Below are 121896 nucleotides of genomic sequence, written 5' to 3'. Positions count from 1 at the left end.
CGAGGTACAACAAGAAGTCCGCAAGTCAAAGGGAGAGCTCGGGGCAGACGGACGCCAAGGATCTCCGTTCACCCCCGAGATACAAAACCAGGCGATCCCGCCACACTTCCGCCTCCCCTCTCTGGATGCGTATGACGGCGCCACCGACCCGGCAGACCACGTGGCCGCTTTCCGCGCCCAGATGGCGCTATTCGGCACTTCCGACGCCCTGATGTGCAGGGCATTCCCAACGACTCTGCGCGGGCCGGCCCGCACGTGGTACGGCGGCCTGACGCCTGGGACCATCGCCTCCTTCGACCAGCTCGCCAAGGATTTCGAGCTTAACTTCCTGGCGTACGCCCGACCTAAACCGTCCATGGCATTACTCCTCGGGCTCAACCAGAGAGAGGACGAGCCCCTCTCCCACTTTGTGAACCGATTTACAACCCAAATCCGTGGATTGTCGGATGCTCACCCCTCTTTCTTGATGCAGGCGTTCATGACAGGCCTGCACCCCTCCAGGTTCTTTTGGTCCTTGTGATCAAGCGAGATGCAGTTAAAGCGAATCAATAAAGCCAGTTTGCAGTTATGATGGAAATCAGAATGTAAGCGCAAACTGAAATATGATATTCGTACGATAAAACTGATTTACGTCTAAACATCGATTCAGAAAATACTGAACTTTGAAACACGATCGTAAATGCGCAGAAGGCAGTAAGCTATTGAGGAGGTTTGCAGTAAAGATAATATGCTCAAAGTAAATGCAAACCAGAGAGCACCGCAATTTTAGAGTTGTTCGGTCAATCTTGACCTACATCCACTTCTGGCTTCCTCTACCGACGAGGTCACCGACGTCCACTAGAGGCCTTCCTTCAATAGGCGAAGGCCAACCACCCTTTTACAGTTTCACTCCTTTTGACGGGCTTAGGAGACAACCCTTACAGAATTTTCTCTCCTCTCTTGAAAGATCAGAACTTGGAAGAAAAGAGGGAGAAGAACTTTTAACTCATACAACACTTTTGAGCTCTAAAAATCACAGAGTAAGATCAGGATTTCGGTGGTTTTTGGTTACTCTGTCATTGCTGAAAGGGTGGGGTATTTATAGGCCCCAACCCAGTTTGAATTCCGAGCTCAAAACTATCAATTCTTGGAATTCCGGGGTCTGGCGGTTGCACCGCCTGACTGGGGCGGTTGCACCGCCTGGCAAAGCTCAAAGATTGAGCCTCTGGGCGGTGCCACCTCCTGTTAGGGGCGGTTGCACCTCCTGCCAGAGCTCGGAGACCGAGCTCAGGCGGTGCCACCGCCTGATTAGGGCGGTTGCACCGCCCAGCCAGAGCTTGGAGACCGAGCTCAGGCGGTGCCACCGCCTGACTAGGGCGGTTGCACCGCCCAGCCAGAGCTCGGAGACTGAGCCCTGAGCGGTGCCAACGCCGACCCAGGCGGTGCCACCTCTGGCCAAGTAATCTGAGTCCGAATGGGCTGATCCATTCGGCCCAATTTGGGTCTGTCAAGGGCTCAATTTCCCCAAGATTAAGTTAATGGGATCACCTCCCATTTCTAACTTAATTATCGTGCTAACTACGAATTTCTTAAGACATTTACTGCAACTTGCTCCGGTGCGTCAATCGCTTCTTTCGGCGAGCTTTCGGCGAGCTTCCATCGATCATCCGATGAACCCACGGTGATGCTCCTGCCGACTTCCGGCAAACTCCTGGACTTGCGACGATCCATTTGGTGAGTTCCGACGAGCTTCTTTTGGCAAGCTCCTAGACTTCTCGGATTTGTTCCCGCAGAACCTCCGACGACCGTCCGGACTTCTGTCGAGCTCTCGAACTCCCAACGTAATCATAGTTTTGACTCCGGCGCAACTCCTGCTGCATGTCTTACTTTCATCGTAGTTAATCCTGCACACTTATCTCAACATATGGATTAGATAACAAATGACAATTGACGTCATCTTCAAAATTCGAGATTCAACAAGGTTATGTAAAAAAGGACTATAAGATTTTGGTTTGAAAAGAAAAGGTTTAAGTTTGACCTTTGCATGTTTCGAATCAAACGTTATAAAAGATATTTTTTAAAATTTGGTGGATTGATTTTGACGCTTCAACTTATGTACCCAATAATAAATATTTATTTTAATATGAGATTCAAAAGAGTGAAATATTCATTATTATAAGAATTCATCTTAAAGTGGAAGCGATAATAGTGGATACTTAATGCATATACTTAGAGATTATTTGTATCAAGGTCTGCCGTACCGAAGCATACCGCCCGTACCGGGTGGTACGTACCGGTCCGACAGGTTATCGGTACGCGAATCGCCCGGTACCGCTACAGTGCTACAGTATTATACTGTAGCACTGCTACAGCATAAAAAAATAAAAAAAATATTCGGTACACCAGGGCATACCGCTCGGTACGCCTTGATGTACCGCCCGGTACACCGGTACCGTACCGTACCGAGCCCGGATCGAAACGCCGATACGGTACGGTACAACGAACCTTGATTTGTATGATAGATCTTGAGGATGCATGTTATGTTACTACAAATTTATGTTCTTTATCTAGGATTGTCAAAAATATTATTTCTCTTTTGGTGGTGGTAAACTCATCATTATGCAATAATTTTTTTTAAATTATCTATGATTGTTTATATGGAATTAATATGAATTTTGAGGTTATAATGATCTTGTAATAAAATATTAGAATGAAATGTAGTTTTATGAAATCATTAAGATTATATATGTTTGCATCTATGGGGTACTCCATATTTCATATTTATATGTTTGCATGTATGGGTTACTCCATATTTCATATTTTAGCAGAGAGAAATATTTTATCACTTTTATTTATAACCTGTTAAGATATGATTATCTGATGTCTTAAGCTACTAACATCTTTAGGTGTACATAAATGAAATCAAAAGATAATTAAATAAAAAAATTAAAATTATCAGATATGACAAGAGTGATAAATTTTATGGTAGTTATGATAAATTTGATCATAATTCTGGTTGGATATATGTTCTCATTATGTTTTACTAGATGTATCATAACAGAACGAGATTACTAAAAAGCAAAATCATACTCATGCTAAGAGCATAATGAGTTATTCTTCTATATCTGGATCAATATCAGAATAAGCTCTATGGACGATTATATATATCTTGAACAAGGTCTTTAGTAAATCAATTCTATCATTTTTTTAGTTATAAATTTATAGGAAACCTATATATTTAGGATTGTAGTCTTCAATTCACATGAAAAGAAATTATATTCAATTATTATTTATGTATTTACCTTCATGTATGAGGATCGTTAAATCTAGTAATACAAGATTCCTAGAAAATTTGTGACTACAATCTCTCCATCAATATCTCTCCTATAAAAACTAAGTATGGTTTATTTTAAGAAATAATTTTTTGGCAATTACACTTAAATGTTTTACTTATTATTGGTTAAGAATATGTTAGGAATCAAAATTGATTTAGTTATAATTATAAATCTTAGTATGTATATTTTTCAATTTGGTCTAAATTAGACAAAAGTATAGATACGAATAAATATATAATATGATTATTAGTTATTTCTATTATGAAAAAAAATGAGATTATGTCTAGAGAAGTAGGATATCTCTTCTATAAAATCCCAATCGAATATCTTCGAGTCATGAAAAAGCAAGATTGATCAAAGGAAGCAAAGAAAAATGTCGACCGCTAAGAAAGAGGAGACGAAAGGTAGTAATCCTTATTATTTCTTATTGATACATTCTCGTAAATATCTTTTTCGATATATTCCTTCACACATTTTATGCATACCATAGTCTATATTGAAAATCAACTTGTTTAAATTAATTTATCATACAATCTATTGAATGTAGAGATGAAATTTTATGATCTAGTCTTGTTGGTCAAAGGCTAAAGACTGATAGTTCGGCTTATTAACTATAATTTTGGATCAACTCATTCCAATATGATAATTCTTCATTATTATAAATATCTCCTTGAACGCATGCACAGAAGTACTTTGAAACTAATTGGAGTGATCGTTGAGCTGGTTTTGGGCTAATGCAAACAGCATATTCAGCTAGTTCTTGCTTAATCCAAAACACCTATACCGTAAATGTATAGATTCAATTTCCTTCACTATAAATAAATAATTCTATTCTAGTTGTAAAATTAGATTGTATTATTATTTTTTACCTACTTTTTATTTACGTATCTATTTAATAGGAAACTAGTCAAAATCATTGAAGATTCATGGAAAACAAAAAGATTCATAATGTTAATCTAGCTATGATAGTTAGATTGATGATAAAGGTTTAGGGTACTGGCTTGTGACTCTGAAATGACCGAAGGTGCTAATTAGCCTCGTTGGTAATAAAGATTTTGATAGTTCATCGTTCTGAACTTTGAGTCCTGTCTTTACCTCTTATCTTAAAAACAAAAGACTTTGGAATGACTATAATTTTTTATTTATTCTCATCTGTGGTTAATTTGATATAGGAGATGATGATGAGACTAGAAGCGAAGCCGGGGAAGAGCCAATTCTCTGTATCAACAACTGTGGTTTCTTTGGAAGTGTGGCAACCGGAAATATGTGCTCCAAGTGCTACAATGAGTTCTCGACGAACAACAATGTTTTGGCACCATCGGTTTGTGCTTCGAGCTCAAGCGAGCCTGTAGAAGAGAAGGCAAAGGAGGGGCCAAACAGGTGCAGCACTTGCAAGAAACGGGTTGGTTTGACTGGTTTCACTTGTCGGTGTGGGAACCTCTTCTGCTCTGTGCATCGTTATTCGGATAAGCATCACTGCTCATTTGATTACCGGAGTGCGGCACAGAATGCAATCGCCAAAGCGAACCCTGTTGTTAAGCCTAAAAAGCTTGATAAGATATAGAGAATTGGAGTAAGCAAATGCTGCGGCCATTGGTCTATTGTTGGTAGATGTTGTTACTATTAGTCACCGTATATGAAACCTCTGATAAGATGCATCGCTGTAATGCATGACACTCTATATATTATTTTTTATTATGCCTCGTTGCAAGGTTATGATTGTCTTATGTATTGATAAAATGCAACCTAAATGGAAGAGATTAAAAAAAAACTGTTTGAAATTAGAAGACCAGAATTTATATAAGATATGCATCTTATAATCGCAAGATGTTTTGTATCGTCTTTGATTTATGTAATGCTCTGATTGGTTCTGCGTCATAAGTGAATGGTTCTATGTGTATTATTATTAATTTTAATTTAAAGATTTTGACCAATGATTTAAATCAAATGAAATTGATGATGAAATTGATGCTTTTTTAATTGGATAGAAAAAGTTATATATATATATATATATATATATATATATATATATATATATATATATATATATATATTAGTGTTAGATTTTTTAGAATTATGCTCGGATGGTTGTTTCTTACGATACCTTTAGACCATATTTTGAGGACCTCTCGATAAATTATCAAAATCTTTACCGACTAAGATAGTTAACACTTTTAATCATTTAACTAACAAAGATAGTTTATTCGTTCAATTATTTACGTAAAAAAAACATAATTAAGATGATAAGATCTGATTCACTTTTTTTCTTATATTGATACTTATTTCATTAAATAGGATTAAATATTTAAAATATATATTATTTATTTGTTATAATTATTTTATTTATTTAAAATATATATTTTTTTTGTGAGGGATTGCTAGAGGAAAATATTAATTTTTTGTAACCAACTCATGTGTCAATGATTTTGTTTGTTATCTCTTACACTGACTCGTGTAAATAATGACTCTTGTTGTTGCATTGCCTATGGATGTGGTAGCACTTTTTGGATGGACGGAAGAAGCTACCAATTCTTCGTTTTCATTCAATTAGAGGGGGTGAAAAAATAACCCAATCTTATTATACACTTTAAGAGTTTTTATCTTCTCTACCTTTTTTATTCATAATTTTTTTTCTTTTTCAATATGTTAATACTAAACCATCTTCGGAATTCTTTTCGGTCTACCAATTGTATCTTAGGATGACTTTCCCAAGTATACTTGTATGAATACCAAAAATACATCTTAGGATAATGATTTATATCTTCGGATTTTTTCTAACTAATCTTTGTTTTAATCGTAATCACATATTTACTTGGTTATATAAATATTTTTTATTTATTTTATTCTAAAATGTAGTTAATCCCTAAATGGAATCGTTCTATCGTTATACATCTTTCTTTGAAAAAAAATATTATCAAATATTATTTTATTTTATCATTTAGATAATTAATGCATATCCAATTATCATAATGAATCATGCATCATTTATTATAGTGAATCATGCTTAGTGAATGGTATAGGGGAGTCGATGCATGACAACCCTTTGCTCCTTTTATATGGAGCATAATCGAGATTTTATGATTATATATTAGATCAGCTAGTTTAATTAGTAAAGAGCTTGATAGTTTATTATAGGGTCCTAGAATGATTATATATATAATCAGCTAGTTTATGATTATATATATAGTAATATAGAAATGTATCTAATTATGTTAATGGGGCAAGAAATGCTTCCCTATCCTCATCCTCATATCATCCTTTATCTTCCATCCCCACCCTACTCCCCATTTAGACGGGGTGAGAGCACAGACGAGGAATCTCCACTAAGGGCAGAAACCCATTTAATTTTTTAAAAAATAAAATTATATAATACTTAATTAATAATATAAAAAATTATATTAAAAAGTAAATATATTTAAATACAAATAGAATCAAAATTGTGGAGAGGCGAAAGGAAGATAGAGGAAGATCAAGAACAACTATGATGAAAGGGGAATATGGGAAAAGGAAAGAGGGACAAGGGAGTGTGTGATGGGAAAAGGAGGAGAAACAAAATAATACTGAGCAATCATTATTGTCATTCATTATTTGTCATTTGTAGTTGTTTGGAGACAAAGTTAAACAACCATGATGGTGGTGCTTGTGATTGGGGATTGAGTATGCATAGCGTGTGGGCCACAAGATGATATTTTTAATTAAACTATATGGTTTATAATTGAATCACAATCAATTGGTTCGTCTAACCTAATTTTAATAACGAAAGTCTAGCCCATCTAGCGTTTAGGTCTAACATCTCAGCCCACATATTAATAGTCAGTACGAGTACACGATAGAAAGTATCCTATCCGTCATCATCCTATATTTGTGCAAGTAATATAAAATATCTTCATCCCCAACTAATTAGGGGCAAATCCTTATAGATAGTATAATTGACATCCCCACATATGTCAATAATGGATATATGCTTAAAGAACAAATAACATGATATGATCGGTAAAATAACATTAATATTAATATTACATTTGTATCATTCTACTATAAAATCAATTTTATTTTAAATAATTGGCTAAACTAAATTAAATTAATTTTTCAAGTAATGACCTAAAATTTATTATAAAATATATCAAAAAATAACTCATTAAGACAATCATTGGACCTTAGGCTATGCCAAGGGGTGGTACATATCAAACCATGCTCAAGCCAACCCAAATTCACGTAGAAAATGTTACTGCTTATGATTTAAGTAATTGGGGAAAATCCTAATTTTATTTCATTTAGAATTTAGGTATCATTTACATGTTAAGTTTAAAAATAATATATATATATATATATATATATATATATATATATATATATATTAGGTAGAGTATATTTTAAGAAATAAATTTTTAGCAATTATAGTCCAATATTATACGTAAATATTCGATGAGGCTATGTTTGAATTAAATATTGATTTGGTTAAAATTATAAAACTTAATTTATATGATTTTTAATTTGATTTAAGTCACACAAAATATGAATATGGGTTAAATATAGAATATGATTATTTATTATCCTATCATGAAAAGAATTAAGATTATGTCTCGTTGGCAGAAGTAGGATCTTTTATAAAATCCCCTTTGACTCTCCTTTCAATCACCAAGAAACATAATTGATTGTAGGAGGGGAAAAAAAAAAAAAGCTATAGGAAGGGAAGACATGAAAGGTATTGATCCTTATCATTTCTTATTGATATTTTTGATATATCGGTTATAAACTTAGTTAGTTTTGTATTTATTTATAATAAGCTTACAAAGTAATTTATATTGTCTATCAAATATTTGTTAAAATATTTACTTGTGAAATTCCTAGTTAAACGTTTTATTTGACCTGACTTCTCTAGATCCTTTAAGAGATTTTATGAAGATTTGACTCTTTTTAGATGGACACATAAGGATGTTATATAACTTGAACAAAACCAACAAAGTTCATGATAGATATATATCATGTTTGATATATTCTTTTATGTGTATTTTGCATAACATATTCTATATGAAAATTAACATATTTAAATTAATTTATTATATGATTGAATATTTGAAGTAGTTACTTTTTGCATAGAGGTGAAATTTTATGTGGCAAAGGCTAGAGACAAATAATTACCTTAGTGTTAATAAAAAAAAATATATTGTTTTTGATAAATCGTAAGTGATGGGGATTTAATAAAAAAATTTAAGTGGTGAGGATAAGATTTAATCTTTAGTCATTCGAAAGTATTAATAAGACTTAAGCCTTAGTATTAATGAAAGAAATCTTTTTTTTCTTTTGCAAACGATAAGTGATAAGAAATATGTTTGAAAAATCTTAACTAGCTAAGATGGCTTAAGATCCTAAAAAAAAATATTCTATATTCAATCAATCGGTAGTCAATTAGATTTCATGCTGATGAGGCTTGATGATTCATTTTATTCGAGGACAAACATTTGTACGATTCTTATGGCATGTTGACAGTCGAGAATTTTCCTTCAAGTATAGCAGCATTAGTTGAACAACATTTGTACTATTCTTATGACATGTTGATCTGTCATCTTACATATATATATATATATATATATATATATATATATATATATATATATATATATATATATATATATATATATATATATATATATATATATATATACTTTGTCATTAATACTTATCTGACATAAAATGATTAATTCATATTACTTAATGATTCTTCCTTATTATGAATACCTCCATTAGTATTCATGGAAATAAGTTAACTGACTGTTGCTCAAGGCTCGAGCTCTGGAGAAGCAAAGGCAAAGGAGGAGCCAAACAGGTGCAGCTCTTGCAAGAAACGGGTTGGTTTGACTGGTTTCACTTGTCGATGCGGGAATCTTTTCTGCGCCGCGCACCGCTACTCGGACAAGCACGCTTGCTCGTTCGATTACCTGAGGGCGAACCAGGACGCAATCGCCAAAGAAAACCCTGTTGTTAAGGCTAAAAAGCTTGATAAGATCTAGAGATGTGGAGTAAAGCAAACGTTGAAATCATTAGTCAGTAAGATGCGTCTTGATTGTTCAGAGCTTGGTTTGGTGATTGTTAATACACCGTGATAAGATCCATTGTTTTAATGCATAACACTCCATGTTTGGTGCATAGAAGCATTGGCTAGTCCAACATGTTATAATTATGCTTCGTTGCAAAGATTATGACTGCCTCATCTAATTGATAAAACGCAACTTGAATGGAAGAGATAAAAAAGCTGCTTCAATCATAAGGCTGAAATTTATATAAGCATAATGTACGAGAAAGTAGAGTATATACTCTGCAATAAATTATCAGAGAGCTGGTCACATGAAATTGTGAACGAAGCTCTTCCAACTTCCACTCCACTAATCGTAACAATATATTAATTCTGCTCTGTACAAACTGGTGTTATATGCCAGTATGAAAGCACCATCACTTGCTGTTCAGAGTTCCGTCTTCAACTGGTTCGAGTTCAGCAACACTGCAAAACCAAGAAGGATGCAGTTCAGTGTTTCATCTATGATGCATGTCTAGATATGCATAAATGTCTAAAATAACAATAAACATGCTCATTGATGCAGGTTTCTTATTACTTAAATAGACTGAACAAGCATAGCGCTCTCTCTCTCTCTCATATGAGGTATTTTTATCTGTTTATGTACAAGTGTAAAAGGAAATTTTCTCTTTTCATATATGAGGTAATGCACCACTGACTTCCAGATGAGGCGAACATGATTTGCAAAATGATCCAACTAAAACAAAAATAATAATAAAAGCATTCTTCTGTAACCAGGCCTTCCCATCCATTTCATATGAATGAGGAACATCAAAAGGATTTTGCTGAGTAAAAATGCTTGAACTCATGATAAGTCGAGCCGCTCGAGATCTGTGACGAGATCTTAAGATTAGTGTCAATTGTCGAGTTAAAAAGCCAAAAGTAAACAGTAAAAGTTCCCGACATCCAGGATAAGATTCCAACCCAAAGTCAAAATACAGCAACTAGCTAGTTTAAAATCGTCCAGAGTGGTGGCCCAGATGCCTGTCACAGTAATATCAAGATCGTCAATTAATGACTTAGCTTCGACACACAATGGTACATGAGTTGTTCGGCACCGAGCTTGGTTGGTACCAGCTGGGCTTAGTAAAACCAAGTGTGAACATCCAAGACCTAGGGGAAAAGACAGTCTTTGATGGTGAAGTATAGCGAAGAACACAAGAAGCAAAATTTGACACGAAATGGAACCTACAGAATGGCTATGCTGCTATCCACTTGATCTGAAGTAAATAGTCAATAGGCTTGTACAGGACTGATTGTGAATTATGAGGTTGGAACAGGGGAAAGACAGCCACTGCACAGACGAGAGTTATGACACCAACTTTTTCCTTGAAGGCCCAAGACCGTCAGAAATAGAAGACAGACAGTTGTACATGGTGAGGGAGGAAATCTACATGCCAAGGGGACCATTGGGACCAGATTTGAGAAAGGTGTGGTCCGGGGCAGGCCGATTAAACAACAGGCAGCCCACGTTGCCTGAGGCAATCATTTATGGCTTTGGGCCCGACAATGCCACCCGACTGGGACAGAAGCAGTCAGAAACCAAAAGACAACGGATCTCATCTCTGTCCTCCCAAAAGTTCTTCCTACACTCAGTTCGGAGCCCACGGGATGATTCAAGACGTGCATTCTCAATACGTGCCAATTAAGTATAAGAAGATGAAATAACGGGAAATTTGTGCAGGAATTACCGGAGCTGGCGGGATCGTAGCCGACGAGCGAAGCCCCGGGGTTGAGGAGGGCGTGCGGATGGGCGGGTCCATCCCTCGTCCACGCCGTCGAAGACTGCTGAGTTGGCCAGACATCGACGTGCCGGATTTGCGGCTGCGGCAGCCAACGTGCTCCGTTCGCCGTTACCGGGTGCGACGACCACAGCGCAGGATCCAAGGCCACTCCTCCCCTCCCATTAGCCGTCGCCAGCGGTCCACACTGCCATCAACGACCACGTTTCACGTCACACTAACTCGTTTCCAGTCTTCGAGAACGGAAAATCGCAAGAGAATATTTCTAGCCGTTCCACATGGGATTCAGAAAAGATGCGCAGAACGGAGAACGAGAAGTTACCTCCGCCGATAAAAAGCTGTCGAGGCCGCCAAAGTCGATCCTCGGGTTCACGGCCGCTAATCTCATCGACAGGAACTGCGAACCACAGTGGAGAAATCGGTGATCTCATCATTATTTCTCTCGTTTATCTTATCTTAAGCTAATAATAACAACTGAGGGGCTTTTTGGTGAATTCCAGTGATACAGCTGTGCGAGCGACAACACTTGTGGTGGAGCGAGTAGTGTACCTCAACTTGCCTTTGAAGCGACTGTACGTGATTGATGATTTCATCCAGCACCAAAGCCGTACCTGTTATCTGCGTCACGGACAGACAGATTAGATAGTTCACTCTCAAGTCCTTTTTTTCTGTCTCCGAATGAAAAAGAGAGAGAGAGAGAGAGAGTTCTAAAAGACCAACAGCTTAGTCGTTTGTTTCAGCCAAAATTTGGTTTTTGATTCTGATTTGGGAAAGAAAAGTCGTTCAATCACACAATTAACAACAATCCCTGTCGTGGGTCTGCACAAAAGTTGCTTAGCAGAATAATAATAATTGGTTTCCTCACTAGGTACTAGCATTTAAGTAATCGAGTGGATCCCTCTTTCTGCGTGATGATGTGCATCGTTTAATATACGTGTGTCAACCGCAACATACCCAAAGTCTACTCAAGCGCCCAAATCACATCGTGTCCCCGTCTCCGTCACTTTTCCTTCACAGGCACCTAGAGCATTGAGCCGCACTTTGCGCTGGATTGCACACGCCCGACCCACTTCGTTCGCGGCCCCATGCCTACTTTACCCACGATCTAACCCCATCGAGAGACTAACGGGCCTTCAGAAGACTATCGGATCAAAATCCAGATCCGACCTGTGGGATAAGGTAAGCGAACGAGTTCGACACATTGATTGACTCTAACAGGTCGGATCACAAGTGGATATACCCAGACCCGAACAGGGAGGGCACCTAGTTAGAAAGGGCCCCAGCCGAAGGACACACAAGGTCGCTTACAAAAGGAAGCCAACCGAACCAGATCCAAATTACCTGGCTCCAGGGAATCCCCCTCTCCATAAGACCACTAAGCATAAATAGTAAGCCATCAACGCACAATATTTATTGCAAGTTTAGCACAGTAAGCATTATATATATATATATATATATATATATATACTTGTTACTAATTAAATGTCAATTAAGAAAAGGAGTAATGAGAAAAATACCAACCTTGCTGCACCCGGGAACTAATTCTTGGAGAAGCTTCATCCTTGCATTTATTTTTTCCCTCCGCGCCTACAATAAATTAAAGAAATAAATAAATAAATAAATAAATGAGCTAAAGGAATTAATTAATGGATCATTAGGCCACAAATGAAGCAGTAGTACTCTCTCAGCTAAGCTGTGGCTATCGGTGGCTTGGCCTCGGCGAGCACGGACGTGAACATAGGGGAGCTTCTCACCATCGGTGTTCTCCGCCGCCGTCTCCTTCGCTGCTGCGGCAGTGGTCTCCTCCGCGCTCTTGCTCTTCTTTGCGGGTCCCTTCGCCTGCGTCCCAAGGGAGGAAATTATATCATCCCCACAGCTACAAGAGGAGGTTACCTTACTGGGAGAGGGGAGGTTCCCGGTTTACCTTGCTCTTCTCGCACTCCTTCCTTTTTGCCGGCCGCTGAGTCTTCTCGGTAGGGATAGGGAGGAGAGGGGGGGAATCGGAGTCGAGGGGCTCCGCCTTGAGCCGTGGCGAAGGGCCGCCGCCGGAGCTCAACGCCGGTGAATCCTCGGCGGCGAAGACGGAGAACCTCGCGGCGCGCTCCACGAGGGCAGCGTTGGAGGGGAAGGTGGGAGAGCAGCCAAGCGGAAGGTGGAGGGGGCCGGCGGCGTGCTCGCCGAGGCGGAGCCGCCACAGCTCACCGGTAGGGGAGGGGGCCGCGGCAGAGCCGGGGGCCTCACTGGGGCCCGTCTCGTGGAGGAGCTCCACGGCTTGGTTGGCTGGGAGGCCGAGGAGCGCAGTGAAGGAGCCGCCAGCCGCGGGGGAGGAGTCCAAGCTGGGGTGGACAATGCTGTGGATCTCCTCCTCGAAGCGTAAGGATTCCGCAATTTCCGTCGTATAGGCCCCGGAATTCCCAGATCCGACGCCGGAGCACCGCGCTGGTCCCATCGACTCCCTCCAAACCAAACCGATCGCAGCCCAATTCGCCGAGTCCCCCGCCGAATGCCACCGGAAATCCACAAATCGAACCGATCCCTCTCGATTCCTTCACCCGTTCCGCCAGATCGAAACCCCTGCTCTCGGGAGCGATTGGGGGACACGTCGGATGGGGGGAAACCACCGCGGAAGGCCTCGAACCGGGAGGACAATACGAAAGGGAAGGCGCTAAGAGGAGGCAACCGGCGTCATCTAGAGCTCACCTATGGCGGTCAAAGAGCTCTTCCTCTCTCGTCCCTTCTTTATCATCTCTCTCTTGTTTTTTTCTCTTGAGGCGGTTTCAACGGCCGCGCTCTGAAACGAACGTATGATAACCGTACTTAAAAATTAGAAGGGGGTTGGGAGTCCGGTCACCTTCAGTCGTAGCAAAAAAAGAATCTCATCAAAGGTGAGGATAATTTTATGCTATTGGATCAAAATTCTGCTCACATTAACACAAAATACAACTTGAAAACTGTCTTAAAGCCTTTATCTCCAAAGAGATGCATTGACTCGTAGTAGCTACGAGCTTCCCATATTTGAAGATTCATGTGGAATGATGATGTTTCTTTGCCAAACTAGAAAATTCAACAAGCTGCTTCCGAGTAGACATGGCTGGCACATAATTGTCTCGGTAACCTCACCGCGGATTAGGTGTAGCACAGGCACGCGGCACTTCAGGGAAAGGCAACGGAACGGGGAACAGGAGCACGAAGAACGAGGAGGGTGCAGAAAGATGCGTACGTAGGAGATTACGGGACTTTCTTTATTTCTTGTTCCGCTGTTCCGTTCTCTGCTCTTCTTCTCCGTGTTCATATACTGTGGCCGGGAGTGGAGAGGTGGGAGATCGAGACTGGCGGTTCCGAAAGGGGCGGCGACGAGGGCGGGACCGCGGGCCCCGAACCGGTGTACCTACGGCTGCCGTCATGCACACGTATAAACATACGGCGCGGGCGTACTCGCCACCGTATGAGGCGGGGTGGGGACGAGAAGAGAAGCGGTGGGGGCGAGATAGCCGACAGCTTTTCTTTAACAGAGGCCTCGACACGTCGCTCTCTCGCATCGATGCGGGAAAGCAGTGCGGGCAAGTTTCACTGCGGGTAAGTCGTCCGCCTGCGTTTTCTAACACCGGATCTCCTCCAGCTTGTGAGGTATACTTCTCGACACCAGTTTTACCAGTGGCATGTATAAGTACAGTAAGCATTTATGACGCTGTCCATCCCCACCCAGTCGTCTCCACCAGATCAAAGCGTCCACTTTAAGGGGTCCATCTAGATGGACGGCCCTGATCAACCGAGGGCGCAGTGATCGTTGCTTGGTCCCGAGTGTACTGACTCTGCGACAGTACGTGCGCGGTATGGTATGGTGGACAGGTATACGGTGCGAAGACGTAGACAACGGGGGCTTCTTATGGGGGTGGGCCGTCAGGAAACACCGTATGTAGATCGAGTCAGCCTGTGACACGTACTCTGGGCTGCACGATCGAGAGATCACGAAAGTATGGCGACTCGGCTTCAATGCTGCTGCGAATCAAAGACAAGAAATGGTGATCGCAACATCAATTTCTTAGAAGAATGATGGATGTCTAGAAGGAAAGAGAGATCTAAAGTCAAGTTCTGGGCTGCAACTCGAGGTACAATTGTGTCGTAATATATTTTGCAAGTCCATTTATGATATATAGGAATTTAGTTATCTATTTATGTTTGTAAGTAGCTCATTTTGCATCACATTTAATGAAGCTTATAAGGTTTCTGAAGATCATATGGGATGCATCACTAAGAAGTTAAATAGAAAAAATCTCATGGAAGAGGTGTAACATTAGATTAATTTCACATCCAAAATAGATAAAATTAAGACTAGTCTTATTGATAAATATAATATTATCAATTTTATCTTAAGTATTTTAACTAATGATTTATGTTTAACAAAATTGATAGATCAATTAGTCTATCAAACACAAGTTATGATATCTTGATATCAAAGTCAATCTTATAAGAAAGAACTACTTGTGAATAGTCATAAAATTCACCATTGAGCAACTAGAGTTAAGTCCTATATACATCGGGTTTGATCAAAATTATAATATCTCAATTAGTTCTACATCAGAAATAAATAAAATTAAGATTGATTTATAAGAGTTTGATAAATATATTAATATTAATTTTAGCTTAAGTATTTTGATTAATAGTTCGTGCTATACGAAGTTGATAGATCAGTTAATCCATTTATGACAATAGGAGATATGATTATACTTATTCTGATTGAAAGTTAGTGACACATCATTCAATATTTTTTATGAAATTATTATTATTTGTTAGGGATTTAAAGCTGTTTTGCACCAGATGAAATGCTAAAGATCATTTTGATAGACTAAAGATGATTTGGATGATCATTCTAAATGTTATTAGATATATAATTTATCTTAATAATTTGTTTGTGTAGGTCCAAGTTTTTTTAAGGAGAGTGTCAGACCTTCTTTTATTTCTGAAATATATTTTTGTTCTTTGTAAATAATGTAGAGTTTTTATCCCTAAAAATGAGTAATTTATTGGAAGACAACTAAAAGTTTGTAAGTGAGGATAATTGTTGCAAAAACAGTTTGAATCAATGATCCATAATGGACAAAGTGGGCAGAAAATTATCCGCCCATAAATTAAGCCTGTGGGTTGCATCTTCCCATCTTTGTTTCTTGAAGTAAGTCTTCATTGAGAGTGATGGGCTGACGAAAACCAGAGTCTCCATTACTTCTACCGTGCCAAAGCACTTTCTTCTCGTCTCTCTGTCTCATATCTCCTAATTGAGCTCCTGGAGGGCTGTCAATGGTTGTGTGCAGTCCATTTGACACCCTTGTGCTATCACAACACATGAAGTTAGAGCATGTCATGTGTTGTTACGCTGCTCACATCACGGTGAGAAATAAATGTGGCTGATCAAGCATTTTGAGTAGCACCCTCACATCTATCATCCCTGACATAGTGCTCGACTATAAACATGTTCTCCAATGAACCCAGCATTGCCCTCATCCTCTTGTCTCCTTGGCTACTTCTCCTCACCTAGTGCACATGTATCAGAAAGCTTTGGGGCTTTGATTGTCCAGACCAGTCTCAAACTGTGCTCAGATTCAGTGGTAAGCAACACAAGACCCTAAGGACTACTCTGAAGCTGATTTAGCTTGAACTGGTTGGCTATAGCTTTGCAACAGCTCTTTGCCGATGACCACAAGCTATCCTCGACCATCTCAAGCCTCAACTGGCTGAAGAATTTGGATTTCCATTGAATTGAGCCAACCATGTTTTGTTGTGGGCTGAGATGTCCACGTGACCAAACACAGTCCAACTATTTATATTTGTATTGTTTTAATAACAATCATCACATTGGTCGTATCAATTGGTATCACGACCCGTGAGTGTCAATAAGTTCTGTTTAAATATTTTAGTTCATAGTTGATAGGCCAGTTAGTTCATTAGGCTCAGGTCATGACATTTGGTATCAGAATCGATCAAACATTTGGACATGGTGAGGGGACTCGAGTAGGAAATGACTACTTATAGACGGAGTAGAGCCATCATTGGGCTACGCCTTACATGCACTATGCTATGGCCTGATATGAGTTATGTTGGGCCTTGACGAGGACGTCAAGCCTTTGAGTGAGGGTGATTGTAACACTCATGATTAGTCCCATATTGAAAGTGGACAAGATTAAGATTGACTTATAAGGGTCTGATGAGTATACTATTATCAACTTTAGTTTAATCATTTTGGTAAATGATTTAAATCAAACGAAGTTGATATGTTAGTTAGCCCGCCCGACTAAACGTTGATATACAAATATCTATGCCCAGGTTGAAGACCGGCACTAGCTGATCATGAAGCTGTTTTCGAGGTTGAAGACAACTTCTTGTTCCATGGAATGGAGAGATCCACAAAAATTGCACCTACTGACAAACATCAGAATATCTCCATGGTCTATGTGCTTATGGAAGTCTTTTCTTATTGGACATCCCTGATGTCATGCTAAGCTCCATTTCTTAAACATGTGAGGTTGATATATTTTAAAGCAGTTTGCTGTTATATAAAATAAAGATCAGAATCAACAGCAGGCCTGATTCAGTTCATCAACTTGAATTCTTGATTCTGAAAGCTACTTGTTACTGTAGAAAACATGCCAGAATCAGCAGGTCTGATTCAGCTCCTCTTGAATCCTTGATTCTTACACCAATATCATAATCTTTAGCAAGCTTGGATCACCTCATTCTGAATCCTTGACTCTGAACATGATTCACATCTCGAGCTCTTGATTCTGAAAGAAGCTGTGTCATTGGTGTCGACTACCAATGAAGTTGCAAGAGCTATTAAATGTAATGGGAGTTGCAGGACAAGTACATATTCTAATCATGTATCAGTAGCTCAAAACTGGAAGTAATCTTATGTCATTAACAGAGGAAGAAGCGTACAAGCAACCACACTAGCAGTAAGGCTGTTCGCGAACATCAGCAGAGCAACAAAGAAGGTGATCAGATCAGGGATTAAAGAACTGCTATACCATGTACTGCCCCAACTAGATCTGCCAAATCTTGTGGTAGATCCCCTGCATCGAGGACAAGAATGCATGAAGCAGGGAATAGAGAAATGATCCGAGGTTTCCTCCCATGGCACGTTCCCAAAGTCGTGTCATTGCAGCACAGAATCCAATAATGTTACGGAGTCTGAGGGTGTCCACCAATGAGGAGGGAAGAACGTACCGTTGTCTCATGCTGACTTTGCAACGACAAATGTTGTGCTTGATTCCATTTTCAGCAGCGAATGGACGGCCGTGATCGGAGGTTCTCGTGGTTTCCAACATGTAAAGTCATCGGTCTTTCGTTTATATATCATCGGACGAATTTTTTTGAAAGAATTCCTTAGTTTTAAAAAAATATTTACATGTATTTTAATTTTAAAAATATTTTACAAATCATTTTACTTTTGTCTCTAATGAATCCGTCATCGTCTTCGGCTTACACTGTTACTCTCGTCTTCGTAACATTAACATAAGTACAAAAGGAGTTACGATTATAGAGATAATACGAGATCGATGAGACAAAGGTGAGTTGAGTTAGTATAACGGAGTCCAACAATAATATGTGTTATGAGTAAAAATGATACTAATAATAAAACAAAAGGAGAGTCCAAATGAAAACCAATTGGTTCGGTAAGGGTCACAATACTAGACAAAGAAATAAGGATAATATCATTATTTATAAAAATAATTTTTGATAATTTTTAAAAATAAAAGTGTTAATCAGAAATTAAAAAAAAATTCGTAAATTCGCTCTAAGATAATTATATCGTGTGGAAGTGTCGCTGTCGCTAATATCTGCCCATCGGAAGACAACGAATGGTGGCTTTTCCATAGTCAAAGTCTTCCTTTTGGCTGCAGGACTTTTGGGGTTCTTAAGTTAATATCTCTCTCTCTTTCGTCACGCGAATTGGGTCTCTCTTTGAAGCTTCTGGAGGGGAGCGACGATCTTTGTCTCCCCTCTCTCTCTCTCTCTCTCGGACTTCGGGAAGAACGTGAGTGCAAAAAAAATAATTTCAAATCTTTCTTCGAATTTCACCCTTACAGGGATACTTTATCATCGATTTCGAGAAAAGATCGATTTTTGGCGGTGGAAGAGCCGTAAAGATTGAAGCTTTGTTGTAGAGGCGCGATGAAAATGGACCGATCCGACGGCGGGGGACGCGCGACGGTGGTGGCGATCGAGTGCGTGGCGGGGGGCAGCAAGGCGGAGGAGTGGAGCGGGGCCGGCGGGGAGACGGCGGCGCTGCAGACCGGGGACATCCTGGAGGAGGTCACCTTCGGGGGCTCGCCTCCGGTCCAGGCGCCTTTCAAGGGCGGGCGGGCCGGGGTCATGAAGTACCTCCACACCGCGTTCAAGCGCGGCGACACCTCCGTCCTCCTCAAGGCCCGCCGCGGCGGCGGCGACCCTAGCGCCGTCATCCTTGAGCTCCACGCCTGCGTCGTGCCCCACCCGCCGGCAGGGCGGCGGCAGTACCTGCTCCGCTCGATCCGCGACCCTAATTACGCCGTCGCCCTGGCCGACCGTTCCGAGTCCGACTGCATCGCCTTGCAGAGTAAGTAATTCTCCTCCTTTCCTCTTTCATTTGCACATAAGCCCCTCCAAAGTTTCGAACAATATATTAATGCAATTGTCAAGAGGCAAAGATGAAGTTCTGCGGTGCTAAATCTATAAGCAATAGTTTCACCTTCTTTTACTGTGTTTTCTTTTGGTGTTAAACGGGAATCAAATTCCAAGAATCCATTCATTCTTCTTCAATTATAGAACAGATCTTATGGAAAGAATGTTTAGAATAACATTATAGATGCAGATCACTAGCATACAAAATACTAAGTCTCTCTTGCAGGAGCTCTCCTTGTGTAACATATAATTGTTAATTCTGAACCTTTTAGGTTTTATTTGTTTGTATAGATAGAATGTTTCAGGGTTGAGTCCACAACTTGCGATTTGAAGTTTAAGATCTGTTTCTGTGTATAGAGAAGTATGAGGATTTCAGGATGTATGCCAAACCTATTGTGGTTAAGTATTGATTTCATTGGCCTATTACGGAAAACTATTGTGGTTGAATATTGATTTCATTGGTCTATTTTTCAATTGATGGCTAGAAAAAATTGAAGATGAAAGTTCTTCTTTTGTGTTGTTTCAGTAGGTCGGTAAAATTTTACAAACCTGTTATCGAGATATTTCTTGTACTTACATTGGTCAGTGATTAGGTTTCTTGGCTGAGAATGTTTATGTAGTTTTCATACAGACTTGAGGTATCTAGTGAATATCTATCTGATTTTTGGAGTTTTCTTTTTAAATCCAAAGGAATTGGGTCGGGATCCCTTTGTAAGAATAATGTAATTATTTCGTAATAAGCTTGTGGGACACTAAATTTATGTATTGAGACCTCGTGAAATTTGTCACGACGCATGGAACCAATATTTTGCTCTGTAAATATGCTTATGTGAACTTGAAGGGTGAAATGAAGGTTTATCACCTTCTTTGTTTATATATGTCGTTTGGCCTTTACAGAAGCAGATACTCCATAGACTGTACTAGATTCTATTCAACAGAGAAAATTTTGTCTGATTCTTTTTATTTCCAGTTCTCCACATGTACTGTTGTTAGTCTAATGTCAAATAAAATTTGGCTTCTAGGGCACATCCACAGGGATGATTTTTGAATAAGATTTGTTTTGAAGAAAGCAATGGGTCATGGACGGTATTCTAGAGAACCACTCGCATGCCACTTCTTGGTGATTGCAAGAAATGTTGCCCTGGGTAATTCAGATTCTAGATCCAGTCCCCAAAGTGTTAGAATAAACATTGTGCATCTTCCACGTACACAAAACATAATGTGGTCGCAATAAATATTTCTAGGATTTGTGTGGAATCAATCCACATGAGTAGATGCTTAAGTTCTTATCGGCAGTTAAGATCCCTGCTGTATCTGTAGATTGCTTCGAAGAAGATGCATTATAGCTTCGCTTCACTGGGATTAATGTTAAATTAGTGCCATTAAGAAGTTAACATTAAGTTAATAGCTTATTTTGACATGGCTATTTGAAAGAGCTGGCAAAGGATGCTGCCAGATCGGGTTTCATCTTTCTCAATCTAATGGTTTTTGTACTGACCGCTTCTGAAAAGGGTCAAGGAGCTCCAGGGTGGTGTGTGTGCTGAGCAACACACAAGTCCAGGATGGTTATGTCTCGTATCCATGGGAGAAGAAGATGAAGGAGTCGTTGCGCACCTCGAACTCGAGCTGTTTTCTTTCCATGCTCATCCTTCCCAAGGCATCAGATCCTTCAGGCACCCGCTATAGCTCTCTCGAGGACACCTTATCCCGAGCCAATGCTTGGTTCAACTCCTCACAGGCATCAGGGGTCCCCATTGCCTTCAGCAGCCTCCAAACTGAGGCCCTGCTTACTAAGGTAATCTGAGAACAAGCTCCAGATATCACCCAATGTTGTTCTCTTCACCAGTCTTCTTTGAGCTCTTCTGTTTGTAAATTGAAAGTAATTCTAATTTTGTCGTGACAGATCTCAGGAGAGACGGCTTCATCTACGGTAAACATGGGATCACTGGCTGACCTCTCAAACTTGGCAAATGTCAGCCTCTATGGATTTGAGGATTACCATGGAGTGGACATTGGGGTGGTAAGAGCTGTTAGGCTTTGGTACACCCCAATAGCAGGGGAGATGCCATTGGAAATTATGCTACAGGAAGGCGATACGAAGCTTGGCTTTGCGATTAGTCGCACCGAAGAGGTTTTCTTTAACACCTTTCAACAAATTCAATTGTTGGATTTGTTTTGTTGGTTGCTCATTCCTTAACTTTCCTAAAATCATTCATCCCTTTCGCTAGAATTGTTTGAATCTAGACAGAATTTATGGACCCTAAGTCTTCGAAATGCTACTGCCATTTCCTTCAGTAAATGTTTTCTCATGCCTTCAAACATGTCGTAGCTTCAAGATCCTAAATATGTTCTGAAAGACGATAGTTTTTTTAACAGGGTTTTATCTACATATCGTCCGTAACGGATGATAACAACTCAGGAGTTGCTGCAGCTCGATCGGGACTCAAAGAACTCTTCAAAGAAGCTTCGGAAGCTTCAAAGCGACTAGTGATCTCAAGGGTCGGGGACGAGAAGGTCCTTCCATGGATGGTGTCCACATCAGGAGCCATCAGGTGCTTCGACACGGTCTCCCTCAGCCAGAAGCTCTCACTGCACCGACACGCGCTGAAGCCCATTTTACTCCACCTGCTCATGTGGGAGACGCCTCCTTCCAGTCCGACGAGCATGGCCGAGAGATCAGAGGCAACGATACCGTCGTCGCTGCCATTTGAGCTGTCACCAACACCGTCTCTTGTGCCGCCATCCCCAGTGGATAAAGTGCTGCAGGATTTGGTCTACAGAGGTGGTGCCGAGGGCAGTCTCACTAGGGATACTGCCGGAGATGTGTCCTTCAGATTCCACAACTTCTCAATTACCAGGAACTGGGTCTGACCTTAGCCTTCATGTTCTTCTCATCTCTGTACATAAAAGAACAGGTCCTCTGCATTGAAGAAACATCACCAGGTAACAACTATTACAGATTGAAGTGTAGAACCGAAGTAATAAAGGAGCTCTCAGACTGTAAATGTAGCGTTGCAGTTTGCAGCTTTCAGCTTTGACATCTAAATGTGGTTGTAGAATTGTAAGTCAACTGCTTTGCGTCGATCCATTCTAGCAAAATTCCGAGTTTGTCAGTGTTTTCATAAAGACATGTAATGATGATTGGATATAATGCAAGTGAAGTTGTTTTTGCCTCATTTAATGGATGAGTGATAACTTAATTCTGATGAAAGTGCAAACGAGAAAGAATATAAGATTTGACTTTGGAGGCATGGTGGCTTGTGCTGCTCGTTGACATTGGTTTGACTTGGGCTGTAATAAGTGACATGGGCCTTCCTCTTTGATGGGCCGAAACAATGTTGTGGCATTACGATGTGCCTCAGGAACATGTGAACGCAGTCGCCATCACCCCTTTCTCCCACCGTTGTCACCGTTTAAAGCAGATAACGCTCCTCATCTCTTTCCCTGCTTCGCCCCTCTTCCTTCGCCCACCCCAAAAACCCTAACTCGCTCTTTGCTATAAACCCTACACCTCAATTTCCTTGTTTCTTCGTTCTCTGGAAGGAATGGCGGCGATCTCGTCGTTCTTGTCTCCCAATCTCTACCATAACCCCAGGGAATGCAGCGGAATCCCCAAAGTATCCGCCTGGCTGGTTGCCGGAGCTTCTCCTGCGAACTACCGATCATTGTCCTCCTTCTCTTTGTCCTCTTCTGCTTCTTGCTCTGTCCGCAGGAGGAGAGCTTTTTCCATCTTGGCCGTGGATTCCACCGCAACGGCTGAGCCGGAAGTCGCGCGGAGGCTCTACGTGGGGAACATCCCAAGGACCGTGGACAATGAGGAGTTGACCAAGATGTTTGCGGAACATGGATCTGTGGAGAAGGCCGAGGTATTATGACCCACTTTTTCCTTCTTTTTTGTGATTGTTTCCCCTTAGAACTTGAGAACTTCAATTGGTCGTAGTTCAGAAAGCTTCTATCTTGGAGGGGATTTGGCAACAATTATTGGGTGTACTGTGTTGTTGATTTGTTTTCGTATATTTGAACTTTTAACAGACGTAATGATACTTTGAATTCTCTGCTTGGATGTTTGAAGTTGATTGTCTGCCACATTCTACAATGAGAGTTTTTACTTCTTTGGATTTCTTTCTTCCTATTTTAGATCTACAGCTTCGTGATATACCGAGTTTAATTTGGAATTCCTCTGTCTTGTACTATGTAAAAAAAATTAATAAGAGCTGTGTTTGGTAGCGAAACCGCTGCTTTCACCCTACCTAGTTGCGAATTGGAGAGCTCGAACTAGAGCTTTAATAAACACTCTCTGCCACGAATGAAAGCTGCCTCAAATGTTTCATAAGCAATGGTCTGCAAATTCTTTCAGCATGCTCATAATATTGTCACTGTAATAACTGACATTAATCTCCAAGTTGATCATGGGTAGAAGGTTCGGTTCCTTGCTTTCTCTAAAACCATGTTATGTATGCCTGATCAGATTCTAGGAGAATTTAATACGTCATGTGTGTTCTCTTTCAGGTTATGTATGATAAATATTCTGGAAGGAGCCGGCGTTTTGCATTTGTGACAATGAACTCTGTAGAGGATGCAAATGCAGCTATTGAAAAGCTCAATGACACTGTAAGTTTGTGAGGTTCATTTGTTTGTCCCACTTTATGGACCATCAGATATGGGACACTTTTACTTGATATTTAGGGCATTTGGTTTACTTTCATTTGCTATATGGACATGTTTGAGCTCAAACATTAAATGCAACCTGGTGTCAGGAAGTTGGAGGTCGGAAAATCAAAGTAAATGTGACAGAGAAACCTTTTCAAACCATTGATTTATCCCTTCTCCAAGCTGAAGAATCGACGTTTGTTGACAGTCCACACAAGGTTTACATAGGCAATCTTGCGAAGACAGTTACCACTGATGTACTCAGCAAGTTCTTCTCTGAAAAGGGAAAGGTTCTTGGTGCAAAAGTATCCCGAGTTCCAGGAACTTCGAAGTCCAGTGGCTTTGGCTTTGTATCATTTTCTTCTGATGAGGAAGTGGAGGCTGCTATTGCATCATTCAACAATGCAGTAAGTTGTGCTACATCTTGTTCTTAATATTAGTTGTGCTACATTTTGAGAAAAGAACCACTTATAGTAAGTCTTGTTCATTCTGTATCAACTATAACCAACTAGCAAAACCATTGCACTATTTCAATAGCTTTAAAAGGAATCAAATTTCAATCCATAGTTTAGTAGTATTTGAAGCTTCTATTCTCTTATGAGAGGACACTTGTTCATTTAGGTGTTATGTGTGATTCCAATTCCTTTCTGCTTATGTGTTTCTGTTTGCAACATTTAGAAGTCTCAGAACATTATTTTCTTTCCATCTTGCTGATATGATTTTATCACTAATGTATTAGTTGGGCAGCTGAAGTGTGGGTTAATCTTTAATTTACCCAGCTGATTCTTCTCGGCAATGTAGAGTTCACTTGGAACCACTTCTATAGGAAACCCTAATAATCTCATATTCGGTTCTTCATTAGTATGTAGCTTATAACAAGCTTCTCCCTGGCACAACCTATCATTCAACACATGCCCTTTGCTTTTGAAGAGATATACTTAAGTAGATTCTTAGTGTGAGATTTTGCTTGAACCATATCTTTCCTCCTAATGCTACACATTTTGAATGACATGTAATTGACTCAAGAACAACCATCGTATGTGGCTGGAATTTTTTCTTTTTTCTCTAATACTTTTGTCTTTTCAGATGTTGGAAGGGCAGAAGATTCGCGTCAACAAAGCATAATGTATTGCTTAAGCACCCTGGAGCACTGAAGCAGTCGTGTGTTTCATACAACATTGAAGGCCTAGCTCCGGAAATTTTTCTTAAACTGTCTTGCAAGCTTGCTACCAAACATTTCCATCCCAGATTTTGAATACAAACCTGAGCATTTCAGTGTCAGGCTTACTGTTTTTCTTTTGGGAATTAGGTGCTCTGAATAAATAATCTCTGGTTCATTTCTAATCCAAGTCATTTCTTGTTGACTATTGTAAGTCAGCTGCAGCAAATTGGCATTAGGAGAGAACAAACAGCAATGTTGTTGAGAGATACCTAAAGCCACTCAATTTGAGGTACTAATGGACTACCCTACACACTATGCTGTTTCGGATAGGTAGTTTATCAAGTGCCACCATCCATAATACAACTTTACTAGGCCAACTTACTTAGGTCATGACATTACAAGTGCTCATCATAGATGTAAAAAAAACAAATCCTTTGATCTTTAATATTTGTTGGAATGGATAGGAAAAGCGAAAATTCTTTGTGAGAACAAAATAAGAGCCTTTTATTATGGTCAAAAGTTATATGAAAACCAGCTAAAGGACCTTAGAACACTATCAGCATCATTCTTCTATATGTAAGAAAGATTCATCTATCCTTAATTCAAACAGTGTGATCATATGGAATTCCAAGTCTTGGATCCCTTTTTTGTACCAAAACAGTGGAAAAGCTAAGTGAACACACTTTGAGTGTTGGAAGAAATTGATCATATTACACCAAGCATCCATTCAACAAGAATTTATCGGACAAAAATTTCATCTTTAGTACGTGTTAGGAGACTTGACTTGAGGAATGTTCAAAGCTGGTGAGCCTGTCCACACTTGAAATGGAACTGTGTGCTGCATCTTAAAGCTAACTAATCTTCGATGGAAACTTGGTGTAACAGTTGAGCATCGTCGAAACTTTCTGCAGGACTATCTCCTGCAGACGAGACATCCATGTTTTCAGTCTGCACATGACTTGTATTGCTTTTGGCTTGCTCTTCAAGCATCTGCTGCAGCTTCCTACTCTGTGCCTCTATTCTCAACTGCAGGTTCTTCTGAATCTACTCAAGAAAAATGAGACAAGACACAACAACTTGTGATGATTCAAAATGAGAACGCCTATCAGAATCATAAGCAGGAAGAGCATCGCACCTCCAGCTGCTCGTGAAGACGCACTTGGACATCTAGTTGAAGCCTCAATGCTTCTGTAAACTGCATGCCACTGCAACAGAATGGTAGCCTCTGATTAGTGAAAGATGCAGCTGCACCCAATCGATTCTTTTTGTGCATAAGATATCAATCAGAAATTACATTTTCGGATCGAGTTCTGCAACATTGGCAGCAGCTCTTCTTTCAAACTTGCCTGCAACATTTAGAGACACACACTGTGAAGTTGGAGATGAGGCAATTGACAAAGTAGCTCTAAGGGCACATCACACATAAACAGTGAAGAATATGAACATCTTTAAGAGCATACATAGTATGGGCAAACTATATTTTCTTCAGGAAATCAATATACGGCAGCAAGAAACTCGTTTGTGTGATTTTTGATGCAAACTTGTTCCGATGCATTGCTATATTTTATGAGACATGAAAAGCACAGAAGCTTAAGACTGAAAGTTCACATGAAAGACAGATGAGTCTCAAGCAGGAAAAGATTTTGTTCTGCATGCCAAACAAAACATTTGCAGGCCATGTTTCCATCTTCAACATCTCTCGTTTTATTCATTTGCTAATGTAAATCTTAATTTGCTTCATAGAAGTTCGAACGACAGCTTATGGATTAGGCTAAAGATTCTTACAGAAGAAGAGTTTTACCTTCTGCTCGTTCTGGCATGTGCTTGGCAATCCTATATTTCTGCAAGACAAACCATCTCAGCTTGAAACTGCAGACTATGATGCATCAAACTATTCCCTGCTCAAGTTTAGGATTACCTGCAAATGGCTCTTGACATGGTATATGGTTAACCCAGCTGAATTCATCAACTTCAGAATCCCCTTTGGAGTTGCTTCTGCAAGCGAACCAACAAGAACACACGAGAATGATGATGGTTTAGGATCCGAGGAGAAGTCTAAACCAAATTCTACCTTGTAGAACAGGTAATCAGATCAAGCTACTTACTCTCGGCTCCTCCGAGCCGATTCGCACACTCCACAAACCGCTCATGGAGATCCTGCGTCCACCTTATTCGCGTTTTGTTGGAGAGAGCCGTGCCGGGAGCAGTCGACAAAGCCTTGGGCAGTTGCTTCTCTGTCTGAAGCTGAGAGTTCTGCTTTTCCGTCGAGGAGCTTGATGGACCGCATCCGACCTTAGAGGGAGAACCGACAATTAAACAAGCAGGGTTACGTGCGCTGCGGAAACCAATACCAAACAAGCACGAAGAGGAGGACAGAACAGAAAAGAAGAGGCAGAGATACGTACAGAGGGATCATGAATGACAAGAGGTGGACTGGCGGCACTCCAACCTGCCTGTCTGCTCCCCGGATGAGGCTGGGGATCTTCACGTAGAAAATTACTGAAATCATCTCTGGAGCTTGGAACTCTGCTTTGCAGCATCCGAAGATTCAAGACAGAGTCCAAAGCATCATCCCTTGACCGACAACTAATACCGTCTTGCTCGAAGAATGACGCTGCAGGCTTGTTCGACGACCAAGCTTCCGAGGAAGTCCTTGTCGGTTTAGAGACGGATCGGTAGTCGAGCAGAGGCAAGCCCATCATTTGCTCAGCAGCATAGAAGGCGGCAGGAGACGATCCAACACAGCTCGAACCAGGAGTGGGCAGATCAGGCGGCATGAAACCTCGCCTCGGTGTATGAGAAGAGAAGGGATTCCTTGCCACAGGAAAACAACACCCCAAGAAAGCGGGCGCCTTGTAAGAAAGGTCGGGAGCCTCAAACGGAGCATTGCCTAATGATCCAAAACAGAGGTCATGGAGATCATTCGTCTGGAGATTCATCGCAGACCACCACAAGAACGACTGGAATTCCCGAGAAAGATTAGATCTTTGATCACCGGAACAACTCATTCACTCATTCTTGATCCACAAGAATCCTGAAAGCGAAGGCAGGCAAGCCGCGGAAGTTATTCTAGAGACCGAAAGCTCTCTGTTTGCAGGATTACTGTCACCCCATATTCCACGAGGCTTCAACGACAAGACAAGCATAACGCCCTCAACTAGCTGTTTAAGCAGAAGGCTTGAATGAAAACAATAGCCCACAACAAATGACAGATTGCTGTCATCAAGATCGAACAAGAAGCAAGCTTGACTGTCAGCTCTCTCTCTCTCTCTCTCTTTCGGATCGAGACAAGAGGCTGGAAGAAGGTGGAACTACGTTTCGGCCATAAATATAGCTGGGAAAAGGGAAGGTTGATCGTAACGAGGTGGGCCTTCCCTCAAGAACATAAAGAAGCACAGAGAGAGAGAGAGAGAGAGAGAGAGAGAGAGAGAACGCAAGAGAACAAATCTGGGAATGGAGAATCTCTTTGGAGTTATCAACCATGCTGACACCGGTGGCATTTTCTTTTCTTTTGCTCTTTTAGTCTATAATGATGATAATTAACGACAATATGAACAAATATGTATGAGAATTATATCCAACAAAAAAAGGTCAATATTTCCACGTTGGAAAGTTCGACATTGTTTTCTATTTTACTTCTTGTAACGAAAAGTCAACAAATAAAGAACAAAAAAAAAAGAAGTTCCAAAATCAAAGTCTAACAAAAGCACTTGGAACACTTTATTTATTTATTTTATATTTTTAGGAAAAGTAGATTAGGGTTTGGTTTGGTGTTCCTCAGGTCATGTTCGAGGATAAAGATGATGGCCAACAACAGCACCTCTCTCTCTCTCTCTCTCTCTCTCTCTCTCTTCTACGTGGGGATCCATGCACTACAAACACTCACGTCAGAGAAGTCTTGTCTGTATGTATCGACCTTATGAAATATTTTCTTCAGCTGGTGATGGAATAAGATGGGAAAAATAATATCACTTGAACCTAAAAAATAGTATCATTACAGCTATCAACACTCTCTTCTTGCTATCTCAAGGAGAACATTATAAACTAGTAAGTAATCCAAATCAAGAATTAATCCTTTGCATCATATTCTATTCTCAATCTAGCTAGCTGTATACAAGAGGACGGCCATCTCATTACAGACGCGATCCGATCGAGTGAGAAGATAAGTGTTGCTTTGAGATCTATGAACTCTTGTAATAAAAGATTACACCAACAATGAGGCACACCATATCATTTTCTATCAAGTCAAGGGAGCACAAATGACAGGTTTGCAATAATCAAATGCACCCCTCTCACCCTTATCACAAGTCAGAAAGTGTTGTTCTCATGTAAACCTGCCTCAGTTGTTTGCAGTATTATGCTCATCATCATCATCATCATCATCATCATACAAAACAGTCTTTTGTTTAGCAGCATTAAACATAATTTGTAGGCAGCTAAAACAGATTGATTCACAGGTTCATATTCAATATAGAAGAAGAGGGAAGATAGTGAAGGCTTGGATGGATTCATCTTATAATTGTTGATAAGCTTGTGCTAGAACACCTAAAATATATTTTATTTCTATGAACTAGATAAGGTTCTTAAATTAATCTAGTAACATACTGAAGGGAAGTACATCCTAGAGAGGCCATGTTCATCTTCCAGTTTGTAACTCTCAGTTTGGTAGCACATCATTGATTCAAAGTGATTCAAAGTCTGCGACAAGGATCATTTGGAGTCTTGTTATCTAAAGGACTGCAGATGCAAAGTTTTCTGACTTCTAATGGTGAGCCTTTTCTTGGTGATTGGATTCTCATGTTGGGTAGTGAAGAAGGGTGGAGTTAGAATGTTGCCATGGCACCAAAAGAAGGCTTTTTTGGCATATGGAAAGATTGGTGATGTGAATTAAAGATGACAAGTATCAGATGATGGGGAATAGACAAATGACTGGATGCTCTCATTAGAATAGGGGAAGTGAGACACCACAGAAAAGGGATGAAGGCTTTGCAGATTTGTTTAAAGCATGTTTGTATTAAATGAAGCATTTGAATTGTTTGTATTATTGCCCAAAGCAACAATATGACTCTTTGGGTTCTGAAAGGACATCAATTATTGGATAGCTTTTTTCTAAGGGACATCATGATCACATTCAGGCACATAAAAGCTCACCAAATGTCATCATCCATCATAACAGTGAAAAGACATTGTCGCTTATAAAGAAGGAAATCAAAATCTTCATCTCTTTCCAAGGAGAGATGCTAGAGAAGGATTTAGCCTAATAAAAACTTGGCTTTTGTGTCAGGAGGGCATATGAATCCTTACGATGAAAAATATAGGTGAAATTGTGATAAAAGTCGTGAAAATTAAATGATAAAAAATATTTAATTTCAGTGTCAATACGTAATGCTCATCTCTTTCTTAGGAGAGATGCTGAGTTGACGCCTCAATAAAATGTTATTCATTCAACAAATTTAGGCAAAATTCTGATAAAAGTCATGAAAATTAAATGATAAGAATGTGAAATTTCAGTGTCAAATGTATAATGCTCACCTCTTATTTTTATTCATCATGAACTTTTTTTAATTCATCATGAAATTTCAGTGTCAAAATAAGATATCTTTCCAAAAAAAGATTTTTTTTTTCTTTCTAGAATTCACCCCAAGAACATATAGAAAAAGAATGTGGGCCGTGACTTAAGTTGTTAGGACAGCCATCACCTCATCGTCACTGGTTGGGCTTGCAAAGCCCATGGGCTTTTCATGGGCTACTCGACCCGGGCCTAGGCCGCCACGTCGGATCTATATTGCCTGCCGAATCAGAGACTAAAAGCCGAAGCTGAAGTGCAATCTGGCAAGTTCATATTTTTAGGTAGTTTACTTAAAAGAACCGCCTAAAAGGCAGAAAATTTGGGAAAACTATATAAACCGGCCTGTCGAGCGCTGCACATCACACGGTTCTTCCTCTGCCTTCTCTTCTTTTCCGTTTCCTCTTGCCAAATCTGAACCCTAGACTCCCGAATCCTCTCTGAAACAAGAAGCCGTCACTTCCGATCCAAGAACTCAGATCACGGAGGCGATGGCCTTCTCTGATCGACCGCTCCTGTTGCCTCGGCATGGCGACGACTGGGGCGTTGGACAATCTCCCGATGCCAAGTCCTGAGGGAGATTCCTCATGGTTCGGCGGTACCTCTGTTTCCTTCTTGTTTTCTTCTCCTTGTTTCCCTTTTTGGATCGAAGCGATTATACTTTTAGGCTTCTAAGATCGATCTATATCTCGTTCTCCGTGTTTCCGATTGCAGCTTCTAATGTCAGGTTGTGCTCGCCGATGTTGGAAGGGGTTACCGCACCTGGAACGTTTGACGCACCAAGAGAAGGACATGATCGTGAAGCTCGAAGCAAGGTTGTGGATGTCTTATGGAAACCCAAACCCTTCACTGGCTAAGGTACTCTTTCTTGCCGTATCGGTCGTTTGCGTAGTACGGTTAATAGGGCATGGGGTATCAGGACAGCAAGCGGGGTCATGATCTGATTGACTTTGACATGAATGTAATTTATCTAACAGGTCGAGCTATCTCTTCTTTCCTGGTAAGATGTCTGTAACCATAGGAGCAACGAAGCACATTTGACAGGAGCGCTAGGGTTCTAAGTGACCATTGATTGAATATTACTTTGCATTGTTTAAAATCTTCATTCAGTATCTATCTGTTATTGTTGAGAGATGATAATACCAATTCTGTGACCCTTGACCTTATTCTAACAAATGCCTATAATGTTGACATGTTGTCCTTATAAAGAGGATATAGAGATGGTTGTAGATCCTTTAAATTTTAAGCTAACACTATTTTAGCATTCAAATTGAACTGTAAATGCATCATTATCAATTTCTATTGTAAATTATATAAATAAAAGAGAAAGAGCGGTCGCGCGGTCTGGGGAGGACATTGTACATAATCTTACCTTTAAATATTTAAAAAGATGACTTTTGTGACTCAAATCTTGGTCTCGTAGGTCTCAAACGAGCAACCTTACCATTGTCTCAAGACCCGTCTACTGTAAATTAGATAAATCTCATTATAAATTAAATTGCATGAAGGAACTTGCATGTTACCTTGGTTTGGAACTTGGCAAAATTTAGTGCATTGCTAATGGTAACATTTTATGCTCAGCTGCAAAGGAGTGCAACACACCGTCCAACTATTCTAAAATTTATGGAGCTTTTGATTAGATCGAAGCATTTTAACTTTTCTCATTGGTTTTATGCTGTCGTCTTGTTAGCTTTTCATCAACTACAAACTGATGAGACAACAAGAGAAATTCCTTAAAAGTACAGTATTTAATCTACGTTGAAGCATGTGAAGTGTCATGATGCAATATTGCTCTTCTTTTTTTATATGTTCATCAGGAGTATTCTATTTCTATTGTGATAAGTTTTGCCTAATGTTTTGATGTTTATGCTCCTGACCTTGTTGCAAATTTCATTACAGAAGCAGGCATCAGCTGCGTCCTAGCTTCATTTATAACCAGCAGTACCTTCCATCCTTAATCATATTATAGATGTGAGTACATGAATTTTCCTTGACTATATAGCTTCAATTTTCTTGTATAGGAGTAGAACATGTTTTTGTAGAAGTATGGTCACTGATGGCGAAGTTTATCTTTACATTGGCAGCAGCTGATTGAGTCCTGTGTTAGTGGTTCACTGTCTCCAGAATAATCCCATCGATGCTTGCTGATGGATTTGAAGGATGAGCGACAATGGAGGTACAAGCCATTTCGGCTATGCTTCCCTCTCTCCTTTTTCTACTCATGCATTTATTTGTTCTTTTTTTTTTTTGGTTATTTGGGTAATGACCACGAGGTCGATGGTTAATCAGATGGTGGGACCAGCTGGTTTAGCAAGGGGTGGACTCTCCCCTTCCTAGTGCTTGTAAGAGATAGTCCTAACCGCGTTAGGACTCTCCCTTGCTATGGTCAGCCTCCTTAATCGTCCTCCAATTTGGCTGTAAGGCTTCTCCCAGTCCGAGTGTAACTCTGCTTGGTTATGCTAAAATTAGAGTTGACGTTGGAATGATCAAAACTTGATCTTGAGATTGGGCTTGCATGGTGTTTGGCTAGGTTAGATTTGAATTAGTGTTCGAGTCAAACTTTAATTGAGCTGAATTAAACTTCGATCGAAATTCAATTTGAGTTGAACTTAGTAAGACATAAGTTGCATTTGATCTAGACCTTGAGTTTATTCGAGCTTGAACTTGATTTGGTTGGATTATGGCCGATTTGAAGTTTGACTTGAACTTTGATCGAATCAAACTGGAGTCTATTTTGGATCAACATCCTTTTGGAGGAAGGGGGCCCGGTTTGATGTTGGAGTAGCTCTTGTCAGCAGCGGTATCTGAGATGATAGCTTGCGTTAACAAGAGGAAGAACGTGATGAGAAGAGGGCTCTGTGTGCAATCAGTACTGTACACTCGGTGATAACTCCTGAGCTTTTTCTACTGGTTTGTGCCATCTCAAAGAGGAACTCAGTCCCAACACCAATTAAGATAACACCATTTAACGTGGCATGTTTATATAATCGCAGAGTGGACTGCAACTACGTAGGCATCGACGTCGCCTTCCACGCGGAAGTCGCCTACTACATCACGGTGGTCATCGAATACGGAGGGAACGGAGATCTCTCCGCGTGTGTTGGACATCAAGGACGTGTCGTCGACGCCCAACTCTTTATAGAGGGGGGTAGCCGCATCCTGATCAGCAGTAGCAAATTTTGTACCAATATTTTAGTTCATGAAATAATTATTTTATCTCCGGCGTCAGCTCAACGTATGATGTAATGGGCAGTGAATTTTATGAAATAAAATATTGTTATAATAAGATTAAATTTAATAATTTACTAATTATGAGGATCCAATGTAACTTCTTTTTAAAGTGAACCGGACCCGTAGAAATTAGCCCGATCAGAACGTTATTATATCTCATAGAACTGTTACTCGAGTTCGCTAAAGACACCTAATTAACTACACAGTTTCATCCGTAAGCCCAGACATGAAATCATGGTAGTATATTTTGAAAACCATGGTAGCATATTTATCTGCTCATCTACAATTCAACAACCTTCCACTGAGAGCGCAGATCAAGTGTTCGACGTTGGTGCTCACTTCCCGGAGGAGCCGGTGGCAGCCATCAGCGCCTTCTTCAGCTCCTCGTTCACGTCCTCCGTACGCGCTTTGACTCCAGTTCGCAGCGATTTCCCGTCGATTCGCCTATCTTTGGTGTCCGTCGGCGCCGATGGTGGTGGAGGCCTCATCTCAGCCTTGCCGCCCCGTTCGACGCCCCTCCATTCCTTGACGTGGGCTCCGCCGGATGTCGGGGCCTGCCTTCTCGCGAAGACCTCGGCACAAAGCTGCCGCACGTCCCTTTTGAGAACTCCGTTCTCTGCCCTCAGCGCCTCCAGGTGCTGCTTCACCGACGACCACGGCTCGGCCACCACCCCGGTGGCGGACTCGCTCTTCTGTTCCCGTGCCTTATTACCTTCCACCATGTGCTCGATCTTGATCTTAGTCATCACGAGCTGTGGAAGCCTCCGGAACGAGATCCCATCTCCCGCCGCGGGGTCCTCGCCATTCGCGATGCGGAGCTCCGCCGGCAGCCTTACCCCCCAGCGGAACCTCAGGGCCGTTGGCCCTCGCAGCGGAAGGACACTGCTCGCTCGGAGCTCTGTGCCGAAAAGCAGGCTGCGGGCATCGTCGACGGAGGCGACCCCGGGGCCGAACCCGTTCACGCTCTTACCGTCGTGGAAACCATTCTCCGGAACTGTGGATCCGAAGCCAGCCTGCGGCGGAGGCGTGCCTGATCCGGATCGAGCGATCCTTTTGAGGGAGAAGTCGCCGAGGCGGGGCTTGAAAACGACGGAGAAGAAGGGGCTGCCTCCGCCCCATGCGAGGGGGTTGAACTCAGCGCACATGCCGAAGGGGGCGGCGATCGGGGAGCCGAGGACCCCGGTCCCCATCCTTACGGCGAGGCAGAAGGGGCTGCGGGTGTCGTTGGGGCGGTAGGAGAGGCGAACGACGGGGCCGGCGTCGAAGGCGGTGCTGAGGTCGAGGCGGAGGTCGCGGGGGTCGCCGGCTGTGAAGGCAGAGAGGAAAGGGAGGCCGAGGGCGGTGAAAGGGAGCTTGGCCCGCAACAGGGGACTCCGATCCTCCCGGAGCTCGAGGGATGCCTTCATGGCGACGCCGAGGAGTGGGAGGGTAAATTCGAATCTCGCCTTCTTCTACCACCTGTGATCGTCGGTCGCCATGAAAGAGCGGAAGACTTGCTATTTCGCGATTGATTTGGGTGATGGTGGTGGCGATTTGCGAGGAGCATGGGAGAGAGAGCGGGGCGGCGACGGCGTTATCCTTCGTCCTTGGCTTGGTTGGATGCGAGAAAGAGCGTCGCGTCACTATTATAACGTGCGGTAAGGCATGGGGACACGTAACTCAACTGCAGCCGTTTAGATTCCACCGCGAAGGACACTTGCCACGATGAAACAAAACAATGATAGAGATCAGGTACTCCAAAGATATTACTAGGCTGTAAGAAAAATGCCGCTCTCGAAAGCTTGATAACATCACCTTCTTCGACTCACGTACGCAGCAAGGTCTTAGCCGCTCATGGCATATTTTGATACCATCCATGTGGTAATAGACAAAGGACATTCGGACTAATACAGCGACACCTCAAATCCGAACGAGGTGATCATGTGACCTCCGTATTGTTTGACGCCGGACACCCTGGAGCCGTTCTGTAAAACTCATGACGGCACCAGACACCCTAAAGTCGTTCCACAAAACTCAGGATGACGCTGCACGATGTTGACCTATATGACGTTGGACACCTCAGAATCGTTTTACAAAACTCGGGATGACGTCGCACGATGTCGACCCGTACAAGTTGATCGATGCTTGTTTGCATGGTATAAGTCATCCTCCCGAGGAGTCGATAGCCATTAAGGGATAATCCTCTGACCAATGAGGGGACTTCGAACACTCAACTCTCTCTTACTCCACTCAAATATAACTTTAGCTTCAAAGGAGTTGAATCGAGAAATCTCCCTCCTGATCTCGACTTGAGTGTAGGAGCCTGATGATGAGGCCCATAGCTCATCTCGATCTAATGCCCACTTCTTCGACCTGAACATTTGCATGGGCAACCTTACGCATTCAGGATTGGATCAAGTCGTGTTGACACGTCAACCATGGTATAAAGGTTCACCAATAGCTCTCATCTGGTTGAGCATGAGGATGATAGTTTGATTCCACACCTCATCAATATTGTTTGATGATATGAAACCTAGGTTAGATTAGAAAATTGGAGAATGGACCCTATAGGATTTAAGTACCCTTGATTATAATTATCATTTTGTGTACCTCATAATATCATCATTTTCTTCATTTTTCTATCATTTCCTTTTGCGTTCGGATTTAACTATAATCATATCGCACATTAGAGTTTTTATTTCGATACAGTTCACAGATATATCTAATATGAAGTATTTAACAGCTGTGATCATATTGACGTATATTACATAGCCGCAAAAAGTCCGTTCCCTTCACTGCTTCCGATGCGCGCACGAACTCGCTCAAGTTTCCCGGCGACAGCGCGCGGGATATCCGAACGATCCTCCCATTGCGGAATCCCCTATCAGCTACCGCTCCTCTTCCCGTCCTCTCGTCCTCCCGTCTTTTGCTGCCTTCTTTAGGGTTTTCGATTAGGGCTCGGTCGGGAGATCAACGCCGGAGTATCTCGTGGGAGATCTTTCTGGCTTCCGCGAACAATAATAGCTCCTCTGCTGTAGACTCGACCCATGGCGAGGGCTGTTAAGAGAAAGCCGGAAACCAGGGGCGGGACGGCGGCAGAGGTGGTGGGAGGCGAGCACGGCGGCAGCAGCGACGCCGGGCGGCGCCGGCAAGGGACGGCAGACCGCCGTATTCTTCGATCTCGTTACATTGCCGTCAAGAACCTCATCAGCAGTGCGGATTTTTCTGCCGTCTCTTCTTAGGTAAACGAATTAGGTAATCCCTTGTGCTAATTTGTGTTTTCGCTGCTTCAGGTAAACGGGAGGATATCACAGGCGCTAAATCGGAGAGGTTTAATTCGATCATCACGGAAGTGGAAAGCTTGCATGAACATGGTAAATTTGCCGATCCTCCAAGGATTTGATGTTTTTACCTCGTATATTTCATCTTTCAGCTCCCGATGTTATGCCCTACTTGCCAACCTTCTTCACGCTGTTCTAATTCCCGTCAACCTGATCTTGTTTCGTGAGTTACTGATATCCCACGAAATGCCACTTATGCTCATGATCGAGCGCTGACTCGCATGGTGGCGATGCTCTTTGCTTGTCGTTTGGCGGGCTTTTGTAGTCTCATCACAGTGAGCGATGTGGTAATTCTTTTTAGCAATTTCTCTTGGTAATTTCCCACCTGGAACAGTTGGAATGGAAGGCTTACAGTAGTAGTTATTGCTTGTGTGGCTGGCTTGACTGCAATGATCAATAATGACAACTGAGCTCCGGTGTTTTAGATTATTGGCTGTGTTCATTGTTCAGTTGTGATACGGCAGCCTCCACAGTATCATCCATGAACAATTTCTGTTCTCTTTAGTGCTTCTGTGCTTTGCTTGGGATGTTCTGCGTGACATGAAAACTGCATATATTATGCTGAAGATCCATTTAGGTGTGGTGAATTGTTTTTCTTATGGCTTTAACATTGAACAATGTTGGCTTGTTCCTTTTCTTCTCCCTTAAATGCTTTGAAGTGAGTGAGATTTGAATAACAAAATTATGGATTCTTTTTTCTCTTTTCCTTTGCATATCATTACAGTTCAGAGACCTAGGGAACAAGTTGCAGATGCTGAGGCTCTACTGGACATTGCCAACACCTTGTTAACCTCAGTTAGGTCCCAAACAAGCAATGGAGTGACACCTTCTGATTTTGTGACTGCATTGCTAAGGAATTTTGGTCAACAACAAGGTGAAGCAAATATTGAGAATATTCCAGTTTTCAACTGGGATGACATTGGTCATGCAGCTTCTCATGTTTTTAGGACTGCTCCTGGATGCCCTACGATGTAATGGACCAATCTAAACTGTAAATTCCCATGGTCTTTGAAATGTGTCCTGGTTTGGCTTTCAAATAGTTTCAAAATAAGTAGATCCTAGATATTGTTGCCTGTATTCTACTTCTCATTTGTTATTCACAATGTCAGGATCGGTCCCATGTATACTGAATTGAAACAGCGCAAGGTGGTTGTTCAGAGAAAACGAACAAGGGCTACTGAAAGCAGTCATCCTGATGAGGTATCAAGTGTTGTTTGTTTAGATCCTTTTTATCTGTCAAAATATTTTCATCTCTTTATCCTAATATATTGGTCAATATTTTTCTTTGAGCTGTAATAGTTAATAATTATATTGGAAAAAGAAGTGTCACACTATTTCTACATTGTTACTTCTATTCAACATTTTCTCTTTAGATGTAAAGATTTGAAGTTTAGATATCTATTATATGAAAATCTATTCATTTGTTTCCAGGCAATATCATGTACTTTCTCAAGCACTGGTTATCTGTTATTTGTCTTGGCTTGTCGTCGACATGCATTTAGCTGCATCATAACTGCTACTCCTCTTTGGAGTTTGAATTATCAAATACATAATTTATTATTTTAGGCAACTTTCTGTAATTTCTGAAGGACCTCTTTTGTCAAGTATTTGTTTTTCTATGCTTGCTACAGAATATATTAATATGCAATCTTCTATAAGTTTTGAATATCTATGTTTTGATATTTAATCATTAATTTACTATTTACTATATTGAGCACTATTACATGGTTTCTGAAGGACCACTTTTTTTATCGAGTTTTGTTGTCTATGCTTGCTGTTAAATTCATTAAGTGCATCATATCGGTAAGAAAACACTGCAAGATTTAATGGATTTGCAGCTGCTCATAATGTTTTAGATAGAATATGGTCTGCTGTTATCTGAAAAACATCTTTACTGTGGCAATTACATTATAATGCTAATGTTTGTGGCAATTGATTCCCCTGCATTGTATCTGGTAGTGACGGGTAGGTCTGAACATAAGTTGTAGCCTTGTTGAAGTTGATTGCGATTGTTTACATGGTTCACTCAAACAATGTCGTTCTTTCATGAACTTACAGCTCGTTGATGCTGGGTCTGAGGTGAAGGCTGATACCGAAAAGAATATGTCAACCATATTTGAGATCTTACGGAGGAAGAGAAACGTAAGGCTGGAAAATCTAGTGCTGAACAGGGGATCTTTCTCCGAGACTGTAGAGAATATATTTGCCCTCTCATTTCTTGTTAAGGATGGAAGAGCTGAGATTACGGTGGATGATAGTGGGCATCACCTAGTTTGTAGGTCTTTCATCTTTGAATGCTGCCTTTTTCTTTTGGACTCCATCTTGATCTTTGGTCACATTCTCAAACACATTCGGTTGCATTGCTTCTGACATACTTGTTGATCATGGTTAGCTCCAAGAAATGCTCCCAAACCCTCTGCAGTGGCATCTGGCGAAGTATCATACAGTCATTTCATTTTCAGATTCGATTTTAAAGACTGGAAGGTATTGCTTCTTTAACCAGGTTCTACTAACTTTTCTTTTATATATATTACAAACGTTACGAAGTGAATGAAGAACTTATTAGATGACTGGTTTAAGAGGAATATGGGCAGAATTGCCAGTTCTTGGGCTTCTAAAAATTTATCGATTTCTATGGCACAACCTTAGTGCTGCACTGCTTCTTCGTGATCTTAATAATGTTCGAATCGGTAAACAATCATAGGGGGTAAGATTGTAAACAGAAATCATCTCCTGGTTCCCACATCAGTAGAATTATTGTGTACTAGATTGTCACTATGATTGCATTTGATTCTTCCTGATTCATGTTATGTTTTTGCAGTTGATGATGGACTCTGTTGCTGCTGGGGAAGAGCTAATGCCGCATAGAACTTTTGCAATGGATGATGTGGTAGGTTAACTTACATTTTATTGAACTTTGGCAAAGCTTTGGAGGCCTAAGCGTCTCAGTAGAAGGACATGTATATATTAGGCATATGGTTTGTTCAGCTATCTTTGGAGAAAGTAAGAGTCCAGTGATTTTTTTTCCAATGTCTTAATAGCTTCATACCACATGTATTATTGACATTCGTTCTTTTGACTAATTAATTAACGCAACTATTTATACTGTGAGTTTGGGAATGTCATGAAATACTAACTTGTGATGCCAACCAATTAGTTTATTTTTTATTTAAATAAATGTAATTAGTTTAATAATATTTTGGCGTATGTAATGAATTGTGAGAGAGGAGAAAAACAAACCAAATACAGAAAATAAAAGATGACGTAAATCAAAAGTATTTTTGATTGAAGATTATGAATCGGAAGATTCATCTTTAACAACTGAAGATTATTTCTTAATTCAAATTAGAAATATTATCCCTGTCAAAGAAATAAATTTATAATTGTATATAATCGTATTTATAATTTGATGGATGATAGATAACAACAACAACAATAAAATCGTGTATGTCCCAATTATTTAAAATCGACTATTTAAATCTTTTATCATTATTAAAATCTGTAAAAAAATTTATATATTTAATTAAATTTAAAATATTTAATATTTATTTATAATTTTTATTAAAATTTTTTATAATCTTCCTTAAATCTTCTCGTATCATTAATATTAATTATTTCATCTTTTCTAAATATCATATTCTCGTACCATTAAACATCTCCTCATCTTTGTTTCATAATTATTCATGAATAAAATATTTTTTTCTATATTAAAACATCTTATATTTCATAATAACTCAACACATCAATCAATCCTAACATTTTCTTCTCAATAACATAAATTTTTTTATATAATTTTTCTAAACTATCTCAAAAAATTCAATGATCACACAACTCTCAATGACCTTTATCATTTTACCCATCATGCTTTCACTCTATGAAAAAATAAAATAATTAAAATAACAAAGAATGTCAAAAATCGTATATGATCATCAAATGCTTTTGAGATTAAAAAATATTTATAAAAATATACATTAATAAAAAACAAATAATAAAAATATATATCGACAAAAGATGGCAAACAAAAATATATACCAACATAAGACAAACGATGAAGATATATACTAACGAAAGATAAACAACAAAAATATATGCCCATAGATGATGAAAATATATATAATGAAAAACATATGATAAAAATATAAATCGATAAAAGATGAACGATGAAAATACATACTTACGAAAGAATGATAAAAATATACATTGACAAAATACATAAGATGAAAATATATAAGACCGACGATGAAAACATATGCCAACGAAAAGTGAACGATGAAAATATATACCAACGAAAGACAAACGATGAAAATTATATTGAAGGAAAATAGATGATAAGAGATTAAATCTCCCTCCTGGCCCAAAACATTTTATCTCATGATTATGCTTTCCACGACACCCAACTAAACAAAAACTCAACAACAATAGATGCCTATGAAATGTAGAAAACAAGCATACTAACATCATAAATTAGACTAAAAATAGTTTGAACACGTTTGACTTTTAATTACTCCACTAGCAAGTGCTAAGTAAAATGACTTGAACCCTAAATGCACCAAGACAATCCCACTCTTTATTCAATGGTGACAGCCGCAAAAGAAACAAAAGTCGAAACCTCTATTCTTTTTTATCCCTACGATTATGTTGCTAGCGTTGAGCTATCGATTGCGAATCCCATGGTGTTCAGACCATTGTCCACATACACAACAGAACCCGTCACTGCTGAAGCTAGTGGGGATACCAAGAAAGCTGCTGTGTTGCCGACTTCATCTGTAGAAGGTATTTTATTTGATATAAAAAACATGGTAAGGAAATGGGAAGAAAGTGACACTCATTGCGCTTGATTAAAATAAGATAAAGTAGCAATGATTTAATTAAGTTAAGAAGTTTGACCTGCGAGCAATTCTTTCTGCAGCGGTGCATTAGAGTATGAATAATCTATCATCTTTTCAATGAATCCAATAGCTTTTGCAGCTCGACTTCCCAATGGCCCTGTGTACATGTTTAATCTCTATGTGATTATCAAGTTAATACTTGCATGTGATAAATGGTTTGCAACCGAACTGATCAGTAAAATATGATTGATAGATAGTAATAACTGAAAACAACCAAATGCTTAGCTGAAGTTTGTAAGGTGGGTGTGTGTGTGTGTGTGTATATATATATATATATATATATATAAAGAGAGAGAGAGAGAGAGAGAAGGTTTAATCTCATCTCAAACAACACGAGACTCCAATTTTAACATAATTAGAACTAGCAAAGAAAAATACCTGCAGATATTGTATTGACTCTAATTTGGCCTTTTCTTCCAGCTTCAAAAGCCAGCACCTACAGCCAGGAACAAAAGTACTATAAAACAATTAAAAAGCAGCAATAAACACCTTGCTAAAACATTCAAAAATTCAGGACACTTTGTAGAAAATAGACTTTACTCTGGTATCACTCTCCAAGGCTGCTTTTGCTGAACTCATTCCACCACCATATCTACAAGTTTAAATAAAAGATAAATATATAATTTGAACATCATATTAACTAATTTTGAGCAAGAAGGTAGGAAAGATTATACCCTGGGATAGTTCTTTCAGAGGCAATGTATGTTAGAGATATTGAAGCACCCCCTGCCACATTGAGTTGCAGATTTTAAACTTGGTTTTAACACATTTGCAAAATTGAAGCATTAATAGATGAAAATATCAAAACTTTAGCAAAGAAGTAAAAAATTAGATCCATCAGTCCAACTAGCACTTGAGAGGTAACTAAAAAGTTTGTTGATTTACTTGGGTGACTTATATGATGAGGGATTGTTACAACCCTGTTAGTTTTAAAATGTTTCAGTTAATTCTTGTTTTAAATTGCATAAGTTATTCCTAGGTAATTTTAAATGATCTTGATCCTTCTTCTACATCTGACCTCCCTCTCACTTTTCCTAGATCTACATATAAAATGCTGTTGTTATAATGTGATATTTGTTTCCAATTTCCTACAAGGTCAAACATATAGAGAAGGGCTCCTACTATTCAGGTTTTTTTTATACTATCCTGAGGGTTAAAATATTCAGGTTAATTTATCCTAATCCATTTAAGTTTGGCTGCCAACCAAAATATCATTTGGTAGATAAAGATAGTCTATCTAAGATAGACATGACTAACAAGAGGAAACATGTAAAGAAAAATAAGGAAAGGGTGGTTATAGGCACAAAAAGTGGTGGATTAATCAATTTCACATCTTCCCATGGGTTATTTTATCCAATATCAACTAGGTTAAGTTGCATTGAGGAGATTCATCTATTCCACCTTAACCAATATCAAGTTTAGCAGGATAAACCCTTAACCCACCACTCAACTCATCTTAATCAGCAAGAAAGCAATACCTAAATTAACAGTTGTCACCAGTATTAAAAAGACACCTACACAACCCATGATAAAATATGGCATATGTAATGTTTTAAGGAAATGAAATAAACCTGAATTCATTATTGGGAGGAAATGCTGGAGCAATGAAACAAAAGAGTAACTTGATGCTGAGATCGCAGCAAGGTATCCTCTTCTAGATGTCTCCAACAGTGACTTGGTTACCTGTTCATATAAATTATGACTTTGAACCAACACACACACACACACACAAATTGAAGGAATAATACCTCCGGGCCATTGGCAAGAGAATGCACAAGAATGTCAATGCTTCCAAAATCATTCTTCACAGATTCAGCAACTTCCTGTGCAAATAACAAAAAACTGCAGTATCAGAAGACAACCAATATGATATTCAAAAGCACCATTGTCACAGAGATCAGACTGCTGCACTCTGTGTAGTGGCAAGAAGATATGTATAATGTGAAATAAAATAACATAGTTTGGTAAAGACAAGGATTTGATGGTCTACCTTAACAGTCCAGTTTGAACATCCTGCATAACGTTTATTTGTTTTGACCTAAAATGATAATAACACACCAAAAACTGTTTATGATTGAAAAAGGAAAAAGAAAAGACCAAAGGAACAATAGTATTATAGGCATTTGTTTCATACATCTTCTGGAACATCCTCAGGTGTATCATAAATAGCATCAAGAGGATATATTTTGGAGATCTCCATAAGTGAACCATTTGGCAATCTGCAGAATGCAATCATTGACATAACCACTTCATAGAGTTACAAGCCATGGGAAGCTGTGCTTATACATTAAAAGGAAACAAATAAATCAAATCATAAATGCATGACTCTCATAAAGTGCATACCGACGTGACTCATCAAATTTTCCACGCCTTAAGCTTGTCTCAAAAATGTTTAGTGCCTAAAGGCAATAGTATGGGCCATTAGAAAACCTGATAGGTAGTTACCCAAAACAAATGGCAAAATTAATTAGAGTTCAAATTGACATACAGGCACCCATGTACCAACGATAATTTCAGCCCCAGCAGCAGCAAGAGCCTTTGCAATTGCCCAACCATAGCCATTGTCATCAGCCACTCCAGCAATAAATGCTCTCTTACCTGAACAAAAGAATTTGGTGTGTGGACTTAAAGCTTACCAAAGATGAAACAGTGGCTAATCATCAAGAGGAGGATGGAGGTATCTCCACTTGGAAGTACAGGTTAGTGATATGAAATGTGTAACACTACCATAAATTCAGGAACCAAGCATATGTGATCATCTGATGTCTAGTAGTTTAAAAGATATGAGGTTAAGGAATTAGGCAATGATCTGTCATAAGATATAATGGGAAAAGATGTCTAAGGGCTTCAAGGGGAACCTGGAAAATCTCAAAGGATCAGATAGTGTAATATTTAACTAAGCGAAGCACAACAATGTGAAGGTACAAATAGCTGAACTATGTATTATTGATCTGAAAATCATTTGACAAAAGAATCTGAAATGTTCAGATGGATATATCAGCTGCGTATAACAAGTTTCACCAAAACTCCAACGTTGCAAAACAAAAACAATCCTAAGCTAATTTAAAATCAGAAAGTAGTTCATTTTTCTATTTTCTTCTTACGAGCTCCTTTCTATACTTTCTTCTTACTAGCAATGAGAACAACAATCTGCACCCATTGATTCCTGATAAATCATTAAAAGGCTCATTATGTGAAAAAAGAACTGAGAAAAAGTATCACAAAAATCTAACTTCTCAGGAAACTGAACAGATTTTTCACAAAAAAGCAAAGTCATTACAAAATTTGATATTTTAAGTAATGAGAACAATTTCAGGTAATCAATCTAATTTGGTGCAATATACAGAAGCTACATATGATACGAGAAGAAAGAAGTTCTAAATTAAACTAAGAGGCAAAGAACTGTTTAAACTACAACGAATCCTGTACCTCTTAGATCAATAGGCAACCCATGTGCAGTCCCTTTCTCAGTTTCCCCAGACATTGCCCTAGTAACAACTCTGCAGTTCTTTGAGGAGGCTGACGGATATCTCTCACAACGAGATTGGCGAGAGAAGATGCCAGATGAGTTTGTTAATCCTTGTTTGGCTACTTTCAGGTTGAACCCAGAAATTGTTGTCGTCGATGTGAACATTCGTGTAGGAGAAATGATGTAAGGCCGTGCTACCACAGCTTGCAAGCCAGCAGCTGCGGATGCCCCCATTGTTCTTCACAAGTCAGATAAACCTGGATGAACCATGACAGAACCCAGTGATTTGGCTTCAGATACCCTAATTTGATCCAACGAACAACAAGTCTGAAAAACATACAAACAGCTTATATCCAACATTCCGAATCACAGGAAAGCTCAACTCCACATTAGCATCTTAGAAAGATAACGTCAATTAGTTCAGGTATTAAGTAAGCTACGAATTCCATGTATCAATCAATAGACAACCGCACGTAATCCGGTGAAAACACACATCATGTTGCCTAAACACAACTAATAAATGCAGTTCATGAAAGAATCGACTAACTCCGCATGCATTGAAGAAAAAAGCAGAACAAGAAACCAAGTCATTCAAGAGCGAAGCATTCCACTATTTGAGCTTAGAATGAGATGTAAACTCCAGTTCACTGTATGATTCCTCGCATAGACACCACCATGGGTAAGATTTCATCTCGTCCCTTGTGCTCGATCTTGGAGTTTCAGTACAACCGAATGCACCAAATTAAGCATTTCGCACGAAAAGTCAATCAATTTAATCGCTCCAAACTTGTTTCAGAGCTAATCTACAATATACAAGCAAAACAAATTCCACACATCGGCCTTCCTAAGAGAAAGAGATCGGCGGCCATATCTCATCATCGACGGCAGAAATGCCAGATACAAGACCAAAGAAACCATGAGAATCACATCAGGATGACGCGATCTCTCACCTGCAGGAGGAGGATGCGCGGGGTTCGCGTCTGGATCGATCGGAGACCGCCCCACTCCTTAAATGAAAGAGGTTTCGATGAGACCGAGGCGCTGCGACCGGTTCGTCGCAGGTGCGGAGAGATCGAGGGGGTTTCAATGAATTTGCCGTCGAGCCACGGGTGGGTTAGGGTTTAAGGCTTGGGTTTGGCTCGATGTCTTCGAGCCTTTTGCTGGGCCGGTCGATCGCTGGTGATTTCTAAATGGGCCAAAAGCCCTAGGGTTTGTTTTTGGAGCGAAAGAAACCCTAAACGCCATTAGAGCTGCTTCCAAGGATCGGAGCCGCTGGTTTTCCTCTCATCATTCTTCGTGAGTCGCCGCAGATTCCTCCGAATCAGGTTTCTTCGGTTCCCTTGATTTATTTGCCCATGTCGCAGTGATTTGGTCGTCCAAATTTACGATTTTCTGATTTATTAGCAAGAAATTTCTGGTTAGCAAGAAAATTTCTTCGTCGACCAACCTCGGCAATCCAATGGTTCTTCCTGCCGTTCATGATGGTGTTTCTGCACCTACCATCAACACCGGTGTATGCAACAGGTGCAACACATCCGAAGGCTGCAAGCCCATTCTATCCACCATTGATGGTCTAATGGCACCCCCAATGGGAAAAAGACTGGGAGGCCGATCTGAGCCGCCTCCCCCTGCTGGTGTGGATGCAGCTGCTGCTAGCTTTGCAGCCACTGCCACTGCAAAGATTAGCGTGGATGCAACCCTTGCAGGTGATCGGTGCAAAGCTGGCCGTTCGTGATTATGAGTCTGACCCTAACCCGAGGAACATTGAGCTGGAGGGACCTTTGGATCACGCAGCGTGGTTTATGCGAGGGGAAAAGAAGAGTACATTTCCAAATTTGCCTCTTGCACGGTGTCCGGTCTGCAGTGCAGCGTTTGGTTCACGCGGCCTACAAGTTCCTTCCAACGACTCGACCTTTAGGTGGAGTCAAATCCCTCTCAGCCGTCCGGTACGATCTTTAATCGGGTCAAATCTTCCTCAGCCGTCCGAGTAAGCGGTGACGTTCCTATTATTCTGGAGATGAAGCACGTCTCTATTTAAAAGAGGGTATAAAAGGAGAGTCCATTTCGGAAAAGGGTAATAAAGGGCCCCATTTCCGTCTCCAATCATAATTAGTAGGGAGAGGGGTAAAACGCAGAAACGGGTGGCAAAAAAATAAATAAATAAATAAACACAGTTGGCCACTCCCTAAATATGATCTAAAAGTCCTCTTTCTTGGCTTCCGCCACCCGCCCGCCACCGCTTTCTCGAGTCGCCCTTTACCAGTTTCCATCCTCTCGCTTCAGGTAGTTCGTCTTACCCTTTGCGCTGGTTTTTCTCATCGATCATGTCATCTTTAACCCCTTCTGTTCACCAAAACCCTAACTCAATCGGATCTATTTCTGTTTATTGTTTGCTTTCATCTGGACTCAGATCTTTATTGTATGTGATTTCTTTCTTGACTTTCATTTCTGTTGTTGTTCTTTGTCTTGATATGATGCTTATCGCAGGCGATTTCTGGATCCATGGTGTTCTTCCGGAGTGTAGTGGCGCTTTCGAAGCTACGCTCTCGTCTGGTAAGTGATTCTCGTGGGAATATAATATATTTTTCTTGACTGCTAGTTTAATGAAATCGGAACTTCTTATATGGTCTATCCTGTGTTGTTAATCTGTTTGCATTCTGTTATTTGTCATAATTCTTTGGGCGACCTTTGTTTCCAGGCACACCAATCCACATCGTTGGGTTCAATCCGATGGCTGCAAGTCCAGAGCACATCAGATCTTGTGAGTCCTTCTTTCTGTTTCACTACTGGATTTATTTGACTAGTGGTGATTGCTGATATGAGACTTCATGTGCTGTGGACTGAATAAGAAAGCTTGTATTTGCTAAAAGGAAATTTGGTGTTCATGTCTACTTAGTCTGACATGCTTATTACTGGTATGACGCTGACATTGCACATTATGGCTAAATATGGTTCTTGCAATCACCATTAGATATAAATTTGAACTGGAGATGCTTAATTCTTTTGGTTGGTCGTCCTCTGAACTAGTTAGTGAGAGTTGACATGGACCATGCGCTGCAAGTCCCAGGGGCATGAGGGTTCGCTATGGCATGGTTGCCTTTGATGGTCATGTTCACAAATGATCAAGCTAAACGAGTAATAACTGGGACTCTAAGAGAGCCTAGGCATCCCTTGGCTGCCTTCACATCCCTTTATACAGGCATGGTTATACATAAGTAATTTAGTAGAGGTAGTGGATTTCATTGTTTGTGACCTCAATAGATAAGGATATCTTGAATGGCAATTGTTATTATTGGCCTAATCCAACTCAAGGGGCAGCTTAATTCTCCTCACTTTGATTATTTCAAGTGTTGTAAGCTTTAGTGACATTGAAGCTACCACTACCAACTGTTGATAATGGGAGGGATCAACATTCCCCAAAAGTGTAATGTTGAAAACCATTAAGCAGATTATCTTGTATTGTCTAACATACCTTTCTTTTTTATACAAACTCTTATTTATTTATTCATCAGATACATTTACAAGATTCCAAGTCATGCCAAAAATTGGATTGAAATCTCTAGAATAACTGATTTTTGGGGGACCCAAAATCACCCTGATCAAATGAAATGCACTATTGGCCATCGATAACACAAAATTGTCAATATCGATTTCTTTGAACTGCATGACTCGAGAACCATTTCCCAGGATTATCTATCATTTGGCAATCACCTTTATCTTATGTACCCCACCACTGGTTGGTGGTGATCCAAAACCTTCTTGATTGAATGTACTTATCTATCTGGCAATCCAAAATCGTCTAGATTAGACAAACTGTACTACTAGTCAAAGTCTACGAAGATTATCACTGTCAATTGCTTCGACTTGGAAAATGGGAACATGAGAACTGTTCAGTAAAAACTCAAATCGTTGGCAACCTAAAACCACCTTTATTGGGCTTACTTGTGGGTGCTACATTGGACTAATTATATTACGAACAATAGTTCTCATGACACATGGATTTCTATTGTGGGTGTGTCTGGTTGTCCTCCGAGGTGGGTGTCCGGGGCCATACTTTGCCCCAGTGTCTGGAGTGGATCCACTGATTACGTCATGACCAATGGTTAAATCTTCCTAATTGGAAGTTAATCTTTGTCAACTATAAAGGTGTTCCCCCAACATAGGTTCATGCTTGCTTCTCCAAAAGTTCTTCTCTTTTCTGAATTGACACGTATATCTACTGTTTTGGGCTATTAATTTTAGCTCCAATCCCAATAAATTGAGGCCCAAGGTAAACACATCGAAAATGATACCCTTTTGTGAGGAATCTTTAACTCTTTGTTCAGGGAGTGGGTAGATCAGACTCGTCCCCACCAGATTCTATGGATATTGGAATTAAATTTTGAATCACGATTGAACACTCCAATCCTGAGATAGTTGATTAGCATGGGAAGAAGAGATGGGCTTGGTTGACCAACCACCACTCGAGGGTGGTACATGTGATGTGAAACGGGCTTCATTGGATTAAACTGAAAATGAGGCAGCTTGTCATGATTTTTATCAGCTTGCACGGTGTTATAACGCTTCTTGGTGTATAACATAGAGGAAGGGGTGGAAAAGAAGCTATTAATACAAAGAAAGAAATGGATGTATGTTGTGTCAGCTCTCTCCCCTCCTGTTACCTAATAGTGGTGAAAGCAGAAGAGAGACAAGATCATGTCTGTCCCATTACTTCTTTAGTTATAGCTTCTTTTATGCCACTGGCCTTCATGTCACTAGCTAATAACTTCTGTAACAACATGGAGAACACCTCATCTACCGCTCTAATTTGCCTAGAATCCCTTCCCTGCCACATGTGCCATCGTTGACTGAAGGTTTGCCAGTCCAATGGTGATCAGGTTCATGCCCTTCTTGTGCTGGTCCTTCGTCGAAGGGTCGGGTTGTCAAGCCATATCTCGGGATTTGGCATTGATCTTAGTAGTGCTGGGTGGGGAAGGCAATTATCATAGGATCAATGAATAATCTACTTGATCATCTCTACTTTATTTCTTCATAATCTAGCGATTCTCATGATTCTGTCACGACAGCTAGTTTGTTAGATTGCTTGCCTGTATTTATCTTCTTCCTTTTTGTGCTAAAATTCATAATTTTGGTTTGTTTCCTTTATTATTTAACTGTTTGCTGCATGTTCCATTTCGCATTGCAGGATCTTCATGCTCAATTGAAGGATATGATTCCAGAGCAACAGGTATTGTTTTTTTTTTTTCTTTTTCTGAAGTAGTTCAATCCTCATTTTGGAATCATGGTTTCCAGTCATAATTGCTGGAGGAGCATATGGTGTTGACTTGATAGTCCACGTTAAAATTTAGTACTTAATGATTTTTTCTGAGTCTTGGCTTATTATTGTTTTGATGTTTAAAACAACTATTAGCACTTAATTTGAAACATATTTTAATGTCTGACATAAAAGTTTAAACAGCTAAAGCTGCTGAAAACAATTTGTTTGATGTTTATAACATGAAAATTTTGACAACTGAAGCTTTAGCTTGTTGTGGATTTTTATGATATTTATATGGCAAGTTTTTTGTTGCTTGCAACTGACCACTGTGTTGCTATTGTAAAATTCAACAAACATATCTGATAAACTTTTCTTCATTCATTGTGTATCTCTCTGTCATTCATATCTTATCTCTCAAGTATTCTACGAAGTATTCTTTCTGTAATAATTATGTAATTACAAAGAGAGTATAGGATATTGATTAAGCTTTGTTTTACGTGACAATTTGCTTGGAAAACATATCATCTTTTCCATTGATCCATATTTGCATGGGTGTGAATTTGTTCATTGGTTCATATCGTTAGGTTTTCTACTGGATTTTATTCTTATTTATGCAACTGTTGACTTGAATCATGGTATGTGAATGCTGAGGCAAAGGAAGGAGCTAACAATTTGTATGGGCTTGTTCTTCTACCTATATTCAACAGACAATTGACAAGCATTAAAGGGCATTTTTTGGGATGCATTAATTATTTGAATGCCTTAGAACTAGTTTGCATTAATGTGAAACTTCCATTAGGTAGAAGTAATGAAATTGTGAAAGAGATTGTTTCTTATGCTTTGCTAGCAATACTATTTTTTTCTTTCAGGAATGCTTGAAGAAACTGAAAGCAGAACATGGAAAAGTTCAACTTGGAAATATCACTGTAGACATGGTATATGTATTTGATCACATAGCAGTTTAAGATACATGTGAGTAGTTGCCATTTCACTAGTAACTTGCATGTGAGCAGGTCATCAGTGGGATGAGGGGAATGACAGGTTTGCTGTGGGAAACTTCATTACTTGATCCTGATGAGGTGCATTTCCTCTGAATATAAATATTTGTGCTGAGAACTTATAATTTCCATAATCCCCCTTTATGTACAGACAGTTTACTTAAGAATTCTGCTTTTAAGCACATGATTTTTTTCCTTAAATTTATTATTTGTTCCAAGATTTGGTAATATGATAGAAATGCTGATTATTTTTCAGGGGATAAGATTCAGAGGGCTTTCTATTCCTGAATGTCAAAAGCTATTGCCTGCTGCAAGCCCCGGTGGGGAGCCATTGCCTGAGGGTCTTCTATGGCTTCTTTTGACCGGAAAGGTGATCCCCGAATTTGTTTATCATTGCATTAGTACTGACTCCTTGTCTCCTTGGTTCTCTGGAAAGTGCTCATTATTGTAAATTTTGGTTCCTTAAATAGGAGACCGTATATGAGTAGATATGAGATTCTTAATAGACTGATAAAGGAAGTTTCTTTGCTAGTGGTTTAACTAGCAATGCTAGAAGAGTGCTAATATACACAAGACTGCTGTGGCTATGGTTTCTAAAATTAGGTCTTCTGTATATGCCAAAGGTCATTTGGTTACTAGTTCATAGTTTTTTAGACATTTGCTGGGAGTCTAGTTCTTAGGGTGCCACAGTTTCCTCATTGGTGAAACCTGCATGCCTGGTGGTCACTAATCCTACTCAACTGAAAACATAGTCACCAATATGATTTCATGCCTTCCTGAACACTTTGTGGTTCTCCTGCTATCAGTTTTCTCTTCTATGCTTTTCTATCTCTATGATGTGTATTCTACATAAAGTGTCTTGTCTTTGCCTTTAGTTAGTTTGGTTAAAAGCATAATCTTTTTCCATACCTCAGGCTATACTACTTTTTCTTTACCCTAGGTGCCTAACAAAGAGCAAGTCGATGGGCTGTCTGCAGAATTACAGAGCCGTGCAAAAGTTCCAGGTTCCCTTATTGACTATATATTTTTCGGGTTTTTCATGGTTAACGAGATTATTGCAGCTAATATTTTGGTAGTAATTACATTCTTCCAGTATTCTTTTATATTTCAAAGACATTGACTGGTCACTTGTGTTCATAATCATAGATATGTTAGGAATTTTAAGGCTCATCAATGTGCTTGAATACATGTATAGCTTGTGTGCCTCAGGTGAACCTTGTAGATTAAGAATCCCTGAATAATAGGTAGATTATTCTTTCTTGCTTCACAAGTTATTTGGTACATCAGTCCAAGGCTAGTCTAGGATATCACTATTGTAATATTTGTATACAACATAGAGATTACCTGACATACATATAGCTATGCTGTTTCATAGTTGTGAAGAATTAAGACCCTTTAATTTATCACATGAATAATTTATGAGAGGGTTGTCTTACATACAAGTACTGTGGAATGAAAGGTCACCGTATAAATTTCAAAGTTTGGTTTCCTACCATAGTTTACACTGTAAGTCTCATTGTGCTTGTTCTGTCTTCCAAAGTAGCAATAATACTGACAATTGACTGCCGTAACCAACAGATATTCTTAGAATAATCTAATATGTATGCCAATGACATCTTTTAGGACACATGGACCTAATACTTTGTTAGGCCAACACATGGATCTATTACTCTATTAAGCCATGTGTCAACACATATGAGTAGTTGAACTTTTCTTCTTTCAGATTTTTTTCTGAATTTTGTGTGGAAACTTGGCTGCAGAACATGTTTTTAGAGCAATTGATGCTCTCCCTGTCACAGCTCATCCAATGACACAGTTCGCTAGTGGAGTTATGGCACTTCAGGTAATTAGCTGACCATTTTTAGCACTAGGTTGGGCTAAATTCACAAGATATATTTAATCTGCACTCTGGAATTTATAACTTTTGCATTATATTGTGAAAAGGCCATTTAAATGAATGCCAGATTTTAAAGATGCATTTTTTGGTATAGTAGAAGAAAGAAAAGAAGTGTTAGACTATCTTGGCTATGAATTATTAGAAAGAATGCATATGATACGGTTGAAGTCATATATAGTTTCACATAGCGGTATTTATGCATCCCCAATATCTTATATTCTAATTCAATTTCACTTTAATTTGTAATATCATGTCTGGTCTTGTGGGAGTAGTTCGGTCTCAGGATACCTAGCTGACCTCCTAGCTGCCATGCTCACAAGTCACAGATTTAGATTAATTTTTCACTAATTAATTCCATTTTTGGTAGAAAAAGCTAGTTGGAGTTTTTTTCTCTCCTTGAGTTTTAATTATTAAAAAAGATCTTCCTAAAGGTGATCTTTCAATTGGTATATCTTTAAGGTAGTAACAAAATTAGCATCTTCCCATGATTCAAGAATTTAAGATTGTAAAAAGGGTAAAATCTCTCAGTTCATCAAAAAGAAAGGATAATACATTTGAGGTTTATTATAATGCCTTTTAAGACAGAATTTACTATACCATCACAGGTTGAAAGTGAATTTCAAAAGGCATATGAGAAAGGGATGCCGAAAACAAAGTAAGTGCTCACGACATTTATTTACAATTGATTGATATATAGGAGCACATAAGAGTTACTATTCTTGATAGGTTTTGGGAGCCAACATATGAAGATTCTATGAATTTGATTGCTCGGCTTCCAACAGTGGCTTCCTATGTCTACCAGAGGTAAGTTTCTGCAACTTCCCAGATTGTATTTCTACTTGATGACTTAATACCTAGTCTTCCAGTCTTGTAGAGTATCTCTTTACCAGCAAAAAGTTTTGAACTACGTTTTATTTAATACAGTTCTTATTGCCTGGTAGTCTCTCATTACTGAAGATGAAGCTTAACAGTGATATATAATTTTGTTCATTTACACAGATATAATTTCATTTTAGCTGGTTCTTTGGCGAGCTGCCTGATTATGTCAACTGTTCACCAAATTGACTTGCTCTTTATTAGTTTCCTGAACACACAAAACTTCTTTTAGTATCTTGTTATGTGTAAAGAAATCAATTTTAGTTCTTCTATATGGCATACATGTCTTTGTTCATTATTGTTTATAAATTGTCAGCGCCAGAGATTCATGTTTAGAAATTGATGGAGTTGTTTTTCTGCATCATTCAGAATTTACAAGGATGGTCAAATCATACCTGCCGATAGTTCTTTGGATTATGCAGCAAATTTTTCTCACATGCTTGGGTTTGATGATCCCAAAATGCTTGAGTTGATGAGACTGTATGTAACTATACACAGGTGATCAATCCATTATCCTTGCCCAAGTTTGTTATTATATTGGGGGTATAGGTCCATATCTGACATTTTGAGGCATATAATTTTGCAGCGATCATGAAGGTGGAAATGTTAGTGCACATACTGCTCATCTGGTAAATGAGATATTATAATCTATTGGTCTTCTCACTTGCATCTTATTTTTTGTTTGATTTAAATATTTTAGTCCCAAGTATTCTATTATTGAAGATAAATGTAGAGCTTGTTATCTGTTGTATCTACAAAACTTTTACCTACGAATCATTTACACAATATTCAGGTCGGCAGTGCTCTTTCAGATCCTTACCTTTCGTTTGCAGCTGCACTGAATGGTTTAGCTGGACCACTTCATGGCTTAGCTAATCAGGTATGACTTGTTTGGTGGCACTTTTCTCCATGTTATGCATCACCTCTTAGGCTGTGACATATTCCGGAATATCTTGGTACCATAGTGTTGGTTTTCAACTAACTAGCTGTTGAAAGATAATGTGAAGGCAGTAGCTTATGATTTTTCAACAATCTTTACCAGTTTGCCCAAAATACTTTTTGGACTGCCAACTTACTTTTTTGCTCCTAGTTCTACTTATTCTATAAGGCCATGACTGTTCTTTATGCCATCTAAAAAAATTATCAAGATGGTTAGATGCTATCTATCATTAGTTCTAAAGTTTGTGAATTAATTTGTTTTCTACTGTCTCAGGAAGTTCTTCTGTGGATAGAATCACTTGTCAAAGAATGTGGAGAGGACATTACAACTGATCAGTTGAAGGACTATGTTTGGAAAACATTAAAAAGTGGCAAGGTACGTAGTTCCTTATCATGTTGTTTATTCTTGCATATAATTGGAGTTGTATTTTAGTCTTCTGTTGATGTGATGAATGCTCAAAGTCCAATTATTGCAAAAGGTAAAATAATTGATTTCAAATTTGAAATTCCCCAATTGCCACTAAACTTGAAGATCAAGTCTTCCGTACTTTTGATTCTAATTGTTGCCATTTGAGTTGATAAAGTTGTAGCCAGAAAAAACTTTTATTCTATTTTCTTCTGTTAGCAATATATGCTCAGTACAGAGCTAACAGTTTTTTTTTCATGTCATGGACGTCGTATTTACTTTATGCATCATATGTTGTCATTTTAATTGCAATTTCTGTGGCTACAGGTTGTCCCTGGTTATGGGCATGGAGTTCTACGGAAGACAGATCCAAGATATACATGCCAAAGGGAATTTGCATTAAAGCACTTGCCTGATGATCCATTTTTCAAGCTGGTTAATTCCACAATACCTGTTCTGATTGTTGGTTTGTCTCTATTCACTTGGAGTTGGGAACCAGATTGAACAATGCTTTTGTTTGTCTTTTTTTTTTGTGCAGGTCTCGAAGTTGTATGAAGTCGTTCCTCCTATACTTACTGAGCTAGGCAAGGTAGCATTGCCAGACCCCTTATTAATCAATTTGATTGGCAATATTTTGTCAGGGAAAAAGATTCAGTGGATAACCAATTTGGTTATTTGGTCTAATATATACAGTCAAAAAGCTAATGTTGTGCCGAACAATAACCAGACATGATATTTTCTTGTCCAGGAAATTCTAGTGCAAGTTCTTGTGTGCTTCAACACTCGTAATATTGTCTTACCATTATTTTAGAGTAATCTTGTAAGCTGGTATTGTTGCAGGTCAAAAACCCATGGCCCAATGTTGATGCTCATAGTGGAGTTCTGCTGAAGTATTTTGGATTATCTGAAGCAAGGTAAGTTGTTTTCAATACATTAACGAGGTACTTGTACTTGTTTTCCTGGTAAAAGTTTTGAACACTCTGGTCAAGACATGATGATGCAGTGTTTTAGTTTGTAGTCTTTCTACCAAGCATAGTGAGAGCCTTGATGCCATGTTAAGGTCACCTCTTTGTTACCTTGGTGAGCAAGAATTCAGTTGCACTAGACCACCTTTTTAACCTTTCTGCCACCCTGGTTGGATAGAATTATGGAATTTGACATGACATTATGTAGGATAAGAAAATTTAGTTGCAAGTTTCTCTTTTTCTCTTAATCTTTTAAGCTTATTGAGTGCGAACCTTGCCCACCTATTTCTGTTTTTTTTTTCTTGACACAAGTAAAAGGTTTGAGTCACGGAAATAAAGCTTTCTTACATATACTGTATGGCTGCAGACATTGACACTGCTTAGGTAACGGATTGCCTGTTGGACTGCCTGTTTTTGTTTATAAGCTGATCGCTGACCCCATAGTACCTAGTCTATTAACCTGTTTGGGGACATCAGCCAACTGCTTTACCTTTCAACCATGAAGTCCATAGTGGCAATTCAATTGTTATTGAGTCAGCTACAGCTATCCTAAGTTCTGTCATATTTAATATTTGCAGGTATTTCACTGTTCTATTTGGAGTCTCAAGAAGCATCGGGATAGGCTCCCAGGTCCAAATACATTTCCTTCAACACATGATTTCAAACTTATCTTTGTTTTCTTCAAATCTTCAGAGTGGGTGTTATTGATGCAGCTCATATGGGACCGAGCACTTGGTTTACCACTCGAGAGACCAAAGAGCGTCACCATGGATTGGCTTCGAACTTACTGTACGAAGGCTACGTGAGTTTCACTGCACCCCCAGTTGTTTTGAGATTAATTCCTGTTTATTTGCTTTTGTTTTCCAATAAGTGGCATAATGCCAGAGAAACTTATAATACGAGCCAACATGATGTTTAGGGAGGAGTACTTCCGTTATCTTGGTTAATTCTTTTTGTTTTATCATTCATAAGAACCACTAATTTGATGGATGGATCCTGAGCAACTCGGATCTTTTTAGCTTCATTTGGAATTGGAGGACATCAATTTTGCTTGCAAGAACTTAAGCGATCACACATGAACCGTCCATTATAATTATTATTATTGTTATCATAGCACGATGATGTTGAGGAAAGTTATGTCACACAAACTGCATCGACAGGCTTATAATTATTATTATTGTTATCATAGCACGATGATGTTGAGGAAAGTTATGTCACACAAACTGCATCGACAGGCTTATAGGTCAAAGCACAACATTGTTGAGGAGAAAATATTGCGGTATCGCAATGAGTAATATATATCTGAACAATTTCATCAATACAGTAGGTGAAGGGCGACATCAAAGAGCCATCACTTCATCTCATCCCATACAGGAACACATAAGTTCTTAAGTCTTACAATCATATCATCCCGTCTTGTAGCCCTGCCTCACTTTGTTGGCTAGATGGATGCCAAAACACTTGTATATGCCTAGTAAATTAGTTATTCATGCTATATGTATTACTCGCACGGTGGGGGGTTGTTTGTGCCACTGTACTCTGCCTTGACGTTGAGACAGGCGGAGGATATGTTCCCGGGACCGGCGTGTTGGAGGTTGACGTCGTGGAGGCTGAGCTTCTCGCAAGGCATCCCCTTGCTGCACTTCAACGTCACCGCCACCGGTGACGTCGTCGTCCCCTTTATGTTCCTGAAGTGGATGTCGCTAAGCTTCACCTTGGACCACGCCTGCATGCATAAGAAATCTCTTCCATCCACAGCAGGACCACGATAAGAATACGAGTACGAAGAGTGTCGCTTCATCGCTCACCGAGTTGTCGCACTTGTCGTAGGGGCAGTAGGTCTGGTCGATGACGATGGGATTGCCGACGTTCCTCATCACCAGGTTCTCAAAGGTCATGTTGATGGCGCTCGTTTTGACCGGCGAGTTGGCCCAGGTCTTCACGCGCACTCCGTTCATCGTCCCGATGAGCTTGCTGTCCTTCACCACGATGTTCTGTACATCCTCTTCGTCCTTGTACCTCCCCAGGCTTCCGACACTGTGATGACGGCATATGAGAAAATATACGGCTGAGATGCGTTTGTACCGATGCAGATGCCTGACCTGATGCCACGGCCAGGGCCGCAGGTGATGCCGGAGATGGTGACGAAGGAGTTGCCGTGGCCGATCGAGACGCAGTCGTCTCCGGTCCTGATCTTGGAGCTGGCGATGGTCACCCCCGAGTTGCCCTCCATGTGGATGCCGTCGGTGTTGGGGCTGGTGGCCGGGGCGGTGATGGTGATGCCGCTCCCCTTGAAGTTGTGGCAGCCCAGCAGCGCCATGTGGAAGAACTTGCTGTTGAGCGAGGTGATGTCCTTCACGATCGTGTTGTTGGTGTTCACGAACTTCACCGACTGCGCACACGCCATGAACACCAGGAAGAAAGCTGAGAACGCACATCGGCTAGTATAGATGGGGATAATATGCACGGCCAAAGAGATGGATCGATTACGGTTGGTAGGACTTTGCAGTTCTTCTCCTTGGGACACTTGTTGTAGGGCCAGGTGACGGCGCCCTGGCCGTCGAAGGTCCCGCCACCAGTCACGGTCAGCCCGTCGACACGTCCAAACTGCACCCAGCCCTCGCCGTCCCCGAACTTGTTCAAGTCCGTCGTTGCCTTCAACGTGCCCTGCAAAATGTCTGTCTCTGATCACGAGAAGACATTGGCATACTGACTCCAACGCTTGTAAGATTACATGAAGCCTTTAAAGATCAAAGAGGTCTTGCCTGCAACATGAACTCCAAGGTCTGGACATCTCGACAGGGGCCGCTGAACTTAACAGGATTGAGCAGGTATGTGCCGCTGGGCACCAAAATCTTCACCTTACCAGATGACTTGCAAGCTGCATCCCAAGCTGCCAGGAACGCCTGCATGTGGCATCAGAGTGAGTTGCAGGTGCACAACCAGTTAGAACTCTTGCATTCCTATGTTAAACCTTCTGGTTCTTGGAACAAGGATTCAACCTCTCCACATAAAATGAGAGAGAGAGAGAGAGAGAGAGAGAGGTATCATGCATCCAACTTCAGACTAATACCTTGCTATCATCACTCATGCCATTAGCCTTGGCACCGAAATCCTTGACATCGAAGGTGCCCGAGCTCTTGTCCTTCCCCGAACCCGCTGTTGTTCCCATGCCATGGCATGGGAAGCACAGCAGCAGCAACAACATCTGCTTCACGATCTCCATTTGTGTTTCCTCTCTGCTTCTTTTCCTTCCAAATACAATAGCTTCTCTGCTTGTTTGATCCTTCACAAGCGTCTCGTGGGTAGGATTTATAGGTCTTCTCCATGCCCAAGTTTAGAGACGAGCGTGTGGAGACGCTTAACTACCGTTAACGACCTCCCACCATCATTCCCAGGCAACAACCTCCGACTCTGCTCTCCTTAATAATAGCAGCCGTGCTCGTTGACCTTGGTCAAAATAACATTTCGCAGGGTTGACCTTCTTCGCAATTCGGAATCCATTGAAAGCACACGAGTTCTGCATCAAAATTCGATCTTCATCTGAGCCAGAAAAATAAAATAAATCAACGGAAATTATATTTTTCTCATTCCTCTCTTGAACGAATTAATAACACATATTATTATTATTATTTCATGCATAATATTAATATTCACTTACAAATATTATATCAATTGATGTACGAGGCCTATCGCTTATACAACAATATACTAATCAATCCGAATGCCTCAATCACGATATGATACGTATGATTTTCAATAAGATACGTTCAATACTCAAATTAATAAATACTTAATAAGATAAAAATATATATGATATATTTGATTTAGAGAATATTTAGGTTAAGATTTGATTTTGATGTGATAAATATTATTATCTTGACATTATGTGATTGGAGAAAATATAATTTTTATATCAAAATAATTAAACATATCCTAACATATCACATATCTTGATAGAGGTAGACTCGAACGTCTTATTTATGATACATAAATATTTAAATTACTTTGAAACTAATAAGAATTCCTAATTCGCAATTATCTTAGACCTGTTTTAAATTTATTTGTTAATTTATATCTATATTTTTTATTAACAGAACTACAGTTTATCTTCAACGGAAAGACATTCGATCGTTTCTTACTTTGGCAGGGTAATGGTTGCGGTAAGCTGACGTAGCGGTAATCGTATTCCACAATCGGGCTCGTGTCCTGATGCAATTCATTCCCCCCTTTCTCTCCTATTTCGGAAGGCATTGGTTTTTCGGCCTAGGGTTTTTTTGGAGCGAAGGAAACCCTAAACGCCATTGGAGCTGCTTCGAATAGGATCGTTGGTCGTGTCTTGATTCAAGAAATCTCTTCGTCGACGGAATTTTTGCTTGTTTCGTTACGAATAGGATCGTCGGCCGGCGTTAAATCTCGACCACCTGCCTCCGCCACCTGCGTCGCGAAGCCTTCTTCTTCACCGGCGAAGCCTTCTGCCTCACCGGCGTGGACTGTGGAAGTGGCTCTGTCCCTGCCCGAGCCCACCTGCGTCCACCAGACCACCACGACCCGTCGCGCATCCTCGGGCCCTCGGCGACGTCACCGACGTCCGACGAAGCCTTCTTCTTCACCCTCTACTGCTACGTCGCAAGGTACCACGCTGACCCGCAGTTTGCCCGCTTCTACTATACTATACCGAACCCTATGCGATCCTCTCTTTCTGCTTATCAGGGCCCAGATTTCTTGTTTCTGGTTTGATCTTTGGGTTTGGTCCCAGATTTCCCACCCTTCTCCTCTCCGGATCTTGATTTGTCGCAGGGCTTGTTTCGTATGAGATCTGGTGCCACTTGCTTTTGATATCCCTGGGTGAATTCGGGTGCATAGAACGAACTTTCATAAGAAAAAGTCTTCCAGTTCAACCATAAAAAATCATAGGTATGGCTCGCATGGAATAGTGCTAGATTTGAGAAGCAAATTGATCAGGGTGTTCCTCCTATAAATAAGAAGTTTAGAGGACACAGATTCTTTGCGTTCTTCAGATTCTGGGACTGTGGTTTAACTATTGTCCTCTCTCTTTGCTTTGTGCAGATTATTAACTAAAACAAGATTCTGATTTTTTTTAACACACAGATGAACTCCTAAAAGTTTTGTGGATCCTGTTCCACACTAGTGTCAATGGTATCTGACTTCTTATTAACATACTAAGCCATCTAAAGAACTGTAGTCTTACTCAGGCTTCAACAGCAGTTTAAAACATTCTTCAGATTTTATGTGCATATATTTCGAAATTGTATTTTGCTGTTATCAAGAAACCACAGACCATATGCTTTACTTGATGTTATATGAAACATTCTTCAGATTTCATGAGCATATATTTCGAAATTGTATTTTGCTGTTATCAAGAAATCACATACCATATGCTTTACTTGATGTTATATGTTACATATGTTAGAGATCATTTCCTTGTCCAATTTTCCTGAGCTCATATTATATGATATGGTTTCTGTACTTTTCTAACATATTGTTTTATTATTTTGTTTTTTGTGTTCCAGAGATGCTAGGCTCAGATGGAATTCTTGAACTTTATAATGAGGATTGTTATTAGTGTTAGTACTATAAAGCTCATGTTAATAGAATATTTTATATATATATATATATATATATATATATATATACACACACACACACACACGTGTATCTTCGCCATGTCTGTGTCCTAATTTTTTAACAATGATGTATCGTCGTGTCCGTGTCCCGTTTTTGTGCTTCTTAGCATGGGTCGCGGAAGATTCCTCTGAATCTGGTTTCTTCAGTTCCATTGATTTATTTGTCCATATTGGAATTGTTTGTTGGTGTTGAGTGATTTGATCGTCCAAATTTATGATTTTCTGATTTATTTATTAGCAAGAAATTATCTTCGTTGATAGTGGTTAGGTTCTTGGAAGAGCAGGAATATTGGAATCTGTTGATCGTGTAGGGCTTGTGGCTATTGCATTGTTTTGATATGGTCTTTCTGCTCTTCTTGTTGGACCTTTACTTCTAACATCAAGATACCATTCTTACCATAGATTGCAAATAGGGATGCAAAGAGCTTTTGATAAATCACAGTTACAACAACATATAGATCGTGTACAATTTCTGTTTGCCATCATAAATTTTTGCTGATTTCTTTTTGTTTTTTTCACTTATCTTGGCTTCTTGAGCCCTTTAGTTAATGATGGCTGAGCCAATGGCTACCGTCGGTCCAGAGCAAGAAATGCCAGTGCTTCCTGAAAACAAAGTGACTGATGCCAAAGATGATGGTGGGGACCTTCAAACTTTGCCAAAGGACCACACAGACAATCAGAGCTCTCAGTTGGGAGCGGAGCCTGATTTGACCAGGAAATCTGAATCTGTCAAGATCGCTGCCGAACACGATATATCCACGGAACTGGACGATACACATTTGGACAAGCCAACAGAGGAGACACATTTAGAGAAGACAACAGACAACACACCGTTGGAGAATTTAATGGAAGAGATATCCTTTGAGAAGCAAACAGTCGAGACACCATTGGAGAAACGAACAGATGGTGCACCGTCAGATAAGAAAACAGATGATGCACCATCAGAGAAGCGAACAGATGATGCACCATCCGTGAAGCTAACAGGTGATGCATTGCCGGAGAAGCAAACTGATGATGCACTGTCCGTGAAGCTAACAGGTGATGCATTGCCGGAGAAGCAAACAGATGACATGCCCTCGGAGAACCAAACAGATGACATACCCTTGGAGAAGCAAACAAATGACATGTCCTTGGAAACACAAAGAGATGAATTGTCCTTGGAGAAGCAAACAGATAACACGCCCTTGGAGAAGCAAGCGGATGACACCCCCGTGAACAATCAAACAGATGACAGACCCTTCGAGAAACAAAAGGATAACACATCCTTGGAGAAGCAAACAGATGACATGTCCTTGGAGAAACAAACAGATGATGCATTTTTGGGGAAGCATACAGATGATCAAGTTATCATGCCAACGACTCATATGGAGACCGATTCTGACCAAAGTGGCATTCTCAATGTCAAGGCTGAAGCAGAGAATGGGGCTGCAACTATAACATCAGAAAATAAGACCATATCAGCAGTGACTGATGTGAGGGAGCCTCATCCTGGAGATAATTACACCAAAACACCCTCAAAAGAGGAACAGACAGCAGGAGATAATTCAACCCCTATAGAGGGCTCAAATCAGTCGTTCATCTTTGAACCCTACTCAGATGGTGATGATTCTGGCACAGAGGAAGAACAGGTTGCTTTCATGAAGGAGTTGGAGAATTTCTATCGGGAGAGGAGCATGGAGTTCAAACCGCCTAAATTTTATGGAGAAGCACTCAATTGTCTCAAGTAAGCCGTGGTTCATCCCTTTGACATCTTAATTTAAAGTTCAAACTCCAAAAAAGGGTTTTTGGTCTTTTCTTCGGCAGGTTGTGGAGAACAGTTACTAGATTGGGTGGTTATGATCAGGTATGTATGATGTTTTACTTTTCGAAACAATCACTTCCTTGCTTCCTTGGACTCTATATTAGTGGGAGCCTTGTGATTCGGCTGCCTGTTTTCTAGATATTGCTTAGCTATGATTTTTTTATGTTGGTTTTTACAACTGTTCTCCATTACTATGCTAAAGTGGTTTCCATTTTTATTACCTTTATCAAAGAAAATAAAATCTTAGTCAGCTTTGGATGTAAATAAGAACAGCCCTGATAGGCATATTATGTGAACTTCTTAGATTAAGTTCCTAATTTGCAGTATGTATTTTTACTATGGTGTACATTCCTGTCTCTTGTAGGACATGATAGTCATATTTATTTTATATATACGAGTTTGGCATTGCATGGGCTGCATAGCTTTATGCAGAGTGAACATTTAACCACACATGCATGTGGTTGCTCAAACTACATTTTGAAACAAAGTGCTGATTAATAATTAAATTCAAATATATGTAAAATGTTCAGTTGCAGCATTGTGTATGAGAGTCCCTGACATCATTTTTACAGCTAAATTGCATTTAATTTCCACCAGTTGAAATGTCTTGTTTGTCATTCTAGACATGCAAACTTTCAGTACATGGTTCACTGGAAGTTAACTGTTAGATTGAGGGATATGAGCATGGATGTTGGTGTAGGAACATATTGGCAACAAGAGTGATGTCTTAGTTAGAAACAATTAAAGAGATCTGATCACTCTAGTTTGAATAGCAAAATTTCTTAAATGGCAGGAAATGATTCACAAGGTTGATACCAGATAGTTGGGAGATATGGCTTTGCACTGTATCATTTCAACCAATAACAACAATTCATAATTTTTTTAATAGTTATTCCCTTTGCTTTCATCTTTAATGACTATCAGAGTAACAATTGCTGATCAATTATCAGTTTGATCAACTTAGTGCTTCATATGAGATTTAGGTGATAAACTCATCTTTTTATATTGCTCAGAGCTCTAGCTAGTTACATTTTTAGTTGGCTATGGATCAACACACTTCACCTGCATTGCCTCATGTTCCTTCGAAATTGTTCAGTGATTTTGCTTGTCATAGGACCAGTGATTGCAAAAGGCGCTCGGGCGCTCGCCTAGGCGCTCGGGCGAGGCGAGGCGAGGCCCGAGCGCCTCGCTAATGTCCCAGGCGGCGCGCTTCAAACAGGCGCCGCCTGGGCGCTCGCCCGAGCCCAGGCGTTGGGCGCTTCGGGCGAGCGCCTGGGTAAACCAAGGCGACCGAACCAGAATTTTAGGTCTGGTTCGGTCCTGGTTCGGTTGTTAGTTGGTTCAATCGAACCAACTAAACCGATATAACCCCAACCCTAACCCTAACCCTAACCCAACACTAACCTGCTGCCGCTGCCGCTCTCGATCCCGATCCCGATCCCGATCGCGATCTCGTCGCTCGCTGCCGCTGCTCGCCGCTGTCGCTGCTCGCGCCTCCCGCGAGCCCTCCCGCGAGCCTTCCCGCTGCTCGCGCCTCCCTCGAGCCCTCCTGCTGCTCACGCCTCCCACGAGACCTCCCGCTGCTCGCGCCTCCCGCGAGCCCTCTCGCCTTCTACGAGCCCTCCCGCGAGCCTTCCCGCTGCTCGCGCCTCCCTCGAGGCCTCCCGCTGCTCGCGCCTTCCGCTCCCTTTCCCTTTCCCGCTGCCGCCGCCGCTGCCGCCGCTCGCCGCCGCTGCCGTCGCTCGCCGCTGCTGCTGCCGCTGTCGCCGCTCGCTGCTGCTGCTGCCGCCGCTCGCCGCTGCTTCCTCGTTTCTCCATCAGGCTCAGTATACTCTTAATATTAAGTTTATTTGAATTTTGAAATGATTAATTTTCTGTTAATAGATTAATAATATATTATTTTGATTTTAATGTTGTTAATTTTTATTTATTTGAAATTATTGTTATAATTATATTATATATTTTTATAATTTAGATAATTTTAAATAATTATATTATATATTTTTATAATTATATTATATATTTTTATAATTTAGCCTCTCGCTTCGCTCGGGCGAGCGCTTAGCGCCTCGGGCGTTTGTGGACCTTGGCGCCTTTTGGCGCCTAGCGCTTTTTAAATCACTGCATAGGACTGATTCTCCACATGGATCAACACACTGCAACAGTAAAAACAAAGTTGTAATATTAGTGGATCCTTGTGACCAGGAAAATATGAGGTGAATGCTAGTAACTAGTTACCTTTGCCATGTTATTTAAAACAGGACTTCACTGTACACTGAACTTTTTTGATTCTGAACATCTGGGTTTCTATATGTGAATGTCCATTTAGCAGTTTTGTAATTTTTTTTTTTAATTCTGGTGCTGACATAATTGACCTTTGATTGCTAGGTGACAGCATGCAAGCTTTGGCGTCAAGTTGGCGAGTCTTTCAAACCTCCAAAGTGAGCCTTTATGTCTTTCATTGTTGTTCTTATAGAATTGTTTTATTTAGACATTGGTCTCAAAGGAGAATTAGAGGACAATTTTATGAACATCTAAAACCCAGTCTGATCAATTTATCATCATTTTTCTACATTAAATGGATTTAAATTCATTTACAATATATGCATCCTTGCGAATGTTTGTGCAACTGGTTAGATCAATTATAATACACTTGTAAGGTCTAACTGAGTGGAATGGATCAGCTTGGCTAACTCAGCAGCATTTTGCATGTCATTTAGCGTTGATATTCCTTTTGCCAAGTGTATTGACTCATCAAAGAACAGGGTTCCTGTTGTTTCCAATAGGATTTGACGATCTGAAAGTGATCATCAAATACTTAATGAAAATTTCATGAATCCACGACTTAGTACTCAAGAAATAATATTTATTTCTGCTGGTAGTTCATATAAAAGATTTAGACTATGTAAGGGTAAATCAATTAGCTGCTGAGAAAACCATCCTAAATGGACACCTAATAGCAGTATGATATAAGTTGTACAGACAATTGAACTTGGGAAAAATAAACTATCCTATTCCAGTAATCAAGTTATGTTAGTTGTTTTTGTATAATTAAACTTTGACATTAGTTAAATATCATATTTCTTAAATAGTATCAACAGACAAATGAAATAGGAGAAAATAACTAGGATTAATATGGTGAATTAACTTTTTATTTTGATATTGTATTGTTGTCTTGAAGATTTCTAATTTCTAATTAATAGTTGGTTGTTTAATAGGTATCCTGTCAACTCAAACATTTCATTTGGTAGTGTATTTTTTTTTAACCATTCTTTGAAAAGATTTCCTTTTTGATCTTCTGCTGCACCATTGTTTATCAATACGGCCTAAACTAGTCACTTAATGAGCAAGACAAACAGTTCGTAACATGGATGAAATGTACTTTTTATTAGCCTTTATTACATGAAATATTATAGATGAAATACAGAGATGATTATGCTGATGAAATGTACCTTTTATTTGCCTTTATTACATGAAGTATATTATAGATGAACTACAGAGATGATTATGCTAAAAGTTCACAAGGAAAATATAAGCAGCAAACTGTCTAGGAGTGTGGTATTGCTACATCAAGTGGAAAAGCATTGTTTTTCTTGGGGGGATATGAAGTATTAATAGATCTCACTTTCTATGCAGGACCTGTACAACAATTTCTTGGTCATTTCGAATTTTTTTCGAGAAGGTAATGCATTAGATCATCATATTACCTTAATCTACTGTCATCAATCTTGGCAACTTGCTTTAGATGTTCACTAAGTAGTTCAGAGCTCAACTCTGCATAATTCTTCATGATGATTAAAAGCTGTTTTGCCTATCAACTGTGGGGCTTTTTAGTGAAGGAATTATTTTGTAAAATTTCAAATATTTGCGTATAATTTAGACTAAAATATTTTTTCTTTACAAAGTATTGTGGGCCATGTCTATATGTTTTTTTATTGAAAAGCTGTCAAACAATAACCTTTTTGCACCGATCTTTGTCTTGCAAGCTTTTTTAGTACTGTGTTTTTGTTTTTTCTAAATGCTACGAAGGGGTCAAAGTCCTTTTAAATATGTTTATGGAATATGGCATCTAAAAGCCCACTCGTGCATTGTGTGGTTGGTGTAGAAGACTGTTCAATATTTGCTCAAACTGGTTGTTCAACAATAGACAAGTAGTTGGATATTCTGCTATCTGCTTGTACATTTATATCCTTTACATTTTTGGTGTATGTATTGTGTGTTCCTTATAGTTAACATTAATATATGTTCATATTTGTAAGCATGGTTTAAAAAACCATGCTTGTCAGCCAGTACTAGTATGACAACTCTCTCTTTTTTTTTCTTCTCTCCTGTCACACTTTCTCTCTCCTATTTTCTCTTTCTTTGTATCTCTCATGTGTTCCTCTGCCTAATCTCTTCCTCGTGTTGGAATGTTTGCCTCCTAATTTTTCTCAACCAGTTCTTTGCCTCTCCCTCTGCCTCATCCTCCATCCTCCATCCTCTTTTCTCTTCCTTTTTGGCCCAGATGGTATTGACCCATACTGAGTTTCATTACATTGATCCTTACCGATACTTTCTGGTTCAGTCATCAATTGAGATCGAAATTGAACCGAGATTTTAAACCTTGTTTGTGAGTATGTAAATATGTAGATGTTTGGGTCTGGGAAATTAAAATTTATCCCAGACTCTTACAGATATACACCTACAATGACAATGATGACAAATGGTGACCGTCGCAGATACACATTTACAACTACGGCAAATTTGTAGTGTTCCAGAAAACATAATAGAGTTGCACAGACATGCAAACCCCCTTAGATGTACAAAAAGAGTAAGCCATCGTGTCCCAACTATTCATGGAGATGGGACATTATGGACTATTTTTTAGTTGTATCTGTGAGGGTTCACACTTCTGTACAATTCTCTTCTTTATCTGCAAAAAGGTTTGATGTTATTTGCTAAAGCTTGATAGTCAATCTAAGATTTCTTCATTGTGCTTCTTAATAGTCAACTATGGTTTACACAAGGTGTTCCTACCTGCTATGTCTAACCATGATGTTCATGACTTAGTGTTTTCAATATATATCTAGAAGACCACTTTGTCATCATGTATATGGCTTCCAGTAGACATCGTAATTATTCCCAAACTTGTAGTTTAGAGTTTGTATTGACTTTAGCTCACTTGGCATACAAAGAACAATTTCCGCAAGTATCATGTGGCGTTTGTTTTTTTAGAATGTATTGCTATTAGTTGTACCATCTTGATCTACTAATATTTAGCTTAAGAGGATCACTTGGATGTATGAAAGAATATGTTGGCAGCATTAACTTAAATGTAAAATGAGTGAACTTAATGTTGGTCCGAAGTCAACATTTGTGGATTTTTGAGAAAGATTATGTTGGTGGCATTAACATGCAAAAGTGTGGACTCAATGTTGGGGTCTATATTGTGTTTCGAGCTTGGGTCTATATATACTAGTGGAACATTCCCTTTCCCTGTGTCGGGAACTCTAGAAGTTAAAGATGGTGCTCCATTGTCCGAGAAACCTACTTTGTGGCTGCACTTTTGAATAAATGAATTGGCTTAGGAGCAAGCTGAGCCAACTCAGATGAATGTGGTCCTCCAGTGTTTCTTTTATCATATCACTTTTAATGCTTTCTTCTGTTTAAACAGTTAGATATCTTCTTTTAGGAAGTATAAAGTCGCCAATCACCATCAAATTGGAGAAAACAAAGATTAAACTGAAGTAAGATCCAGTTGGCTTGTGCTGGTCATGCTTTTACACAACATGAGCCGACACTCCATCATGGCATGAGTACTTTAATATATTGAACAACATACTTCAATGGGTGCCTTTTTACTCGTCTTCTCTTCTTTGGCATGGAAAATCATGAGATTAACATAACAATTTAAGAGAGTGAATCTGCAGAGATATGCACTTAGTGTTAATGTTTTCTTATTGTTTTAACTTAATTACTCGAGGACTTTGGCATCAAATCTTGGAGTTTAATAACTCCAATTTCTCTATGCTTATATTTTACTAGTGATTAAAAGTTTCTTCAATTGTTTTAGCTTCATGGATATAGTTTTGTGTCTTGAAAATTGAATTAATGCTTAAATAAAAGAAAATATCATCCATTTTTGTGCAATGAGGCATATCATTCAGTTCCCTAGTTTTAGTTTTAACTTGGGATAGTGGTAGCCATAAAACTAGCATGGATGCAGTTCTATAAATGTTGACAATAAAATTCCTTTTGGTGTTTAATTGCCGTTTTCAGCAAATATAAAAAAAAGGTGCATTTTTGGTCAATATTACTCTATGTGCATTGTTGTTTTCTTGTTTTTGACCCTTATACAGGCACTCCTTGAGTACGAGAAACATAAGATCCAAACTGGTGAATTAAAATTTTCCATGGCAAATCTTCCAGGATCTATGAGTGTTGATAATCAGGTAAAATTTCATTGTTTTTCTCTGAATGTAAAACCTGTACGGTGTAAACCTATGGATGAAGGCATATTGTTCATACATTTATTATTCTTGTGACCTATAAGGGAGTTAAGCATTGTGCATAAGATCTATTGTTACTCTCAATCACCATATTCAACTTATTGAGGTTCATTTTAATGACATGATTTATTCTTCTAAAGGTCAAGTATTTTGACATGTTTTGTATATTGTGATCTTTTCTGACTACCGAATGTACATATTGAGATTATATTATCTGTTAATTCCACATCAAATTTGTGTTCATAATTTATTCTCATAAGAGTCAAGTTTTTAAGGGTCTGTGGTTTGTTATTTTTTGTGCCAACTATTGTGCATTTTAAGATAGTGTACCTCTGTCATGCAATGTCCAATAATCAATCTACATCAATCCATCGCTAGCTACGTCTGTGCCACTCTACCGAATGTACCTCTGTCATGCAGTGTTCACTTGCTTCTTTTTTATATTTTTTGTTTTTAGATTGATATGTATTCTCATGCCCTCTGATTGATCTAGTGATCCAGTTGATCATGCTAATCTTGAATCTATTGTCACTACTGAATCACAATCCCGATTTTGATGCCAATGCTAATATTCTAAATTATAATCTTTGGCTACAAGTTGAAACATTTGCAACAAGTGAATTACTTAGCCGTTGAGACGACAATTCAACCTAGTCATAAATCGTTCAGATCTTTTTAGGTAACTGGCTGTCTAAACAGTGCATTGAAAAAAAAAATGATGAACTATAAAAGATCCTACAAAATGGAAGATATTTACCAAAATGAAACGAGGTCAGAGTAGACTTAATCATTAACTATAATTAAAATAAATCCTTCAATTAAGAGTGGACTGCACCAATTTGATTTTGCTTCAATAAGCCACACCCTATTATGGGTTGAAGGTGACTCATAACGTTTGAAGTGCTCAACCTCCACAGACTGGTTGTGATTGTCAATGTCTGAGTTTGTGCATTTGGATTGTTCAGGAAATCCACTCTACTAGAATCAGCTGGGATGCACAAGTCAGTTGAAATCTGAAATGGGCTATCAAACTTTGTGAACATTTAGATGGGAAGGCCATGCAACCTGATGTATACAATGCTTAAAAGTGGAAGCCTCTCTCTCTCTCTCTTTCTTGCTCTCCCTCTCTTGCCACTTCACCAGCCAAAAGGTGGGCTTCCCTGCCTACTTCATCATTGGCAATCTGGCATAGGTCATTGGAGCAATGGTCTCAGTCAGTTTAAGCTACTGGCAAAATGGGATGATGGACTTGGCAAGGATAGGGCGAACAATGGCATTGTGATCCACCCCCTGAAAAAGTGAGTTCCATGGTGCAAGGATGATGACAACAACTACAATGACACATCTAGGACATCTCAACTATTCGAGGTCAGCTATATGGACCTTTTGCCGTCATTGAACTCTGTAAAAAGTGGTATCCTTAATAACAAATCATGGTTCAAGAACAACTGAGTAAGATTAAAAGAATTGTTGACAGTTGTTCCAGGCCATATCCCAACTGAGATCATCCAATCTGAACCATTGAGACACAGCAGGTTAGGGACACCATTTATATGTGAAATCAAGGGTCCATTGTGGCCTCTAGTCTGGATCAAGATGTCTCCATGTTTTAGACGAAGAAATGGTTCTATCTAAGTAATTTCTTTTTATAGTTTTAAGGAACTCCAATAGTATCATGAACTACGAAGAAGAGTTTGCTTATAGGATCTTCGAGACATATTCATTCAATTTGTTGCTTGGCTGCAATCGTTGTTCTTGTCTAATTAATTTTGAGCTCTGGGTCTTTGGTTTCTTTGGTAAGCTTTATTATGACAGGTTTAGAAAAAATTGTCATAGCTATTGGTTGATAACTCTTCTTGCTGTTTATTGTCTTATCCTCCAGAACAATGGCTTCTAATAAAGATTGTTTAATTTCATACTCTTGCCTTCTATGATTTCCTTTTTGGTCTGGCAGAAATGAACCCAATTATGTTGGTTGTGGTTACTTTCTTAGTTAGATCAATCCTAATGATTATTTAATTGCCCTATTATTATTTGTTTGTTCTATGGTTTGGGTTAAGACATGGTTTTATGTGAAAGAAAGGAGAGGCCAGAGGCTTCTTGCCCAATTAAGCTGATACTAATGTATCAAGAACTGTTATATGAGACAGCAATAAAATTTCCATGTTACTGAATCTCTTAACAAAAAAATTGGAGTAAGAGAAGATTATTTTCTGGAATTACACCTAGGTAACTTAAAACCTGAAACCATGATAGTGTCCAATACAACAAGGTTGCAACAATTTAATGAAGCGTAGATAAATTCCTGATATTGGTTGCTCAATCTTCTGCAAACTTCTGGGAGAGTATCAACTTAAGCTATTGCATTGTCTGAGATAAAGATGATGTATTCTTGGTTGGCAGATGCTATTTATCATGTACTTCAGTCCATGTTATTTCTGGAAAGTGCTAAAGATAATGATGCAAAAAAGGAAGATTGTAAAGGAAAATATCAATACTGAAAGAATCAAATCAAGATTGTTTAAACTTTTAAAGTCCCGAGTAGTAGGAAAAATGCAAGAAAGCCAAGACTGTAAAGGAAATTTTAATACTGAAAGATTCAGATCCAGATAGCATTGAAGACCCCAGTACTAAGACAAAAAAGGCACCAAATAAAGAATGTAAAGATAAGTAGCCTGGGGCAGATATGGAAATGGGTGCAGATGTTAGTACGCGTAGGAGGAAGCAACTATCTTTTCTGTAAGATGTGGGAGAATCAAGGAAGGTTTGTATCTTTTTTGTAAGAGGTGGTCCTTTAGCTATTAAGCATGCTTATCTTTTAGTTCACTTATCTTATCTCTTTCTTTGATACTTGATAAAAATAAAAGGGTATATTATAATCAACAATAGTCTGATAATATATTGCTGTGGTCTTAAAAAATAGTAGATTGCATCTGAACATCCTGGAAAAGATGCACGTTCACATTACGGCTTGAGTTCTGAGTTGGTAGGCTATTTTTTTAGGATTGTATTCTGGCTTCTAAAGCATGCCTTTTTTACTATGAATTAAAGGTTTGGCATGAGGCCAGCTACCTATCCTTATTTCACAGGAAAAATGAGCTTTAGAAAAATGTACAGTTGTATAGATTCTGCTGAGCACCTGACCTGCACACACATCCGACACGACCCATAGGGTGTGATCTGAGAATTTAGTTAACCTTGGCTAAAGGTGGAAGAGGATGAAGATTATTTCCAATCACATGATTATCAGAAGATTGAGATGATTTGATGGACCCATTATCAACTTAGAATGGTCCTTTTGATTGATCCAAAAAGATAATAGACATTAAGGCGATCTCGGTGACTATTGGTGCAGAAGTGAGGTGGTATTTAGTTCTTTATGTAGACCCTCAGGGATCTCTATTGAGCATCATATATCTAGTAATTTACAGCTAGATATCAACTAAAACTTATTGAACATTATAAGAATGTGAAATTAATATGCTATATTAGGTCCATATTTCTTACTTAAGTTGGTTTCCAGATCTAATCTTTCAGGATCTATTGGTAATTTAATTTGCAACTTTTACTTATATTATTTGGTTGTTTAGCTTGTAATTAGTGTGGATCATCATAGCAAGTTGTGAAGTACTGGTTTGTTGTTTGTTATAACATCCTGATTAGAATGATTACCAGCTTCATCGAATGCCTCTGGTGTGCTCTCTCATTGCATATTTGGAGACTTTTATTGTGGATTTAGCAGATGTCTGAATCAATGTTAAATAGCACAATAAACTTTTTTAATTCCCTATGAGTTGCCTTGGAGGGCTCTTATTTGGAAGAAAAAGGTTAGTTAAGAGAGCATTTATTGGCTGATTGGAATCTTAACATCCTGTTTAAACAACTCTTAAACGAAAAATATGACTAATCATTACAAGTTCCATAAAAACTGCTTGCAATTTAGAAAAGAAATTGGAATTAACCTACCAAGAAGATATATACATTTGTGTGCTTAAATGGTACCAAACGCAAGTCATGAAATCATTGACAACAAATGTAAAAGAAAGTATTAAATTGATTGCATTAATTACTAAAGGACAGATACAGGAGGCTAACTACTTAAAGAAAGTAATAAAAATAGGTAGTTTTTTTTGGAAGACATAACGGTATACTCAGATAGCAACACTAGCACAGTTTGGACTGGATCACCTTGATCATTGAAATGGTCAACGGAAGTCAAAATTTCCGATCACTGTTCCTCTTATAACTATAGGATCCTTGATGTTGTATTATAATCTAAAATTGCTGAATAGAGTTGAATGTTTGCACCAAATAAAGGAACTAAAAAAGGATCTAATTTGGTTTAACAAAGTAATTAAACTTAATCAAAAGAGATTTGGGAAAGAAAAAATGAGGTTAAAATCAGATTATGCTAATTGATAAATCTTCACAAATGTACCATAAGAATTTGAGTTCATTTGTTAGGTCATTTATGGCATAGATAATAAGCTTATTTCTTAGCTCATTTATGGCATAGATAATAAAAGCATCTATAAAAGATCATTACTTATCATGGAGCATAATTCATAAGAATCATTATCAGAAAAGTAGTCAGCATATGTAATGTTGATATTTATTGTTGAAGCAAAATATTCAGAATGTCTTGAAAAGAAAAGACTGATCATCCTTTACATATGAGCCATGTTACTTGAATATGTAGCTGCTAGTGGATGAGAATTGCTTATGAGAACTTCACATTAAGTTAAGCTTTTGGGAATGGTTTAAGAAAAAAAATTAGAGTTTAGGATTGGCAATGAATGCTACATAAATAGAATGTTGTCAAAATCATAATTATAATGTTAACTGATTACAAACGTATTTTGCAATCATATTTTTAGTGTGGTTCACAAAGTGCTTATTGCTTCTACTCACATTTTTGCTATTGGCGATGGCTTTGCTTTATACCTACTTTCCAACCATTATCTAAACTCTCACTGGTGAGTAACCTTATGATCATGAAGAATGGGAGACATTTCAAAAGATGATCTGTCACTAGAAATATTATTGGTAATAGAGATGCTCTAATTTTTGGTCCTCATGTGCTATAACCACAAGGACTCATCTCATTATTGGTAATTGAGGGAGTAAGACTCATCTCATTCATTTTCATATTGCAAAATTATCATATATAGCTGCATAATTATAAAGAACATAACAAAGCTATGTTCTAGTGTCGTACTTTCATCATATGAGATCTAGTGCCTCTATGGAGAAGAGGTTAACAAGTCTCTTGCCTTTTGTTGTCCTTTCACTAATTAAAGGCACAGTTAGTAAGATTTAAATTAATTAGAAGAAGATGGGTGAAGGGCTCAAACAACGGATACAGAATATGGTAGATGGAACAGGTATGATTGGCCTTGGATTGGGAAAAAGAGTCCAGAGGAAATGAATTGTTTAGGATTAAATGGACACCTGATGGAGATGGTGACAGATGGTGGTCTAGAAGTGTTCTGCAGAGATCCAATTAAATTTATGGTCGAGTAGAGATAAATACTTGCCAAAATCAGCAGGAATTCTGTTCAATAATGTGACTAATTCTTTTATTGAGTTTGAATATGAGAAAATTTCTCTGATAATATGTTATTTACCAATTTTTGGAGAGGAAGCAATTATTTTTCTTTTATCATATAGCAACTAGTTTCTAAAGTGGATGACATGTTAGAAGTTTTTGGCTGCCAGTGTTTCTCATTAGTTTACTGAATCTGAACATAATGATTTGGATGAGATAGAGGTATCATTGATAATGATACTTTGGCAAGTTACTTTCCTTGGATTCTTGATCAAATTAGAACTAATCAGTTGCAAATAACATAATCATCTTTTTTTTTTGCATACAAAGCATAGTGTACTGTGCCTTGGAGGATGCACAAATTAGAACTAGTCAATTTCAAATAACATAAATTACTCTTAGTGGTATTCAGACTTTCCGTCCTTCCATGGTGCTGAGTGTCTTATAAGCATATACAACAACAACAACAACAACAACAAAGCCATTAGTCCCAGCTATTTGGGGTCAGTTACATGGATCTTTTGCCACTATTGAGATCTAGTCTTATAAGCATATGAATTATATTTATTTAAACAATCCCTTACCCTAAGTTTGAATTTGTACGATTCAGTAAGTCCTTCCCAGATTTATGATTTTATCATTTCTCATTATAGGTAGGTGGAAATCAAGGGTCAGGTTCTGGTAGAGCTAGGCGGGATGCTGCAGCCCGAGCAATGCAGGGATGGCATGCACAACGGCTACTTAACGGAGAGGTTGGGGATCCAATAATTAAGGTTTGCATGTATTCTAAAGAAGTGCTACGCATGGTCTTCCCCACATACTGATGCACTCTTTCTCTTGTAGGACAAGAACTCTCTTTCTTTCATGAAGAGGGGTAACTAATTTAAGAGCATTCTTTTATTTAGGTTGATCATTTTGCTTGAATAAAAGGGTTCATCTATTTACTTGTATCACTTTACCTTGTATAGGCACATTGAAGAAGAGAAAAGCTCCAACCCTAGAGGATGCAGTAAAAGTTGCAAAAACAGACCCTGTTAAACGACAGTTAAGTCCGTTTCTTAGTATTTGTGCAATTTCTTTCTCAGACAACTTTTGTTTTTGTTTATTCAACTTTACAAGAAACTGAAATTTTTGTGTATACAATCTAGAATTGTGAATGCCTGAGGTTATCAGGTACTTTTGATGTCTAACTTTTCTATTTATTTTGGTTGGCTATTGTCTTGGAAAAATCTGAGACATCTGGAACATTGTTTAGACCTCTCTAAGTTGACTTGCATAGTTTTTTTTATATTATGTACTTTCAAATAAAAATAGAAGAGACGTTATATATGCTTTGTTACTTTATGCACACGTAACAAATTCAAGTATGCGAATGTGATGAGTCACAGTGAGTGCGTAATTTGTATATGTTTACCTGGACTGTGGTTAACCATAGATATTGACTAAGGACAAGACTTGTATATCTGCAAAATTTGAAATAACAAACTTGTTGCAAATAACCAGTGCTGATTCTTTGATGCCTATTGGTTGAAAAAGAACAGCCACAGGATATTGCAGAAAGTGTTTTGGTAACAGACTTTTTTATGAACATGACCTTGCTATAGTGCTCATTCCTCCCTCCCCTACCCCGCTTCCCCATCTTTCCCCTTTTCTTGATTATTAATGTCATATATCACCAGAAAGAAACAAAAACAAAATTTACAAGGACTAGATTTTCGATTGATTGTTTGATCATTCACTTTGAGGAGTTGATCTGAATTTGATCTCCTTTTCCTTGCTGCATGTTTGGCATGAGCCTTTGTCAGTTTTTCTAGTTGCCTAATGTTATTCACTCAATAAATGATTATAGATTGTGTTCTTTATGTGCAGAGGGGATGTAATAATTACTGATGCTGGTGCCCCTGCGGACTGGGTGAAGATAAATGTTCTGAGGACTGTAAGTGCAAGCAACAGATTCTAACCCTTTTTCGTATTATTGTTTGTCTCCAGTGTAGCAGCTTCTATTTACAGGGAAGATGTACATAATGAGCAGAAACATATAGCACCATTATGATTTTCCTGAGTACTTGAAACTAATGCTTGTTTCTGCAGAAGGAGTTCTTTGAAGTCTATGCCCTAGTCCCTGGGCTTTTGCGTGAAGAGGTACAGGCTGCACTCTGTTGTCATGATTCTTGAATTTTTTTAACTGTAATTTGCTAGTTTGAAAGCATTTAGGTTATGGGTCATTGCTTGTAGCTTGTTTGCAAACCAACATGCAACAAATAATGGAGTCAGTTTTGGTTGTACATAGGTGCAAGTTCAGTCGGATCCTGCAGGACGTTTGATTATTTCTGGCGATCCCGAGCAGCGAGATAATCCTTGGGGTGTCACCCCCTTTAAAAAGGTTGGTATACACTTTATTTCCAGGGGATCTAAACTGTATGATATTTTCACTGAGTTACCAACAAAATCGGAACCTTTTTTTCAACCAGGTCATAACCTTGCCTTCACGAATCAATCCACATCAAACATCTGCAGTAGTTTCCTTACACGGCCAGCTATTTGTTCGTGCGCCAATTGATGAATCAGATGTATGACACTAGAGAGTTGAGGGTCTCCCTTTTCCAAGTGCTGAAATGTCTTAGACCTCACCAAGCAGTGCGAATTTGAATCCATCACATGCTACAGGTTTTGCCATAGAAGCTTTAGGCTGAAGTGAGAAAAAGACTGAATGATATGCTGACTTATCGACTTGCAAAGACAACTTACTCTTTTACTCTAAGGTGGTAGTCGTAGTTACGTGCTAGTGTTCGTCTTACTCGTCAGTTGTTTGTCATTACTCTTATAGATAACTGGACCTCGAAACAGTTTGTGTTGTTGCTCTTGTAGTGAAACCTGACGACGTTAATCTTGACTTGTAATATCCTGATTCAAGAAAACAAGGACTTTGATGACGAGGGTTTCTCCATCATGTCATAGTCTGATCATAGACTTTTGCCACGCGCTGACGTTTTTGCCTCTTTGGACTGCATCAAAAGAAGTTTCTGCTTATTGAAAAGGACATCATTTTCGTATCTATTAATCCTCTGCATCTCAATGCAGCCGATTGCTTGCGCAAGTGGATTCAAATTCCACATCTCTGTTCGGATCTCTCTTATGTTTTTAAGAGCTCGTCATACTGCCTTCCCTATCGATTGATATCGTCTGCATCCTATGCTTCGGCAGAGTAGTCTTGAGACTGAGCACGAAACGTGTTTGCAGTCTTGCTAATACCCGCGGTGATCGAACTCCGAAGCCAGCAAAAGAGAGGTAGTAGGTGGACCTTCTGGTGAACTTACTGCACAACGGCAGTTCGTCAAATGGTCTCATAAAAATTAAAACACTACAAAATCACCAGAAGTGCACGGCCATACTGTCACCTGCGGTGACGAGACTTCGGATCCATCACCGTCATGTCGGTGAGGGGTCTATCATGTTCAACCTTCCGGTGTGCTTACCTCGTATCATTGACGCGCTTCAGTGCCTCCAAAAAAAAATTAAATCACTGCAAAATCATCAAACTTTCATTACCTTGATGTAACAGTACATGCCACCACTGTCGATCGAAGACTCAACTCAGCTTGCAGTGCATTCTCCTTTTCTTTCGTTCACAATGCATACAGAGTCGTATTAGCTTTCTTGATTTATTCCTTTCATTAACTGCATGATACTAAACATCAAACATGACCTGCTCGTCACCTCGTCGTTACAATTGCTCGTCTCTTTATGCCAAATCCAGAGTGTGGTGTAATCAAATAGTTTATTGTGCTCACGTAGACGTCGCAACAGTATGTAAATTGTCGAAGTTATCCTGCTTGCTGCTTGTGAGATACTTGCCTCGCTACCATCTTTTAGATAATTCATCGAGAAACGCGCTCGTAGAGCGGAATGCAATCCATCTGTTCGAGTTTGGTCACCGCAGGTCGGAGTATCATCACAGACATTTGACGATTTTAGGGGGATTAAACTTCTTTGGAGGCACTTTATTCCACCAAAGACAAGTGGTAAGCACACGGGAGGTCTCCGAATCTTCCGCACTTAATTGAGTCCGGTCACCGTTGTGACAGTACTATCACCGACATTTGATGATTTTAAGAGGATTAATTTTTTTTTTGGAGACACTTTATTGCACCAAAGACAAGCGGCACCGAAGTTCTCCAAATCTTTTGCATGTGTTGAGTCAGGTCACCATACGATTAAGTATTAAAATTTTTTTAGTGGCACTTAATCCAACAAAGCACCGGCGGTAAGTTCACCGAAATGTCAATATTCTGCGACTAGAAGCTCGGTCACCAAACATTACAATATGATCGTACAGAAGGTATACGTTGAAGGCACTTAGTCGAACGAAGGACCGGCGGTAAGTTCACCAAGAGTCTCCGAATCTTCTGCAACCAGAGAGACCGGTGACAATATGATTAATGACGCTTTAAAATTTCCCAAGTACTATTTGTTCTCTACGCACTTTATCCAAATAGGGGAAGGTGGTAAGGTCACCCAACAGATTTCGGTCACCGCTTCGATGGTATCATCGCGTCCGTTCCACAATTTTGCACGGACTCGAATGCCATTTGATTCTAATCTTAAACGAAAGCACGTAAAGCAATAACATGATGTCATCGGGAATCGAAATGTCACCTATTTTATCACGATTCTCATTTTTCGTGCTTTCCTTTCTCTTATTAGTTAACTATTGAATTGAAGGAGATGTTATTGTCATTGTTTACATTGGATTCATCGGTCATTCGTGATGAAGACTCGATAAGTGAGCAGCATAAGCTTTTTGACAACGACATATTCTTACTCAACACAATTGGAAGGAAGAAGGTAATGATTAGATAAAATTTTTGACAGATTATTATAAAATTCTACTCAAATCCGGTTTTTATCGTAATTCATCGAAATCTCTTATGATCCCTTAAGAACATAAAAAAAAAAGATGGATTAAAGAATATATTTAACTCATGATCAGTAGTCATTTTAGTAAATATTTAATTAGTAATATAAATTACAAATATAGACTTTATAAGTGTTGAATGGTCAAGCGATAAAATGGACCAAGATGGTATGCCATGATTAAAATTTTTCACCGGTGCCCGATACTATTACGGAACAAGACAGCAAACCAACCCTATACACTACTCCAAAGACACATTCACCCATATGCCACCCAAATAACTCCAGAGAGCTATGTTGATTAATACTTTATAGTACTTTACAGAGCTAGAAATCCCCTTAAATGACTGCTTGGATAGTTTATTTTTGGGCGATTCTACCTTTGTGATAACTATATAACCTATATTTACAGGCCTAAATGACCATAATAGTCAACTAAAATATGGCTACCAAACCTACTATAAGCCTTTTACATGTCGTGCAAAGTATAAATAAAACTAAAAGACATAGATATACACAAGCATTACATCAAACATTTTGTTAACAGCTTTATCTGTAACATTCTAAACACCCTCCTTGAAGTCTTTGCAGACACTGTATCTCCTCACATTTGCTGAATATTCAATTTTCTACTCCAATTGCAATGCGCATCTTAGCACCTAGAAGCACTTCACCATTATTGTTAAGTAGTCGAATTATGATCCGCTACACTATTTCAATTCGCCAACAACTCTCACTCTAGTATAGGATCGATAGAGTTGTGTTGATCTTTATTGGTTCCTGTAGATCCTTCAAACAAAGAAAAATACCTTCATTTGTTAAGCAGCAATCCCTCAAGCATCTTATGCCACTTGAACTGGGTGGTTATCTATTGTAACTTTAACGAACTTTGGATTGCAGGCTTTAAAGTTTTTGAGATTTTTTCTCAATAAAATTTTTCTATCGATTCTTCTTCTACTTAGTTGTCACCTCCAAATAAGATTACATCACTTACGCTTTCGATTGATATTTTATTAAAAAATAAAGTGGACAGTATCCTCTCAATAGCTATCGATCACTATTGGTGAGGATTAAATCATTATTATCTTCTACTAAGTTTTCTTGAATGGTCTTTAAACCAGTGCATAGTTTATTTGCTCGACAAATAAGAGAACTGGTGTACTTGGTTTCACTCATTATTTTAAGAGTTGAGAAGACAAAGGTTGCTCAACTTCTCCTGCTTCCTCGAGGATTGTACTTCATGCATCGAACTGGTTACTGGCCTTCGTTTGTTCTTTGTTTACACTTCCGAAGTACCCAAAATGTTTGCACCCTTGTGTTGAGTTAGCTACTGCGATTCGTCTTCTTATTGCCATCGAACTTTTAGAATGCAAGAAGTTTGCTCGAAAAGAAAAAAAAATTTCTCCATGACTTGAAGCAAATCTCTAATAGTTTTGGTCCCCTATGAGATTATACTATCTTCTTCTTCATCTTTGTCACCTACTTATCTAAGTAGAAAAGGTATAACACCACATATTGTCTACTTTGTTCCTTGGTTGAGTACTCCTGCATTGACATAAAGTTCTCCACTTTTGACTATTTTGATGAGAAGCTTACTGACACTGGTCTTACGAAATTTCCTAACTTGTATCCTTCAGTCTTATCTCGATAATTTGGGTTTACCTCTATATTCTCTTTCTCCTCGATTCCTTTCATGACCAGGTGCTCTCCCTCCATGCAAGCAAGGGATCGATGGCTCTATAGAAGTCATGCCTTTGAAGTACCATAGTGTTGCCATGCCCATGATCCTGTTAGAACCCTTTTTCTGAGCTTTTGAATAATGTTTATTGAGTTTATTTAGTTCAATTGTTTATTGAATCTGTTTAGTTCAGTTAGAATCAAGTAGATGTTTATTTAATATTTATTTATTATTAAGAGTCTAAGTCCTAGTGGACTCTTGGTAGAACTCTATAAATAGTGATGTAACATTTTCTTTAAATCAATCAATCAATCAATGAAATGTTATTCCACTCTGTGGACAAACCCTAGGAGGCTGATCCCCTCAAAGTGATCAAGGAGGGTCGATCCCTTCGAAGCGATCAAGGAGGCCGATCCCCTCGAGGCGATTATTATCAGTCCCTTTTCTCCCCTTTCTTCACCTTAGGATTTTATCATTTAGTATTAGAGCGACGATAAGATTTTAGGGTCTTATCATTTGGTATTTGAGCCTTACCATTTCATCCCCTTTTCTATCATTTCTTTCATTTCTTTTAAGATAAGACTTTAGAGTATTATCAATTGGTATTAGAGCGGCGAACCTTGGCGTTCTCGCGGTAGTATTGCCGTAATATATATATATATATGTATATATATATATATGTATATATATATATATGTATATATATATATATATGTATATGTATATATGTATATGTATGTATATGTATATATATATATATATGTATAAATAAATAAATATATATATATATATAAATATATACATACATATATATATATATATATATATATATATATATATATATATATATATATATATACATATATATACATATATACATACATACATATATATATATATATACATATATACATATATACATACATACATATATACATATATACATACATACATATATACATATATATATATACATACATATATATATACATATATAGACATATATACATATATAGACATATATACATATATATACATATATATACATATATATACATATATATACATATATATACATATATATACATATATATACATATATATACATATATATATATATATATATATATACATATATATACATATATATACATATATATATACATATATATATATATATATATATATATATATATATGTATGTATATATATATATATATATATATATATATACATATATATATATATATATATATATATATATATATATATATATATACATATATATACATATATATATATATACATATATATACATATATATATATATACATATATATACATATATATATATATACATATATATATATATATACATATACATACATACATATATATATATATATATATATATATATATATACATACATATATATATATATATATATATATATATATATATATATACATATATATATATATATATATATATATATATATATATATATATATATATATATATATATATATATGTATATATATATATATATATATGTATATATATATATATATATGTATATATATATATATATATATGTATATATATATATATATATATGTATATATATATATATATATATATATATATATATATATATATATATAAGAACGCCCGCAGCCACTCCCCTGCTTCCCAAGCCGCAGCCTTCCCCTGCTTCCGGCCAGCCCACCCGCCGCTGCTGCTATCCGACCAGCGACCACCATCGCCCCGCTTCCTGGCCAGAGGCCAACGCCGCCCGTCGCCTCCCACGCGAGCCACCACCGCTGCCCCCCTCCCCTTGCGTCGCTGCGCAGCCGCTCGACCTCTCCTCCTCGGCGATCGTTGGTGACGCTGCTGCCAGCCGCGCCACCAGCGCTGCCTCTCCACCGCCGCCCGCCTCCCCTTGGGTCGCAGCCGCAGCGGCCGGTTGTCGCCCTCCTCGCGGCGACCGAAACAGGGCAACTCACGGATTGCCCTTGTTCCCAGCCGCGTCACCACCACTTTTCCCAACCGCCTTGCCGCCGCTCGATCACCGCCGCCCGCCCCCCAGCCGCAACCCTAGCTGCTTCCCCTTGGGTCGCAGCCACAGACGCCGATTCCTCTCCTCCACCGGCATCAACAACAGAGCATCCTCTGCTGCCGCAGCCGCCGTACCCTCCGCTGCCTCTCGACCTTGTCAAACGCCGCCGCAGCCACCTAGCCTTCAACCTGCACGCAGCCTCCCAGCCCTCAACCAGCAACCTCCCCTCCTCGTTGCGCCGTAACCGCCACAACCACATCTTCTCCCATCCGAAGCCCATCTGGTTGAAAGGGGCCCCTGCTTCCCCTGCTTTCGGCGAGCCCCACCGTCGCCGCTGCTCCCCGGCCGGCAGTCTTCCCTCCTTGTTGCTCCACCCTGCTCGAGCGAGAAGGACCGCAGCCGCTGCTTCCCGGCCAGCGGACCAACCCCCTCGTCACTTCTACCGTTGGTGACGCTGCCCCCAACCGTGCCACCATCGCTGCCTGCCCTTGGGTCGCAGCTGCAGTCGCTTGATCATCCCTCTTCGCGGCGATCAAAACAAGGCAACTACGACCATTGTTGCCACCGTCGTCTCCTCAATCGCACGCGATTCCTCGGCGTCACCAGTGCCTCCTTCCGCAGTGCGACAGAGACAAGCATCGTTCCCTCCCATCCACACCGTCGCTGCCTTCCCTTGGGTCGCAACCGTCGCAGCCGCAGCCGCTCGACCTCCCCTCCTCGTGGCGACCACAACAGAGTAACTTTGCATTTTTTACCGCAGCCATGCAGTTCCCGGCCAGCAACCACTGCCGCCGCTGCTCCTGGCCAACGACCAACCCCTCGTTCGGTAGCAACCGCCCTCCAACAGCGAACGCAGCAACAGCAGAAGTATGCTGCCCTGCAGCGCACGCATCACCGATTCCTCTTCTCAACCTCTGCCGCTTCAACGCCGCCTCCCCCTTGCTTAGCATATTCTGCCACAACCACAGGTTGCCATCACCACAGGTTGCCATCACCGCAGCCTCAACCCCATTGCTCGGTGATCGCCCCTTGGGTCGCAGCAGCTGCAGCCACATCAACGCAGTCACCTTCCAACCCCGGCACTCTCACCCCACGCAGCGATAGAAATAGGGCGGCTACTCTTCCTCCAATGCAGCGACCGCTGTTGGGAAATCATTGGGGGCGACATCATATGCGCAGCGGAAGAACAAGAAAACAAAAATTCCCGATTCCCAAAAAGATGTTCGTCGTCGTGCGAAGATTGATGCGCAAAATCCGCAAAACACAAAACTGCGTATAGAGATTGTGTTACCTAGGAAGATCGTATATCCCAGTTTCCTTGCAGATCCTTAGGAGAGGGTAAAGGAGGTCAAGCGTCCTCCTCTCTAGCGGTGATCCACACAGCATGGTTGCGACGACGCTCCTCAAAACTCCAGGCCTACTCTGAGGTGGAGAGGGAGAGGAGAATAGGAAAGGCAAGCAAAGACTCTAGCCTATGAGGCTGTGAATCCCTCCTATTTATAGAGATCCCGTGTCAAACCCTAATGGGTCCTTCCCTAGTGGGTATTGGATCTGCATCCAATAAGACAAGGGTTCCGTCGGATATCTCATATCCGAACATCTACTCATCGCAATGCCTATCATATGTGTGTGACCCTCTAGGCACAATATCGAGCTGGCCGTGAGTCATACCTGTCAGAACTCCTTCTGACTGAGTGAATTATTATCTCTGTAATAATTCACTTGACTCATCGACTACGAACGTACTAGGCCACTACGCCGTAGTCCCCAGACGATACAGGGGAATCCAATCCATTGGACCTGTCTGTCCTCAGTTACCATGTACCTATAGTCCCTCATCCATCTAATATCCCAGAGACCGTATATCGAGCATGGTGCTGTCAGACCCATACGGTTTCTACTCGAGTCTTGCTCTAATCGGATTCTCCCGGAGAACTCTTTCTCTCTCAACCCGAATGACCCTGGCCAGGGATTTGTCTGAGCAAGAACACATAGGATATTCCTCTCATGACGCCGAGAGTGGATGATCCTCTATTGACACTCAATAGCCCTCGTAAGGTCGACTACCACTCCCAATGACCAGTTGTACTAGATCTGGGGACAGCCAAACCTATAAGTCTGGTATCAAAGAGTGGAGCACTCATACAGGACATCCTTGGTGTCTCAAGTCTAAGGACCAGATACACCACTAGGACTACGGAATCACTGTCTAACAATAAGGCATCATCAATCATCCAGCATTCCGTAAGCGGATCAATCAGTGAACTCATTCTCCAATGAGCACCTGTACTGTATCCCTAGTGTCCCTACACGAGCAGCTATGAGACCAGCTGCATCCATCATATGGACGGGTATACAGCACACCAGTCTATCCGGTTATCACGATGTCCCTCTCGAGTAACCTATGACCGGGATTATTTAGGATATGTGTTTAAAGGTGAATCGATCTCATTATCGTGATCTCATCACGATCCGATTCCCATTGCACAAATCCAAGGACATCACAATATATATATGCATTTATGCAATAGTTATAAAGTGATATATGCCAAAATATAATAAGCAAAAAGATTCTGTATCAAGTCACACGTGCCATCACTCACGTGATTGGTTTGCTGGTCACCTATGACTAGCAATCTCCCACTTGACCTAAAGTCAATCACCTATGTGTCTGATCCCCATCAGACCCCTGTGACGCTCAAAGACAATCTGAGACAACGGCTTTGTCAGTGGATCTGCAATGTTATCTTCGGATGGAACTCTTTCCACTGCTACATCTCCTCGGGTTACGATCTCTCTTATAAGCTGGAACCTCCTCAGAACACTTCTGATGAGACTCGGGTTCCCTTATTTGAGTAATCACCCCATAGTTGTCGTAATATAAGGAAGTCGACTTGTCGCTATCTGTATCGACTCCCAGATCTGTGATGAACTTCTTCACCCAGACTCCCTCCTTTGCTGCATCTAATGCAGCAATGTACTCCGCCTCTGTGGTCGAGTCAGCAGTGGTATCTTGCTTGGAACTCTTCCAGCACACTGCTCCTCCATTCAAGGTGTACACATACCCTGAATTCGACTTGCTATCATCGACATCAGACTGAAAACTTGAGTCAGTGAAGCCTTCAACCTTAAGGCTATTACCTCCATATACTAGTAAAAGATCCTTAGTCCTTCTCAAGTACTTAAGGATACACTTTACTGCTTTCCAGTGCTCCAAGCCTGGATCCGCCTGATACCTACTCGTGACACTCAGAGCATGCACTATATCAAGCATAGTACATAGCATGACATACATGATAGACCATATTGCTGAGGCATAATGTATCATATTCTTGTTTGCCCTTTCTTGGAATATTTCATGCCAAAAATTTTGACAATGGTTTCTATGTACCTGGACTGGGACAAGCCAAGCATCCTTTTGGATCTATCTCTATAGATTCTAATCCCCAAGATATAAGATGCTTCCCCTAAGTCCTTCATGGAGAAGTGTCTAGATAACCAAGCCTTTACTGTGGATAGCATTCCTATGTCATTCCCAATGATGAGGATGTCATCCACATATAACACCAAAAAGGTGATAGCTTTCCCACTTACCTTTCTGTACACACAAGGCTCATCTTCGTTCTTAACGAAGTCATAATATCTAATTGACTCATCAAATCTTATGTTCCAACTTCGGGAAGTTTGTTTTAGTCCATAAATGGATTTAAGCAACCTACACACTTTATCTGGGCAGTTCTTGGACACGAATCCCTCAGGTTGCATCATATACACCTCCTCCTTGAGGTTCCCATTGAGGAATGCGGTTTTCATATCCATCTGCCAGATCTCATAATCATAGTGTGCTGCAATAGCCAATAGAATTCTGATGGATTTTAGCATTGCTACGGGTGAGAAGGTTTCGTCGTAGTCAACACCTTGCCTTTGACGATACCCTTTAGCCACTAGCCTTGCTTTATAGGTCTCTACCTTTCCATCTACTCCGATCTTTTTCTTAAAGATTCATTTGCAACCGATGGGTACAATACCTTCGGGCGCATCAACTAGGTTCCAAACCTTATTGGAGTACATAGAATCCATATCAGAATTCATGGCTTCTTGCCACTTCCCGGAGTCTATACTCATAATAGCCTCCTCGTAGGTCTGAGGATCAATATCCTCTATATCCTCTGCTCTAATATGTTCCACATATCTCTCAGGAGGATAGGATACTCTATCAGACCTGCGTAAAGTTGATACTTGTGTATTAGGTACCTGAACAGACTCGGGCTGTAGAGTGGTGCTTGAGCTTGGTTCTCCAACCTCGCTCAATTCTATCATTCTCCCACTATCTCCGTCAAGAATGTGTTCCTTCTCAAGGAACACTGCTCTCTTAGCTACAAAGACCTTTTTGTCCTCAGGATGATAGAAGTAATACCCACAAGTTTCCTTGGGGTATCCCACAAATATGCATCGCTCTGTCCTTGATTCTAACTTATCGGGGTTGTGTCTTTTAACGTGGGCAGGGCAGCCCCAAATCTTAACAACCTTAAGATCAGGCTTCTTCCCTTTCCATATCTCATATGGTGTAGACACTACCGACTTAGTTGGAACTCTGTTCAGAAGGTAAGCTGCGGTTTCTAGGGCATATCCCCAGAATGAGATGGGTAGGTTAGCGAAACTCATCATGGACCGTACCATATCTAATAAAGTACGATTTCTCCTTTCAGAGACACCATTGAGCTGAGGTGTGTAAGGAGGTGTCCATTGGGATAATATCTCATGGTCCTTGAGGAACTGAGTAAACTCTGTACTTAAGTATTCACCTCCTCGATCTGATCGAAGAGTTTTGATACTCTTTCCAGTCTGGTTCTCCACCTCATTCTTATACTCTCTGAATTTCTCAAAGACCTCGGACTTGTACTTCATTAAGTACACATATCCATACCTTGAGAAATCATCAGTAAATGTAATGAAGTAGGAGTAACCTCCAATGGCATGAGTTGACATGGGTCCACATACATCACTATGTATAAGTTTCAACAACTTAGTGGCTCTCTCTCCAGTTCTACTAAATGGAGATTTGGTCAGTTTTCCACGAATGCAAGGCTCACAAGTTGCATATGACACATAGTCGAATGGATCTAGATATCCATCATTTAGCAACTTTTAAATCCTTCTTTCATGGATGTGACCTAGCCTACAATGCCACAGGTATGCATTGTTCAACTCATCTCGTTTCCTTTTGGACACATTTACATTCATGATATGTGGAGTGGTGTCTAACATAAATAAACCATTATGCAATGTTCCTTTCGTGATGATCTTATCATCTAATAATATCGAACAACCATTGTTCTCAAAAACAAATTTATATCCACTAACTGTTAAACATGAAATGGAGATAATGTTTTTGATAATAGAAGGAACAAAATAATATGTATCTAATGCAATAAAAGCTCCACTAGGCAGATGTAGGGCGACCTCGCCAACAGCTAATACAGCAACTTTTGCTCCATTACCCATCTTGAGATCTATCTCGCCTCTCTCTAGTCTCCTAGGCCTTGCCAGAACCTACAACGAATTGCATATATGATAAGCACTACCGGTATCTAATACCCATGTGTTATCATAAGAGTCTGACAAATGGAGACTGATCATGAATGTACCTGAAGCTTCATCAAGCTTTTGTTTCGCCCTTTCTGCAAGGTACTCTTTACAGTTTTTCTTCCAATGCCCATCTTTACCACAGTGGAAGCACTGGCCTTTGTCCTTTGCTGGGTCTTTCTTAGCAATATTTGCTTTACCTTGTTTGCCCTTGCCCTTTCCCTTCTTAAGGGACCTTTCTGCTTTCCTTTTCTTTCTGGTCTCACCAGTGTAGAGAACTGGCTTCTCTTTCTTAATAGTACTCTCTGCCTCCCTCAACATATTGAGAAGCTCTGGGAGAGTCACCTCAAGCTTGTTCATATTAAAATTCATTATAAACTGTGAAAAGGAATCTGGTAGGGACTGAAGCACAATGTCCACACACAAGTTATCCTTTAGGACCATTCCTAGACCTGTGAGTTTCTCTATCCACTCAATCATCTTTAGGACATGGTTCTGAACCGGTGTCCCCTCAGTCATCCTAGCGCGAAAAAGGCTCTTGGATATCTCATATCGTTGAGTCCTTCCCTGTTCCTCAAACAATTTGCGAACATGTAGGAGAATGGATCTGGCATCCATCTTTTCATGTTGTCTCTGTAACTCAGGAGTCATAGAGCCCAACATATAACACTGAGCAAGAGTGGAGTCATCAATGTACTTCACGTAACGAGCGATCTCATCCTCGTTTGCCCCTTCTTCGGGCGTAGGTATCACTGTATCAAGGACGTACACGATTTTCTCCGCTGTGAGAACAATTCTCAAGTTACGGAGCCAATCCGTATAATTTGGACCAGTGAGGCGGTTGACATCAAGTATGCCACGTAAGGGATTTGAAAGCGACATTTTCTGAAAATAAAGATGTAGCAGAAATGAATAACATGCAGATTTTGCAAGAAATAAACTATCAAGATATGAACTTCTATCTTAATATGCTCCCACTATTTTACTAACGAGTCACGCGACACCTTCAGCACGTGAAACGGAAGTCTCCGACAGACTTCTAGTGGGGATCAGGATCCAATCAGCGTCTTAGTGTAACCTCGAGGGACTCGACCAATCACACTAAGCCTAAAATGTAGGCAATTCTTACCAATCACAACTCCTTGTGATTCCCGTCCTGTTCGGCCTCCGAATCACCATGGTCTCGAGGGACTCGACCAACCATGATGCTCGGTTAAGTCAACACCTTCGTTACAAGATGAGTCTGATTTGATGATATACCCTCGAGGGACTCGACCAAGTATACCATGCCCTCAGGTCACCAGTAACATCTCTATGTCGTAAGCAAGATAGCGAATCGCGATATAGGTGAGTCTCGAGGGACTCGACCAACTCAACCTACACCGGGAATCGGTTCCTACTCATAACGATGGAAGGCCACGTGGGTCAATCTAATTGCCTCACGTTTACCGACTTAATATTATCGAGAGATGTTTCTAAGATTTGGTCTCCTAATATGACATGTCACACATATACATATTTAATATATATCTACATCGCATGCAAATATATATACATATATAGTATGTGTATAAGCAATCACACCAGATGATCATGGACCACAACCTAATATGATTAGGCCCGAGCCAGTAGGCCTAATCACTCACATCAAGATCTATGTGTGCAACAGTGCATCTCCATGCCCTGTGATCGTCCATCTCATCCTCGTCGGTTTCGTCGACATCTTGATGCATCTCCATGCATCACGATCGTCCGTCTCGTGGGTCCCGCTATCGCATCCACGCTCCCGCTGCACCTCCTCATGTGATTATAACTTAATCATAGGCACACAGGCCCGACAATAAACGAGAAATATAATGAAGGTTCGCAGACCTCAATAATAATAATCACAAGTACACACATCACACGGTCCATGATCATCCGTCCACACATCATACATCACATGTATAAATAATCATCATCATGTAGGACTACTAGATAATAATAAAAATAATAATCAACCAAACCTTTTAATTAATTAATATTTTCTGAAATCAGGGACATGTAGAGAATTTCTAAATTTATAGGGGTATTTTCGTAATTTGGACAAAAGACAAAAACTGGAATTTCTCAAATTCCGAGGGGGCAAAACTGTCTTTTGCCCAGAAAACCCTAATGCCCTTTCCCCTTTTCGTTGGTGCCGCCGCCGCCACCCTGCCTGCGGCGGCCTGTGCGGCGAATGAGGGCACTGCCCTCGCCTGCAGGCGGCACGCCCGCTGGCGGCGCTGCCGCTGCGGGTGGGCGCCCCTTTCGGGCGCCGCTGCCTCCGCAGGGGTTGCTGTCCCGCCGGGCGGTCGCCCCTGTGGGGGGGAGGGTTTCGCCCGCGGGAGCAGCGGCGGCAGACGTCGCGCGTCGCTGCCCTGCGGCGGTCTGCGCCGCTTCCTTTTGGCAGCAGGCGCCGCTGCCCTACGGCGCCTCTGCCCGTGGGTTGCCAGCCCCGCCGGCAGCAAGCCTGCTGCAAGCAGGCCGCCGGCCGGCTGCAGCAGACGCGGCCCCTGTGCTGCCCGCCTTCGGCTGCGCTGCACGCACACAGATCGAGGGCAGCAACTGTTGCTGCCCTTCCTTGTTTTTGCATCAACGATTTTGACGTCAAAATTCCTCCTAAACACAACACACGCAGTTCAAAACCAATCATTCGCACGAACAACCTGGCTCTGATACCACTGTTGGGAAATCATTGGGGGCGACATCATATGCGCAGCGGAAGAACAAGAAAACAAAAATCCCCGATTCCCAAAAAGATGTTCGTCGTCGTGCGAAGATTGGTGTGCAAAATCCGCAAAACACAAAACTGCGTATAGAGATTGTGTTACCTAGGGAGATCGTATATCCCAGTTTCCTTGCAGATCCTTAGGAGAGGGTAAAGGAGGTCAAGCGTCCTCCTCTCTAGCGGTGATCCACACAGCAGGGTTGCGACGACGCGCCTCAAAACTCCAGGCCTACTCTGAGGTGGAGAGGGAGAGGAGAATAGGAAAGACAAGCAAAGACTCTAGCCTATGAGGCTGTGAATCCCTCTTATTTATAGAGATCCCGTGTTAAACCCTAATGGGTCCTTCCCTAGTGGGTATTGGATCTGCATCCAATAAGACAAGGGCTCCGTCGGATATCTCATATCCGAACCTCTACTCATCGCAATGCCTACCATATGTGTGTGACCCTCTAGGCCCAATATCGAGCTGGCCGTGAGTCATACCTGTCAGAACTCCTTCTGACTGAGTGAATTATTATCTCTGTAATAATTCACTTGACTCATCGACTACGGACGTACTAGGCCACTACGCCGTAGTCCCCAGACGATACAGGGGAATCCAATCCATTGGACCTGTCTGTCCTCAGTTACCATGTACCTATAGTCCCTCATCCATCTAATATCCCAGAGATCGTATATCGAGCATGGTGCTGTCAGACCCATACGGTTTCTACTCGAGTCTTGCTCTAATCGGATTCTCCCGGAGAACTCTTTCTCTCTCAACCCGAATGACCCTGGCCAGGGATTTGTTTGAGCAAGAACACATAGGATATTCCTCTCATGACGCCGAGAGTGGATGATCCTCTATTGACACTCAATAGCCCTCGTAAAGTCGACTACCACTCCCAATTACCAGCTGTACTAGATCTGGGGATAGCCAAACCTATAAGTCTGGTATCAAAAAGTGGAGCACTCATACAGGACATCCTTGGTGTCTCAAGTCTAAGGACCAGATACACCACTAGGACTACGGAATCGCTGTCTGACAATAAGGCATCATCAACCATCCAGCATTCCGTAAGCGGATCAATCAGTGAACTCATTCTCCAATGAGCACCTGTACTGTATCCCTAGTGTCCCTACACGAGCAGCTATGAGACCAGCTGCATCCATCATATGGACGGGTATACAGCACACCAGTCTATCCGGTTATCACGATGTCCCTCTCGAGTAACTTATGACCGGGATTATTTAGGATATGTGTTTAAAGGTGAATCGATCTCATTATCGTGATCTCATCACGATCCGATTCCCATTGCACAAATCCAAGGACATCACAATATATATATGCATTTATGCAATAGTTATAAAGTGATATATGCCAAAATATAATAAGCAAAAAGATTCTGTATCAAGTCACACGTGCCATCACTCACGTGATTGGCTTGCTGGGCACCTATGACTAGCAACCGCAGCACTACCCTTGGCGTCCACCTCCTCGGCAACTTCGCATTGACAGTGTTGATGCCCTTGACCGACACCAAAAACAGGAGTTGAGATTACAAATTTACAGTCTTACGCAATGGCCACTGATAACTCGGTGAAAGCACAAACGGAAGCATTGGAAATCAAAATTGAGAACCGACTGCAAGAATCACTTAATGATTTCAAAAAGAGCCTATTGGAGAGCCTCAGTAAATTTCAACAAAATGAGGGCTCGAGTTTTACGTTGCACAGATCTGAAAATATAGGAAAAAGGCCCCAAGATTGTGATACAAACTACTTACATATGAAGGTAGAATTTCCGAGATGGAAAGATGGAGATCTGACCAGTTGGATCTCTAGGGCAAAATTTTTTTTCCATTTTTACAGAACTCCAGAAGAATCCAAGGTAGAAATAACCTCAATCCAACTCGATGGATATGCACTCTAGTGGTACGATTGGTATAAAACTATTTACGGAGTTTCTTCGTGGGAGAAGTTCAAAAGAGGGCTTCTTGTTCGATTTGACCCATCCGAATATGAGAATGTTGATGGCCAGCTCATCAAAATTCGTCAAACATCTACAGTGTTGGAATATCAGAGTAAGTTTGAACGATTATCAAATCAAGCTAGAGATTTATCGGAACGATAGCTTCTGGATAAATTTATTGAAGGGCTTAATCCGAAGATCCGGTGTGAAGTTAAGTCTCGTCAACCCCGCACTATGATAGCTGCGATCTCATTTGCACATCTATATGAGAAAAAAATTAGGAAGGAAAGATTAGCAAGGGGTTTGCACTATGATGAAAAGTGAAATATGGAGCACCAATGTAAACAAGGGCAACATCTGATGATTGAGCCAATTAGAGAGGAACCAAAAGCAAAAGAGTTGACTCCGATTATAAAGGTGTGGAAACTAATGAAGATATTGAAGCCATCACATATACAGTGCATGCATTGGCTGGCTATGCTAACCCACAAACTATGAAAATCGGAGGAACTTTGAAGCATTAGCCTGTCACTATTTTGATTGATACGTGCATCACTAATAATTTTATGGACAGGAAAGTTACAGCCCGATTAGCTTACCATATTGAAGGTTATGACAGATTCGAAGTAACGATCATTGATGGACGAATTTTAACTTGTGATAGCAAAGACCAGGAGTTTCTTGCAATGATAACTACATTGAAAGACTTACCTATTGCTTACACTGTCAAAAAGTGGAGACCATACTTGATCAACGGATTGTGATGCATTACAGATAGCCTATGATTGAAGTGCTGAAAGAGAAGCTCCCCGAGATTGATGTTGCTCAGCCTTGAGGACAAGGTTGATTTAAAGAGGGAGGAACTATTAGGACCCTTTTTCTGAGCTTTTGAATAATGTTTATTTCAGTTGAGCCGAGTCTATTTAGTTCAGTTATTTATTGAGTTTGTTTAGTTCAGTTAGAATCAAGTAGAGATTTATTTAATATCTATTTATTATTAAGAGTCCAAGTCCTCGTGGACTCTAGGTGGAACTTTATAAATAGTGATGTAACCCTTTCTTTAAATCAATCAATCAATCAATCAATGAAATGTTATTCCACTATGTGGACAACCCTAGGAGGTCGATCCTCTCGAAGCGATCAAGGAGGTCGATCCCCTCGAAGCGATCATTATCATTCCCTTTTCTCTCCTTTCTTCCACGATAAGACTTAAGGTCTTATCATTTGGTATCAGAGCAACGATAAAACTTTAGGGTCTTATCATTTGGTAACAAAGCCTTACCTCATAAATTTAGAATAAAATCACCTTCAATAACAAACACATAAATCCCACATATACAGCCATGTGATTATAACTCGTAACTTTGGGATAAAATCGCCACTATAGTACATTAGTAATAATAGACTATACACAATTGCACATAAACATAACAGGTTCACAACTGTTAGTGCTCTTAAAAGAGAGAATATAGATGCCCCTCGTGTTTGGGCCAAATAAAAAACTAATGACCCTTCCTGTGCAATCATCCACTGTTTGTTTGCTTTAATTAAGATCCAAAGTATAACAACGCAAAATTATTTGTCATGTTAAAATTGTTTTAAAAACTTAAAAATTGAAAACCAAATAAAACAAAAGTCTTATTTATATATATAGAGAGATGAGAGAATATATATATATATATATATATTCTCTCATCTCTCTATATCAGAAATCAAGATATCAACCGTAACAATATCAGAAATCAAGTAATACAGGAATATATATATATATATATATATATATATATATATATATATATATATATATATATATAGAGAGAGAGAGAGAGAGAGAGAGAGAGAGAGAGAGATGGTGCGATAAAAGATGAGAAAGATGATCGGAGGGGAAGAGACGGATTACAGTAAAATAAAAAGGGGTGCAAAAAGGAAGACAATGGGACTCATTAGATGAGTACTTATACGATCAATCCACCTGAATATCGTTAACAACAGATAATAAAACAAAGAGATAGCGGTTACTTCTATCATTTTGAAAAGATTACAAAGCCAAGTTGATCCAATTGGTTAGAAAACAACATATACATGCACTGCACATACACATAAATATACACATACACATATACAAATTATACAAATAATATTATAAAATTATTTTATAATAAAATAAATATAAGAACATTGGTCAAATAGGCAACAACAAGAAATTAGACATGTTGAAGGAAACAAAGAATTATATATATATATATATATATATATATATATATATATATATAGCATTTTTTTTTATTCTTACAATAAACAATTAAAGAAACTTTGGTAAAAACATAAAAAAATTAAAAATTTATAGATCAAAGCTGATCAAGAGTCCAATTCTTGATTCTTATAGAACCATGTAACATGTAAACGTCTCATAAAAGAGTGATTCAAATAAGAGGTAATAAAATTGAAATAAAACTATGGAAGCACAACACTAAAACATTTAAAAATGTGATAGGAATACTGAAAAAATAATTGAACATAACATAACATTTTGATTGACAAATAATTTTTTACATAGTGTCTCCATCAAAACAAATCTAAAAATAATTAACACAACTTAATAAATATACCATAAATACGTTTAAAATAATTGAACATAGAAAAGAGTGAAATGAAGAAAACAGGTATAGTAACCCTTGATCAGGTATGAAATGATTTTAAACATTTAAACGATAAAAATAATCAAAAAAATAATTACAAAATATGAAATAGGGGGCTCGGATTCATCTTTTGTCAATCACAAACAAACCATAGGTCTTCCCTCTTTATGCCCAAATCCCATCCTAAGAGATAGACATGGCTGCAGTGGTTGCCATGAAGGCCATCCAAACTGCCTCGCCATCATCCTATTAAGATTGGAAAACCAAGCATTGAAAGAGATTGTAAAGCCTTTATGATTCATACTTATGCATAAGAATATGTTATTTGCCAACACCATGGAGAAACAATCTTATGTTGTAAAGCCCAAATGGTGATTGGTCAAATGCATAATTGACTTTTATTTATCATCATAGCCTCTTCATAATTCAAAAGCAATATACTGAGAAGCAAAGATGAAATCAATACAGTAAAATTTACAAAAAGAAAATGTAAATAATGAAAGCTATGAAAGGATAAAAAGAAAAAGGTTGGAAGAAAAGAAACAATCCTCTTGAATGTATTATTTCCCCACACCAAAACAAGCTCCATATCCCCAAAATACCTCAGTTAAATAAGAACCCCAAATGAGAATAAAAAACTAGAGAACTAATTGTTGTTTGCAGCAGACAGTGATCATTTATGATCATTTTACATCATCAAGCTTAACCAATGCAGGGGTAACAATGCCATCAACACAATCGTAATCCCTACTACCTGAACAAGCATTTGCACAAACGGCACAAAGAATCATTTGCTATATGGGGCATAGGATTTAGGCTCTAAATAACAAACAAGTACAAACAGTAGCAAAACAACAAAGATAGCTTGTTGTAGCCAAACTCAAGACTCTCTTTAACTGGACCAATTATCACATCGCCATTTTTTTTACCTCAATTGATTTTTAACAGCCGGATAATAATTCTTAAAAGTAATAAAACTAACATAATGTTGAAGATAACATGTAAATTTCTCATATAATCTTAAAGTGACCCGAATCTCAGATGAAAAAAAAAACCTTGAAACAAAATTATGAAAGCCCACCGAACTCGTAAAACTTTAAAAATGTCATTTTGTTGACAAATAATTTTTTCTATAATGTCTATATCAAAACAATTCTCAGAAAAATTAACACCACTTAAGCAAATATACTATGAGTACATTTAAAATAATTAAACCAAGAAAAAAGAGAAATGGAGAAAACATGTATAGTTTAACCCTTGATCAGGCATGAAATGATTTTAAACATTTAAATAGTAAAAATAATCAAAAGAACCATTACAAAATAAGAAATAGGAGGCTCAGATTCATCTTTTGTCAATCACAAGAACAGACCATAGGTCTTCCCTCTTCTTGCCCAAATCTCATCCTAAGAGATAGACATGGCTGCAGTGGTTGCCATGAAGGCCATCCATACTGCCTCGCCATCATCCTATTAAGATTGAAAAATCGAGCATTGAAAGAGATTACAAAGCCTTAATGCTTCATAATATGCATAAGAATCTGTGACTTGCCAACACCATGGAGAAACAATCTTGTGTTTAAAAGCTCAAATGGTGATTAGTCAAATGCATAATTGACTTTTATTTATCATCATAGCCTCTTCATAATTCAAAAGCAAGATACTGAGAAGCAAAGATAAAATCAATACAGTGAAATTTACAAAAAGAAAACATAAATAATCAAAGCCATGAAAGGATAAAAAGAAAAAGGTTGGAAGAAAAGAAGCAATCCTCTTGAATGTATTATTTCCCCACACCAAAACAAGCTCCATATCCCCAAAATACCTCAGTTAAATAAGAACCCCAAATGAGAATAAAAAACTATAGAACTAATTATTGTTTGCAGCAGACAGTGATCATTTATGATCATTTTACATCATCAAGCTTAACCAATGTAGGGGTAACAATGCCATCAACACAATCGCAATCCCTACTACCTGAACAAGCATTTGCACAAACGGCACAAAGAATCATTCGCTATATGGGGTATAGGATTTAAGCTCTAAATAACAAACAAGTACAAACAGTAGCACAACAACAAAGATAGCTTGTTGTAGCCAAACTCAAGACTCTCTTTAACTGGACCAATTATCACATCGTCATATTTTTTTACCTCAATTGATTTTTAACAGCCGGATAATAATTCTTAAAAGTACTAAAACTAACATAATGTTGAAGATAACATGTAAACTTCTCATATAAGCTTAAAGTGACCCGAATCTCAGAAGAAAAAAAAAACCTTGAAACAAAATTATGAAAGCCCACCGAACTTGTAAAACTTTAAAAATGTCATTTTGTTGACAAATAATTTTTTCTATAATGTCTATATCAAAACAATTCTCAGAAAAATTAACACCACTTAAGCAAAATATACTATGAGTACATTTAAAATAATTAAACCAAGAAAAGAGAGAAATGGAGAAAACATGTATAGTTTAACCCTTGATCAGACATGAAATGATTTTAAACATTTAAATAGTAAAAATAATCAAAAGAACCATTATAAAATAAGAAATAGGAGGCTCAGATTCATCTTTTGTCAATCACAAGAACAGACCATAGGTCTTCCCTCTTCTTGCCCAAATCCCATCCTAAGAGATAGACATGGCTGCAGTGGTTGCCATGAAGGCCATCCATACTGCCTCGCCATCATCCTATTAAGATTGAAAAATCGAGCATTGAAAGAGATTACAAAACCTTTATGCTTCATAATATGCATAAGAATCTGTGACTTGCCAACACCATGGAAAAACAATCTTGTGTTTAAAAGCCCAAATGGTGATTGGTCAAATCCATCATTGACTTTTATTTATCATCATAGCCTCTTCATAATTCAAAAGCAAGATACTGAGAAGCAAAGATGAAAACAATATAGTGAAATTTATCAAAAAAATATAAATAATCAATGCTATAAAAGGATAAAAAGAAAAATATTGGAAGAAAAGAAGCAATCCTCTTGAATGTATTATTTCTTTCCCCACACCAAAACAAGCTCCATATCCCCTAAATACCACATTTAAATAAGAAACTTAAATGAGAATAAAAAACTAGAGAACTATTTGTTGTTTGCGACAGATAGTGATCATTTATGACCATTTTACATCATCAAGCTTAATCAATGCTTAACCAATGCAGGGGCAACAATGTCATCAATACAATCGCAATCCCTACTACCTGAACTAAGCGTTTGCACAAATGGTACAAAGAATCATTTGCGATATGGGGCATATGATTTAAGCTCTGAAGAACAAACAAGTACAAACAGTAGCATGACAACAAACATAAGAAACAATGTATCTGACATGGCAAGAACATCCCCAATAACCATATGTGCTCTCCCCTATATGCTTCATTGTTTCAAACAATAATGATTTACCTGGACATGAAAGTATTTTGCAAGCATAAATCCATGACAATGTGAGCAAAAAGGATATGTTCATTTAAAAAATAAAACCTTCTAAGATGCTCACCCGAAATTGTACCCATACAAAGTTCCCCCCAATGTTAGTTTGTTGTCGTCAAGCTCAAGACTTTCTATAACTGGACCAACTATCACATTGCCATTTTTTTTTTTTCCTCAAAACAATTTTTAACAACCTGATAATATTTCTTAAAATTACTAAAATTAACATAATATTGAAAATAACAAACAAACATCTCATACTAGCTAGAGGTGATCCAATCTCAAATGAAAAAACAAAAAAACATGAAACAAAATTATGAAAGCACACCAAACTTATAAATTTTTAAAAATGTCATTTTGGTAGACAAATAATTATTTCTATAATGTCTACATCAAAACAAATCTCAGAAAAATTAACACCACTTAAGCAAATATACCGTGAGTACATTTAAAATAATTGAACCTTGAAAAGAGAGAAATGGAGAAAACATGTATAGTAACCCTTGATCAGGCATGAAATGCTTTTAAACATTTAAATAAAAAAAATAATCGAAAGAACCATTACAAAATAAGAAATAGGAGGCTCAGATTCACCTTTTGTCAATCACAAGAAAAGACCATAGGTCTTCCCTCTTCTTACCTAAATCCCACCCTAAGAGATAGACATGGCTACAGTGGTTGCCATGAATGCCAAAACATTCAGATAAATATTTGGTATAAGAGGCTCAGATTCATCTTTTGTCAATCACAAGAATAGACCATAAGTCTTCCCTCTTCTTGCCCAAATCTCACCATAAGAGATAGACATAGCTACTCACCGATCGACCTATCACTGAATAAAGTAGAGCTGTTTGTTTGCTTTAATTAAGATCCAAAGTAGAGCTGTTCCATTGCTTTAATTCAATTCAAAATCACTTGCTGTTTTTCAACCTAGTTCACTTCATAAAACACTCTCAAATATCATATAAAATCACTTTCCATACAGAATGAAGGCAAGGCAAGAGCCTGAGTGTGTATGTTGGGTTCCAGACTTCAATCGAGGAGTGCCGGGCTAAGAGAGGGGAGTCAAATCCTCAGAATTGGTAGTTGGTTTCCCCTCCAAGTAACGTATAATGTGACACGGTAGTCCCATTTATTTAATTATTCTTAGTAATAGTGTTGGTTTCAAAGCAAGCAGTGTCAGGCTCATAAGCAAGTAAAGCAAGGCTAGAAGCAAGGTATAGCATACTTTGAGTTAGTAATCAAAGAACGAGACCAAGGAAGCAAGAAAGCAGTACAAGAGTTTTTAGATCTGGTGTGATTATCGACAATCTTTCCATTTTACGGTTTAGTGTTATTTTACCTATGGAAATATTAGCCAAGAATTAAAATCAGTTTGACTGAATTTGACTGCATAAGAAAAATTTCTACAGTGACAAGTTTCTACGCAAACCGGATGACTCAGCTTTAAACAGGTTTGACTTATGAAGCAACTCCAAGATCCAAACGGGTGTGTTGTATGGTATAGAATAATTCTGATCAAGTTTCGATCTAGTTGCATTTTATTTCATGAAAGCGAGAAGCATCTGATCAAGATGATTGTGGATGATTATAACTCATAAAAGTAGTATAACTCATAACTCATCTGATCAAGATGATTGTGGATGATTATAACTCATAAATTTGGTATAAGATCACCGCTATAAATGCTCTTAAAAGAGCAGCAACTCCATGAAAACAAAACATTCAGATAAATATTCAAACAAAACAAGTTGATGCATTCATACCAATCCCTTATATATCACAATTCAATAATATCATTCATGAAAACAATCCTATTGATACCCATACAGATGATTCTTATGTTTGGGGAAGGAAAGAAACATGTGAGCACCTTGATTGGCACATTATAAAATAAAAAATTATAATTTAAGCAGGAATTACATTTTACATCATTTAGCTCACCAGTATCAACACCACAAACCCAAACCCTAAAATTTAAACAAACATATGACACATTATAAACAAAGATGCATCTGCTCGGTATGTGGCATATCATTCAAGCAAACCATAATATTTAAACAAACATATGACACATTATACAACAAAGATGCATTTGCTGGGGCATACCATTCAAGCATTCAATAACAAACACATAAATCCCACATATGCAGCTATGTAATTACAACTCATAAATTTAGGATAAAATCACCTTCAATAACAAACACATAAATCCCACATATGCAACCATGTGATTATAACTCGTAACTTTAGAATAAGATCGTCGCTATAGTAAATTAGTAATAATAGACTATACACAATTGCAAATAAACATAACAGGTTCACCACTGTAAGTGCTCTTAAAAGAGAGAATATAGATGACCCTCATGTTTGGGCCAAATAAAAAACTCATGACCCTTAATTAAAGTAAACTAAATTCAATATGAATCTCAACTGAAAAACAAAAAATTACTGAAGAAAAGTCGTCTAGAGCAGACATTATGTTTTACATTATCAAGCTCAACAGTATCACCAACACAATCCCAAGCCCTGATAACAAAAATAACATTTGTGCAAATTATACAACGATGCATTTGATGGGCATGGAGCATACCGTTCAAGATTTCAATAACAAACACATCGTATCAAAAGCTAACAATTTAGAACTACCCAAACATTCAATCAAACACATCGACGGAGAATGTAAATTATGTAGTGTCACAAACATTGCAATGAACACGAGCATGCTAAGGTGGCAAAACATCTTCCACAATCTCAAGGTGAAAGACATTCACATAAATCCCACAGGTGATGAAAATGACCAACACTTGTTTCGACAAAATGCACAAATGAAAAAGCTACCATATTTTAGGTCCCTTAGATATACATAACACTCGATTGAACATTTACATACCAATACAAAACCACAATATCTTACTCACATATCGGTGCAGATTATTTTAACTTCAACGTCGAGGGAGGGGCAAATGGATCACAAGAAAAGAATTAAGTAGCAAGATATCCAAACTTAACACATGGATATATTTGGACCCACCATTATTGTAGGACAATTGAATGTGATCATTGGAACAAAAGAAGTTCCTAGTAAATAACCATAGATATGTAGCTACTCAATTAAAGATTTTCAACCTTACAACTAAAATGGAGCAGGCTTCAAATGTAACCATCCACAATTTCTATTCATTTAAATAAGGATTCAATATAAAATTTGAAAAACTAGAGAAGAATATGTTGCCCAGAGCAGACAACATTCACCAGTTTACATCATCTAGTCCAACCAACAAAAGAAAAGAGGGGAATGATTTCATCATTTATGCAAACCATAAAATGGATCATTTACTTTATGAGGTGTACCATCCAAACCTTGAATAACAGACAAACATCAATAGCAACACAACAAACAAAATAATAGCTTATCTGAAACAGAGAGGCAGCCAACAACGACACACACACTTCCTCTAGATGCCTCGTTACTTCAAACAATAATGATGCATCCAAACATAAGCTTTGCAAGTATAGATCCATGAGGAAGTGAACAGAAAAGACCTCCCAAGGAACGTTCATTCAAACAAGAAACCCTATTACCACAGAACACATCACACATTCTGCGTATCGAGTAACAATTAGAGAGAATATTAAGCTAGACTTGAGCCATTGGTCTCAACTTGTTTACTTTCCAACAAACTCATAACAAATAGCCAAAGCAACAGAGAACCAGAGTAGCAATGTACTGGACACCCAAGTTCGAACAGCAACTATAAAACGATGCAATATTTTTCATCAAAAAAGGTGATATAAACCTGTGTCAAACATATGTATCTAGCATAACTCATGGTAGTATAAGACACTTATCAATCACTCAATATGCTCAAGTTTCATTTAAAAAAAAATGCATATTCTAGAGCACTATAACATATCTGCACAGACACAATATGCAGGCACTATGCATAATTCCAACATGAAGCTTATCAGAGAAAATATCTGAACAGCATGTTCTACAGCACTCCTTTGCAAACAATGTCTTTTTTATATGAATCTCAAAATGACAAATACTACATCCATGGAGCAGACATTACGTTTTTCATCATCTAGCTCAACAATATTATCAGCACAATCCCAAGCCCTAATAATGTTGAAAATAACAAGTAAACTTTTTCTTAAAAGCATATAATGAACCGAATATTAGGAAAATATCAAAATTTAAGAAAAAGAAGAAATATATAAAGCACACCAAAAATATAAACAATAAAAAATAATCCTATTATTGAAAAGTAAACAAAAAACAAGTCTTTAAATTGACATGTAACCTTTTCTTAAAGGTCCATCAGAACAAACTACAAACAGGAATAACATAACTTCAAGAAGCATAAATTATAGAAGCACAACGATCATGAAAATATTCAAAGTAATTTATCTTAAAAGAGATAAAAGGAGAAAAGAAGGATTGATTGGGTATCAAACTCTTTTATAAATTTGAAGGGTAAACATAATCGAAACAACAATTAAAAAAATTTGTAAGAGGTTCAGATTCATTTTCGTCCAACATGAGAAGAAGACATCATATGTCTACCTTCTTCTTGCCTAGATCCAACCTAAGAGGTACACATGGCTGCAGTGGTTGCTACATGGGCCATCCAAACTGCCCCGCCATCAACCTGTTTTGGTTGGAAAACAGAGCATTGAAGAGAGGAGACAATGATCATGCTTCATCCATACCATATGGATCTAGGCTTCAGCATCACCATGAACAGTCAATCGAACACCAAAATGGTGAATGATCGAAACCATCATTTATTTTAATTTCATCATCATCACCTCTTAGTGAATCAACAGAAGTAGTAAGAAATTAACCAAGCACTATGAAGAGAAAATTAGGGAAAAAATAAATCTTCAATATTAGAAAGAGAAAAAAGAAGAGCGAAGTCAATTATTTCAAAAACATCAATTATTTCCTCATCGCAAGACTACATCTTCAGCATCACCATGAACAACCAATCTGAGTTCGAACACCAACATGGTAAATGGTCGAAACCATCATTTATTTTAATTTCATCATCATCACCTCTTACTGAATCAATAGAAATAGTAAGAAACTAAGCAAACAATGTGAAGGGAAAATTAGGAGAAAAATAAATTTTCAATATTAGAAAGGAAAAAGAAGGATGAGAGAAGACAACCTTTTCAAAGCTGTCAATTATTTCCTCTTCGCAAGACTACATCCTTTGATCCCCAAATGTCTTATGTTGTGTACTAAACTAACCAGCTAGCAAGGATGACATCACCACAATCCAAGCCAACCATTGTAATTACCTTTTCTTCCCCCATTATCAGATAGATCCCTTTGATTATTAACAAATATGATACTCCCAATAGATCCTCCTCTTTTCCATTACATTTAAAATTGTAATAACCATATGAGTGAATAGACAAGAAAATCTTGGTTCCAACAAATTAATTCACAGAATAAAACAAAAAAACAAATTCTGCACAAGAGAACAACAAGACCAAATCGACATAAATAGCAAAAACACCACAGACTAACCAACCGAATTCCAAAACCAAAATCATGATACCACAAAAGTTTTCACTGATATCATGACATGGACTTATACCAAACTTTTGCATACGATAGCTCATGGTATAAAAAGATAATAATTTTCCCAAACAATATGACCAACTGTTGTTTCAATAAAATGCACAAATGACAGACTATAAAATTTCAGGTCCTTAAGAAATACACAACACTTAATTGCACATTTACATAACAATTCACCACTACACAGATATTTAACTTAACACAACTGCAAGATCATATGACGTAATAAATTCTGAATAGTATATAAACTCCAGACAAATTCCAGACACAAGGGTATTATTTGTTGTCAATTCCAGACAAATTCCTAGGAGTAACATATATTATGGCCAAAACAACTACTATTTATAACTTGCATCAATATGTCTTACTCACATATCAGTGAAGATTATTAGAAAAACTATATTGTTGAGGGAGAGGCAATTGAAAGAAACAAGAAGAATAAGTAGCAAACATCCAAACTTAACACACGAATGTATTTGGACCCACCATTAATGAAGGACAATTGAATATGATCATTGGAACAGAAGATGTTCTTGGTAAATAACCATAGAAGTGCGACTACTAAATTAAAGATTTTAAACTATACAACTAAAGTGGAGCAATCTTCAAAAGAAATCATTCACAATTTCTACTCAATTAAATAAGGATCCCATATAAAATTTGAACCACTAGAGAAGAATATATTGGCTGGGGCAGACAACATTGATCAGATTATATCATCCGGTCCAACCAACAAAAGAAAGAGGGCAACAATTTTATCAACACAATTCCAAACGACGCCGACTGAACAAACATTAATGCAAATTGTAAAAATAATCATTTTACTTATGAGATGCACCATCCAAACCTTAAATAACATATAAATACCAATAGCAGCACTACAGCAAATAAGAGAACAGTTCATCTGAGAAAGAGAGAAGCAACCAACAACTACCTGCACACTTCGTTTAGATGCCTCATTGCTTCAAACAATAACGACACATCCAAACATGAAATCGCTTTGCAAGTATAGCTCCGCGAAAAAGTGATAAAAAAAAAAAACCTCCCAATGATAGTTCATTCAAACAAGAAACCCTATTACCTCACAGCACATCACACATTCTGCATATTGAGCACCAACTAGAGAGAATAACAAGCCAGACTCAAGTCATAAGTCTCATCTTATTTACTTTCCAACCAATAACAAAGACCCAGCTTAATAACATACAGCCAGAGCAACAAACAACCAGAGTAGCAATGTATGAGACACCCAAGTTCTAATAGTGATTAAAATAGCATAATATTTCTCATAAAAAAGGTGCATGAACCTGTGTCAAACATATGCACATAGCATAACACATGGTACCATAAGATACTGATAAAGTCACACGATACGTTCAAGCGTCATTTCAAAGAAATAGCATATGCTAGGGTGCTATAACATATGTGTGCAAAGAGAACAGATTATCCGAAAAGGAGAGAAGCAACCAACAACTACATTAACACTTCCTTTAGATGCCTCATTGCTTCAAACAATAATGATGCATCCAAACATGAAATTGCTTTGCAAGTATGGTTCCACGAAAAAGTGAAAAAAAAAAAAAAATTACTTCCAATGATAGTTCAAGAAACCCTATTACCTCGCAGCACGTCACACATTCTGCATATTGAGTACCAACTAGAGAGAATATGAAGCCAGACTCAAGTCATAAGTCTCAACTTATTTACTTTCCTACCAAAGAACAAAGACCCAGCTTCATAACATACAGCCAAAGCAGCAAACAAGCAGAGTAGCAATGTATTAGACACCCAAGTTCTAACAGTGACATTAAAATAGCACAATATTTCTCATCAAAAAGGTGGCACGAACCTTTGTCAAACATATGCACATAGCATAACTCATGGTAGCATAAGATACTGATAATGTCACACAATACGCTCAAGCGTCATTTCAAGGAAAAAAGCATATGCTAGGGTCATATAACGTATTTGTGCAAAGAGAACAGATTATCCGAAAAAGAGAGAAGCAACCAACAACTACATGCACACTTCCTTTAGATGCCTCATTACTTCAAACAATAATGACGCATCAAAACTTGAAATTGCTTTGCAAGTATAGCTCCATGAAAAAGTGATAAAAAAAATACCTCCCGATGATAGTTCATTCAAACAAGAAACCCTATTACCTCACAGCACGTCACACATTCGGAATATTGAGTACCAACTAGAGAGAATATGAAGCCAGACTCGAGTCATAAGACTCAACTTATTTGCTTTCCAGCAAAATAACAAAGACCAAGCTTCATAACATACAGCCAAAGCAGCAAACAACCCGAGTAGCAATGCATGAGACACCCAAGTTCTAACAGTGGCATTAAAATAGCACAATATTTCTCATCAAAAAGGTGACACGAACCTGTGTCAAACATATGCAACATAGCATAACTCATGGTAGTATAAGATACTGATAATGCCACACAATACGTTCAATCGTCATTTCAAAGAAAAAGCATATGCTAGGGTGCTATAACGTATGTGTGCAAAGAGAACAGATTATCTGAAAAAGAGAGAAGCAACCAACAACTACATGCACACTTCCTTTAGATGCCTCATTGCTTCAAACAATAATGGCGCATCGAAACATGAAATTGCTTTGCAAGTATAGCTCCATGAAAAAGTGATAAAAAAAATACCTCCCAGTGATAGTTTATTCAAACAAGAAACCCAATTACCTCACAATATGTCACAGACTCTGCATATTGAGTACCAACTAGAGAGAATATGAAACAAGACTCAAGTCATAAGTCTCAACTTATTTACCTTCCAACCAAATAACAAAGACCCAGCTTCATAACATACAGCCAATGCAGCAAACAACCGGAGTAGCACATACCATTTCGCTCGACAGCAGAGACTGATTGTTTGTGTGTGTGAGACCTACTTGCACTTCTTCAATACAAGCATTGTTGGTCTTAAATATTTGATGATGTCAATACAAGCATATGCTAGGGTGCTATAACATATGTATGCAAAGAGAACATATTATCTGAAAAAGATAGAAGCAACAAACAACTACCTGCACACTTCCTTTAGATGCCTCATTGCTTCAAACAATAATGACGCATCCAAACATGAAATTGCTTTGCAAGTATAACTCCACGAAAAAGTGATAAAAATATACCTCCCAATGATAGTTCATTCAAACAAGAAACCCTATTAGCTCACAGAACATCACACATTCTGCATATTGAGTACCAACTAAAGAGAATATGAAGCCAGACTCGAGTCATAAGTCTCACTTATTTACTTTCCAACCAAATAACAAAGACCCAGCTTCATAACGTACAGCCAAAGCAGCAAACAACCAGAGTAGCAATGTATGAGACACCCAAGTTCTAACAGTGGCATTAAAATAGCACAATATTTCTCATCAAAAAGGTGACACGAACCTGTGTCAAACATATGCACATAGCATAACTCGTGGTATTATAAGATACTGATAATGTCACACAATACGCTAAAACATCATTTCAAAGAAAAAGCATATGGTAAGGTGCTATAACATATGTGTGTAAACACAATCTACAGGAATATGCAAAATTCCAAAATGAAGCTTGTGAGAAAAAATTTTCAAACTACAAGTTCTGCAGCACTCCTTTGCAAACAATATCTTTTTTAGGTAAACCATAAACGTCTCCTTAAAAGCATACAATGAACCAAATATTTGAAAAAATAATAAAATTTAAGAAAAAGATGAAATATATAAAGCACGCCAAAATTATAAACATTAAAAAATGATCCTAATATTCAAAAGTAAAAAAAAACCAAGTGTTTAAGTTGACATGTAAAATTTTCTTAAAGATCCATCAGAACACAAACAGAAATAACATAACTTCAAGAAACAGAAATTATAGAAGAAAACTATCATGAAAATGTCCAAAGTAATTTGTCTTAAAAGAGAGAGCAGGTCAAAAGAGGAATTGATTCAAAGGGTAAATGTAATCAAAAGAACAATTAAAAAAATTAGCAAGATGTTCAGAGTCATCTTTTGTTGATCACTCAAAGAAGAGACGATAATATCTACCTTCATCTTGGCCATGAACCCAACCTAAGAGGTAGACATGGCTGCAGTGGTTGCCACATGGGCCATCCAAACTGCCCTGCCATCAACCTGTTACGATTGGAGAACAAAGCATCGAAGAGAGGAGATAATGGATTCATGCTTCTTACATACTATATGGATCTAGGCTTCAGCATCACCTTGAACTACTAATCTCAGTTCAAACATCAACATGCTGAATGGTAGAAACCAATATTTATTTTAATTTCTTCATCATCTCCTCTTAATGAATCAATTGGAATGGTATGAAACAAATCAAGCAATGTGAAGGGAAGATTAGGGGAAAAATAAATCTTCAATATTAGAATGGAAAGAAAAACATAAGATAAGAACCATTTCAAAATCATCAATTATTTCCTCATCACAAGACTACCTTATTTCCTCATCACCTTGAACGACCAATCTCAGTTCGAACACCAACATGGTGAATGGTTGAAACCAATATTTTTTTTAATTTCATCATCATCGCCTCTTATTGAATCAATAGGAATGGTATGAAACGAATCAAGCAATGTGAAGGGAAGATTAGGGAAAAAATAAATCTTCAATATTATAATGGAAAGAAAAAAAGATAAGACAACCATTTCAAAAACATCAATTATTTCCTCGTCACGACTATATCCTCTGATCCCCAAACACCTTATACTGTATACTAAACAAATGTAATCATATGAGTGAATAGATGCAATTAAACAAGAAAATCTTAGTTCCAATAAATTAATTCACAGAATAAGCCAAAAAAATAAATTCTGCACAAGAGAACAACAAGACCAAATCAACATCCAACAAGCAGAAACACAACAGACTAACCAATCAAATTCCAAAACAAAACTATGATACCATAAAAATTTTCGCAGTTATCGTGACATGGACTTATACCCAACTTCTGTATACGAAAGCTAGTGGTATGAAAAGCTAGCCCCAATCAATATGACCAACTGCTTTGTCAACAAAATGCACAAATGATGTTGAAACACACGGGCATTTAGCTTAAAACACCTGCACGATCAATACACAATCGATACACCACACAAATGTTATTAAATTTTAGGTCTTTAAGATATACATAACACCCAATTGCACATATACATAACAATTCACCAATACATGAGCATTTAGCTTAAAACACCTGCATGATCATTATTGTGCGTGTCAAACCTTCACTCAACAAGCATTGATTATTGTCGATTCCAAACAGAGTTGGCTTTTCTATATGAATTTTGAGCTACATATATTATTGCCAAAACAGTTATTCATAACTTGCATCACTAAATATTACTCGTATACCACTCGAGATTATTTTAATAACTATACCGTTATGGGAGAGGCAAATGCATGAAAAGAAAAAATAAGCAGCAAAACATCCAAAACTCAAGCACATGAATGTATTGGGACCGACCATTAATGTAGCACAACTGAACGTGATCATTCGAACAAAAAACATTCATTAGTAAATAGCCATAGAAATGCAACTGCTAAATTAAAGATTTTCAGCATTACAATTAACACGATAGCAATCTTCAAATGCAATCAACCACAATTTCTACTCAATTAAATAACTCAAGAGAACCTAGTGCAGATTATTAACAGAGGCAAATGCATATAAATGAATAAGCAGCGAAATGTCCAAACTAAACACATTGAATCTGATCATTCAAACAAACAAAAAAAATCCTATAAGTAACCATGAGGTGCCAAAAATCTGCTCAGTGGCAAAAAAAACTAGAGAACAATATGTTGTCTGAAGCAGGCAACACTGATCATTTCACACCATATAGCTGAAGAATAACATAACCAGCACAATCTTATACCCCATTTAATTAATAAACACTTGTGCAAATTATGCAAAGAATCATTTAACTTATGGGCCATATCATCTGAACCTTAAATGGAAACTAAATGTAAATCACAGCATAGCAACAAACAAAAGAAACAGATTATCTAAAACAGTGAGAAGCAAACCCCAACAACTACATGCATACTGCCCGCAATGCCTGGTTGCTTCATAGGCTGATACATCGAAACACAAAAATGCTTCTCAGTATAACCTCTTCACAAACATATATCCCAACACAAATTTATTCAAACAAGAAACACTAGTAAGACCCTCATAAGAGAGTGTTGTGCTAAAACTTTTACCACGAGTTTCAACTTATCTTCCAACAAGAATTAAAATCAGTTTGACTGAATTTGACTGCATAAGAAAAATTTCTACAGTGACAAGTTTCTACGCAAACCGGATGACTCAGCTTTAAACAGGTTTGACTTATGAAGCAACTCCAAGATCCAAACGGGTGTGTTGTATGGTATAGAATAATTCTGATCAAGTTTCGATCTAGTTGCATTTTATTTCATGAAAGCGAGAAGCATCTGATCAAGATGATTGTGGATGATTATAACTCATAAAAGTAGTATAACTCATAACTCATCTGATCAAGATGATTGTGGATGATTATAACTCATAAATTTGGTATAAGATCACCGCTATAAATGCTCTTAAAAGAGCAGCAACTCCATGAAAACAAAACATTCAGATAAATATTCAAACAAAACAAGTTGATGCATTCATACCAATCCCTTATATATCACAATTCAATAATATCATTCACGAAAACAATCCTATTGATACCCATACAGATGATTCTTATGTTTGGGGAAGGAAAGAAACATGTGAGCACCTTGATTGACACATTATAAAATAAAAAATTACAATTTAAGCAGAAATTACATTTTGCATCATTTAGCTCACCATTATCAACACCACAAACCCAAACCCTAAAATTTAAACAAACATATGACACATTATAAACAAAGATGCATCTGCTCGGTATGTGGCATATCATTCAAGCAAACCATAATATTTAAACAAACATATGACACATTATACAACAAAGATGCATTTGCTGGGGCATACAATTCAAGCATTCAATAACAAACACATAAATCCCACATATGCAGCTATGTAATTACAACTCATAAATTTAGGATAAAATCACCTTCAACAACAAACACATAAATCCCACATATGCAGCCATGTGATTATAACTCGTAACTTTAGAATAAGATCGCCGCTATAGTAAATTAGTAATAATAGACTATACACAATTGCACATAAACATAACAAGCTCACCACTGTAAGTGCTCTTAAAAGAGAGAATATAGATGACCCTCATGTTTGGGCCAAATAAAAAACTCATGACCCTTAATTAAAGTAAACTAAATTCAATATGAATCTCAACTGAAAAACAAAAAATTACTGAAGAAAAGTCGTCTAGAGCAGACATTATGTTTTACATCATCAAGCTCAACAGTATCACCAACATAATCCCAAGCCCTGATAACAAAAATAACATTTGTGCAAATTATACAACGATGCATTTGATGGGCATGGAGCATACCGTTCAAGATTTCAATAACAAACACATCGTATCAAAAGCTAACAATTTAGAACTACCCAAACATTCAATCAAACACATCGACGGAGAATGTAAATTATGTAGTGTCACAAACAATGCAATGAATACGAGCATGCTAAGGTGCCAAAACATCTGCCACAATCTCAAGGTGAAAGACATTCACATAAATCCCACAGGTGATGAAAATGACCAACACTTGTTTCGACAAAATGCACAAATGAAAAAGCTACCATATTTTAGGTCCTTTCGATATACATAACACTCGATTGAACATTTACATACCAATACAAAACCACAATATCTTACTCACATATCGGTGCAGATTATTTTAACTTCAACGTCGAGGGAGGGGCAAATGGATCACAAGAAAAGAATTAAGTAGCAAGATATCCAAACTTAACACATGGATATATTTGGACCCACCATTATTGTAGGACAATTGAATGTGATCATTGGAACAAAAGAAGTTCCTAGTAAATAACCATAGATATGTAACTACTCAATTAAAGATTTTCAACCTTACAACTAAAATGGAGCAATCTTCAAATGTAACCATCCACAATTTCTATTCATTTAAATAAGGATTCAATATAAAATTTGAAAAACTAGAGAAGAATATGTTGCCTAGAGCAGACAACATTCACCAATTTACATCATCTAGTCCAACCAACAAAAGAAAAGAGGGGAATGATTTCATCATTTATGCAAACCATAAAATGGATCATTTACTTTATGAGGTGTACCATCCAAACCTTGAATAACAGACAAACATCAATAGCAACACAACAAACAAAATAATAGCTTATCTGAAACAGAGAGGCAGCCAACAACGACACACACACTTCCTCTAGATGCCTCGTTACTTCAAACAATAATGATGCATCCAAACATAAGCTTTGCAAGTATAGATCCATGAGGAAGTGAACAGAAAAGACCTCCCAAGGAACGTTCATTCAAACAAGAAACCCTATTACCACAGAACACATCACACATTCTGCGTATCGAGTAACAACTAGAGAGAATATTAAGCTAGACTTGAGCCATTGGTCTCAACTTGTTTACTTTCCAACAAACTCATAACAAATAGCCAAAGCAACAGAGAACCAGAGTAGCAATGTACTGGACACCCAAGTTCGAACAGCAACAACTAAACGATGCAATATTTTTCATCAAAAAAGGTGATATAAACCTGTGTCAAACATATATATCTAGCATAACTCATGGTAGTATAAGACACTTATCGATCACACAATATGCTCAAGTTTCATTTTAAAAAAAAAGCATATTCTAGAGCACTATAACATATCTGCACAGACACAATATGCAGGCACTATGCATAATTCCAACATGAAGCTTATCAGAGAAAATATCTGAACAGCATGTTCTGCAGCACTCCTTTGCAAACAATGTCTTTTTTATATGAATCTCAAAATGACAAATACTACATCCATGGAGCAGACATTACGTTTTTCATCATCTAGCTCAACAATATTATCAGCACAATCCCAAGCCCTAATAATGTTGAAAATAACAAGTAAATTTTTTCTTAAAAGCATATAATGAACCGAATATTAGGAAAATATCAAAATTTAAGAAAAAGAAGAAATATATAAAGCACACCAAAAATATAAACAATAAAAAATAATCCTATTATTGAAAAGTAAACAAAAAACAAGTCTTTAAATTGACATGTAACCTTTTCTTAAAGGTCCATCAGAACAAACTACAAACAGGAATAACATAACTTCAAGAAGCATAAATTATAGAAGCACAACGATCATGAAAATATTCAAAGTAATTTATCTTAAAAGAGATAAAAGGAGAAAAGAAGGATTGATTGGGTATCAAACTCTTTTATAAATTTGAAGGGTAAACATAATCGAAACAACAATTAAAAAAATTTGTAAGAGGTTCAGATTCATTTTCGTCCAACATGAGAAGAAGACATCATATGTCTACCTTCTTCTTGCCTAGATCCAACCTAAGAGGTACACATGGCTGCAGTGGTTGCTACATGGGCCATCCAAACTGCCCCGCCATCAACCTGTTTTGGTTGGAAAACAGAGCATTGAAGAGAGGAGACAATGATCATGCTTCATCCATACCATATGGATCTAGGCTTCAGCATCACCATGAACAGTCAATCGAACACCAAAATGGTGAATGATCGAAACCATCATTTATTTTAATTTCATCATCATCACCTCTTAGTGAATCAACAGAAGTAGTAAGAAATTAACCAAGCACTATGAAGAGAAAATTAGGGAAAAAATAAATCTTCAATATTAGAAAGAGAAAAAAGAAGAGCGAAGTCAATTATTTCAAAAACATCAATTATTTCCTCATCGCAAGACTACATCTTCAGCATCACCATGAACAACCAATCTGAGTTCGAACACCAACATGGTAAATGGTCGAAACCATCATTTATTTTAATTTCATCATCATCACCTCTTACTGAATCAATAGAAATAGTAAGAAACTAAGCAAACAATGTGAAGGGAAAATTAGGAGAAAAATAAATTTTCAATATTAGAAAGGAAAAAGAAGGATGAGAGAAGACAACCTTTTCAAAGCTGTCAATTATTTCCTCTTCGCAAGACTACATCCTCTGATCCCCAAATGTCTTATGTTGTGTACTAAACTAACCAGCTAGCAAGGATGACATCACCACAATCCAAGCCAACCATTGTAATTACCTTTTCTTCCCCCATTATCAGATAGATCCCTTTGATTATTAACAAATATGATACTCCCAATAGATCCTCCTCTTTTCCATTACATTTAAAATTGTAATAACCATATGAGTGAATAGACAAGAAAATCTTGGTTCCAACAAATTAATTCACAGAATAAAACAAAAAAACAAATTCTGCACAAGAGAACAACAAGACCAAATCGACATAAATAGCAAAAACACCACAGACTAACCAACCGAATTCCAAAACCAAAATCATGATACCACAAAAGTTTTCACTGATATCATGACATGGACTTATACCAAACTTTTGCATACGATAGCTCATGGTATAAAAAGATAATAATTTTCCCAAACAATATGACCAACTGTTGTTTCAATAAAATGCACAAATGACAGACTATAAAATTTCAGGTCCTTAAGAAATACACAACACTTAATTGCACATTTACATAACAATTCACCACTACACAGATATTTAACTTAACACAACTGCAAGATCATATGACGTAATAAATTCTGAATAGTATATAAACTCCAGACAAATTCCAGACACAAGGGTATTATTTGTTGTCAATTCCAGACAAATTCCTAGGAGTAACATATATTATGGCCAAAACAACTACTATTTATAACTTGCATCAATATGTCTTACTCACATATCAGTGAAGATTATTAGAAAAACTATATTGTTGAGGGAGAGGCAATTGAAAGAAACAAGAAGAATAAGTAGCAAACATCCAAACTTAACACACGAATGTATTTGGACCCACCATTAATGAAGGACAATTGAATATGATCATTGGAACAGAAGATGTTCTTGGTAAATAACCATAGAAGTGCGACTACTAAATTAAAGATTTTAAACTATACAACTAAAGTGGAGCAATCTTCAAAAGAAATCATTCACAATTTCTACTCAATTAAATAAGGATCCCATATAAAATTTGAACCACTAGAGAAGAATATATTGGCTGGGGCAGACAACATTGATCAGATTATATCATCCGGTCCAACCAACAAAAGAAAGAGGGCAACAATTTTATCAACACAATTCCAAACGACGCCGACTGAACAAACATTAATGCAAATTGTAAAAATAATCATTTTACTTATGAGATGCACCATCCAAACCTTAAATAACATATAAATACCAATAGCAGCACTACAGCAAATAAGAGAACAGTTCATCTGAGAAAGAGAGAAGCAACCAACAACTACCTGCACACTTCGTTTAGATGCCTCATTGCTTCAAACAATAACGACACATCCAAACATGAAATCGCTTTGCAAGTATAGCTCCGCGAAAAAGTGATAAAAAAAAAAAACCTCCCAATGATAGTTCATTCAAACAAGAAACCCTATTACCTCACAGCACATCACACATTCTGCATATTGAGCACCAACTAGAGAGAATAACAAGCCAGACTCAAGTCATAAGTCTCATCTTATTTACTTTCCAACCAATAACAAAGACCCAGCTTAATAACATACAGCCAGAGCAACAAACAACCAGAGTAGCAATGTATGAGACACCCAAGTTCTAATAGTGATTAAAATAGCATAATATTTCTCATAAAAAAGGTGCATGAACCTGTGTCAAACATATGCACATAGCATAACACATGGTACCATAAGATACTGATAAAGTCACACGATACGTTCAAGCGTCATTTCAAAGAAATAGCATATGCTAGGGTGCTATAACATATGTGTGCAAAGAGAACAGATTATCCGAAAAGGAGAGAAGCAACCAACAACTACATTGACACTTCCTTTAGATGCCTCATTGCTTCAAACAATAATGATGCATCCAAACATGAAATTGCTTTGCAAGTATGGTTCCACGAAAAAGTGAAAAAAAAAAAAAAATTACTTCCAATGATTGTTCAAGAAACCCTATTACCTCGCAGCACGTCACACATTCTGCATATTGAGTACCAACTAGAGAGAATATGAAGCCAGACTCAAGTCATAAGTCTCAACTTATTTACTTTCCTACCAAAGAACAAAGACCCAGCTTCATAACATACAGCCAAAGCAGCAAACAAGCAGAGTAGCAATGTATGAGACACCCAAGTTCTAACAGTGACATTAAAATAGCACAATATTTCTCATCAAAAAGGTGGCACGAACCTTTGTCAAACATATGCACATAGCATAACTCATGGTAGCATAAGATACTGATAATGTCACACAATACGCTCAAGCGTCATTTCAAGGAAAAAAGCATATGCTAGGGTCATATAACGTATTTGTGCAAAGAGAACAGATTATCCGAAAAAGAGAGAAGCAACCAACAACTACATGCACACTTCCTTTAGATGCCTCATTACTTCAAACAATAATGACGCATCAAAACTTGAAATTGCTTTGCAAGTATAGCTCCATGAAAAAGTGATAAAAAAAATACCTCCCGATGATAGTTCATTCAAACAAGAAACCCTATTACCTCACAGCACGTCACACATTCGGAATATTGAGTACCAACTAGAGAGAATATGAAGCCAGACTCGAGTCATAAGACTCAACTTATTTGCTTTCCAGCAAAATAACAAAGACCAAGCTTCATAACATACAGCCAAAGCAGCAAACAACCCGAGTAGCAATGCATGAGACACCCAAGTTCTAACAGTGGCATTAAAATAGCACAATATTTCTCATCAAAAAGGTGACACGAACCTGTGTCAAACATATGCAACATAGCATAACTCATGGTAGTATAAGATACTGATAATGCCACACAATACGTTCAATCGTCATTTCAAAGAAAAAGCATATGCTAGGGTGCTATAACGTATGTGTGCAAAGAGAACAGATTATCTGAAAAAGAGAGAAGCAACCAACAACTACATGCACACTTCCTTTAGATGCCTCATTGCTTCAAACAATAATGGCGCATCGAAACATGAAATTGCTTTGCAAGTATAGCTCCATGAAAAAGTGATAAAAAAAATACCTCCCAGTGATAGTTTATTCAAACAAGAAACCCAATTACCTCACAATATGTCACAGACTCTGCATATTGAGTACCAACTAGAGAGAATATGAAACAAGACTCAAGTCATAAGTCTCAACTTATTTACCTTCCAACCAAATAACAAAGACCCAGCTTCATAACATACAGCCAATGCAGCAAACAACCGGAGTAGCACATACCATTTCGCTCGACAGCAGAGACTGATTGTTTGTGTGTGTGAGACCTACTTGCACTTCTTCAATACAAGCATTGTTGGTCTTAAATATTTGATGATGTCAATACAAGCATATGCTAGGGTGCTATAACATATGTATGCAAAGAGAACATATTATCTGAAAAAGATAGAAGCAACAAACAACTACCTGCACACTTCCTTTAGATGCCTCATTGCTTCAAACAATAATGACGCATCCAAACATGAAATTGCTTTGCAAGTATAACTCCACGAAAAAGTGATAAAAATATACCTCCCAATGATAGTTCATTCAAACAAGAAACCCTATTAGCTCACAGAACATCACACATTCTGCATATTGAGTACCAACTAAAGAGAATATGAAGCCAGACTCGAGTCATAAGTCTCACTTATTTACTTTCCAACCAAATAACAAAGACCCAGCTTCATAACGTACAGCCAAAGCAGCAAACAACCAGAGTAGCAATGTATGAGACACCCAAGTTCTAACAGTGGCATTAAAATAGCACAATATTTCTCATCAAAAAGGTGACACGAACCTGTGTCAAACATATGCACATAGCATAACTCGTGGTATTATAAGATACTGATAATGTCACACAATACGCTAAAACATCATTTCAAAGAAAAAGCATATGGTAAGGTGCTATAACATATGTGTGTAAACACAATCTACAGGAATATGCAAAATTCCAAAATGAAGCTTGTGAGAAAAAATTTTCAAACTACAAGTTCTGCAGCACTCCTTTGCAAACAATATCTTTTTTAGGTAAACCATAAACGTCTCCTTAAAAGCATACAATGAACCAAATATTTGAAAAAATAATAAAATTTAAGAAAAAGATGAAATATATAAAGCACGCCAAAATTATAAACATTAAAAAATGATCCTAATATTCAAAAGTAAAAAAAAACCAAGTGTTTAAGTTGACATGTAAAATTTTCTTAAAGATCCATCAGAACACAAACAGAAATAACATAACTTCAAGAAACAGAAA

At 38.5% G+C, this 121896-nt stretch overlaps 11 protein-coding genes and 2 long non-coding RNA genes across 19 annotated transcripts; 8 read left to right on the top strand and 5 right to left on the bottom strand.

Annotated features, from left to right (window-relative positions):
- The first annotated feature begins 4328 nt into the window (after window positions 1-4328).
- Window positions 4329-9325, top strand: LOC103972708 (zinc finger A20 and AN1 domain-containing stress-associated protein 8-like). Its single transcript, XM_065180638.1, has 4 exons — window positions 4329-4338; window positions 4487-4862; window positions 6916-6971; window positions 9099-9325. Exons 1-4 carry the CDS (start codon window positions 4329-4331, stop codon window positions 9323-9325), a joined length of 669 nt encoding a protein of 222 aa, XP_065036710.1.
- A 227-nt stretch (window positions 9326-9552) lies between these two features.
- On the bottom strand, window positions 9553-13947 carry LOC135659600 (transcription factor bHLH48-like). The gene is made up of 7 exons (XM_065176310.1): window positions 13054-13947; window positions 12810-12968; window positions 12651-12716; window positions 11679-11747; window positions 11452-11526; window positions 11079-11316; window positions 9553-9813 (listed from the first exon to the last, which is right to left on the bottom strand). The coding sequence occupies exons 1-7, from the start codon at window positions 13576-13578 to the stop codon at window positions 9776-9778; spliced, it is 1170 nt and encodes a 389-aa protein (XP_065032382.1). The 5' UTR covers window positions 13579-13947; the 3' UTR covers window positions 9553-9775.
- LOC135659616 (uncharacterized) lies at window positions 11337-11993 on the top strand. Its single transcript, XR_010506103.1, has 2 exons — window positions 11337-11550; window positions 11630-11993. It is a non-coding gene; the product is annotated as an uncharacterized LOC135659616 (long non-coding RNA).
- Window positions 13948-19027: 5080 nt separating the features above from the next.
- LOC103983272 (uncharacterized) lies at window positions 19028-22960 on the top strand. Its single transcript, XM_009400498.3, has 5 exons — window positions 19028-19158; window positions 19289-19719; window positions 21296-21579; window positions 21688-21915; window positions 22161-22960. Exons 2-5 carry the CDS (start codon window positions 19296-19298, stop codon window positions 22653-22655), a joined length of 1431 nt encoding a protein of 476 aa, XP_009398773.2. The 5' UTR covers window positions 19028-19158; window positions 19289-19295; the 3' UTR covers window positions 22656-22960.
- A 266-nt stretch (window positions 22961-23226) lies between these two features.
- LOC103983273 (small ribosomal subunit protein cS22) lies at window positions 23227-25783 on the top strand. Its single transcript, XM_009400499.3, has 4 exons — window positions 23227-23650; window positions 24294-24395; window positions 24542-24841; window positions 25521-25783. Exons 1-4 carry the CDS (start codon window positions 23330-23332, stop codon window positions 25557-25559), a joined length of 762 nt encoding a protein of 253 aa, XP_009398774.1. The 5' UTR covers window positions 23227-23329; the 3' UTR covers window positions 25560-25783.
- A 483-nt stretch (window positions 25784-26266) lies between these two features.
- Window positions 26267-28967, bottom strand: LOC135659569 (myb family transcription factor RLI1-like). The gene is made up of 7 exons (XM_065176309.1): window positions 28002-28967; window positions 27702-27888; window positions 27515-27591; window positions 27398-27437; window positions 26891-26942; window positions 26732-26801; window positions 26267-26640 (listed from the first exon to the last, which is right to left on the bottom strand). Exons 1-7 carry the CDS (start codon window positions 28602-28604, stop codon window positions 26452-26454), a joined length of 1218 nt encoding a protein of 405 aa, XP_065032381.1. The 5' UTR covers window positions 28605-28967; the 3' UTR covers window positions 26267-26451.
- A 2581-nt stretch (window positions 28968-31548) lies between these two features.
- LOC135672566 (uncharacterized) lies at window positions 31549-33133 on the top strand. Its single transcript, XR_010513013.1, has 3 exons — window positions 31549-31752; window positions 31877-32020; window positions 33062-33133. It is a non-coding gene; the product is annotated as an uncharacterized LOC135672566 (long non-coding RNA).
- A 1595-nt stretch (window positions 33134-34728) lies between these two features.
- LOC135672181 (uncharacterized) lies at window positions 34729-35799 on the bottom strand. The gene has a single exon (XM_065180637.1). It carries the CDS (start codon window positions 35797-35799, stop codon window positions 34729-34731), a length of 1071 nt encoding a protein of 356 aa, XP_065036709.1.
- Window positions 35800-37036: 1237 nt separating this feature from the next.
- LOC103983278 (non-structural maintenance of chromosomes element 4 homolog A) lies at window positions 37037-40824 on the top strand. The gene is made up of 7 exons (XM_009400502.3): window positions 37037-37585; window positions 37666-37746; window positions 38438-38684; window positions 38823-38913; window positions 39772-39988; window positions 40106-40197; window positions 40535-40824. Exons 1-7 carry the CDS (start codon window positions 37420-37422, stop codon window positions 40610-40612), a joined length of 972 nt encoding a protein of 323 aa, XP_009398777.2. The 5' UTR covers window positions 37037-37419; the 3' UTR covers window positions 40613-40824.
- Window positions 40825-42149: 1325 nt separating this feature from the next.
- LOC103983280 (enoyl-[acyl-carrier-protein] reductase [NADH] 1, chloroplastic) lies at window positions 42150-47256 on the bottom strand. Of its 3 annotated transcripts, none has more exons than XM_009400506.3 (13): window positions 47022-47256; window positions 46032-46398; window positions 45091-45200; window positions 44946-45001; window positions 44737-44821; window positions 44593-44640; window positions 44351-44425; window positions 44174-44285; window positions 43277-43328; window positions 43143-43194; window positions 42981-43038; window positions 42601-42699; window positions 42150-42477 (listed from the first exon to the last, which is right to left on the bottom strand). In XM_009400506.3, the coding sequence occupies exons 2-13, from the start codon at window positions 46303-46305 to the stop codon at window positions 42347-42349; spliced, it is 1152 nt and encodes a 383-aa protein (XP_009398781.2). In that variant the 5' UTR covers window positions 46306-46398; window positions 47022-47256; the 3' UTR covers window positions 42150-42346. The 3 variants fall into 3 exon arrangements, with proteins under 3 accessions (XP_009398781.2, XP_009398779.2, XP_018680885.2); XM_009400504.3 differs by having other exon boundaries at window positions 46032-46328; XM_018825340.2 differs by lacking the exon at window positions 47022-47256 and adding an exon at window positions 46655-46884 and having other exon boundaries at window positions 46032-46328.
- Window positions 47257-47317: 61 nt separating this feature from the next.
- LOC135659466 (citrate synthase, mitochondrial-like) lies at window positions 47318-58433 on the top strand. 2 transcript variants are annotated; one of them, XM_065176302.1, is made up of 20 exons: window positions 47318-47396; window positions 48559-48624; window positions 48770-48832; window positions 51257-51298; window positions 52198-52263; window positions 52342-52407; window positions 52583-52696; window positions 53267-53330; window positions 54087-54169; window positions 54829-54878; window positions 54950-55027; window positions 55469-55597; window positions 55686-55728; window positions 55893-55979; window positions 56313-56414; window positions 56772-56879; window positions 56983-57033; window positions 57285-57358; window positions 57988-58039; window positions 58123-58433. In XM_065176302.1, the coding sequence occupies exons 2-20, from the start codon at window positions 48574-48576 to the stop codon at window positions 58213-58215; spliced, it is 1416 nt and encodes a 471-aa protein (XP_065032374.1). In that variant the 5' UTR covers window positions 47318-47396; window positions 48559-48573; the 3' UTR covers window positions 58216-58433. The 2 variants fall into 2 exon arrangements, with proteins under 2 accessions (XP_065032374.1, XP_065032373.1); XM_065176301.1 differs by lacking the exon at window positions 47318-47396 and adding an exon at window positions 48263-48354.
- Window positions 58434-58681: 248 nt separating this feature from the next.
- LOC103983281 (exopolygalacturonase-like) lies at window positions 58682-60790 on the bottom strand. Its single transcript, XM_065176308.1, has 6 exons — window positions 60483-60790; window positions 60175-60315; window positions 59900-60076; window positions 59512-59801; window positions 59218-59446; window positions 58682-59135 (listed from the first exon to the last, which is right to left on the bottom strand). Exons 1-6 carry the CDS (start codon window positions 60633-60635, stop codon window positions 58911-58913), a joined length of 1215 nt encoding a protein of 404 aa, XP_065032380.1. The 5' UTR covers window positions 60636-60790; the 3' UTR covers window positions 58682-58910.
- Window positions 60791-61629: 839 nt separating this feature from the next.
- On the top strand, window positions 61630-79827 carry LOC135585625 (AT-rich interactive domain-containing protein 5-like). 4 transcript variants are annotated; one of them, XM_065176298.1, is made up of 14 exons: window positions 61630-62043; window positions 62123-62326; window positions 63603-64780; window positions 64861-64900; window positions 67247-67299; window positions 68495-68540; window positions 71197-71289; window positions 77548-77667; window positions 77738-77768; window positions 77863-77938; window positions 78764-78830; window positions 78986-79036; window positions 79185-79277; window positions 79366-79827. In XM_065176298.1, exons 3-14 carry the CDS (start codon window positions 63606-63608, stop codon window positions 79468-79470), a joined length of 1950 nt encoding a protein of 649 aa, XP_065032370.1. In that variant the 5' UTR covers window positions 61630-62043; window positions 62123-62326; window positions 63603-63605; the 3' UTR covers window positions 79471-79827. The 4 variants fall into 4 exon arrangements, with proteins under 4 accessions (XP_065032370.1, XP_065032372.1, XP_009398787.2 ...); XM_065176300.1 differs by lacking the exon at window positions 62123-62326 and having other exon boundaries at window positions 77548-77646; XM_009400512.3 differs by lacking the exon at window positions 62123-62326.
- Window positions 79828-121896: the final 42069 nt, after the last annotated feature.

This window comes from Musa acuminata, chromosome BXJ1-4, assembly GCF_036884655.1.
Source record: "Musa acuminata AAA Group cultivar baxijiao chromosome BXJ1-4, Cavendish_Baxijiao_AAA, whole genome shotgun sequence".
Taxonomy (NCBI): Eukaryota; Viridiplantae; Streptophyta; class Magnoliopsida; order Zingiberales; family Musaceae; genus Musa; species Musa acuminata.
This window is presented reverse-complemented; position numbering and strand designations above follow the sequence as displayed.

Excerpts from the sequence above, each read along its gene's own strand:
- LOC103972708 (XM_065180638.1), top strand. Across the intron at positions 4,863-6,915 it reads CCTGTTGTTAAGCCTAAAAA|TTGTTTGGAGACAAAGTTAA; the intron begins GCTTGATAAGAT and ends TGTCATTTGTAG. Across the intron at positions 6,972-9,098 it reads TGCTTGTGATTGGGGATTGA|GCTCGAGCTCTGGAGAAGCA; the intron begins GTATGCATAGCG and ends CTGTTGCTCAAG.
- LOC135672181 (XM_065180637.1), bottom strand. The coding sequence starts at position 35,799 with ATGAAGGCATCCCTCGAGCTCCGGGAGGATCGGAGTCCCCTGTTGCGG.
- LOC103983278 (XM_009400502.3), top strand. The coding sequence starts at position 37,420 with ATGGCGAGGGCTGTTAAGAGAAAGCCGGAAACCAGGGGCGGGACGGCG. Across the intron at positions 37,586-37,665 it reads CGTCAAGAACCTCATCAGCA|GTAAACGGGAGGATATCACA; the intron begins GTGCGGATTTTT and ends TCGCTGCTTCAG. Across the intron at positions 40,198-40,534 it reads TCGATTTTAAAGACTGGAAG|TTGATGATGGACTCTGTTGC; the intron begins GTATTGCTTCTT and ends ATGTTTTTGCAG.
- LOC103983280 (XM_009400506.3), bottom strand. The coding sequence starts at position 46,305 with ATGGGGGCATCCGCAGCTGCTGGCTTGCAAGCTGTGGTAGCACGGCCT. Across the intron at positions 44,822-44,945 it reads AAATTTGATGAGTCACGTCG|ATTGCCAAATGGTTCACTTA; the intron begins GTATGCACTTTA and ends TGCATTCTGCAG. Across the intron at positions 43,039-43,142 it reads CCTTGGAGAGTGATACCAGA|GTGCTGGCTTTTGAAGCTGG; the intron begins GTAAAGTCTATT and ends TCCTGGCTGTAG.
- LOC135585625 (XM_009400512.3), top strand. The coding sequence starts at position 63,606 with ATGATGGCTGAGCCAATGGCTACCGTCGGTCCAGAGCAAGAAATGCCA. Across the intron at positions 68,541-71,196 it reads TTCGAATTTTTTTCGAGAAG|GCACTCCTTGAGTACGAGAA; the intron begins GTAATGCATTAG and ends ACCCTTATACAG. Across the intron at positions 79,278-79,365 it reads GTGTCACCCCCTTTAAAAAG|GTCATAACCTTGCCTTCACG; the intron begins GTTGGTATACAC and ends TTTTTCAACCAG.
- LOC103983281 (XM_065176308.1), bottom strand. The coding sequence starts at position 60,635 with ATGGAGATCGTGAAGCAGATGTTGTTGCTGCTGCTGTGCTTCCCATGC. Across the intron at positions 60,077-60,174 it reads CCTTGGAGTTCATGTTGCAG|GGCACGTTGAAGGCAACGAC; the intron begins GCAAGACCTCTT and ends GACATTTTGCAG. Across the intron at positions 59,447-59,511 it reads GGCCCTGGCCGTGGCATCAG|TGTCGGAAGCCTGGGGAGGT; the intron begins GTCAGGCATCTG and ends CCGTCATCACAG.
- LOC135659569 (XM_065176309.1), bottom strand. The coding sequence starts at position 28,604 with ATGAGTTGTTCCGGTGATCAAAGATCTAATCTTTCTCGGGAATTCCAG. Across the intron at positions 26,943-27,397 it reads CATGCCAGAACGAGCAGAAG|GCAAGTTTGAAAGAAGAGCT; the intron begins GTAAAACTCTTC and ends TAAATGTTGCAG. Across the intron at positions 26,802-26,890 it reads GCAGAACTCGATCCGAAAAT|TGGCATGCAGTTTACAGAAG; the intron begins GTAATTTCTGAT and ends ATTCTGTTGCAG.
- LOC103983272 (XM_009400498.3), top strand. The coding sequence starts at position 19,296 with ATGAAAATGGACCGATCCGACGGCGGGGGACGCGCGACGGTGGTGGCG. Across the intron at positions 19,720-21,295 it reads CGACTGCATCGCCTTGCAGA|GGTCAAGGAGCTCCAGGGTG; the intron begins GTAAGTAATTCT and ends GCTTCTGAAAAG. Across the intron at positions 21,916-22,160 it reads CGATTAGTCGCACCGAAGAG|GGTTTTATCTACATATCGTC; the intron begins GTTTTCTTTAAC and ends TTTTTTTAACAG.
- LOC103983273 (XM_009400499.3), top strand. The coding sequence starts at position 23,330 with ATGGCGGCGATCTCGTCGTTCTTGTCTCCCAATCTCTACCATAACCCC. Across the intron at positions 23,651-24,293 it reads GATCTGTGGAGAAGGCCGAG|GTTATGTATGATAAATATTC; the intron begins GTATTATGACCC and ends GTTCTCTTTCAG. Across the intron at positions 24,842-25,520 it reads TTGCATCATTCAACAATGCA|ATGTTGGAAGGGCAGAAGAT; the intron begins GTAAGTTGTGCT and ends TTGTCTTTTCAG.
- LOC135659466 (XM_065176302.1), top strand. The coding sequence starts at position 48,574 with ATGGTGTTCTTCCGGAGTGTAGTGGCGCTTTCGAAGCTACGCTCTCGT. Across the intron at positions 52,697-53,266 it reads GGCTTCTTTTGACCGGAAAG|GTGCCTAACAAAGAGCAAGT; the intron begins GTGATCCCCGAA and ends TCTTTACCCTAG. Across the intron at positions 57,359-57,987 it reads TTTGGATTATCTGAAGCAAG|GTATTTCACTGTTCTATTTG; the intron begins GTAAGTTGTTTT and ends TAATATTTGCAG.
- LOC135659600 (XM_065176310.1), bottom strand. The coding sequence starts at position 13,578 with ATGGGACCAGCGCGGTGCTCCGGCGTCGGATCTGGGAATTCCGGGGCC. Across the intron at positions 11,527-11,678 it reads CGCTTCAAAGGCAAGTTGAG|TTCCTGTCGATGAGATTAGC; the intron begins GTACACTACTCG and ends TGTGGTTCGCAG. Across the intron at positions 9,814-11,078 it reads CTACGATCCCGCCAGCTCCG|TGTTGCTGAACTCGAACCAG; the intron begins GTAATTCCTGCA and ends TTGGTTTTGCAG.